This window comes from Humulus lupulus, chromosome 9, assembly GCF_963169125.1.
Source record: "Humulus lupulus chromosome 9, drHumLupu1.1, whole genome shotgun sequence".
Lineage (NCBI taxonomy): Eukaryota > Viridiplantae > Streptophyta > Magnoliopsida > Rosales > Cannabaceae > Humulus > Humulus lupulus.
This window is the reverse complement of record NC_084801.1, coordinates 184,926,101-185,056,054: the sequence shown is the minus strand read 5'-3', so window position 1 is coordinate 185,056,054 and position 129,954 is coordinate 184,926,101. Positions and strand designations below refer to the sequence as shown.

The window sequence follows — 129,954 nt, the reverse complement described above, 5'->3', positions numbered from 1 at the left end:
AATATGGTACAGGCGATATATCGCCTGTCTTGGGCGATATATCGGCATAAGGAGGAATTCCAAATTTTGGCTTTGCAGAAACGACATCAGAAACTTGCGTTTTTATCGAGAACATTCGCCAGGCGATATATCGCCTGTCTTGGGCGATATATCGGCACGAGGGCATTTTTGGAAATTTTCATGGAAATTCGTAGGTTTTTGGGATTTTTGTAAAAAGAATAAAAGGAAGATCGAAAAGGACAGAAAAGAGAAGCATTCTGACGGCAAAGGAAAAGAAACAGAGAAGAATCCACGTTTATTTCGTTTGTGTTTATTTTTATGTTTTTGAATTTTAGATTGTGTGATGAAGTTTAATATTATGAACTAAATTCTTATTTAGAGTATTTTAATGTAGTCACTGGATATTCTATTCGTCTTTAATGCAATTTCTATGAATCTTTAAATTTATGGTTATCTATTGTTCTTATGTTTAATGCTTGTAATTGATTGGCCATCTGTTGCATGATTATTGGTTTTAATTCAATATCTGAAAAGTGAGAATTGGAATAGCTTTAGACAATAGACATAGATTTCAATTTAGAACGAAAGTATCAAATTGGTTTGTGTAGCAATTAGGTTTTTGTTCTTAATGCGGTTTATATGTCGAATTTATCACAGACATGTAGAGAATTCACAGGTAAACTGAATATTTTATATCTTGAGAAAGAATAAAATTGTCAATAGTAAACTTGCTATAATCATAGATCAAAGAAACATATGAGTTGTATTATTGATTGAATAGAATTGAAGGTTGATGAAATTAGAATACTCTAATCTTTCGCTTATATTAAATTTCGTTAATTAAATTGTGCTTTCTTAGTTTATTGTTCATTGTTAATTGTCATTAAAATTTCATTAGTCAAATAGAAATAAAAGTTTGCTATTGGTAATTATTAGATCAATTCCCTGACGGAACGATAATATATTTCCACTACTATTACTTATTTATTCGATTGCGTATACTTGCGCAGTAGTAAAAATTCGCAACAAAAAGTCCTCACCTTCTGGCGACTAAACTTTTCTTTACTTTTGTCGGCATATGTGTTTAGACTTTTAGCGGCACATTTCGCGAAAAGCACTGAGAAAAGTACTTATGGTGGCGTATTTCATGAAATGCGCCGGTAAAAGTGTCTGAAAATTTTATAAACTCGATTTGTAATCATCACTGATCTTATCCTGAGGTAGTAGTTTCTGACAACATTGGCTAATTATGAGATATTTCATATTTAATTAACAATTTTATTATGCTTGAAATGTTCCAAGACATACAATTTTACTAATAAAGACCGTTCAAGTTGATTGTTGATGGTTAAAGTTTTGATATCGATGTGAATCATAGTCAATATCACCCCTGACATTAGTTTCTTGCAACCAAAGCACAAATTATGGGGTATTTCAGACCTAATCAACAATCTGATTGCCCGCATGATGTTCTAAGAATAACAATTTTACTAAACAATATTGTTCTTCTTGACTGTTAGTGATAAAAGTTCTACTATCAGTATGAATCATAGTCAATCTCACCCTGGGGTAGTAGTTTCTTGCAACCCTAGGCTAATTATGGAGTATTTCAGACATAATTAATGGTCTGGTTATGGCTGATGTGACTCAAGATTAACAAATACACTAATAAACAAATCACATTAATAGACTTTTAGTGGCGCATTTCGTGAAAAGCGCCGAGAAAAGTACTTACAGTGGCGCATTTCGCAAAATGCGTCGGGAAAAACACTTTCAGCGGCGCATTTCGTGAAATTCGCCAGCAAAAGTGCTTGAAAAATTTATAAACTCAATGTGCAATCATTGTTGTTCTTATCCTGAGGTTGTAGTTTTTGACAACCTTAGCTAGTTGTGGGATATTTCTGATCTAATCAACGGTTTGATTACGTCCGGGATGTTCCAAGATACACAATTTTACTAATAAAGTTCGTTCAAGTTGACTGTTGATAGTGAACGTTCTGCTATAGATGTGAATCATAGTCGATCTCACCTTCGGGCATTAGTTTCTTGCAACCAAGACACAAATTATGAGGTATTTCAAACCTAATTAACAGTTTAGTTGCCCACGGGATGTTCCTAGATAAACATTTTCACTAACAAGACTGTTCTTGTTGAATGTTAGTGGTTAAAGTTCTGCTATTGGTGTTAATCATATTCGATCTCAACCCGGGACAATAGTTTCTTGCAACCTTGGCAAATCATAGAGTGTTTTAGACCTAATCAACAATCTGATTTATCGCAGGAAGTTTCAAGATTAACAATTTCACTAACCAAGATTGTTCTTGTTGACTGTTAGTTGTCAAAGTTCTGCTATGAGTGTGAATCATAGTCGATCTCACCTCGGGGTAGTAGTGTTTTGCAACCTTGGTTAATTATGGAATATTTCAGACCTAATTAATGATCTAATTATGGCTGATGTGACTCAATATTAACAATTACACTAATCAAACAAATTACATTAATAGACTTTTAGTGGCGCATTTCACGAAATGTGCCGACAAAAGTTGAGCGGGAAAATTCCCGCCTTGCCCATTTCGAAACACATGTGGGAAAGAGTTTTGCCGACGCGTTTCACCTAACGCGACGACAAAAGTCCACGTTTTAATTACGGTAGTTGGGTTGACTTTCGCTAGCATGTTTCGTTACGCCGACAAAAGTCTCATTAAATGAAACGATGTTGTTTTGAATTAGGGCAGCAGATGCAACTTTTGCCGGCAAAAGTCTTAGCGATAAACACAGCCGCCCACCCCTTCTTCATCATTTCAAAAAATTTATTGTATTTTCTCCTTTTCTCTCTCTCCCTTTCTCTGTTTTCATGGCTCTCTCCCACCCCTCTTCGTGCCTCTTCCTCTCTGTCTCTTTGTCCCTCTCTGCCCTACGCAAGACCTCCACCAACACCATCCATGGTATTATCTTTTTTTTTTATTATTATTATTTTAATGGTTTAAATATATTTTTGTTTGCTAAGTTATTTTTTTTTAGGGATTGTCAAGAGCCATTGTGAAGGAGCCACTGAGCACCTTTGCCCTCTGTCGAGCCCCCACTGTAATTTTTTCTATACTTGTTATATTTTTTTTGTCAATTCTATATTGTGTAATTTTTTTGTTAATATGTATTTTTTCTGTATATATATATATGTTTAAAAAAAAATCATATTATTTGTGTAGAATGTTTTTGTGTTATTAAAAAAATAGATATTGTATATATTTTTCTTAAGTATATATGTTTATGAAATTGTATTTTTTAGATAAATATGTGTATGTATGTGTTTGTATATGTTTTTTTTAAGGTAAATATGTGTATAATTAATTTTGGTAGGAAATTATTATTTGTTATGTTTTTAATTTTTGCATGTTCAAGGAATATTCTGGATTTTTGTGTGTGTAATTTGTAGGTTTTAAATTTTTTTTTTGTAGTTAAAAATATAGCTGTTATGCTACCCAAATCTTTTTAGACTTAGAAAAATTAACATTAATTAGTCAAATACCTAATTATTATCCTTAATTATTTTCATAATGTATAATTTTTTAGAAAAAAAAAATCCTTTTTTTAACAAGATTTTATACATTTTTTATGTTAATTTTTTTTATTTAAATATTTAAAAATATATTTTTTATGTATTTTTTATGTATTTTTTAGAATATGTAATAAAAAAATTACAAAAAATATAAGCACAAGTTGAAAATAAAATTTAACATATATTAATTTTTAAGAAAATTGTGTGTATTTATTAAATTTTGGGGTGCAAATATAATGACACTTAATTAAATAAATAAGTGAAACTTTAATTATTATTTAAAAAGTAAAAATAATAATTAATTTAATTATTAAATAAATAATTTAAAAATAAAATTGTTATTACTTACTAATTAATAGGTTAATGTAACAAAAGTTTAAGTATAATTAAATATAATTATAATTTAACTAAATAAATTTGTAAAACTTTAATTATTATTAATAAATAATTAAATGATTTTTTTTAAAAAATATTGTAATAATTAATAATCAACTAAATTATTAAATACAAGTTTAATTGTAATATAATATTATTAATTTACTTATAAGGAAAAAAATAAAATTGCATATGACATAATAATTTATTCTTACATAACACATCCTAATTTTATATTTGAAAAATAAAAAATCATAATTAACTAGATTTTTTTTTGGTAATTATAAATATTTATTTTTGCAAATATTATTTTCACATAATGATAATTAGGAAGACAATGAAATTATGACTATCATTTCCCTAAATTTAAAATAATTATTAATGTTTTCTTAATTATTTTGGTTGAATATATGGATCGACAGAAGCTGGATAAGTGCTAGGAGTTGGTCACTAGTTATTATGAAGATGACAATGACGATGGTGGAGCTGACAAAGGCGGGGATGATGAGCACAACACTACCCATTTGTAGACATTTTTTCTTTATTTCTAGTTTATATTATTAGAACACAATGTATGTTTTAATTTACTACGTTACTTTAATATTTTTATGTTTAGTGGAGACAATTAATATTAATAGTTATAATTTAATTTTTAATTATTACAAATGAATTTATATTAAATAAATTAATATAATTACTAAATGAATAAAGAATTAATTCAATATAAATTAAAATTATTAAATAAAAATATTTAAATATTTCATATTTTATTTTAATTTTATAAAAATAAATATATATTACTTTTCCCGGCGCAAAATTTCGTCGGCAAAAGATTTTATTGGTAAAAATAAATACACTTTTGCTGGCACAAACATAAACTTTTGCCAGCGCAAATTGCACCGCCAAAAGTCTTATCCGTTGTCGGCGCAATTTTATGCTGCTAAAAAGTGTCACTTTTGTCTGCGTGATTTTGCACCGGCAAAGGCTAAGATTTTTGCTAGCGCAAAATTACACCGATAAAAGTATTTTTCACAATTTCGTGCAAATGTTTTTCTTCGGGGTGACTGTTATTTTGCCGACGCATTTTTGCGCCAACAAAAGTCTTATTACCGACAGAATTTCGCAGTCAGCATTTGCCAACGCATAGACGACTTTTGCGCAGCCAGCGCAAAAGTGATGTTTTTTGTAATGTCTCAACCCCACCTTTATCCACCAGGTTTTATTTTCATCCCTAATTGGAAGACTTGTACTAAAGTTTGTGATAATTGAGTATGTAGGGAGTCTTCCTTGCACAAATCAATTGTATTTTCTATTGGCCGTTTGCTAATTAAGTTTCCCATAAACTAGGTTTTGCTCAATCAACCTTTTTAATGAAAAAAATTGACCTCATAATTACTTAACAATATAAATAGAAAGGGAAATTGCAACTTTAATAAGTTAATACCTTTGTATCACTTATTATTATTATTATTATATATATATATATATGATAATTCTTCTATAGGGGCTTCACTTTAAGCCTTATCGGTGAGACTCTCAGTGTTTCTCAACCCGTGAACAGTTTTCGGCGTAATTTTTTTTTATGACTGTGTATATTGTAGCTATTTAGAACATCCTGCAAATTTTTAGAAAATTCTGAATAGTTTACAATACCAAAAATTAGGTTAAAACATGTTGATTTCCATGCGCATAAAAAAAAATTAGTCACGAGTGCAACAAATCAAAATATGATATTTTTTTAGATATTTTACAATGTTAATTATTTAAAAATAATAAATAATTAAACAAATTAAAATATAATATTTTTAGATATTTTTCAATAATAATTATTTAAAAATAATAAAATCATATGTTTTATAACTTAAATAAAATTTAATTAAACTTAAAATCCCTTATTAGAATAATATCATATTAAATATATAATATAATCTATTGTGAATTAGCAACAAATTGTATTTTTTTTTTAAAATAGCAAAAAACTTAAATTTAAAATCTACCTATGATATTTAATATTACATTAAACATTAAACATATAATATATAATATCTTGTTATCACTCCCAAATACAAAAACTAGAACAAACATAAAGTTAAACAAAAATAAATAAGTTATTGAATTAAAATAAGATATTTATTTCAAAATTAATATGACATTTATATAAATTTAATAAAAAATAATTAATAAATTCTATAAATAAAACTAAACAAACGTGCATATTACACGTTATTTGTATCTACTATATATAAATAGGTGAAACATAACACAAAACTATTTTTTCAAATATGATAATAGTTTATTGAATAATAAAGGCAAGTGTAATAATTTGATGAGAAGGAAACTTGCCATTTCTCCCATAAATAATTCAACTTCTTGTTAGGCCAAATATTCCCCCTCTATCTACATATCCCAAGTATACGAAACAATGAAGCAATCGATAACAAAAAAAATCACATATATCTTAGCACATGTCTATGGCAAGCTATCAATGGCATTATTATATTCCTCGTGCATAGATATCATTGTTTTGTTCATCTTGTTCCACAATTAAAAAGAATCTTCGTCAAAATTACTTATTTTTTAAAGTTATTTTGTATTTTAACTTAATTTTAATGATTTTTTTTTTTGTTTGTAAAATGACTTTCGACATTTGCGATAGATGGTCGAAATTTTTTAAAGTGATAGTCAAAAAATTCAGATAGCTAGTTAAAATTTTATACAGACATCATTTTACAAAAAAATTATCAAAACTAGATCAAAATATAAAATGACTAAAAAAAAAATCATTTTCACCTATTACTCAATAAAAAAAATTAATGACTATTTCAATTATGGCTATAATTCATCATCCTATTCTCTATAGCATGTGATTCTTACACAACTTTTTCCGTTACATTTTATCCACATGCATGAAGACTTATGAGAGAGATAATAATAATTGTAAAAAAAAAAAAAAGTCAGCCATATTTGATGCTGTTATTTAAAGTAGGTGGAGCACTTTTATTGAATGATGTAAAATAGTTTATTCTTTAGAATATATAGAGAAAATTGTAAACATGAGTTTTTAATAGATGAGTTAAACTTGAGTTTTTTTTTACTTTTACGAAAGAACTAAGAATTACTCACATTTAGAGACAACTATTTTGAGCTACAAATATTTTATTATTTTCTTTCTTTCTCTTTCCATTATAATTATATTTAATTTTTTTTTCTTTCTTTCTCTTTCTATTTTAATTATATTTAATTCTTTTTCCTTTTTTTTCTCTTCATTTCTATGATTTTAATAGATAAATAAAATAATATTTAAATAATGCACATAAAAAATTGAAAAGTTAGTGTATGGTATAATGTTACATGTATAATAAAAAAAATAGAGTTTTGGTAATATATTTTAAGGGTCACTTGGCAAAATGAACTATTTTATGAAGTTATTTTACTCTCTAGTATTGACAATTCTTTACAAAATGACATCTGACAATTTAGACAGGTAGTCGAAAATTTTAGACAGCTGATCAGTCGATCGAAATTTTAGACAACTAATCGAATTTTCAAACAGGGGTAATTCTGCAAAAATATTATCAAAAGTATGCCAGAGTGCAAAATCACTTAAAAAAAAAGCAATTCTCACTAATTTCTCATATTTTAAAAGATAAGGTAGATCATCATAAAGAATGACTCTTATAACATAAGACATAATCAGCAAGAAGTAATATTCATTATGCTCCACAAAAATTAATAATTAACATAAAAAACTTTATATGGCTCAAGATGACTTTAAGGTAAAGATAAGAAAAAATAACAACAACAATAATAATAATAATAATACTTTTGAGATTTCCAAGTTTGATCTCTTCTTCCTTCATCGAACCAAGTTATGTTTTATCAATTAATGTTCTGTTTCGCTTTCCTACTCTACCCACCACACATGGAATTTAGATAACCTATTGTCCAATACAAAGAAAAAGTGGGAACAACAATTAAAACATTGAAAATGACCCTTTTTTTTTTCTTCTTCTTCTTCTTCTTCTTCTTTGATTTTAATTATTTAACATTTTCCATGAATAGAAAAACTATGTTTTACCCCTTTTTCCACTTAGTAAATGTTATATAGCTAGATGCGTGTTAGGTGCATGTATATGTTTGTAATTTTTTGTTACATGTGTTACATTTTTGCTTAAATAAGGCCTACCTCAATTTTTTTAATTTTCTAAAAAGGACAAATTTGGGACTAATAATCAATTTAAATGAGAATTACTAGTCAAACAACACAATCATATCAACAAAAACCAAAGGTGGTAATTTTGTGTGTGATCGGTTTTTGCTCTCTTTTATAATTAATTCAAACCCTAGCTCAATTTGGTTTCGATTATGACTAATGACACACATACACACATAAATTAGACACAAACACTACACATTCGTATGTGTCAAATCATTTCGGTCAATCATATTTATTTAAAATAGCATCACTAAGTAGAAGTAATTTGTCATATATATAAGTGTGTAGTATTTATGTGTACACTTATCGTTACTATTACTAAACTATTATAAGATAAGATAGATATTGATTCCAAATCATGTAGTTAATTGATTTTTTTTACGTTGCTAGATATTTTCTTTTCGGTAGATATATAAATCTTAGACATGGGAAATGAGATCAAAATACTGAAACAGATTAAGTAATATTTATTACTTGTAATGAATAAATGCTAACATAAATGGAAAAAGAAAAGAAATAATGGAAAACCATCAATGCACAATACATCTTAAATAATAACAAAAGGCCAAAGTCATAAAGTTCACCATAGTGCACTTTTACTTGGTTAATTTATATATTAAGAAGTCAAATTAATCAAACTACTCAATTTATGATATACCCAATTCTCTCAAACAACTTGACTATGAAATTACACACCTCTTTTTCTCTCATCTTTCATGTCACAATTATGGACATTATGTATAAATTTCCACAGCTCACATCAAATAAATAGGAAGACTTGTCTTCCACAAGCCAAATTTATAGCCCCATTTAATTAAATTCAATGAAAATTAAAAATTAGTAAACCAAAATTTAATAAGATGAATCAAATGATGATGATCACCATATTATTATTATTATTATTATTCTAATTTTCTTCAAACATATTATTCTAAAGAGGTCTCATAGTAACCATGGGTGGTTCCGATGATGATAAGAAAGAGCATCACAGGCACGCACTTAATGTCAGCCACAAGGCCACACTCATCTCCGTCTCCTCCTTATTCGCCTTCACACTCCTCGTCATCATCTTCTTTCTATACATTAAGTACCGCCAGAACCGCCGCCGCGACAGGCGGCGCACGGACTTCATCTCAAGGCTTGTCTCTGCTCAAATCTCACCATCCGATTCAGTCATACACAACACCAATCACGTCCCTAAAAGCACCACCCGAGGCCTTGATCCTCAGGTCATAGACTCGCTGCCAGAGTTCGTCTACAAGTCCTCCTCCGCCGCCGCCGCAAACGGGCGGCGCGGGAGCCGCGGCGGCAGCATAGATGTGGTGGAGTGCTCCGTTTGCTTGAGCTCAATAACTGATGACTCGAAAGTAAGGCTGCTGCCGAATTGTAAGCACTTGTTTCATGTTGAGTGCGTTGATATGTGGCTTAGCTCCAACACAACTTGCCCGCTTTGTCGCGCTGCGGTTGAGCCCAAGGTCCCCACAGCCGAGCCGGAGGAGAGTAGCGCGGTGGAGAGGGTGGTGGTGCAACCCTCGGCTCCGCCGGTGGATGAGTTGAGTTTGCTCCACGGCGAGGAAGATCTGAATAAAGCGAGTGGATCGGGGTCATCAGGGCCGTTGAGGAGCTCGTTTAGAAGAATTCTTAGTAGGGAGAAATCGTCTCGATCAAGATCGTCTCTTGGTGGTTGTTCGGAGTTAGCTGCGGTTGTTGATCATCATGATTTGGAGAGGCAGTGATATTGGTATATATACATATATATATACAGTTTACATGTTATATATATATATATATAGTTTGATCATGTACTATTTAATTTTTGGTATGTTTGTATTGAGTTTTGGAGTTTCATATGTGATCAATTTAGATAAGACAAAGTACAGAAAAATTGTTTTTTAGATGTGAAGAATAAATGTTCTATATGTCGATGCTTTGGTGATTTTTTTTGGGAATATTTTCTCTAAATTATTTTGGGATATATGTATTTTTGAACCATGATTTGATTTGATTTGTTTGATTGTATAAATATATACATATATATAATATATGTCAGATGTTCGTGTGTGTTCTTTAGCAAATATTGGTTTAAAATCTTCAAGAAAAGTGCCACTGCGGTTGTTAATGAAAGGCAATGAATTCGAAGCCATTAATTCAATGGCTGTAGTAAACTGTCGTTTCACAAGATGGTTTCATGGGGGAACTATCCTGTGCTACTACCACAAAATAGCTTTTCCACATCGATTGCAAACTTCATGACTTGAAAAATTACAACGTGGTAATACTATAGGCATAGAAAGACTGGATGTTTCCAATAGATAATTGAGAATTGCTGAGGGCATCAATGTTGCCCAACACTACAAGGAGGTGACATGCTGTTATTGGTATAGTCTAATATCGGGTTCCATAAATTTGAATTTAATAAATATTATGAGGTATCGCTAACCAACCATAGGGTCCCATAGAATTGTTGATGGCACTAACAGTGTCCAACATCACAATGAGATGACATATCGCTATTGGTGTAATTCAATATTGGGTTCTACATATTTTAATTTAATAATTAATATTGAATATCACTAATAGGATGTGTAATGCCCTAAACTACAGGGACCGTTACGGTGCGCATTTTGAACAGTGCTAAACTCGCTAATCGAGTCATTTGGCCATAATCGTATAGCTAAGTATGACTAGCGGTTTAGGGTTAAAAACTTTGGCTAAGATATAACGTTTTCACTAGAACGTTTACTGTATACATTGGGATCCCAAAAATATAATTTAAAGGTTAATTATAAGAAAATATTTACAATCAGCCGATTTAAGCGGCAAAACAGGGTTTAACCCTAGTTCCTCTTTCAACCCTCGGCCGTGGCGGTTGAGCAGCCGCATATGTACACATCGTCACCTAAGTTCTCTAACTCAAGGATGGTCCAACTTTCTTTTGCCTTTACCTGCACCACATAACACTCGTGAGCCGAAGCCCAGCAAGAAAACTCAATATGCTCATGAACAGTAATAACATGTCATCAAATCATAAAGTGCATGCCTAGCAATAATAGCCTTAATCACGCATGAAAATAAGTTCAAATAATGATGGTTGTGGGCCCTACCCTCCTGTATGGATGACTATCAAGTCAATCCCAACAAGATGAGTGATTTACACTTGAGGTTCCGATAACCATGTTGTGACTTATAGCCCTAATCGAATGAGTGACTGAGGAGTAACTCACTAACATGGGATCTGCACCCTTAGATGAGTGACTAATAAGCAAGTCACTAATATGGGATCTGCACCTTTAGATGAGTGACTAATAAGCAAGTCACTAACATGGGATCTGCACCCTTAGATGAGTGACTAATAAGCAAGTCACTAGCATGGGATCTGCACCCTTAGCCATGTGATGATGCGGTTACCTGGGCCTTTTGGCCCTGACTCTGAGTAACTAGTCATAGACTAGACAAGCGCTTTTAGTTTTCATCGAACTTGAGGTCAGTTCGGCATTAATGCTCATGATGATTCATTCAATGCAGATGTCAATTAGATCTAATCTTTTCGACTCTGCGTTCATGACGCTTATGTCGCTCCTGACTCTTAGGTCAATAACACACGTACTACTGTTCAACTTGACTAGTAAGTCACAACTTCACAGTCAATTCTAACACTATTGTCGATTCTAACTAGTAAGTCAGTGCCACGCACAAGTAAGCAATACTATCAGACATATATCATATGTCAAATATCCACATGTAGGGCATTCAACATGCTTACATAACAATTGCTAGCATAATTAGGATCATGTGCAAACACAGAGACTCAAGCTCTGATCAATCTCATATTCAACATTCATCGCATGCCCTAACCACATGTTTCTCGTGCATCACATGCATCACATACTGGGTGCAGTTTTCTTACCTCTGGTTCGAGCGAGAAATAACAATTGAACGACCCTTGAGAACAATCGATCATTTAATCTCTTACCGGTCACCTAGTCATAACCAAATATAACCTCCATTAATGAAAATCAACCGTAAAATGGTCTTGACCTAAGTCTCACTCCCAGGACCCCAAATTATACCCAAACGGTGAGTAGATTCGATCTTGAGACTTAGGAATTGAAACCTCGAGCCAAAAACCCTAAAAAGTGCCCAAAATATGCATCAGGAAAAACAGGGTAGCGTTGTAGCGCTGCCCCCCTAGCGCCCCAACGCTACAACCAGGGGAAATTTTCCCTGGCTAGCGCCGTAGTGCTACCCTTTGGGTGCTATAGCGCTAGGACTAGCAGATCACCCTGGTTCTTCCCCCTCCTTCGAATCCTCCATTTCCAACTTGAAATTCAAGCCTCCAAACTCCATTTAAATCCCCAAATGAACCCAAATACCATATACACAAGTCCTAGACATCATAACCCAAGTAACCCTTGCCGAAAACTCTCATTGAAACTCAACTTCCCAACACAAAAACCAGCTGAAACTCAAATAGAAAACAGAGCAAGAACAAGAGTTTTAATGGCTAAAACTCACCTCACTCTCAGTAGCACACCCTCTTCAATAGTAGAGCACAACCCAAAACCCTCAAGGCTTGGTTCCCTAGCTTGGTTCCTCAAAAAGAGCTTCAAAAACCAAAGAGAAATGAAGAAGAAATGGTGTACGGGAGATAAGAGAAATGGTGCTATGTTTTGCTACAACTTAAGGGTTATATCTATCCTTAAGGTCAAAAGACCAAAATGCCCCTAGGTCATTTAAAATCCTCTTAAGGCCACCAAGGGCAAAACCATCCTTTCGCTCCTATCTCGTTAATCATAATTAACGCCCTCCAATTCCCTTAATACTCAATATTCTCAAATGCTAATAAATCATATCCCATTACCCTTTAATTCCCGGCAATGTTCTAATCACCAAATTACCCCGAGACTCACCCCGAGCCCCAAAACTAATCTCGTTATGACCAGACCGATAACTCGCATTCAAAGATCTGCTCATGCCGAATGGCTTGAACAAATCCACCTATAATGTGGTATTATTCATAATTCACCCACATGCATGAAAATACACAATTACGCCCTCAACGGGCCAAATTACCAAAATGCCCTTATAATTAGAAATGGACCCATATGCATGCACTTATCATCATGTTATAATATAATTCGCATAAACATGCATATAATCATTTAATAACACAATAAATTAATTATAACCCTCCCGACCTCCTAATCAAGGTCCTAAACCTTATTAGGGATTTTGGGGCATTACAGGATGTCATCTCATGTGTTAGAGACCTTAAGGTGTCAAATAGCAACACTCGGTTTCCATATTGGTTGGTTACCAAATACCAACGTGGACATGTGAATACCTTTTACCGAATGACAAATACCAAGTACATTTACCAAGATGTCTATCCACATCAGTAATCTGAATCTAAAGTACTTGCTTCTCATATATATGCTTAGTAAAACGTACTAGCAACCTGTTTAACGCCCAAAATGTGACAACCACTAAGCGGTGGTTGTAGTATAATCGGGCGGTCGATCCACAAGGAGGTAACCTAAAATCAAAAGGTTAGTAGAAAATAACACAAAAAGTTAGTAACAAGAAGTAAATAAAATTGTAAATGGAAAGAGGTTTGAGATTTTGGTATTATGTTTTTGATAAAGTGATGAAATGAGAAAAATGAAATAAATGTAAGATGTAATCAAGAGTTTGAGAAAAAGAAAGGTTTCAAGAATCATCCATATGCTTGTTTAATTACTTGGTTACTTGATTTACAAAAATACACAAGTAAATAGTTCACATCCCAACATTTACTTGGAAAATCTAACATTAAAGTCCATAGTTTTTCTAACAAAAGTTCATTTGAGTTATAAAGTTCTTTACTTTAAAAGCACAATGTTAATCTTATGAAAAATCTAAAAATGACAAAATACCCAAGGGCAATAATGCAATAGAAGATTAGACATAAAATTTTGTATCAATATTACTTTTACTAATTAGAAGCACATAGAAAGAGCATGATTAATCCTATATACTATTAGCATAAGTAAATAAAGATAACAAAATAAAAATAGAGATGAAAGAACATAAATAACTCAAATATATTACATTAAAAACATAGTAAATCAAAGTAGCAAAATAACATCACTTGCATATGGAATCGTCCCTAACCTTCCTAGGAAGATTAGGCCATTATGCTCATGATTCTCACAAAATTCTAAGAAGAAAATATGAGAAGAAAGTGAGTGGAAATTTTGCTATAGTTTCTCTACTCTAAAAATTACATACCAAATGTGAAGAAAGTGTCCCTATTTATAGATGAAGAGAAGGACTAAAAAGAAATCAAATAACAATTTGAGATTTACAAAATAAATCTGAAATATTAATAATAAAATATGATTTTGAAAAATCAAATCTTATTATTAATATTAACCTAGCTATTTTGGTGTATGGTCAAAATACCCTTTTTCTAAAGCACCAAAAAAGATGAGCTTTAAAGCTCAAAATGGTAATTTTGCAAGGCCCAATACCCACAAAATATGGGTTGAAGGTGGCTGGTAGCAGATGTGGGTTTTGACCCACTCCCAGCCAATGAGAGGCTGCCACGTAGGCGGCTGACTGAAGGGAGTTGGGCTGAAGGAAAAATGTGGGCCTGCTGGAGGGAAATATGCGAATATGCAGCTGAAAGTTGGGCCTTCATGCGTTGGGGAGCCAGATGGGCCTGGAGGCTTACAACATGGGTCACATGAGAAAGGATGAGGCTGGTTTGACCAGTCAATGCAGGAGGAGAAATGTGATGGGACACGTGGCGCACTGTGAGATCGCCACTTGGCAGCTGGAGGTGGAGCAAAATATATGCAGGCCTGGCCTCTTTTGGGCCTGATTTCTTCAAAAATGCCACAATTCCACTATATTTTCAATTCTAATTCTTCCCTTCTTGCTTTCTTTTTTTCTTTGTTTCCAAGTGCCAAAATACACTTTAAATCCTACAAAATAATAATAAATTAAATCATAATCAAATATTTTTATTTATAAAATAAATCATATTAATTCCATGAAAATATTAATTAAAACTTAATTTATTTTGACTATTAAAATCAATAAATGCGCATTTTTCACCACTAATCACAACCATTTATTAAACATTATGTAACTTAATATGTTCCAGACTATTTTATTCATTATATATGATCTTAATGCTCTCATATGCGTACAAGATCATATTCTCATAAATGAATATGAAATTTATGATATTTATATAAATTATTCAAACAATAATTATAATATTCAAATATAATAAAATTGTACTTTTATTTAAATCAATAAAAAATGTCTTTTTTCATGTTTTTAGGGCACCAACCCTAACACATCAGTGGGCTGAAGAAAACTAAAAGGACTTCCTTGATAGACATGATGAGAGACTAATTAGGGAAGTAACATGTCTAAGGTATTGTGAACATCAGAGCACTTAAGCGAAAATTCCCCACTATACAAGTATGAACATGGACTTGTAGCCAAATGTTATACCCTATTTTCGAAGCATCACAAACGGGCCACATGGGGTGTGACACGAGTAAGTGCTTGATAAACCAAATGAAAGTAGTGCTCAAAGAAAATAGAAATACAAAGGGAAATTTGAGTTTTTATGCTTAATGAGGTGTCCTAAATAAAAAAAAAAATACTAGACCTTCTAATCATTTAAAAAAAATGTCAAATATTTTGACAATACCCAAAATACCCCTCCCATAATTTTTCCCATCCACTTCCTCTTCTCTCCCTCAACTCATTCCTCTCAACTTTGAAAATGTCTATGTAAACATCTAAAACGTGTAGATCTCAAAAAATACCCAAAATAAAAAAAAATCACCACAAACGGATACCCGAGTGAAAAATTATGTCTCTACAAGAATTGCATCAAACCACCATCGAGCAAACATCGAGTAATATCAAAATTTTCATGAAAATCTTGATTTTGAAGGCCTCATCGAGCTGGTATTGAGCATCATCAAGCAATAATTGAGCAAAGTCAATTTTCTATAGATTTCAGAGTTTCAGATCTGAAAAATAACTCAAAAATCATGCCCAACTCAAGCACGATCTTGGTTCCAAGCCCCTAGAGATAACCTAGTCACAACAAATTAAGTATAGAACCCCATCAAAAATGAGCAAATAAAGGTTCTCGGACCAAGTCCTAGTCTCCGGGTCGTCGAATTCTACTAAACCAGGTAGTAGGATCGATCTCGAGCCCTTAGGTTTGAGTTCCCACGCTCAAAACCTCCTCGGGGCTCAAAACCCCCCAAGCGTCGCGACCCAAACAAAATAGCCACAGCCCGCCCTAAGCCAAAGAGCCCAAGGCTTTCCCCTATTTCCACCCACACCGCAGTGCGTCACAACAAGCGTCACGACTCAAATGGCCTAAAGGCACATGTTTCTCCTTGCGTCCAAGAGAGCCGCAGCGCCCCAAGAACAGGGCCGCGGCTCGACATGAAAACTCTGTTTTTTTCTATGTTTTCCTCAAGCCAAATCCCTCCAAAAACCCATACAAACATAGCTAAATCCCAAAAGTAAAGTTCACAATCAACTTAGTAACTCAAAACCATCAAAATCCAAGTTCCACATGAATCAAAAACTCATAAAAACCAGAAGATCCAATCAAAGCTTAAAAACTCAAAAACTCATAAACTTAAAGCTTAAATTACCTTTGATTAAGTCATTTTCCAGCTAAATCCTCAGGCTAACAAGCTTCTAGTCTTACCTAGAATCGTTATGACTCTACCCTCGCTTGAATCCGAGTTCTAAAACTCGAGTTTCCTTTGAAAACGCTAACGATTGTAAAGTGAGAGAACGGGAGAGAAAACGAGAGAGTTGAACGTGTTTATAGTTTATGTTAGGTTACTTAGAGCTCAAGTAACCTTAAGCAAATCCCAAGGCTCGGGTTACACAAAAACATCCACAAGGGTAAAATGGTCAAAACCCCCAGAACTCCCTCCTAATCTCACTAACTCCAAATATATCCTCGAATATTTATTCTCATTACCCAATATCCCAGTAATGTACTAAATACCCAAAATACCCCTTAACTCACCCCGAGTCGAGTATTGATCTCGTTGTGACTTTCCAGCTAACTTGCTCCCTAGGATCGTCTCGTGCCGAGTAACCCAAATATATCCACATAATAATATGGTCTCACACATATATCACATATATTCCAAATATACTCATAACAGGCCAAATTACGAAAATTGTCATTCTGATACGAAATTGGCCCACATGCATATTTAATACACCTAAGCATACATATTAAATCATATTATAATGTAACTCACGTACGTAGTCATGCAATGATACACATATATATCACATAAACACATAATTTTCCATAATTTGTCATCCTCCTAAGCCTTATTAGGTAATTTGAGAAGTTACAGTCACGACCAGACATGATTCAGGTTGCGGCCACTGTGTAAAAATGAGGCAAATCTTCAATAAATTTACTTTGGATTTATACTTATTAATTGTTGTGTTATTTAGTATATATTTGCGGCAAAAATACCTAATTTCTTCACTTTATAACACTTAAATACCCAAGTCTTTTTTTTGCGGCTAAAATACCTAACGTCATACTTTCTTAGCATCCGTAGGTACCTGGCCGTTAAGTACCAGGTAAGCACCTACGTGGTGGCTTCTGATTGGTCTAAGTAGATATTTTTTATTTTTTAATTAAAAAAATTCATTTATATATTTAAAAATTAAATAAAAATCTAATAAAAACTTAAAAATGATTTAAAATTCATATTTTAATTAAATTAAAATTAAATATTATTAATTAAAATCCCTAAAAATAAAAATCTATTAAAAAAAACAAGAATCTGATTAATAACTAATTAAAATTAAAACATTATCAAAATTAAAATAAATTTAAAACATTACCTCTGTCTTAAACTTAACATCTCTTATTTAGAAAGACATGTTTTTACTAACATTATTCATTTTCTGGTACTGTTTCGTTTACAAACTTAGATTTCTTCAAGTTTTTTTTTTTTTTTTTATCGAAGAATCATGAACTATATCAATATTTTCACATAATGACAGAATGAAAGCATCATACATATTATATATATTAGACATCATGTTTGAATCAGAATATCATTAACATTATTAACTGGAATCTTGAAAACCAAAAAGTGTTGAATAAAAAAAATCTTGTAAGTGGAAGTTTTAGGAGACTGTAGACATGTGACTCTGAAGATGATCTCGAGTACAATATCCAGAAGCAGGGTACTGCAACTAATGAAAAATTAAGAGTATCAAATTATAGTTAGTTTTAGTTGTGATATTTAATTACAATATAAACAAAACTAATAATTCATTAAAGTAAATTACCAAACCTGAGAAGAATATCCGAAATCATTATTAATTCCATTAAAATGATAAAAAAGAATGTTGTAAAACTTGTTAACCTTCATCATAATTGTCTTGGCCTTCATCAAACTGACTTTGGTTTCCAGAAAATTTTAATTGGCTTTCTGAATTGAACAACTCCATGGCTTCATAAGGAACCCAGTCGCGAAGTCATCCATGCCTCTGTCTCGACGAAGCCCTAGATCTTCACGAAGATGAAGCCCCAGATCTCCACGAAGCCCCAGATTTCGGAGAAGCCAAGTTCGCATCCATGCCTCTATCGTGAAGCTTTGCACTGAAGCCACCCTTGAAGATCTTCCCTCTTGAACCGAAGATGAAGCATCGGGAGATGCCCAACCTCCCTCAATCGTTGGAGCCCAACCACGACCACTAGTCAGTCTCAATCTCAATCCCATGTCGAAGAGGCGCACGAAAACCCATCAGTCCCAAGCATTCCATCGCCGCCTCCCCCATCTGAGTTGCGTGACAACCTTCCCAGTCCAGCCACAATGAGGAGAAGAAGAAGAAGAAGAAGAGTTTTTTTTTATTTTTTTATTTTTATTTTGATCTATTTTAAATTTAATTTGTTTTTATTAGTTTTAATGATTTGGTTATTTTAGTTTAATATATGTTTGGTTTTTTAATTTAATTAAAATTAGTATTTTTTTATAAAATTTTTTATTATATTTTAATTAATATTTAAATGAATTTCTTAATTAAAAATTAAATAATAAATAATGTGGACCAATCAGAAGCCACCACGTAGGCGCTTACCTGGTACTTAACGGCCCAGGTACCTACGGATGCCAAGAAAGTGTGACGTTAGGTATTTTAGCCGCAAAAAAAAAAGACTTGGGTATTTAAGTGTTATAAAGTGAAAAACTTAAGTATTTTCGCCGCAAAATCCCTTTTTAATAATGTTTTCTTTTAGGTTTGGTCATTTTTTTTAGGGGTGCACACAGGTCGGATTTCGGGTTTCGGGTTTTGCGGGTTTCGGGTTGAGAAAAATGGTACCGAAACCGATCCGAAATTTCTGGTTTTTTCGGGTTTCAGGATTTACTCGGGTTCGGGTTGGGCTAGGGCATTTGTGTTTTAGGCTGAAAAGTCAAATTTTTCAAAAATACCATTTTTACACTTTTTTCTTCAAAAATACCATTTTTTTTTCAAATATACCATTTTTTTTTTCAGATTTCGGATTTGATTTTGGGTTGGGCTGAGCCTATTGGGTTTTGGGCAGAAAAGCTAAATTTTGCAAAAATACCATTTTTTTACTCTTTTTTCTTTAAAAGTACCATTTTTCTGATTTCGGGTTTGAACCCGAACCCGAGGCTAAAAAATTTCAAACCCGACCCGAATTTTGTTGTGTTTGGGTCGGATTTAACCCGATTTCGACGGGTTTTCCCAAAAAACAGGTTTTTGGGTTGCGGGTCGGGCGGGTTTGTAGGTTTTTCGGGTCAAATGTTCACCCTTAATTTTTTTAGTTTTTTTTTTTCAAACAAAAGTTGTAATAGAAAAAAAAATGGTTGTTATTTTTGAAAAAAAATCTCAAATATAAATGGCTAAAACATAAAATCGATATCCACTAAAAATCCTCTTCATTAATTCTTTATCATATTTATATAAGTAGTAAGAGTAGCTAGCTAGCGTTCTAATCAAATTGATTTTTTGGTTCAAACTCAATGAGATGAAACAATAGTATGGACAATCTGTCACCTTGTAGAATCTAAAGTGACTATATATTCACTAGAATCGATTTTGAAATTTTCTTGAGTATATACATATGTATATATATACATATATATAATGCCTATAATAGATTCTGCATATTTTTGTCAAAAAAACCCCATTAATGAATCTTCAAATAAGGTATCTGAAATCGATATTTGGATAGCTGGCTCTGTCTCAGCTAAGATCATTGAAAAGAATGTAATTTGAGTCTTACTGTGCTCTCACGTGAATGTAATTTCACATATTTCCTTTTATATATATATATATATATATATATATGTATTATCATACACTTACCATGCATAACATATCTTTTTGTTGATTATATGTACTTAAAGAAAGATTCGGCTCTAAATGGCCGACTTTGAATTATTTTTCAAAATTTCCATCATATTTAGAAGGTTTATTTATATTAGTTGCTTTACAGATATATATATATATATATATAGATATATAGATATGGTGAGTCATTAATAAATGGTTGCTAGGTTGGATTTAATATATATACTTATATACAAATTTGGATTTGGACCATAATAACTATTCCTTTCATATAATGATTCAGCAGCTCATGCATGAGCCAACTAAACCAAACTCACACTAAGGATTTAATGCACCTATTAATTAATCACTCTATGACAACTGTCAATAAAAACCATATTATTATAAAAAGTGCAAATAAAAAAAATTGTGATTATAAATCATGTGTTTTTTTTCTTCATTATTTGTTTGGATACTGTGTTTTGTGAAACTGTTCATATAAATTTTTGAATTTGATTTTGGTAAAAAAAAATTGAACTAAAATCACAAATAATTCACTAAACTAATAATTCAGAACAAAAGCACAATCATTCTGCTGTTGTTATATTTGAAATTATTTTGATCAAACCATTATTTTGTTCTATTGTGCAATATTCAGGATCTGAATTGTCATTTAACAAACAGAAGGGCCTGATCGATAACTTAAATGGTATTTACCCAACTTGCAATGAAGAACAAAAAACAACCATTCTTCGTAATAATTGTTTTGTTATATTAAATTATTTTTTCTTTATCAAAATTGGATTTAAGAATGAGTTTATACATTTTTAGACCTTGTATTTTGTCTCATTACCTGTTTGGACCCTGTGATTTGTAAAATGATTCAAATAGACCCTTAAACTCAATTTTGATGAATGATAAATTGAATATAATAACACAGTTGTTAGGCAAAATAATTTTGTTTTTGTTTTAAATTATTAGTTTGGTGAATTATTTGTAATTTTAGCTCAAAAACTTTTACTAAAATCGAGTTTATGGTTCTATTATTTTAGCCATATTACGAAACATATGGTCTAAAAAGTCATTTATCAAAATACAGGGTCCAAACAGATAGTTAGACAAAACACAGTATCAAAAAAATATATATAAATAACCATTTTAAAAAAAAAAGGCAAAATATAATATTTAAACAAAAAGACAAAAGAAAGTGTCCCAAAAAAGGATAAGCAATAAAATATGGAGAAATTGATGAAAATATCATCTTTTTTTTAAGTGGTTTTGTACTTTAGCTTACTTTTGATAATTTTTTGCAAAATAGTCTATGTCTAAAATTCGACTAGTTGTCTAAATTTTTCGACCAGCTGTTTAAATTTTTCAACCGCCTGTCTAAATTTTCGATTGTTTAAATTACGAAAGATGATTCTATAAAAAATTATTAAAATAAATTAAGCTAAAGTATAAAATAACTTTAAAAAATAAGTGATTTCGATAATAGCCCTAAAATAAAATATTTTTATAATATACATGTATAAAAAAAACAGTTTGTATAATAATTAAACCATGGAGGGATTCGAAGACAGAGAAGAACACACTAGTCGTGCTCAGTTTGGCGTGAAATTCGAGAAAAACAAAAGAACATGAATTAATAACATGATATTGAAGAGGTTAAGAGCTAAAGATGTGAAATTTAGAGCTAAAGATGTGAAATTTATTTTCTTGGTGATTTTTAAGGTAAGAAAATCAATATCAATTTCCTTTGATCTTCTCTGAGCTTCTCCTACATTTACTCTCTCAAAATCTTTTCTCAGCTCAAACCAAGGTCCCCTGAGTGAACGTGAATTATTATATAATCATTATTCTTTTATATATAAATATATATATATTTATATATATATATAAGCCTGATTTTCTTTTCCATCTAAATCGTCCACCGAAATTTCAGTCGAACCCAAATATTGCGGTTTTTTTTTGAATGATTTTGATTACTTCTTTTAGCTTTGATGTGACCACGAAATCTCGGATTCTTGTTATCTTTCCAAGCTTTCTACTCTAAATTGGGTATATACATATACATTATATATATATATATATAACGTATACAATTGTAATGGCTGAGTGTACTAGTGTTTTAAACACCATTGCAGGGCTATTTTTGAGGTATTTCAAATGTGTAGTAACACTGAAATCACAGGCGGAGGAGGAGGAGGAGGAGTCGACGGTGAATTCTGCGGCGGCGGCGGCGGCGGCGGTGGTGGTTGGAGTCCGACCTCTATTACAAGAGAGTCACACAATAATAATTATAATAATAATAATAAACGACAAAGAGTGCCCAAGAGAGGTCCTGGAGTGGCTGAACTGGAGAAGATCTTGAGAGAACAAGAGAAGAGTACTAATATTATTAATAATGAAAATCATCATCATCACCAATTACTCATCCACCCTCGTTTTCTTGCCAAGGATCAATCTCAGCCGTCGATTCCAATCAACCAAACTCATCATCATCATCTTGATCAAGTGGCATTGCTGCCTTCTCCCAACACTTCTAAGTGTTTTGACAATAATGCCCTTTTAGAAAGGTGCATTATTAGTGATCATCACAATGGAAGTGGCCGTGGCGGTGGCGGTGGCGCCACCGTTGTTTTGCCGGAAAGTAGATATTTTCAGGTGCCTTGGACAGCTCCCAATGATCAGTATTCACACTCAGCTTACCTATCTTCTCATCATCATCATTATCTAAGGCAAAAGAAACAATCATCTTCACTAGTAAGTTTCACACTTTATATATATATATATATATATACATCTTGGTTATGTTATTATATGTATATGTAATCGATTAATGAGTTTCAGATGAATAATCAGCTCTCGGGCTCTGCTTCATCATCATCTTATGGTGGATTGGGTCATCAAATAGAGCCCCCTTCAAACCAAAAATTGTACCAAAACTATAGGCCACAAGAGAAGGTATGTACAAACATTTCATTACATTAATATATGTGTATATATATACTATAATGTTAAGCTGACCACTACTATATATAATAGGTCATCGGCATGAAGCGGCGACCACCACCGCTTCATATGGAGGAGAATGGTGTGGCGGTGGCTGCTGGTTCTGTTCAATCTCACAGGCACATACCAGAACAGGCAACCTTATTTAATCGTGGCATGGGATACAATCTCAACTTCACTATGCCTATGCCCAGGTTTTAATTCTTTGTTAGCTTAGTTTCCCTTAATGTTTTGTGTTCTTTTTTTCAAATAAACACCTTATAATTGGTTAGCGATACTCCATAATAAATCAGATATTAGATTGCATCAATATCGGTATGCCACCTTGTTAGAGAAAATATCCTACATACAAAATATGTGTGTGAGTATATTGAACAATTTATAAGAGTACGAGTCACTCCACTCATCACCACTTAGTTTTGAGATGTAACCTCATACTTCTTACCATACACCTTATTCTACTTTTAGATCACTTTCCACTTTCTAACACACCTTCTTGTGGTGTTGGACACCAGTGGTGCCCCTACAATTCTCTTTTTAAAAAATACCACACGAAGTGACTCTCCATGATTGATTTCGAGACACCAGTGGTGCCCTTACAATTCTCTTTTTCAAAAATACCACACAAAGTGACTCTCCATGATTAATTTCGATATTGAATTACACTAATAAGTGTCTCACTTTCATGTGATGTTGAGCACTAGTATCTATTAACATTAATTTCTTTTTTTTTTTTAATTATTTTAACCAAAACAGCCATGTAATTATTACCATATTTTTGCTCAGAGATATTACAAAATGGGATGTCCCAATTGAATTTAATCACTTGAACAACCGCATCACAGAAACCAGCAGTGCTACTACAGCAGCAGCTACTGTCTTGCCATCCTTTCATAATGCACAACAACAGTTGTCTAGGATTGATGAGTATATGCTTCCATTTCAGGTAAAGATAATATATAAATATATAGAGGGTATTTTTATGAAAGGCTCTAAAAAAATATGATTTAAAATATCTTGCAAATTTTCGTTAAATTCTTAATAATTTTTGGTGCCGATAACTAGATTTAAACAAGTTATTTTTAACTTGTTTTCGGTACGATAAATTATTCAGAATCTTCTGAAAATTTAGAGAAAGCTCTAAATGACTATAATAAATACGGTCATAAAAAAATCACACCGAAATAAACACAAAAGAAGTACACCGATATACTTTTTTATCCCCTTCCACATAAAAATCTTATATATGTATAGTTTCATGGCTATATATTTTTTAATAGTATATATATATATATATATATGACCATGTCAAATTTGACTTTGTACTGATATGAAGGGAGGCATAAACCAGATGACATTATCAGCTGAATCAGATGAAAACAAGCGTTTCTACAGCTTCTTACCAACCATAGATCAGATGGGCAGAAAGGAAAAGATGAATATCTTTAACAATACTGAAAAAAATAATGATAAAGCTGTTGAAGATGAGATTGATCTTAATCTGAAGCTCTCTACGTACTCTTAATTAGCTTATTAGACAAGTTCAAAGTTTTCAAAAGTGGTGAATTTTGCGAAATTCGCAGTGTTTTGTTCTTAGCTGTTTCTTTGTTCTTCGGATCTGTGCTCTTGCAATAAGCTGAATTAGTAGGTTAGTGATTGATATTCCTGTCATTTTTGTTAGTTGTTATAATCTTTGGATTGAATTTGAATCTCATTGTACTATATATTATGGGGTGGTTTGGTTTCAATTGTGTTTGTTGTATCCATAGAGATTGTTGGCTTTTATGAATGATTTTAGTCTCAAAAAGTTTTGGGAAAGGTGTGGTCACTTATGAACAAGAATTAATTTACTCATTTTGTTAATAATATGATTTCTATGGCTGATTTTATAAGCTTTGTTGAGTATGGTATATATTTTCTTTAATATATAAGAGAGTACAATGTATCTACTTTTTTGATAATATCGATGCATTGTTTTTTTATTTTCGACACTTGAATAGATATAATCTCAATTTTTTTATATGATGGCAAGCATTGTAGCTATCTAGAATAACCTACAAATTTTCTAGAAATTCTGAATAAATTATGGTACAGAAAACAGAGTTTAAACTGTCTTGAAAATTTGCAGAATACTCTAAATAACTACAATGTACACCATCATATAAAAAAAATTGGGATTATATCTATCCAGGTGCCGAAAATAGAAAAATAATGTATTAGCGTTGTGTCAAAAAAATGGATGTGTTGTAATCGCTTCCTATAATAATATACTATTTTTCGGTACTAAATTTTATTTGGTTTTACTTTATAGCAGAGCTTAACAAGGCAATGTAATGGCTGAGAGGATTTATCAAATAAGATTGTTTAGGCAAGCATTTGTGGATTCCTCCATTTTTAGTTGCATTTTACATTTTGTGTCAATTCAAATTGTTGCAAACTCTCTTATATCCTTTCATTTTTAATTTTATTTATTTTTGTTGGTTTACTACTTTTCTTTAGGTGGGTATCAACACAATTATGTTTATGATTTTATGAAGTAATAAAATTAGTTTAGAAATTTTGTTTAATCATAAGTTAAAATTTAGGGTAAATAACAGCCAAAATATTCAATATTTTTAAAATATTGTACTTTTACACCCAAACTTTTTTATTGGAAAAATACTCAAAAATTGCTAAAAACGTAGTTAATATCCAAAAAAAAAATCTAAAATGTTGTATTTAAATATATCCAAATAGTTAAAAAAAAAATTATTTAAAATTTTTTTTAGCTATTTAAGTGTCCTTACTAACTTCAGCCTCTCCAAACGGATCTAAGGCTTTTTGTGATTGATAATAAAAAAATTATCGATATGTGAGAATAACCATTCTGTCCTATTTTTGGTAATATTTTCTTATTGCCAAAGAAAAACAACAAAAATCAAATATTGTCTTATGGTCGTTTTATGATGTAATATTATAATAACTTATGAAGTCTTCGCCAAATTATGATGTTTTATAATGATATATTGTTAGATGTTTAAGTTTAAATGTGTTGACACGAAGGCAAATAAATGATATTAAATAAGAGTTGGACTTAAGAATATAAAACGACACTAAAAATTTTACAGTGGTTCGACCCAAGAGATTAGTAATAACCTACATCAACTTATACTTTTATTATTCTATTGAATTCTCAAAGTCACGATTAGATGAGTCTGTGTCAACTGAATTTCCTAAGCCTAAGAGAGTACAAAAATCGGTATATAAAAGTATGAACACGTCTAGCTTTTTGTCTAGAGTTTTAGTGTGTAATGACAACTTAGAGCTTAGAGAATTACCGCTTCCCCAATAATAATTCACTAAACCCTCTATTTATAGGTTTAGGCACTACAAAAAAAAGGTTCAATACCGAGAACATTATACCGACAACATGTCCTCGGTATAGACATTTCATATGCGCGGGAGATTTTCGCGGTTCTGAATAGGTTTAGTTGCTATACCGAGGACCTATACCGAGAACATGTTCTCGGTATAGGGTTTATAAATATCACACTCAGCCGCGAAGCCCCTTCTCCTTCCTCTCTGGTTTCTCTGGGTTTTCTCCGAAACCTCCGCCTCCCTCCGCCGATTATAGTCGTTTTCCTCCATAAAAGCTCGGTTTTAAGCCCCAAAATTGCCAAGGGTGAAGGAATTTCTGTGTATTTGTTGAAGGTATGGTTTATTTATTCATTTTATATATATATATATATTTATGAAATTGTATAATGATATTTTCTAATTTTTGTTTGAAGGTTGGGTATTCGGTTTTTGTTGGACTATAGGGATTGCTAGCAAGATATTGAAGGCATTGGTAAGTTTTTTTTAATTTTTCTGTATTTTTTTAATTTTTTTTTCAATTTTTGAATAATTTATGTTTTTTTATATAAATAATATAATATTAATTTTAATAAAAATCTGAAATAATTATATTAGATAGAATGTATTTATTTTTAGGTTTTCAAAATAAGTATTAGTAAAAATGATATTAGGAATTAGAAAATTGTTAAATGATTAATTAGTATTTTTTTTAAATAAATTCTATGTTGTGTTTGGTGAATTTTATGTGTATTAAACATATTAGTAAACATATTAAATATTTGAGTGTTAATTTGAAAATTTTGGTGGTAATGTTAGTATGTTGTTGTTGTCAATTTTAATTTTTTTGCTTATGTTAGTAGTAAAAATTCAGATTTTATGAATATTGATGATTAATTTGTTGTTGTTAATTTTTAGTAGAATTTTAATATTTTGGTTAGAAAATTGAATAATTAATAAAATTTAGACTAATAATTATAAATTATATAGTCATTTAAAATGAATTTGTAATGCTCTTTGCATGATCTGGGTCTGGATATTTTTTATGTGTTATTTGCAGGATTTTAAATTTTGGGATAGATGAAAATATAGTCGTTATGCTGCCGAATTTTTTATAGAATTGTAAAATTTAGAGATATTGTGAATATTAGTAGAAGTACTCAATAAAATTTCTAATTTAATAAATAGTGAATTGATAAGTAAAATCATTTATTTTAAAATTAAGATTAAAAAAATTAACATTAACATTATGCAACTAAATTTTAATAAAAATAAACATTAATTAAATAATTTAAGTAATAATTAAATCCTAAAGTAGTTAAATAAATTTTAAACAAATCTTAGAATTTTTTTTTAAATTAATCAAACTATTCAATAAAGCATAAGTAAAATATGTAATTTAATAAATACTAAATTAATATGTAAAAAAATAATATGTGTTAGTTCTGATTAAATAAAATTAACAAATATATTATTAGAAAACCATTATTAAAATTAAAATTAAAATTAAAAAAATTAAATTTAATATTTGTTAGTTTTAATCATTATTAAAATTAAAATTAAAAAAATATGTTTTTAATATTATTTGTTAGTTGTTTTTAATTTTTCTGTATTTTTTTTAATATTTTTTTTCAATTTTTGAATAATTTATGTTTTTTATATAAATAATATATTTTAAAATTAAGAATAAAAAAAATTAACATTAACATTATGCAACTAAATTTTAATAAAAATAAAAATTAATCCTAAAGTAGTTAAATAAATTTTAAACAAATTTTAGAAATTTTGTTTAAATTAATCAAACTATTCAATAAAGCATAAGTAAAATATGTAATTTAATAAATACTAAATTAATATGTCAAATTTAAATAAGTTTAATAATATTTACACTGAAATATATTATAGTTAGATATCATAAAACAACATAATTAACTTCAAAAAGCATAAGACATTAAAAAAACATATTTAATTATATTTGCTTTTTTCTTTGGTAATAAGAAATTATTACCAAAGATATAATAGTATTATTATCACATAGTGATAATATTATATTTTTTTAGTGTTCATCACAAGAAGCCTTAGACCCGTTTAGAGAGGGTGAGTCATTGAAGACTCTTACATTTGCCTCTCTCTGAATTAGGACACACACAAATTGATTGTAAGTTTGATGATTAGTGTTCCGTGCAGTGCTACATTCATACAATGTCGATCGACAAGAGTTGGATTAATTTGACAGATCGATTATCCGATGAGTATGAGGCTGGTGTGATGGATTTTCTCCAGAGAGCCCGGCAGTGCGTTGACTCAAGGGGATTGGTGAAATGTCCGTGTAGGAGGTGTGTCAACGTTGAATTTCAGACGATTGATGTATTAGAAAATCATCTTTTTGTAAATGGTTTTCTACGGAAATATACCAATTGGCATTGGCATGGAGAGGATGAAATAATACCAATGAGAGCTCGGATAGATCAAAATGATGAAGATGAGATGATGGATGTTCTCACTGATCTTATGCAAAATGACAATGACGAACAAGCGGAGAATGAGCGCGGTCAAGAGATACCTACAACTGACTACAGGAGTGGGCAACATTATAACGATTTGTTTGCTGAGATCGAGGCTCCATTATTCCCCGGGTGTCAAAATTACACTTCATTGAATTTCCTAGTGAAGTTAATGCATTTCAAAGTGTTGGGAAAAATTCCCAACAAAATATTTGATGGAATGCTGGAGTTGTTACATGATGCATTTCCAGCCCCAAATAAGCTTCCAAAATCGCACTATGCAGCGAAAAGGTTGTTGCGGAAACTTGGATTGGGCTACGAGTCAATCCATGTCTGCAAGCATGATTGCGCACTGTTTTGGAAAGAACATGCTGGAAAAAGCAAATGTCCTGTTTGTGGAGAGGATCGATGGGTGGACAAGAACACCAAGGGAAAGAAAGTGCCTCATAAAGTGATGCGTTATTTTCCTTTAACCCCTAGGTTAATGCGAAAATATGCATCGAGGCACATTGCTCAACATATGAGATGGCATCACGAGCAACGTATAAAAGAAGATGGTGTATTGCGTCATCCTGCTGATGGGAAAGCTTGGAAGGACTTTGACCGAAATAATCCAACATTTGCAATGGAACCCAGGAATGTGCGGCTTGGATTGGCTGCAGATGGATTCAATCCCTTTGGTAATATGAGTCTGTCTTATAGTATGTGGCCAGTAGTGTTGACGACATATAACTTGCCACCATGGTTGTGCATGAGAGAAACTAATTTCATGTTGAGTTTATTAATTCCGGGACCTCTTTCGCCAGGAAAAGATTTTGATGTTTTCTTAAGACCATTGATTGATGAGTTAAAAGAATTATGGGTGACTGGTGTACAGACTCGAGATGCAGTCGATGGCAGTTTCTTCACTCTTCGGGCAGCTTTGATGTGGACTATAAACGATTACCCAGCAAGGAGTAGCCTTTCTGGATGGACTGCTCAAGGTTATCATGCTTGCTCTACTTGCAATGTGGCAACACCATCTATTCGTTTACAAAAGAAGGTTGCTTTTTATGGTCATAGACATTTTTTACCAATCAGACATGTCATTAGAAGGGACAAGAAGACATATGGTGTCGTTGAAAAGAGATTACCACCACAGCCATTAACCATGCAAGAAATGTTCACACAAATGAGTTTTATACCTGATTCTCTTCCTGGTAAGCATGTCAGTTATGGCGGCCAAAAAAGAAAGCGTACAAAAGAGCAAGTTGGTTGGCGGAAAAAAAGTATATTTTTTGAGCTCCCATATTGGGCCAACATAATGTTGCGACACAATCTAGATGTTATGCATGTTGAGAAAAATGTGTGTGACAGTTTAGTAGGCACAATAGTTGGGCTGGAGAATAAGACCAAAGACACAGTTAGTGCCAGAGTAGACTTGGAGAAGATGAAGATGAGACCAGAGTTACAGCTGAGGAAGTTGAATGGTCGGATACAAAAGCCTGCGGCCAAATTCACTTTCACTGTTGAAGATCGCCAAAAGTTTTGTCGATTTCTTAAATCAGTGAAGTTTCCAGATGGTTTTGGATCTAACCTAAGGAAAAATGTGATTGACAATGACAATAAGATAACTGGTTTGAAATCGCATGATTGTCACATCATTATGCAACGCCTTTTGCCAGTTGGTGTGCATGCATTCCTAGAGAAATCAATGAGTACAACTATTATTGAGTTATGCACTTTCTTCAAGCTCATTTGTGCGAGAACTCTAAAAGTCTCAGATTTAGAAAAAGTCCAAACTTCAATTGTTGAGATTGTTTGCAAGTTAGAGAATATTTTCCCACCTGCTTTTTTCGATATCATGGTCCATCTACTAATACATTTACCGGAAGAAGCAATACTTGGAGGACCGGTTCACATGAGGTGGATGTATCCTTTTGAAAGGTATATGAAAAAATTGAAGAATTATGTCTGTAACAAAGCACGTCCAGAGGGCTCAATAGCAGAAGGATATGTGGTTGATGAGGCATTAACATTTTGCTCCATGTACTTGAAAGGTGTTGAGACAAAGTTCAATCGTCCAGACCGAAATGTAGATGTTGGTCCATCACTTAAAAAGATGTCGGTCTTTCGATCTCAGGGTCGTCCAATTGGTAAGAAATCATTGACAATTTTGGAAGATGAAGTGAAGAAAATAGCAGATTGGTATATTCTAAACAACTGCAATGAGATCTTGCCATATCTTCGGTAAGTAATTAAAGTAGTTCATCATTTCATTGCATGTTTATTATAACTCTTATTAGTAGCTCTTAAATTAGTTGTTTTTGTTTTTTGCAGAGAGCATAGGGAAATTTTACAGACTAGAGGTGTTGAAAACCTAGACCAATTACATAGAGAGGAATTTCCTAATTGGTTTTATAATAAGATTTATCATCTTCGACAAACAGGATCCTTGGAAGTAGATGAAGAATTAATCTCTTTAGCAAACGGTTCTTCAACTCGTGTTGCGTCGTACCCTGGGTGTGTTGTAAATGGAGTAAGATTTTTGTGTTATGACAGGGACAAGAATCGCAAAACTCAAAATAGTGGAGTCTCTGTAGCGGGTGTCGAAAATAGTACTTATTACGGCCAGTTGGAAGAAGTTTTAGTGATGTCTTATCTTTCTGGTTGTTCTGTTGTATTATTTAAGTGCAAATGGTTTGACACTAATCGGTCTTCAGGATTAAAGTTTGAGCAAAACATAACGAGTATCAAAACCAGTTCGGAGGCCTTCAAAGATGATAAATTTATCTTAGCAACTCAGGCTAACCAAGTTTTCTACATTGAAGACCTTAAAAATAAATCTCATTGGAAAGTCGTCCAAGAAGTGCATCACAGAAATGTGTGGGACATCCCACTAGTTGAAGAACAAGCGGAGGATGTAGAAGTAGATGTTATGCACGACACTAGTTCCTCTAATTTCCAATTATTCGTTGATCTTGGACCGTTGCCACAAATCAGCTTTGAACGTACGGGGGCTCCATTACAATTTGTTGAGATAGATAATGTTGCAATTGAGGAGGAGAGGGAGGAGGAAATGGAAGAAGAAGAGGAGGAGGAGGAAGAGGAAGTGGAGGAGGAGGAGGAGGAGGTTGAATATGAAGATGATGAAGAGGAAGATGAACACATAGAAACCGATGATGATAGTGAAGATTATTATAGTGATAATTAAGTGGTAATTTTATAATATGTTGAAGTAATTATTTTTAACAATAAATAATTTTATATTGTCATTTTTAACTGATAAATGTAATTTTAATATCGATTAATTTGACAGATATGGCTGATGTTATTGCTCAATCTCACGGGGGTGATGGTGGAGGATGCGATCCTCCACGTGGACCGGCAGATATCCCAGCTGATTGTGAACGAGGTAATATTTTACACATTGATATACTCCTTAAAATTTAACAATTAATCCATATTAATTTTAAAATATTGAATTTGCATACAATAGCGCCTCCAAGTAAACGTGGACGCCATAAGGGATTGAACACGCGGGAAAAGAGGGAACAGTTGGGGCGTCCTCTCCCTCTCGAGTGGGATGTGCGGGGGAGAACATATAAAGAGATCGGAGAGTACAGCTCAAATTTCTCAAGAGAGCTCGGATTACTTGTTCGACAGTACACAGATCCGGACTGTCCTCAATGGTCAAAAGTATCAAATGCCTCGAAAGAAAGAATACTTGCACATTTGGAAGTAAGTAGTTTATGTATTTTTATCTTAATTCTTATTTTATGTTATATATGATATTTACTAATAAATGTTTGTAAATTAGGATGATTTGTTTGATATTGGGCGTACTAGATATGGAGAAGGGCATATGCCTGGGATCTTGAGAGGCATTGATACTTCGTGTGCTAAAAAGTATTCTGACTGGAAGTACGATATTAAAGAGCACTTAACGATTAATGGGCCACAAAATCGTTATGGTGGTTGCACGGATACGCAGTGGCAAAAAGCAATTGATTTTTTCCGTCGCCCAGAAATTACGGTATTAATTTCTTGCTAAACTTAACTATCTTAATTAAATATATTACTAACGATAACTTTTTGCAGAAACGTTCTGTGGTCAACAAGGAAAATAGAAAGAAATTGAAAGAGCTTAGCTATGGAGGTTCTCAGTCAATCCCAGCCTTACGCTATAAAAAGGTTAGTTAATTAATTATTTTTTAGTTTATTTTTCTTATTTACGTTTAATTATTAATTTTATAAAAATATATGTACGTGACAGCGCAATTTAGAGACTGGGCAACTTGAGTCCATCCCGGATAGCTGGATGGATACTCACCATAAATCAGGCACAGGGTGGGTGACAGAGACAGCAAAAAATACTTGGGTACGTTAAGTTTTTTTAAACATTTTTCAAATTTTTAATTGTTTCAAAATTTTAATTACATTATACATTGTATCACAGGAGGAATTGCGTGCATACCGCGACACACAGCAGACACAGGCAACTGATACTGAGAGTTCCACACCAGTTTCGAGTGCGCCTGAAGATGAAGACATATCTTTGGTACAAAATGTCTTCGGAAAACGACGGGGCCACCAGAAAGGATATGGACGTATCCTTAACATAAGGGACCGAACTCCATTTGATTTTCGTCCTTCACAAACTAGAGATGAAGAGTTGTCTGAGATGAGAGAGCGTCTTCGACAGTTAGAGGAGCATGTCCGGACTCATTGTATCACCCCGGGATCTCAATCTGCCCCACCACCACCACCCGATGATCCTGATGTTGGAGCACCGACTCAGTAGGACTTATGTATGAATTTTATTACAATTGACTATTACATTATCATGTTTAAGACAAGTCTTTATTTTAATTCAACGAATACACTCTTATGTTTTTTTTTATATCTTTAATATAAGTGTTTTAATTTTATTCTATTTTCTTATATTTAATTCAAAATAAATAAATAAATAAGGGAATAACAAATATAAAAAAAAATTGGGGACAAGTCTATACCGAGGACATTGTCCTCGGTATATACCACCAAGATGTCGGTATGTACCAGTACGATGAGAAATTGAGGTTTGTTGTACCGAGGACATTTGTCACTTTCTACCGAGGACATTATCCTCGGTAAAACGTATACCGAGAACATTTTGAATGTCGTCGGTAGACGTTTTGTTTTACCGACGCGGCTGTACCGACAACTTTATACCGACGACATTGTCTCGGTATAAGATATACCGAGGACATTTCGGCTTATACCGAGGACATTTGTTCTCAGTATAGGCCCTGATTTTTGTAGTGAGGAATCAAAACATTGATGGGTCGTGGGTCTTACAAGACTTGTGTGACAAGTAATTATAAAATAATGCCTAAATAATACATTTTACATTTGAAATTGAAAATATCTAGTAAATATCTCTGTGCTAATTGATTCTAAGTGTTTCTTCCGCAGCATTCGACCATTCCTAGTCGAGTGGGCAACGACCAGCTTGGTCGACAGTGTGTAGTAGACTGTTAAGTGGAGCTTTGACAAAGTCTTAACCATTTGTATGATGAACCTTCACGCGATTATCTGTCAACAAGTCGAGAGTCGACTAGACTCTTCGTAATAAGTTACGTTGTCGTTCAGCTGCCACGTGTCCAAAATCCTTGCCATGTCATCACGTCAGTTTTTTGGTAAAACAAAATGTTATTACTTATGTTATTTTATAAAATTTTAATTTATTTCGAAATTTAATTATTCAATTAATTATTAATAATTATTTTTTTAATTAGACTTAAGTTCTTAAAGCCTAAACTTAGTAGTTTTTTTAAATTATTACATTTATAAATAATGTTCTTTTTTAAAAGTTGAACTTATATTATTTTATAATTAGACTTAAGTTCTTAAAGCACCATTAAAAATGGACATTTTTTTTTGTAGTGATAGCGAGTTGAACTACAAGTAAATCAATAAATCTCTCGTTAATAATCAGGGTGATTAGGAATTTTCTCCCCTAAACTATAACCCTCGTAGAGTTTTTCGTCTTTTGAAACAACATCAACAACTATTGAATAGAACTAGAAATATTACAATTTCAATCAGTTCAACAGATATCATTTCATCTATTTATACTGATTTTTTTTGTACACCAACAATTTTAATTGTCTACAATATAATACAATGATGAATAAATTGGAACATGTTTTGATTGCAATAAGAATATGAAATGAAAATGTTCCAAATCAATAGAAGTAAGCACTTAAGACCATCCAAGAATAGAAGTAAGAAAATAAATAGAAAGTAGTGATAAGGGGTAGAGAGCAAAAGCTAAAATACTTGTCCAAAGTGGGAAAATGGAGCAGAAGGTTGTATACAAACCCATGATTGCACAAATGATTAGAACAACCAAAACTTGAGTTGAGACATCCCAAGACAAATTTCGACAATAAATAAGTCCCAAGACTATGATCAAACCCATCATGTTGTTTAAGAATACTCCATTATAAATCTGCACATATAAATAATTAACATTAATTATTATATACAATAATAATGTCCCAAATCTAATCAATCTTATAACAATGTCAAATTAGTTTTAATAAATTGGAACCCGTAGTGAATTTTATATAACATGGTATCAAATCTTAACTAGCATTTGATTCAAAATATATAATGGAAATTTAATTAGTTCATAAAAAGCTCTGGCTTCTTAAAAATTGTAATTAAGTTGGTTATTAAAATAATGGTAAATACATATTTGGTACACTGTATTTTATCGAAATACAGAGACCTAAAATCTTATATTTTTAATGATGTTTATTTGGTACTTGTAATTTGAAATCATACATACTTAGTACCTGACTCAAATTTGGTCAATAAAATTTTATGATACGACCAAATTGCCCTGAATTATGAGTTTAGAATTTTAATTGAATTACTTAATTACATATAATTGATGAAAGTTGGTCTTATCAACAAAATCTTATTGATCAAATTTGAGTTCAATGTACTAACTACGTAATATTTCAAATTACAGAGTATCAGATTAGTATTATTGAAAAATATAGGATACCAATTTTATATTTCGATAAAATATAAAGTACCAAAAGGAGTATATACCCTTAAAACAATTTTATTTTTTTTCAAGAAACTAAGAAAAAAGAGCATCAAACACACAAATTCAAAAAGTCTCATTATTTTTCTAAAGAGATCAAAAACATTTAAGATACAAACCTCAGATAATGTCAAAGAAATTGCATTCTCTGTCTTATGTTTGGCTGAGCTAATCGCACTGATGGCCTGGCTGAAGGTCAAGGCCAAGGGTATCATAACATATGAGCCTAAGAATGAGGGAATATTTGCAGCAGTAGAGAATTCTTGAACAGTGCTCATGAGAGGTTCTGCAAGAAGAAAAGTAATGCTTATCCCAAAAAGTATAAAAAGAGCAGCCTTAATGTATTTCAACCAAACTTTTTCAGTGGCGTTGGTGGCCTTGGTGGTGGTGGTTGTGGTGGCGGTCTTATTTGGAGCTACCAACAAGCTTTGCTCTTCTTCGATTGTAGATTTCTACAATGTACAATTCAATAATCGTTAAGTTGGGTGGTACTTATAAGCATGTAACTAGAAAACATGTTAATTTTATATAAATATTGTTTTCTGTACACGGATAAGCTACAATCAGGACCGGCCCTGGAATAAAGTAGGTTAGGCCCATGCTTATAGGGCACTTAACCCAAGGCTCATTCAGGGTCGGCTCTAGCTATTTTTTTTACTAGGGTCCAATACCATTCAGAGCCGGCCCTAGCTACAATTCAATTATTTTATATGACGGTATATAGTGTAGTTACAAGGGACCTCCCACAAATTTTAAGAAATTTCAGATAATTTATGATATCGAAATCATGATTCAAATAGCATGCTTCACGCACATATAAACATCTAAAAAACACGCGTGCAACAAGTTGTTTGAATCTTAATTTGGACATTATAAATTACTCGAAATTACCTGAAAATTTATAGTTTGTCCAATATAACTACATTATGCACCATCATGTAAAAAAATAGAGTTACAACTCATTCATGTACCGAAAATACTAAAAGTACTTACAGGTCGTGATTAAAAACAATCACTACCATACCTCGGAAATAATGTTGAGGAACTTTTGTTTGGCCTGAGAAACGAACTTGAAAGCATCCTTATTAGATGAAATAAGCCAGTTTGAGAGTCCATTGATAAACTCTGCCTCATTTATTTGAGAATCACCAGAAATATCAAACTCTTTCAAAACCTTTGTCACAAAATCCTGCTCGTCCAAGCCCGAGTGTTCGATTTGTATTCCTAAGATTAATGTTTTCAGCTCAGCAGTTGATATGTATGAGTTTCCATTCTCATCAATCCTATGAAATATCCTGCAAAAAAATAATAATAATAATAATAAGGACATGAACACATAACTATAGTTACACATTGATCATGACAACAAATAATATTTATTTTCATAAAATATTTTATAGTTTATATATTTTTTTATATTGTGTTTTTTTTCATTAATTGTTTGAATTTTGTATTTTAACAAATTATTTTTTTTAATTCTATTCTTTGTAAAATAGATCAAATAAACCCCTAAACTCGATTTTGGTCAAAGTTTTTTGAACTAAAAAAATCACAAATCATTCATCAAAGTAATAATTTAGAACAAAAGTACAATTATTCTGTCTGACAATTATACTATCATATATTTAATTTTTTTTTTATCAAAATTGAGTTTAAAAATCTAAAAAGTAATCTGAACAATATAATCTTAATTTTTATTATGGTTGGAAATGCAAGTACGAACTAGGGCCGGCTCAACCATAAGGCTAACTAGACTTTAGCCCAAGGCCTCAATTTTTTTTTCAATTTTTCATGAGAAAAAAGGCCCAAAAGAAAATCTCTATTGAAAAAAAGGCCTCGAAAAGTGTCATTTAATATGGAATGTGAGAGCAGAAAATAATTTTCTTATACAAATAAGGCCCAAAAAAGAATTTTTTCTAAAATAAGGTCTCAAATTTTTTTTTTTTTATGATTATCACATAAGGAATTGTATATTCACATATTAATTTTGGAAGCCCCAAAACTATTTATATATATATATATATGATATAGCTACACATACAATTTTTGATGAAGATTATTTCTTAAATTTGGAATTTTGAGACCAAAATAATACTTACTCCTTTATAACAGGTATATTAGGCCTACCCCTTGGGGTGAGAAGACTCTGCACTAAGTTCTTTCTTATGTATTTCCTTAACACAAATTCAAGTCTTCTGGTTTGCATCCATGGCTCAAACATCTATAGAAAAAAAAAAAAAAAAAAAAAAAAAAAAGCTGAGGATGTGTCAAAAATACATTCATATAATGTGTCATCAACTTGATCTAATTAATCACCATATACAAACTTTAATTTTGATTGTAGAAATATGAGATATAATTCATCTATATATGTGTGTTTAAATTTTAAAAATGATCAATAAAGCATTTTGCCTTAGGTGTGTGATACATTTTTTTTTCTTTTTTCTTTTAGAGAAACATGAAAACTTATAAAAATTTAATTTGTACAAATTTCTTTAGCTTACTAAACCAAATGATAATCATATATAAAATGATATGAAACATGAGACAAAGTCTTGTTATTTGGATGGTGGGATTGGGTAGAATTAAAAAATATATTAGAGAAAAAATATAAATTAATAAATATTTATCATTTGCGAATAACAAATTAGAAGAAAAACAAGTTAGATACAAAGTGACAATTCTTTTTTTTTTTTTCTATCATAGAATTACATGGAAATGGCAATTCGATATGATAAAATTATCTTAAGTTTTTCAATGGGATTAAATCATCCCATACTAGGGGACTATGTAGATTGGATTAATTTTTCAATATCTCCTCTAATTTCATAACAAAATTACATGATAAAAATTATTCAATCCAATCTTACCCTTGAACATGACCTTTAGTATTAACAAAAACAAAACAATATATAGGTACATAATTTCCTAAAAATTTGAATATATGCTCTAAATAACTACGTACAATGTACACGATTATAAAAAAAATGCACCAAAAGTCATCCAGGTACCGAAATCATGAGCAAGTGTATCGATACACCTAAAAATAGGATGTGCATTGTAGAATTTACATGCATGTGTGGAAGGATAATATATTAAATTACCTGATAGATGCAGTAAAGAACGAGGAATATCACCGAAACAATGAGAGAAACCAAAACAATGAGTCGTATCCAGAACGATGAATTGTGAACTTTTGACAACTGAAGAATGATAAACGGGACGAGTGAAACCAAAATGAGTCTTGCAGTCACGTTCGTTTCAATATCAGTCGTTACACCATAACCTGCATCATTATCTTCATGCATTAATAAAGAAATCAAGAAAATAACTCACAAAATGTGTAGCATGGCTATAGATTAGAATTAGAATGAGTGAGACTTAAAAACCAGTCAAAGTGAAGGGTTTTGAATGATGGTCTTCAAGTGGTGAATTGTTTGGAGATAGTGAAAGGTCGTAGTTGCCAAAAGCAATAACAGAACCCCAAATCAATGTGAGGGAAATGATTGTTGTTCCTGCTAGTAGTCCCATGCTCATTTCTAGCTCCTCTCCCATCGAATCTGGACTTGCACTAATACCACTCACTACCCAAAACAAAAAATAAAAAACGACTATCATTAATTATATGCCAAAAAAAAATGTGCATGATACATGTTGACAGATATTACATAGGGTAATTGGCTCTTGTGTCGTGCAAAAATATTTGATTAGACTCATCTGTTTTGTTAAATCACAACTCAAACTCTACGTTTTGTAAAATAAACCAAAACCTGGACCCAATTTTGGTCAATTTTTTTTTTTAAATATGACTAATGACCTTGGGTTTTATAAATTAGTTAATTTAATAATATTAATAAAATGCTATTGAATTGAAAATTAAATAAAGAATAAAACTAATTTAAAATATCAAATTAATAAAAATCTATGTTCAGATTAAAAAATAAAACACATGCGCTTAAGAAAACCCTAATCCTAAACTACTCTCCCACTTTTTCTTCTTCTTTTTCCTTAAACAAACCCTAACCCTAAACTCCCACACTAGTCTGCTTCTTCTTCTTCCTTTACCGATGCTTCCTCCTCCTCAAATCTAGGCTTTCTCTTTTCATGAATTCGGGCTCCCTTCTTCTCGAATATGCACTTCGAACGAAGGTAGGGTTGGGTCATTGTGACTCTGAGCTTCAAACGAAAGTGGAGGTGGCCACCGTCGAACGAAGGTGAGGTGGTCATCGTGAAACTAGGCTTTGAACAAGCTAGGTCGCCATGAGCCTGGGATGGGCACGAGGCTAGCTAGCTGGAGGTGCAATTAAGCTTCTCCGACATGCGTGATTTAGTGCAAAAAGAGCTCTTTGTCTAAAGTGGGCTCTCCTAAGCTCTCGTCTTCGTTGAGCTCTTGTGTTTGTAGAGCTTCCAAGCTCTCATCTTTGCCGAGCTCTTTATCTATGATGAGCTCGTTAGTCTCAACTCTTTAACTACGATGAGTTCATCCTAGGCTCTACTCTTGATTATAATCTCTTCCGAGTTTTCACATATATCAACCTTTCATCAAGCTCTTACTTGCGTTGAGCTCTACATGATTTTCCTTATTAAAACGGTGCGTTTTGTTTAATACAACATGTTGAATCTTACAAGGAAAATTATTTCTTTACAATTATATCCTTAGATGTTATTGGCATCGAAGTTTAATTGCCTTGATTTTTTATATTATGCTCTTGCTAACAAATAAATATATATTATTTAGTGACAACTTTATATTCCCAAAACAAATTTCTTAATATTTAATTATATTTAGTCACAATTAAAAATTAAAAATTAAAAACAATATTTATCTATAGATATAGCTAGCCACTAGTATAATCTTAAGCACAACTTTTGCATATAAATTGGCTTTTGTAACTAAAATTATGTTAACTATATTTTTTGTGACTAAAACTTTTAATAATGATGATGTTTATTAGTTACAAAATTTTATGTTTTTTTTAATTAAATTTATTTGGTAGTGTGACTAATCTTTCTAGTGTTGGACATGTAAGAAAATTATATTTATAGTTTTTTTATAATATATTTTTATATATAAGATATATATATTTATATATAATATATATTATAATACTAATTATAAAACAGCAACAAATTAAGTGATAGCTGTTAAAGTGATATCTTTCTTTTTCACTCAAATTTTAAAAAATTAAATTTTCTTTTATTCCAATTTAATTTTAATTGTTTTTACGTATATTATTAGTGGTGTGTCCAACTATCATTATAATGACAGATAATATATGTACCTAATCTTGTCACAACTCACAACTTATGATAATAAGAATATAAGAGTACTCCCTAATAATTTCAACAATATGACCAAATTAATCAATTAAGAAAAACAAAATTATGCATCCAATTAAATATATTTTCAAATTATGCTAGAACTAAAGCTTTAAATATATATTTAAGGAATATATAATTCATTAAATAAATAAATAAAACATTGCTTACCGAAAATTAATCAATGTATTCAAAATAGTATGCATATAATATAATCTTTCTAAGAAGTATCACTCAAGTACTTAAATTTTATTTTATATCACTTAAGTCCCCAAATTTACAAAATATATCATAAAGATTCTTTTTTATTAGAAAATATTGTTCAGAATGCACAGTAAAAAAAATTTACGACCCAATTAATTCTATAAAAATACTAACTAGGTCATAAAACTTTTTTCGCTATGCATTTTGAAAAATATTTTCTAACCGAAAAAACCTATAAGATACACATTTAGTAAGTTTAGAAATCTAAGTGATACTTTTCATATTGGTAGGTTAAGGACCTCTGTTGATATAAATCCTATTATTACAAACTAAGATGATTATGATTTATATATGTGAGATTAATTAATTAATTAATTAATAGGATAAAAATGAAAGATCAGAGAGCTTACTGAGAATCAAGCCAACTTGTGGGACAGTACCAAGCAAGTGGAATATACTTGCTCCAAAAAAACCAGTTCCAAAGGTCTCAAAGAAAAGGTTTGAACCAGCCTTGATATATTGCTCTCCAATCGACAACAAAACCTCATACACGACTATCATGAAAACCATCTCCCACAAGCTGCTCGTGCAAGGCAAGAACCCATAGGTTGGCTCACAATCACAGCTCGAGTCCAACACCGTCGTTTTGAGATTTACCACCGTCGTTTTGCTGATTTGGTCAGCAAAACGACTACCTTTCACCGAAGGGATGAGAAAGAGAATAAGAATGATTGGGAGAATGAGAATGAGAAACAAGCTTGTTTTTCTTGCCATTTTTGGGCATGGAGTTAAGTTAGATGAAATGAGAACTAGTCTAGCTATTAGTGATCATAAATCAACATTTTTTATTTTTTATTTATTTATTCAGAGTTGGTCTTTCAATATTATATGTTTTTATGTTAGGCTGCGATACAAACAAATTTATAAATAAATAAATAAGGATTAGTTGAGAAGTTGAATTAGGCTTCAAATATTTATATGCGTATTTGACGCCAAAAGCAACCATATAAATATTATATATATATATATATAGTGGCATTTTCTATTTTTGGCAGTTGAGAAATTATAACCTAATTTTTTTTATATGATGTTGTACATTATAGTTGTAACAGGTATCTTGCCAATTTTCAAAAAATTCCGATGATACAATACCGAAATCAAAGTTCAAATAGTCTGTTTTCCACGCATATAAAAAAAATTAAGTACGCGTGCAACTGACTATTTGAACTCCGATTTCAGTGCCATAAATTATTCGGAGTTTTTCAAAAAATGGTAGAATGTTACGCCATCATGCAAAAATATATATATATATATATGAGTTATAATTTATCCAAGTGCTGAAAATAAAAAATGCTCCTACGTTAGAGGCATGATGCCACTATTCTAAGAAAATTCCTATATATATAAATATATAGGAGAATTCTCCTATAGGGGCTTCACTTTAAGTCCTACTAGTGGGGCTCTTAGTGTTTTCGACCTGTGAACAGTTTTCAGTGTGATTTTTTTTATAACCGTACATATTGTAGTTATTTAGAACATCTGCAAATTTTCAAAAAATTATGAATAGCTTACAATACCGAAAACTAAATTCAAACATGTTACAAGCATGACTCATATTTTTTAGCTATAAAGTAAAATGAATATTAAATTGTTATCAGGTATTATAGTATTAATAAAGTCACATGAAGCCACATGGTACATGCTATAAATGGGATCCAAATTACAGAGCTAACAGTCTAACCTGATGAACTTTTGTAAGGACTGTTCACAAGTTTGAATTTCTTTTTTAGATGTATAATCTCCTTTCTTGACTAAATATCATATTAATTGTGCTCACAACTTGCCTTTATTATATAAATATATATATGATCCTTTCAAAGTATATAAATATATATATATATACATATATATATATATATATATTAAAGCTCAATGTGTTTACACCCAAAACAAAAACAACCCCATCATATGATGCAAGTTAAACATGAAATCAAACAAATTTGGGTTTTGTCAAACATGTCGACTCAGCTAAACATGAAAAAATAATAGGTTAAAGATTGACTTGATAAATACACACTTGCAATCAAAAAGATTAAATTAATAGTGATGTCAATTAATAGGTTAAAAAAATCACTTAATTAGTTAATGATTTGCATTTTAAATCAGTAAACAAATTAACAGGTGTGTGTTTTTTTTACCCATTTTAAAATTTTGATGTCTAATTTTTCAGAATATTTATAATTTATGTAAGTCGCAATGAAAATAAAAGAATTATGACCCCAATTAAAATTATTAACAATGTTAAATTAATTAGAGTAAATCAATGGATAAATGATAAATTTGTACGAAAGTTGTGCTAAGTTCAACACGAGCGGAAAACAATCTTCTATTAACTCGTTTGCATGTCACTCGCTTATTTTTTTTTGAAAAATGAGCAAGAGGTCGAAGTGACCTCCTCTCAATAATATTGAAAACCCTCACTTATGGCGGAGGAATACCGTAGTAACATAGGGAAAAAAGAAAACAAAAGTTATGACCACAAATGCACCCACTCCCTACGAAGATCCAAAAAGAACACACCCTCAAATTCTTTCGTTCTATACACCCAAGTGGCAACCTAGAACCTGATTTTATCCCAAAGATTGTCCACTGAAGAAAATGACTCGTCAAAAGTCCTTGAATTTCTCTCCAACCAAATAGCCCAAAATGTAGCGAGCACGGTACACTGCCATAAACTCGTCACCCTCTTTCCTCCCTCCAAATGAGAGAGAAACAATTGCGCACAGGAGGAAGGCATACACCAATCGACCCCGAATTCTTGTAAAACTTTATTCCAAACAATACTGGCGTACGAGCACCGAAGAAACAAATGGCCCACTGACTCGCTATTGTTATTACAGTTAGCACACCGATTTGGCGACAATAAATGGAAAGGTCTCCTCCTCTGCAAATTCTCATGGACACTTAACCTATTAGAGTTAGCACATCGATTTGGCGACATGTCACTCGTTTATTCAAAGATTTATATATTTTTTGACCTATGTTTTGTCTCATTACTGATTTGGACTAGTGTATCGATAAATTATTTTTTGGAGTCTGTGTTTTGTAAAATGATTCAAATGAAAACAATCGATTTAATGCGAGATTTATTTTCCCAATATAGAAAATAAATAACAACAGAAGCAATATGACAAGTTATAATTCAACATATTCTTTATAAATTATCATTGTATACAAATTACTACAACTAAAGAGAATTTTTTTTGCTTTTCTTATTCTTTTTTCTTTTAAAGTTTAAATAGGGTATTAAGTAAAGGTCACATGGTATAACATAATACACTAACCGAAAGTGAAAAAGTCAGTCACATCAAGCCAATTTTCCCACACCAAACCAAATCTGATCTGTGTTGAACACAGTAGACCAGAGTTTTATATTTAGTTTAGCTAAACTAACCCAATAAAGCCACTTGCTCAAAGAACATAACAAGTTGGAAAGATACAAACAAATTTGGTTTGTTAGAGTATTATATGTCAATCTATATCAACATAAGCATACTCCATTCTATCATAAAAAAAAAATGGTTTTTTTTCCTAAGCAAATCTATCTACTCACTAACAAATAGTCTTAAAATTATAGTACTCATCACTTCAAAACTGTTGAAATTATAGTACTTGAGAAGAACCCACATTAGAAACTAGTTAGTAAGGAAAATGTACTCTTAATTTGCAGCATCAGCAGCAGCAGTCTCTGGATTCAAATCCCCGCGAATGTCGATTAGTGAGGCATTGAAGACGGCCGCTGGTGCTGGTAAAAATGTGGGGCAGCTTCTCTTAGCCAAGAGGGATCTATGGAGATTACATTTCGCATGTATTGTTTGTCGGTCGAGACGAGTGAATGATATATTACCCATTTGGGATTAACTCTGCAGGACAGTAAAATTACTAAAATCAAATCTAGATTGAAAAATACTAAAAATTGCAACTAAAGCCGCAGAGAAAGCTGTAAGGTTGTCTACAAGACAGAGAAGAATTCCACAAAATAACATATAGAAAATAACTGTTTTGAAATTATTAATTTCTGTCTGTAATAACCTGAACAGCACAGATGAGGGGTGAATGTAAACTTCTTGAGAACCTCTGATTGTCTTATATTTTCCGTTGTGACTGTATGCCTTTAGTAAAGTTAGAAGAAGATTTGTCAGATGCCAGTCAACAGAGAATTTTGATTAAGACAGTAAAACATTGCTAAATCATGGTAGAAGATGATATCTATCAGATGGTAAATACTTCTGATTATACAGGTGATAACAAATTTACTTACCTCTAAGTTACACGCATTGGCAAAAAACCCGGCAGTAATCGCCTTTCTTAAGACCTGAAAGAAGAGTAAACAAACAGTAATGATTTCATTTGCTACAACATATACAAAGAAAGGCTAAAGGGTGTCTAGTTTGTGGGGGAGGCAAAAGGGTGTCTCGTTTGTGGCAGACCACCTTGTTAGCCACTTTTTGGGCCTCATGGCTAGATAGGAATAGTAGAATTTCCGAAGGTGTCTTTAACTCAGCTGAGACTATTTGGGATAAGATAAAGTTTTGGGTTGCTACCTGAGCGTATAGAACTAAGAGTTTTGCGGGGTTTCCTTTTTTCGATCTTATTAGAGATTGGGGCAATTTGTGGCTTTAATTTTTGTGGGTGGGTGTCTGTTGTGGGGTTTTGGTGTTTTATTTTTGTGATTATTTTGTATCCTCGGTATTCCTCCGCCATAAGTGAGGGCTCTCAATATTCTTGAGAGGGGGTCAGTCTCTGACTAAGGCCTCGTCTCTTTTTCAAAAAAAAAAAATTGTTCATAAAATAAAGTTAAAAACAATGTAGACAGTGGTGGCAAAACTTACCAGCATATCTCCTTCACAGGATTTTAAGACCAGACCTATTCTCTGTGCTGTTCTTCTGAGTTGTTCTCTGACTTCAAGTACTTTTTTCTGCACACCAATCAGAGATGAACAATATTAAAAATGTGGAATGAAAGCAATCTCAACAGTTGTTAGGTATCTTAAAAAAGAAGTGTACCATCGCATGATAGTTAACAAAGTTCTTATAGCACCACTGTGAAGATTTACCAGACTGCAAAAACCCTTTGTACACATTCAAGAAGGTCACATGGTCACCCTGTATCCATCAAACAAAGTTAACTTAGACTGCTACATACTATATAGTTATAGAGGTACACAATTACAGAGATAGATACAACATATGAAAAAATAAAGTGATTCTTTAATTGCTATTCTGAGGGTTGTAGAATAACATGGAAAGGAATTCATCCACCTTGAAAATACAATAACCTCATCATACCAAAAAAAAAAAGGATAATTGGTGGCATAAATACCCAATATTTGCATTTTGTTGTAGTTACATACCCAATTTTTTTTTTTTCTTTTTGCGGCAAAATATACCCAGTGTTACCAAAAAAATGATTTCGTTACAACTTCCTCTATTTTCTCTGTTAATTGATCAGGGAGACACATATCAATAAGAAACTGGCACGTGCCCACTGACTCAGCAATTAACAGAGAAAAACGTATGAGGCAGTAATGAAATCACTGTTTTCGTAACATTCTGTATTTTTGCAAAAAAAAATACAGAATGGGTATATAACTGCTACAAAGTGAAAACATTGGGTATTTATGCCAAAAATTACCCTAAAAACGATGCTAAATAAGATTCCAGTACCTCAGCAGTAGCAAATCTCAACTTCACCTCATCCATCTCCTTTTGTACTCCTCTACTAGAAACCCAGATAGACTGCACAATGGAAACCGTACTTGTGAACCATATTCTAGCAAGGGTAATATTAGACTTACAAATTACACCAAAAAAGTTCAATACAATGATGTGTTATTATTTAAACCACACAATATAAAATGAGGTGGTTCTACTTGACTATGAGGGTGGTTAAAATTAACAACATTTATGAGCATCCCTAGCATTACTCTTTTAAAGAACATTACAATGTTCATATTTGTTATCAAATGTCCTACTACTGCATATTTATCAACAACTTTATCTTCTACCTTTTTCCCCTTCTTTGAAAGGAATTTTGATAGGTTGATCAATACACAGAAACAAACAAAGAACCAACAAAATGTAACTTACTTGAATGGAAAGTACGGCAGCAATAGTTAATATCTCCTCTGAACACCCAAGTTGACTTGAAGATAAAATCATTTTTGCAATCATTGGATCCTATGTCATAACAAAATAAACACGATAGAAATTAGAGAGCATAATGCAAAACCCTTGACAAAGAATACTAATTCTTAGAAAACAGAGAAAAAATGGCAAAAACTATAGAGCTACACATGCAACATACTAAAGGAATCTCTGCTACTTGAAATCCATCTGGCGAAGTAAGTTTGGCGTCATCATCCAGGACTCCAAGTGAATAAAGTACTTCAAGGGCACGAACCATAGCTTCAGGTGATGGAGATGCTGGCCAATCAAAGCCCAAGATGTTATCTATTCCCAAGGATTTTAACTGCAAATTAATGGCATAACAATAAGAGTTGTGCACTACCATAGAGTATAACTTTCCAACAGTGACAAGACAGATATTCAAGCATAAAATTATCATGAAAATGATCAATGATATTCGTCTTTTATAAAAAAAAAAATAATAATAACAATTATCATGAAAATGTTTGAAACAGTCCTAGGAAATTGTTCAATAAATATAAAATTCATGGTATATTTAACTAAATAAAATCTTTGAAAATCTGGTTTCCAAATTAAGATTTCTTGTAAGCAACAATTAACATGTAGATCAAGTTTGGAAAGTAGGATTGGAGTGAATAGGATTAGATAATTTATATGTGATTTTGTTATAAAATTGGAGAGTATATCGAAAAAAGTAATCAAAGAACCTACTTAATCTCATTGAAAAAATTTGGATAATTTTATTCTATCTAATCTCCTTCTTCATGTATTTCATGGTAAGGGGAAAAAAACAACTTTGCATCCAACTTGTTTTATCCCATTTTATTTTTAGCAAATGATCAACTTATTCATTCTTCTATATTTTTTCTCTAATATTTTTTAATTTTATCCTCTCCAAATGTGACCGTAAAGAAGTTATCACAGTACGAGAGATGAAAATTCTCTCTCATTCCCTCTCAATTCAAGACACACTTCCAGTTAGAATGGAAGATTTGTAAGGAACCATACCAAAGAGAATGAGAAAGTGTTCCTTAATGCATTTTTCTGTGTGTGGGTTTACAAAGAAGTGCTGTTAATTGTTAACATCGCAAGGAAGAACCTGATAATTACACTTTCAATATATAATTAAAAAATTTAATTGGTCAATGTTAAAGAATTATCATTCAAAATATTTAAAACAATTAACAATATTTTAGCAGTCAAGCTTTTTCTTTTATATAAATTATAATACGATTTCTGGGACCATAAAATGAATAACCAGAAAAACAATCTCCTCATAAGTACTAACACAAAATAATGGCGTACCTGAATAACGCAGGAAACAAGATTAGATCTTTGAATCTCTGGTATCCCCTCGGTAGGCATCTCCTTGAAAAAATACTCTTCCGTATATAGCCTTGTTGTAGCCACAAACAAACACATATAGGTCAAGTAAGATTTTTTAGAATAGGATTTAAAAGTAACAGGAGTTATTGTTAAGCACATGTCTCTTGATAAATTTAATAAAATACATCGAAAACCACTGCAAACTCGTCTAAAATTCAGATACCTAAAGACATTATAGTAAAGGGGTGGACTGAATACTTCTGATCAAACTAACACAGAATGCACAGCATTTTAGTCATGTTCGATGTGCCACTACCAATATTACAATGCCATAAGAAAATCATTTAGTAGGTTACATACCTGTAACATTTTCCTGGACGAACTCTTCCAGCCCTACCAGCCCTTTGCCTAGCAGAAGCCTTGGATATTGGTGCCACTACCAGATTTTCAATATCTGATATCTGAAGCAAAAAGAATGAACAAAAAAATATGGAATGCATGTTTAAAAAAATATTGGATGTTCATTTCTTACAAAGCAGAAAACAGCCCTTATCTTCAGGGGAAAAAACCCCTAGTTTAAATAAATTATTGAGAAAGAAAAGATGAAAGAGAGAATCTTCGTTATTCTGAACCAAATAATCTAGAGATTATTATCCAAGGATTTTAGTCCATACTAAAAAAAATGGTCCATAATGATAGAAAATAAAATTTATTTAAAAAAATAAACAAAGAAAGTGTTGGTTTGATTTCTGAAAAACACAACCAACTAACTTAACCAACTTGTCGGACAGTTGGAAGTTAGTTTGTTCTGTTATGACACTGTTAAGACATGTCTCCACATCATTATCCTAAGTTTAAAAAAACTGTCATATAAATAGCTTGGTTTCAAGCTCATTAGGGACACGAGACTATCAGGTAGAGAGAGAGAGCAAGAGAGAAAGTTCTTGAGAGAGAAGTACCAAGAAAGAATGGGGTTTGGGGTTTTGTATTGAGCTACACTTGTGTATGAAAGTGTACCTCAGGTGAGAGTGAGATTTGAGTTTGGAAACTCTTTTGTGAGCTGTGTGTGTCCTCACCATTCAACTGTGATTGTGTACTGTTCTTCTTCAAGACCAATAAAGAAATTGAGATAGAGTTCCCAGCTGGATTAGGAACAAAGATCAAACTGATCTTTGTTCTGAACCAGGATAAATCCTAGTGTTTGCATCACTTTCATTTTCTTTTCTGTTTTAGTTTTACTTCAAGTTCAACATTGTGATTCCATATTCAATTGTTTTTTACAATACTGTTTTCAGAATTTCTTTGAGTTCAAACTATTGTTCTTACTGTTTTATCTTGAGTTTTGGATAGAATTTCCAACAAAAAGAAAGAAAGGAACAGGCAGAATTCATAGTGTGGAATCTTGATTACTCAAATACTAACACAATGAAACGTCCATAACGATAGAAAGCATACTTTCACGCAAAACTGCATGCATAATAAGAGATTTACAGGGCAGGAATATCAAAATCCAACTACCTGATAACTAATATACTTCACATCTGTTACACTTTTAAACATTAAAAAAAAAGTAGGGATGGACATACAGGATTGTAGAACCGCTGCTTTGAGAACCCACTATCAATAACATAAACAATTCCCTGCACAGAAATGGTGAAATAATAAGTAGTTTCATTCCAACGAATAATCCTTTACGTCCAGCGAACATTCCTTAGAAATATCTTACCTCCAAGGTTATAGATGTCTCTGCAATATTAGTTGATATCACTACTTTTCTCTTCCCTCTAGGAGTGGGAGCAAATACAAGCTCCTAAAAGCAGAAAAGCAGAGTCCATAATTATATAACCTTTAGAAAAGAAAACTCATTATATCAGAATGTCCAATGAGATATAAACATAATGTATAACTAACCAGCTCAGCTCGTGGAAGACCAGAGTATAGAGGTAAAATGAGCAATCCTAAAAACGAATATAGAATATAAAAATCTAAAACATTTAAAGCAACCTTGAAACTGATGCTTCAAAAGAACACTTATCCCACTATCCACTATAATCCACTAACAGCAGCATTACTACTTACCTGAAGAGCTTTTGCTACGGTTTTGAATTTCTTCATTAAGAAAATGCACAGCGCCATCAATATCATCTTGACCAGTAAGAAACACCAGAATATCTCCCATTGGTTCCTAAACAACAGAAACAGTGAGGTTTGTGAATAATTCACACCACCGGAAGAAACATTGTCTAGTAAAATGATTGTGATCACCCTGTAAAAGTAGACCCACCGTAGTGTCTCAAAAACCTGAATTTAAGGTACCTGATCATTAATCAACAATATTGTTGAAACAGCAGCCTGAATGTAATTGGAAACAGGCTCCTCGACATATTGGATTTGTACAGTAAAGCCTCTACCCTGAAAGCAAGGCAGATATGGTGACATCTCAGTCTCTGTATGACAATCTGATATCATATCGCTTTATAACTTCCTCCATAAAACAAGGGTGTTTAAATTGCGCGTGTGAGACAAAAAAGAGAGAGGTCATGTTCTGGTAAACGATACCTCCACTGATAGGATTGTAGGCTCCAACTTTGGTCCAGCATTCTCACCTTTCATTTCTTGACGCCTTTTTCTTTAGAAGAAAACAAAATAATTAATATCTAACAACCTATGTTTGTACATCTACACTAAGTATGGCCCAAAAAAGATTTAAGACATATTTCTATGTACACAAATGATAGCATTTGATTCTGGAACTCAATACATCCCTCATTAACAGGTTACATAGTTTTTGTGGATGTTACCCAAATTAAATGAGTATGAGTGATAAAAAAATAAATCATACAGTACACTGAACAGAAGTGCAAAGATGCCAAATATATTTTTTTTTTTCAAAAAAAAAAAAAGAAGAAGAAGATGGATAACAAAGGACTAGGATTTCAGCTACATTGTATTCATGTATCACGAAAATGCAATAGCTCAAAAATCCTATACATGATGGGGGGGGAATAAAAGTGTGCTAATTGGTAATATTCCAACATTAAACAAAAGACAGAAATAACATTAAACTGTTATCAAATAATTCTTACAAACCTGGTCTGAAAGAATGAAGACATAGACTTTGCTTCAATTGTGGCAGAGGAGATAACCAGACGCAACTCAGGTCGTCGACGTTGGATCTAGAATTTTAGGATTTAGCAAATGTCATAAGAGAAAGAACCTTGTTATATTGTGTGTGCGCGTGTGCTTTTATAAGAAGAATAGAGGTACTGATTAAAGAAAAACTATCCAAATCATTTGAGTTGCATCCTAAAATGCCAGTATAAAATACTGCAAACTAGAGTACCATATAATACAAAACTAACATATACACTACACAGCCAAGGCCTATGATAGCCACAACTGCCAATCACACAGTAACATTGAAAAAGAATCATATTGTGTCTATTTGTGTTACTTAAGCTATCAATTATACAGCCAAATATATATATGACAATAGAATATACAGGTAAATATAAATTACCTTTTTCAAGAGACCCAACAGAATATCCGTCGAAATAGACCTTTCATGAGCCTCATCCACCATTATCACACTGAGGCATTTACATTATAATGTAAGTAAATAATTTTTAGAGAAAAAATAAAAAACGATGCTTGTTTGCATTAAAGAGGCACGTCAACAAAATAAAGGCATACTTGCTAAACTTTCATATAAGAAAACTGAAGGAAAAAAGAAATTATAAGAAATATAACTTGCATTAATGAGTGAAAATAATACCAGCAAAAGTCTGGAACAGCTAGGCATATTCCTATTAATTAGTTTATTGTTTACGTCTTGAGTAAGTCAACCGAATTGGTGGCCTAACGTTATGTAGCCTACTAATATTATTAATAAAACAATTTGTTATTTGCCTATTCTACAAAAAAGTTTAGTTATTCATTATTGGTCAGATTGTTTATGAAATTATAAAATCATTAAAAAAAAAATCTCTCTAGTTGTTCTTTGTCTTACTATTGTTCTTCATCTTTTCTACTTCTTAATTATATTCTACACTCTCTAGAAATTATTTTCTTTCTCTTATCTTCTCTATTTTATCTCTTTCTTATACATCAAGAAAGCTCCAACATCTCACAGCACAGACAACCTTTATTTCTAGCTGTTAAATTTCAATTCCCAGACCACCTTTATCCTTTGGCCTACAAACCAACTCCCACAACACAAAAATGGCTGCCACCCACTAAATCACCCCTTTCCCAAAGAAATTAAATCCAGAATGAACAAGGAACAAAAGATATAAAACATACATAGTATGCTTTAGAAAAAGAAAATGGCAGCAAAATTTCACTTCATTTCACATACCTATACTTTGTGAGGAGAGGATCATCCATCATTTCCCTAAGTAACACCCCATCTGTGAGAAACTTTATCATAGTTACACCCTGTGCTGCCAAAATAGGAAAGCCCCATTAGTTATGATAATGAATTTTACTCATTTACTGATTCGTAAGCCGTTCAACTATCTAATGAATTTAGTTTTCATTACGAGTGTAAGAATGCCAACACAAGCATCAAAAACTTAAGATTTTCGTTCCCTTTAAGAAAACAGATAATGCAATAACAGAATAGCCAAGAGCTTAAAATTATAACTAAGTGTCTTACATTTTTCGTAAAATCTTCAAATCTTATTGTGTATCCAACTTCCTCTCCAAGCTTCACCCCCATTTCTTCTGCTACTCTCGAAGAAACAGCCTGCAAAGGATAGACTCTTAATATTTGCAACAACAAAAAAAGAATCATTTGAGACAAACAATCTTAACTTTTATTAAAAACAGTCAACAGCTGAAAAATAATATATAACAATGACATCTATAAAAGAAGCAACGACAATGAATGCAGCTTAGCTCCTTCTCAAACAAAACAAGCAAAAATAGGACACCACATTGTATGTCATATCAACCATAGCCAATGCCCAACATAATAATTGACATAGTCAGAACAATTGATATATATTATCAACTGAAAAATTCCAATTACCATACAAAGTTCCAGCAGTCACTCATATAAGTATATATATATAGATACAGTGTATATCTGTATGTACAAGTGAACACAAAACAAAGCCAAAGTACTGTGACAGTTAGTTCAAATTCCAACACTATTCAACAGTAATAATTACCTGAACAGCCAACCGTCTTGGCTGTGTGCATGCTATTACACGCCCACCATCAGCCCAACCTGCTTCTTTAAGGAACTGTAATTTCACAATACAAGAAGAAACATTCGAACATGAATATAAAATGTAAAAAAAAGACAAGAGAAGAGAGTGCAAACTGCAAACCTGAGGTATCTGGGTGGTTTTGCCGCTACCCGTTTCGCCAACGATAATGGTGGTGGCATGTGTCTCCACGAGATAAAGAATGGCCGTACGATACTTGTACACCGGAAGCCTCTGCTTCTGCCTCTCGATATTCGAATACCCAAATCTATGAACACCAATTAAATTGATCAAAAATAGACCAAAAACAAAAAGTGAAAGAAGTAGAAGAAGAAGAAGAAGAAGAAGAAAGAGAAAGAGAACAATACCCAGAAGAGGAAGAAGGGGAAGCTCCAAAGAAAAGAACTCCACCCTCCTCGTCGTCTAGAAGTCGAGGCCTCTCAGTCCCTGGTTTCCAGAACTGCGACATTGAGGTTCAGCTTATGGTTTCTCTTACTCAAGATCTTTAGAACTGGAATGGAAGAGTTTCAATTTTAATTTACTTTTTTTTTTGCTACGAGTTACTATTGGCTTGGCACTAGTCATTTTTCTTACCACACTCATTTTCCTTCATTAATTATTACCCAAAATATATTAATGAGTAAATATGATTTTGTTGTTTTGTTAAATTATAATTTTGACCATTTTCAAAATACCCTCAAATTTTATTAAACTAGAAAATATAACTGCAATTCGCGCAGTCTTTTGTAATTATTAAAAAATATACCTATTTTAAAATACTTTTAGGAGAATACTACGATATGGATTCGTTTTCACCCTACTCATACAACATGTTCCTTATATGGACACGTGAGGGTATATTGAATACAATTTTTTTTTTCATGATGGTGTCCATTGTATATCAAATCTCTTGCAAGTTTTTGAAATTTTTTGAATAATTAAAGTACCGAAAACAAGGTTCAAAAAAATTGTTATACGTGTGCATTTATTTTTTATTATTATTATCATTATTATACGCTTTGCGTGAATTTTTTTTTATAAAAAGTCTAAATTATGTATATGGAAATTTATGTTTTGTGTAAGATTTATTTTAGGCGATTACCCGTTTAAACCTTTTATTTTTAAAAATTAACTTTTAGAACTCGTGTTTTGTTAAAATGTTAAATATAGGATTTGATAGATCGATTATTTGAACATTGTATTTTGGCCAATTACCCATTTTGACCCTTTATTTTTATAAATTAACATTTGGACCATATATTTATTCAAAATGTTAAAAATTCTTTATAAAAATTAAATTATATATAATTTATGTTTTTTTTGTAAGGGTTCACTTCATTTTGAACATTGTATTTTAGCCGATTACTCGTTGAGGTCTTTTTTTAAAAAAATTAATTTGTGGACCTCAAGTTTTGTGAAGATGTTAAAAATAGGAATAGATAGATTGGTTATCTGAACACTATACTTTGGCCGATTACTTATTTTGACTCTTTATTTTTAAAAATTAGCCTTTGGACTATGTATTTATTCAAAGTGTTAAAAACTCTTTAAAAAAAGTAAATTATATAAATATATATAATTTATGTTTTACTTAAGGGTTCACACCATTTTGAACTTTGTATTTTAGCCGATTACCCATTTGGACCCTTTATTTTTTAAAATTAACTCGTGGACCTTGTGTTTTATCAAAATGTTGATTACTCGTTTGAATAATCTTTTATATACTGCTTCAAAGATGTTATTTTATTAATATATATATTATGTAGTATATATTTGTAGTTTTTTTTATTATTTTATTTTTTGTTAGTTCATTAAGTATTTAATTCAAAAAATATCTTATTTAAATATGTAAAAAAATAATGTTTAATGTAGTTTTTGTTTTATTTTATTTTATTTTTTGTTAGTTTATTAGGTATTTAATTAAAAAAAATATCTTATTTAAATATCTAAAAAACTAAAGTTTAAATAATTATTAATAAAAAAAATAAAAAATTAGATTAAAGGAGAAAATAGAAAAAATAGTTTGGAGTAATTTTAGAATGACACATCATCTCCTTATTAATAAAAATGAATAAAAAAATTAGATTAAAGGAGAAAATAGAAAAAATAGTTTGGAGTAATTTTAGAGTGCCACATCATCTCCTTGAAGCTCTCATTTATATATAGATATAGATGTTGAATTTTAAATTTCCCTCAATAAATTTTAAATATTAAAAATTAAAATTAAATTTTAAATGTAATAATTAATTTTAAAATTCAAAGAAAAACAAACTAAAATCAAATCTCTCTTCTCTTTCCTCTAGCTTCCTCTCTCTTCTCTTCTCGACAACCATCTTCGTCTCAACCACCATCTCCCCTGCCCACCATCTCCGTCCACCATCTACCCCGCCAAGACCATCGCCCCTGTGCTAAACCCATATCATTATCTGCACTAGGCGATGATGGAATAGGGTTGAAATTCGATCTACACCAGGCAGAGTTCTTCCAAGTGCGACGAGATAGGCTGAGGTTCGATCTGCTGATGGACTCAAAATGGGTATGTTTTAAATATTTATAACTCGCAAGCGCACGAATCATATATAAAGTATAGTATTCGTGTAAGCACGAGGTCGAACCCAAAGGAGTTGTCTAAAATAAAAAAGAAAATTATTTTAAACCAAAATTAATAAACTATAATCTAGCTCCAAAGATTGATGAGATTTTGGTATCAAGAAAATAAATTAAAAGATAATAATAAAGATATTAAAGACAATATATATAACTAAATTAATAATTGTAAACAAGATGGTAGAAGAAAGATTATTAAAATAATAGAATCCACAAAACATAAGTTCAATAATATTTATAAGTACATAGGTTTAGTAATAGTAGAAATTAATCAAACCATCACTTATTCAAATTAAATATTCTATTTAAGCACAAGTTATTATTGAAATATATAATTTATCTTCACTTTTTAAGATATAATTTCAAAGTATTTAGTGTAAATCAATCTAAAGAAACAACAAATAAATCAATTAATATTATTTATAAGGCAAAACATAATATTTTTGTTTATAGCATTTTATGTGCACAATTTAATGGCAGTTGGGGGATGAAGAGGGCAGGTGGGCCGAAGGCTGGGCTTGGGCTGGTTGGGAGTCTGTGGGCCTGGGGGAGCTCGAGGCTGTTGGGAGGCATGCGGGCCCAGGGGCTGGGAGAGGGCAGGCGGGCCGAGAGGTGGCAAGGAAGCACGGGCCTTGGTGGCTGCTCCTGTTGGGCCGAATAAGGCATGGGCCTGGTGCCATTTTTTGCTTATTTCCTCTTCAAAAATGTCATAATTCTCCTTTCATCACAACTTTATTTTCTTCTTTATTTTTCTGCTTCAAGCGCCTCAAATGCAATAATTTTCTTACAGAATAAATTAAATCATAATCAAATAATTTCAATTATATAATGAGTCGTAATAATTCTTTGAAAATATTAATTAAAATTTAATTTACTTAAACATTTAAGCTCAAAAATGTATATTTTTACTTCTAACTTAACAATATTAATTTCAAATAATTAAACTATAACAAATTATGATAAAATATCTATAAAAATCTAAAAAATTACAATAAGACTAATAAATTCAAAATTACTTAAAAACTTAATAAGTTACTTAAAAACTCAAAGACTAAGCAACAATTAGCATAAAAAATGTGGTAAAATAACTCTATTTTGTAGAGTTATCATCTGCACTGGGCACCTACACCATGCGGCAACTTCGACCCAGATGTGGGCTGTTGGACCCAAAACGGGTATGTTTTAAATATTTTATACTCGCAAGCGCACGAATCGTATTTATAGAATAGTGTTCGTGTAAGCACGAGGTCGAACCCAAATGAGTTGTCTAAAATTGAAAAGGAAACTATTTTAAACCAAAATTAATAAATTCTAACCTAGTTCCAAAAATTGATGGGATTTTTGTAACAATAAAAATAAAATAAAGGATAATAATAAAGAAATTAAAGACAATATATATAACATAAATTAATAATAGAAATGAAGATGATAAAATAAGATTATTAAGGATTAGAATCCACAAAACATAAGTTCAATAATATTTATAAGTACATTGATTCCCAAGTTTTAATGATAGTTAAAATAAATCAAACTATCATTTTCTAAATAGATTTATAATTTTAAGCACAAATTATTTCTAAAAAGATAGGATTTTTCTTCACTTTTCAAAATTATAATTTCAAAGCATTTAGTGTAAATCAATCTAATGAAATAACAAATAAATCAATGAACATTATTTATAAGGCAAAGCATAATATTTTTGTTCTAAGCATGGATGTGTACAATTTAATGACACATCTTACACAAAGAATATTATGGTTTTGCACTAATAAAGAACAAAGTGTAAATATGTGCTAACAATCCAAAATACATGATATTTAAGATGAAAGAAGATATTTGAAGAAGAAAATTCCATAAACTTTGTTGCACAAAATGGGAAATCAATATACAAAATAAACACTATCTAGTTACATATTGTTTCATCATCACCTTAATAATCTTAAAAAGATTAGAAACACATAACTAGAATAGCAAATATAAACTAAAAATTACAAACAGTGGGTATTAAATAACAATTTTAAAATTGTTGGTAAAAGTAGAATGAGTGTTGCTATTTTGCACCTTAAGTTGACTAAAACCACATGAGGTTAACACTCCATAGTTGTTTAGTGATATCCGATAATACTTATTAAATTCAAATATGTGAGACTCAATATTGAATTGTACCAATAGTGGTATGCCACATTCTTATGGTGTTGGACACGAGTGGTACCTCTTAGCAATTATCAAATAGAAGGGACTAACTAAAATTGAGTATCACATGTAATTTGTAATTTTAAGAGATATTTCAGAAGAAGTTTACATAAATATGAGAAAAATAAACATGGTTTCTATATTTATGGGAAAAACAATAATTATACAAAATATAGTAAGTTTTGAAAAAAAAATTAATATGGTAATTCCATAGAATATAAAAAATAGATTACCATAATCATAAATACACAAAATTTTCTCTCACTCTCTTCTTTATCCCCCTCACGACATCTCTCTCTTTTCTCATTTCTTCCTCTCTCCTCCCCATTGGTTCTCTCATTTCAGCCATCCGCCGACGATGCTACCTCCCCCTTCGCTCCTAATGATGCGACGCACCTCCGCCCCGCCCTGGACGGTGACGTACCTCCGCCCTTCTGGTTCTTCTTCTTCTTATTCTTCTTCTTCTTCTTCTCTAGTTTTATTTTTATTCTCTTTGTTATTTTTCTTCTTTTTTTTTATTTCTGATTTTGCCATTTCAAATATGATTTTGCACTTCATATTTAATTTTTTTCCTATTAAACGTAACCGGATACAGTCACGATCTGTTCTGATTTCTGGATTTTTTTTTCTAGATCTGCTTAAGTAACCGGGTACAATGGCGTCTGATTCTTTTTATTCATATCTAATTTTTAATAGATCTAGCTGTAACTAGTTACAATAACGATTAATTTAGATTTGTTTGTTTAGATCTGATTTTGTTTTCACACTTGACTAAGTAACCAGGTATCATGACGATTTTTTTTTTTTTAGATATGAATCTGTAACCAGTATGATTATGACTAGTTTAGCTTTTTTGTTTGTGATCCTATTTGTTTCCAATTCTGGCAAAGTAATCGGTTACTATCGCAAATGTTTTTTTTTTCATATCTATTTTGTTTTTCAGATCTAGTTGTAACCAGTTACATTCACAATCAATTTAGTTTATTTTTTTCATATTAATTTTTTTTACAGATCTCACTAAGTAACCAGTTACAATTTAGTTGATATATTGATAATGGTACATTACTAAAAAAATCAAAATTATTTTTATAGTTGTAACTAGTTACTACAACACTACTTAAAAAATAAAACTAATTTTTGTTGTTATAATCAGTTACCACATATCACTAGAAAAAAATTGACAGTGGCACAAGATTACTATCACAAAAAAATATTCAAAATTGTTTTGATAGTGGTAGTCAATTATTGCGGATAAAATGTTGATTGAAGAAGATAAAAAATAGAATAAATAAGAATAAAAACCATGGTGATGAAAGTCTCATATTTTTTTCTTCAAAGAATCATGTAAAAAATATATTTTATGAAATATAAATGATAAAAAAATAATACAAATAAATTAAAATTATAAAAATAATCTCAAAACATATCAAAACTAACTACTAAAAATATATAAAAGATTAAATATATCCCATAAAAATGTCATAAAAAGCTTAAGAAATTTTTTTTTGATATTTTTCGAAGTTTAAGAATAAATCTCGTATATGGTGGTGTAATTTCCGCGTATATGGTCATTGTGGACTTTTCTACATCAGTCAAGATACTATATTGTGATAGTTTATCTAGATACGTAGCATTGCCAACTTTTTAAAAGGCTTGACTTGTCTTTGGAATTGGAAAATGCCAAATGTGGTGGCCCGGTTATCTTTATTATATTTTGTCTCATGTCAAATTCTCAAGTCTTGATCGATAAGATAACACTATTATTATTGAAGAAACTTGTCTGTTATAGTAAATTACAATACATATATGTCTTCTGTCCACCTCACCATTTGCAGACCGAATCAAATATATCATATTCAGCTCTAAGATTTTGACCAAGGACACGCAAAAGAGCCAAATAAGTAACTCTTTAAGAGTCCCTTAATAAAAAAAATCTCTTAAGAAAAGTCCTCAAACTCCATATTCAATAATATTATTTTGAAAGCACTAACTAAACAAGATTCTGCTCTTACAATATTCAGTTTTCAATAATAAATTTCCAACACTCACTGTCATGTTTCACGTACTGGTTTCCTTTCTTCTTGTTACAACTTATTATGTAGCTCAAGCTCAAGCTTCAGCTTCAGCTTCCCATGGAGAAGAGATTGCTAAAGTTGGAGTCATGATTGATGTTCATTCTCGTATTGGGAAAGAGCAAAAAGCTGCCATGGAAGTTGCAGCTCAAAGCTTTAATAACAATTCAAAGAACAAGAATCTCTCCCTTTATTTTGAAGAATCAACAAGAGAACCCCTCAGAACAGCTTCTTATGGTAAGTCAACTCTTGTTACTCTTCTCTAAACAGTTATTTGTGTTCATGTTAAACGATTGGCTTAATACTTATGGGGTTGTTGAATTTCGTTTCAGCTGAGAAATTGATTGAAGAAAAGAATGTAGATGTGATTATTGGGATGGAGAGCTGGGAAGAAGCTGTTATAGTAGGAAAAGTAGGAAAGCAAAGTCAAGTTCCAGTTATTTCATTAGTAGCACCAAGCATAATACCCCCATTAATGCAGCTTCGATGGCCTTTTTTGATATCAATGGCTAATGATGCTTCTGCTGAGATTAAGTGCATTGCAGATCTTGTTTGTGCCTGTCACTGGAGAAGGGTTGTTGTGGTTTATGAAGATGATGAACATGGAAGTTCTTTGGGAACCTTAGCTCTTCTACATGAGGCTCTCAGAAATGTTGGATCTGAGATTGAATACCGTTTAGTTCTTCCACCATATTCATCTCTTTCTGATCCAAAAAGGGCTGTCTCAGATGAGCTGTCGAAGCTTTCTAGTGTACAATCTCGGGCTTTCATCGTTCTTCGATCTTCTTTGCCTATGTTGACTCATTTATCTAGAGAAGCTAAGGAAGCAGGACTTTTAGAGACAGACTCTGCTTGGATTATGACTGAGAGTGTTACTAATTTGCTGGACTATGCTGACCACTCTGTCATTTCCTCTATGAAAGGAGCTTTAGGAATCAAGACTTACTATTCAAATGATACTAGTTCTTACAAAGATTTTCATGTCCAATTCCAGAGGACTTTCCTGGAAGAAAACCCAGGTGAAGCCACCTCAAACCCGGGAGTTTATGCTTTGCGAGCATATGACAGCATTCTAGCCATTACACAAGCCTTGGAGAGAATAGCAGCAAGCAATGCCAATGAAGAAAAGTTAATAGAGAACATATTATCTGCCAATTTTGAAGGCTTAAGTGGTAATGTAAGTTTCAAAGATGGCAAGTTGTTGCCTAATCAAACATTGAGGATTGTAAATGTTGTTGATAGTGGAGGCAAGGAACAAGCCTTGGAAAATGGAGTGTATAAAGAACAAGATATTTGGACAGAAAAACATGGGTTCTCTAAATGCCTTGTCCAAGACTTAAATTGTTCGGTTGTCTGGCCTGGAAATTTAGTTGATAGGAAACCAAAGGGCTGGGCAATGCCTACTATTCACAAAAAACTGAAGATTGCAGTTCCTGCTGTTACCCAATTTAACAAGTTTGTGACTGTTGATCCATCTATGAAGCACTTAAATGAGGGCTATGATGGTTTTTGTATACAAATTTTCAGAAAGGCGCTGCAATATTTGAATTATGAACCGCCGCCATATCAATTTATAGCCTTCACAGGTTCATATGATGAACTAATTGATGCTGTCTATAACAAGGTACAGTTCACATCTTGCAAGTCCTGTCATGATCATTGTTCTCTCCTTTATGACTGAATTCTAGAATTGTCTATATGTTTATTATAGTTTTGAGCTACTTTATCAAAGGTTGGAATTTTAAGTAAGTGAATTCCATCAGCCTAAAACTTCTTATTTCTTACATGAGCTTTTTTTTAAAGAAAAAAATACTCTTTTAGGCTAAAGTTTGGCATGGAGTGTTATGTGCTGCTTTTCTTTTCTCTTATTACATCAATCTTTTCTGATAGAAACTATATGCTTGTTTGGCATGTGTGATCAAAATTGATAAAAGACTTATGATGCCATTGTGGGCGACATGACCATTCTAGTCGAGCGAGCAAGAAAAGTTGAATTCACTCAGCCATTTGCTGAATCAGGTCTTCAACTGATAGTTCCAATCAATTCCAAAGAGACAGCATGGATGTTCACCAAGCCTTTCACCAGGAACATGTGGGTGATGACCCTCATCATCTTGGTTTACACTATGCTTGTAATTTGGTTCTTGGAGCATCCAACAAATCCAGAGTTTAGTGGCACTGTGAAAAACCAGATTGGCACTGCCTTTTGGTTCACATGTTCATCTCTCTTCTTTGCTCAAAGTAAGTACATTAATCACTATTTTTCATGTCAAAGTTAACTCAAACACACTTAAGGTAAAGCTCTTATGATGTATCTTGTTTAAAGCTCATAAGAACAAGTACAATTCTAACTTTTTTCAGAGGAAAGAGTTCATAGCAACATCACTAGAGTAGCTGTCTTCATGTGGTTATTTGTGGTATTCATCTTAACCGCAAGCTACACTGCTAGCCTTTCATCTACACTTACAGTGAAACAACTCAAACAAGATATAGATATTGACTTGCTAAGGAAAACCAACAAGACAGTTGGTTGTTATGGTAATTCATTTGTAAGGAAATACCTGGAAGATGTGCTCCACTTCAAGCCAGAATTTATCTACGATGTTAAAGAGGAAGATGATTACTTAAAGAGGTTCAAAGAACATAATATAACAGCTGGTTTTCTTGAAGTCCCATATGAGAAAGTTTTTATCAACAATCACTGCAATCAATACACCTCCAGTTCATGCGCCAACAGATTTGGAGGATTAGGCTTTGTGAGTAATAACTACATCAAAAATTGTGTACTTTTTCATTTTTTTTTCACTATTATGTCTTCAAGAAACATAATATTACTGTTGGGAAATTATATGCAGGTATTTCAGAAGGGGTCTCCAATAACCAGGGATATCTCAGAAGCCATTCTAAAGCTATTACAACAAGGAAACATAACAGACCTGGAGAAGAAATACTTGACTCCTTCGGGTAAATGTTCATCAACAAGCATAGAAGCAGAAAGGTTAAGCCTCAAGAGCTTCTGGGGTATCTACCTTATATCTGGTTCCACTTCCACCATCTGTTTTTTCATCTCCTTGATCCGCCTACTGAGGAACTATCGAGAATATCAAGAAAATAGCGACGATCAGAGTATAGAAACCAAAGCTATTCTTAATTTGGCAAGATACTTTTATGATAGCCGAGCCAATAACAGCCAAGAGAGAGTTTCTACTGCTAATACTATTGTCTCTAGTGATGACATTCCTAATTTGAATGAAGGGAGTTCTTCTGGCTCAGAGTTGATCATACCTGATTCTGATACTCCACAACATCTTGAAATCACAACTGTTTAACTATGTTTTTGGAAGATGTTTGACACATATATAGCCTTTGTACCATATTTAGCTTGCACCATTATATGAGTACTAATTTCCAATTGGTTAAATGTTGTAAAGACTATACAATCTGAAGAAGTTGTACACCAGTTAGACAGTTAAAGTTCATTAGGAGTGTTATTGTTAGTTAGTTAGTTAGTTGTCCTAACTGTATTAACTACTCTCAACTGCATTCTGTTTTGTTTTTTAGTGAACTGTATCTTTAATCAGCTCTAACTTCTTTTGTATCAGTTGCTCTATAAATAACAAGCCTAGGAGTATGATCTCATTATTAAAAGGTCATACTTTTGATAAAATCTTTCTGCTTTATTCTCCTTCTGTTTTCAGTTTTCTTTCTGAGATTATGTGAGGCTAGAATATTGCTTCTCTCCCCCTATGAATTGATATGAAAATTAATGCAGACTTTTATTATATGATTACTCTAATGAGTGAATAATGTGAAAGTATGCATGAAGAGTAGTCTGCCATATCGCAGCAATATTTGAATTCAAAATCTTTAAAGATATTTGTGCTAGCTAAAGCTAGACTTTTTTTTTCCCTGTTTCAAGTAAGTAACTTTTAATCATTCAAAGAGCTCTCATCTTGATTTTTCTAAAGGCTGACTTCGTTACAAGTTAAAACCTTGTTTGTTATCTTACTTGATTTGATCAAGGAAAGAGGCTAGTAATTCCTCATTTGTTCTTATTATCTATCGTCCACTACTTCCTTTGTAGACCAAGTCAAAGGTACAAATGTTCAACTACAACAAATCAAGCCGCAATCTTTTCTATGATTACTTAATGCAATTCATATTGTTAATCAATCTAAAGAAAAAATATCATAGAAAAAAATGTTAGAAAAATAGATTGTAGAGTTGCACGCTATTTTGAAGTAACATTTTGAGGCATGATTTTTGTTGAGACTTACTCGTTATTAGTTTAGATGTCTTTGGAAATTTGTGTTCTCCTCCACGAGTACATAAAATTCAAGTATTTATATGGTCAAAATGGTTATGGAGTGAATGAGAAATTGTCACCTAAAATAGGCAAAATGATAAGGGAAAATAATAGGATTTGTGTTAGTCCCACATGGAAATTTGAGTACCATTTCAAATGGGGTATATATAGAATTTCATATCCTTGGCCTGGTAAGTTGATAAGCAAAGAGACTCTTTCTTGCGCACGCTAAAGGCTATAAATAGGGGATTCACCTTTCACACACCTTCAAAAATCATTCTCTCTCTTGGTTGAAATTGTCTTGGTTTTTGGTTAAGGTTTCGTATAAATAGAGGGTTTCACATCATTGTTTCAAATTCTCTCTCTTGGTCGAAATTGACTTGGTTTTTGGTTAAGGATGCGTATAAATAGAGGGTTTCACATCATTGTTTCAAATTCTCTCTCTTGGTCGAAATTGACTTGGTTTTTGGTTAAGGATGCGTAATTATTTTAAGGAGATAGTCTAACACACTAGACTCAGTTTGGTTTCACATCAAAAGCATTGTTTCACACACCGTCAAAAATCATTCTCTCTGATTTTCGAAATTCACTCTCTTGGTTGAAATTGTCTTGGTTTTTGGTTAAGGATGCGTAATTGTTTTAAGAAGATAGTGTAACACACTAGACTCGGTTTGGTTTGGTATCAAAAGCAGTATTATAATACATATGCTTTATTTTATTTTAATATAATTGTACTCTCTTCATCTCCACTTCTCACAATATATGCTTATGGTTATTGTCTATTTATTTTATTTATAAGCAATATCATATGCTTATTTTCTAACATAAAAGTGATGAAGGGAATAGGATTTTTTGTTGGGGTTTATATCGACAGAGGTCCCCAATCTTTCTGAAAAATATCACTTAGGTCCCAAAACTTTATTTGTATCACTTAGGTTCCCAAACTTAATAAATGTGTATCACATATGTCATCTCTGTTGGAAAATAATTTACAGAATGCACAACAGAAATCAATTTATAACCTAGTTAATCACAAAAAAACTAACTGGTTCATAAATCACTCTCCACTAGGTCATAAATCGTTTTCCGATATGCATTCTGAAAGTTATTTTCTAATAGAAATGACCTATATGATACACATTTAGTAAGTTTGGACACCTAAGTAATTCAAAATAAAGTTTGGGGACCCAAGTGATACTTTTCAAAAAGATTAGGGACCTATGCTGATATAAACCATTTTTTGTTGATAACTCATATTCAAAAAAGTATACAACCCTAAACACAAATAGTCTATATATAAACTAAAATAAAGAAAACTAAAAAAGACTATTCTACCAGTTACTCGAGTTTTTTCAAAATCTCTCAAGTGAAGCACTTTCGGGGGCACATGACCATCTTTAGACATATGCCACACTCGGAATGAATGATTTGAGCCTCAATGGGTGGCCTATCACGTGGTTGTCCAAGTCCCCAAGTAGATGACAGATGCTACTCGCAATCCAATCAGAATGGAGCCCTACTAGCTCCTCAGGTCCCAACAACTTGCATTCGAGATATTCACCTAAGTAATTTGACCCCGATTTCCTCAAGGAGAATAGTACTCTGGTCTTAGTACAACTTACTAAGGCCAACTGCAACGGAACGGTATATCACCAAATTTTTGGTGATTTTACACCAATTGTCCTCCAACCAAACGGTATATTACACAGCATATATGCTGTTATCTACAGTAGCCCCTCAAATTTGAGGTGGCACTGTAGACCACGGCAAAAATTTAATCAGTATATTTTTTTACTTTTTAAATATAATACTAATAAAACTTGTTAAATGTATATATATATTATAATTATATGTTTTTAAAAAATAATATAATAATAAAGAATATATATTTTGGTGTAAGTTTTGGTGTTGTAGTTGGAATAGAAAAAAAATATGATGCTAAAATTCTTTAGTTTTGGTGTTAGTGTAATACCATATATATAGTATTATGGGTTGGAGATGCCCTAAGAAAGTCACAATGAGAAAGATAAAGACAAAAAGGGACGTGGGGACCACAATCTAACCCTAAAGCACACATGCCCACCTACCCCTAACAACATGGTGGTTGCATGGGAAGAGTAGTTTGCTTCGTACGATCGACAATTCGAAATGTCAAAAGACAGAGTCACACTTGGGAAGTGGAGGTGCATCGCCTGACACTTTCTGCCATTTCCCAAGATGCGGTGGTACTCAGTATAAATGTAACCCTCCATCCAACACCAAATAAGACTACTTGGGAGCTCAAGTAGGGCAATTTACTTGATGAACACAAGAGACCAAGCACATTTCATGCACTTAGTGCCTTTTTCCTATTTTCCTCTATGTAATCTTTGTATTTAACATGTACTTAGAAAAAGCAATGTAATTAACTCTCATTAAAAAGTACTAAGCATCCACAACTGCTTATAAATAGGGCTTGGATCTCATTGTAAAAGATACAATGCAACTTGAGCAAAAATTAACCTCAAAGAGAACTTGAGCTTTCCAAGTTCTTACTCATTACAGTGACTCATGAACTAGGCCTCATTAATAGTTGAACCACGTAAAAACTATTGTCCAACTAGTTCTTAGCTTTCTAATTCATCTCTAATCTCTCGTTGATGAAAAAAAGCGTCAACACTACCCTTAATATAAATATCTAAAACTAATAATTGTAAATATCTTAATGTTCCCCTTAAACTCACGGTGCAGTAGCTACAAGCATCAAGAGTTTGCCAACTAGAAAATGAAAATGAGAAATAGAATGTGACTTGGTAAGAAATCTACAGTCTACAAAGAAGAAAAAACAAAAGGCAAAGTAATAGTGTTGTCCTTGAGATGATGACAGGTGAGGTGACAATCAATCTCAATGCGATTTGTTCATTCATGAAAACTCGAGTTGTGAGTAATCTAAATAGCATTCATGTTGTCGCAATCTTTAATCAGCTCTAACTTCTTTTGTATCAGTTGCTCTATAATCAAAAGCCTAGGAGTATGATATCATTATTGAAAGATCATACTTTTGCTCAAATCTCTCTGCTTTATTTTCCTTCTGTTTTCAGTGTTCTTTCTAAGATTAGCAAATATATATGTCACCATTCTTTGAAATTTTCATTTAAGAGAATATTGGAGAATATTCATTCTTACACTTAGTATGATTTTGAATGTCCATAAGGCAAGGGGTCCTAGGGACCACATATTCAAGATCTAGAAGCAACTGCTATGAAAAGTCAGTGCAGACTTTTATTATATGATTAATTCAATGAATGAATAATGAGAAAGTGCAGACCATCTACAGGGTTTCATTGTTAAGTTGCAGTAATATACAAATCTCTAAAGCAACTAGTTATAAGTAAACCCTTTTTGTTTTGTTTTTTATTTGATTTAATTGAGTAATGAAAGAGACTGGAAATTCCACATCTATTCCCATTACTTATCGTTCACTACTTCCTTTGTAGACCAAGTCAAAGATACCAATGTTCAACTGCAACAAACAAAGTCATATACATATATTTATATAAACAACATTTTTTCCCATCAACCATAAATTTGTGATAAGATTCTGCCTGTGGAATATCATGAAAGCTCCAATGCCTTTTTCCTTTGCTTCCCTTACCAAAGTTCCAACTATTCCTTCCATCTTTCACGTACTACTTTTCTTTCTTCTTATTACAGCTCATTATGGAACTCAAGCTGAACATGAAGAAAAGATCACCAACGTTGGAATTATTATTGATCTTCATTCTCGAATTGGGAAAGAGCAGCAAGCTGCCATGGATATTGCAGCTCAAAACTTCAACCACAGTTCAAACAACCACAAGCTGTCACTTCATTTTCAGGACTCAACAAAGGAACCCCTCAGAGCAGCTTCTTCTGGTAAGTTGTCCAAGACACTTTTCTAAGGATTTATTAGCTTTAAAATTTGGTTTGGTATTGACTCATGGCTAAATGGACTGTCCAATTTCGTTTCAGCTAAGAACATGATTGAAGAAAACAAATTAGAAGTGATCATAGGAATGGAGAGCTGGGAAGAAGCTGTTATGGTAGGAAAAGTAGGAAACCAAAGCCAAGTTCCTGTTATTTCATTAGTAGCACCAAGCATAACACCCCCATTAATGCAGCTTCGATGGCCTTTTTTGATATCAATGGCTAATAATGCTTCTGGTGAGATTAAGTACATTGCAGATCTTGTTTGTGCCTATCACTGGAGAAAGGTTGTTGTGATTTATGAAGATGATGAATATGGCAGTGATTTGGGATCCTTAACTCTTCTAAATGAGGCTCTTCAAAACGTTAGTTCTGAAATCGAATACCGCTTAGTTCTACCACCTTATTCAACTCTCTCTGAACCAAAAGGGGTTATCTTAGATGAGCTATTGAAGCTTTTGAGTGTGCAATCTCGGACTTTTATCATTCTTAGATCTTCTTTGCCTATGGTAACTCATTTATTTAGAGAAGCTAAGAAGATAGGACTTTTAGAGAGAGACTCGGCTTGGATTATGACTGAGAGTGTTACTAATTTGCTGGACTATGCCAACAACTCTGTCATTTCCTCCATGAAAGGAGCTTTAGGAATCAAGACTAACTACTCAAAAGACACTAGTTCTTACAAAAAATTTCTTGCCCAATTCCAGAGGAGTTTCCATGGAGAAAACCCAAATGAAAGTAGTAATTTGAACCCGGGAATTTATGCTCTACGAGCATATGACAGCATTCAAGCTATTACACAAGCCTTAAAGAGAGTAGCTAGCAATACTAGTCCAAAATTGTCAAAGGAAAGCATATTATCTACCTCTTTTGAAGGTTTAAGTGGCACTGTAAGTTTTAAAGAAAACATGCTATTGCCTGATCAAAAATTAAGGATTGTAAATGTGGTTGATATTGAAGACCAAGAAACATCTCAGAAAAAAGGAATATACAAAGAACTTGACTGTTGGAGGTCAAATAATGGATTCTCAAACTGCCTTTCCACAGAAAAAAAGGAGAACAGAATAGCTGATCCTTGTCAAGGTTCAGTAGTTTGGCCTGGTAACTTAGTGAAAAGATATCCAAAAGGCTGGTCAATGCCTACTATTACAAAACCATTGAGGATTGGAGTTCCTGGTGATACCCAATTTAAAAAGTTTGTGACTGTTGATCAATCCAAGATGTACTTAAATGAGGCCTATGATGGTTTCTGTATACGAATTTTCAGAATGGCGCTGCAGCACTTGAATTATGATCTGCCATATCAATTTGAAGCCTTCACAGGTTCATATGACCAACTTATTGATGCTGTCTATAACAAGGTATGGTTCAAATCTTCTCTTTTATAGCCTCCACTTTGAAAACACTTTTAAGGCTAACCTTTGGCATAGTATGTGTGGTGTAATATTTTTGCAAGAAAACTGACATGTTAATTTACAAAGGATTAGCAGAAGTTGTCAAATTGTATGTTTCTTTTCTTCTGTTACATTCACCTGTTCTTATAGAAACTGTATGCTTGTGCATGTGGGATCAAAATTAATAAAAGACCTATGATGCTGTGGTGGGTGACATGACCATTCTATACGAACGATCAAAGAAGGTGGAGTTCACTCAACCATTTGCAGAATCAGGTCTTTCAATGATAATTCCAATAAATTCAAAACAATCAACATGGATGTTCATGAAGCCTTTCACTTGGGAAATGTGGGTGATTACTGTTGCCATCTTGGTTTACACCATGGTTATAGTATGGTTCTTGGAGCATCCAACAAATCCGGAATTTACTGGCTCGGTGAAAGATCAGATAGGCACTGCCTTTTGGTTCACTTTCTCTTCTCTCTTCTTTGCTCAAAGTAAGTTTTTTCACTGTAACTCAGCTCAAATCTCACTCTCTTTTAATACTCCTAAATAGAAATTCTGCTCAAATTGTCTCAGGGGAAAGAGTTCATAGCAACATCACTAGAGTTGCTGTCATGATGTGGTTTTTTGTGGTTTTCATCCTAACTGCAAGCTACACCGCAAGTCTTTCTTCAATTCTGACTGTGAGACAACTTGAACAAGATATAGATATTGAGTGGCTAAGAAAAACCAACCAGACAGTTGGTTGTGATGGTGCTTCATTCGTAAGAAATTACCTGGAAAATGTGCTTGAACTCAGTCCAAATCAAACCAAAACTGTTCCGGAGGAAGATGATTACTTGGATTGGTTTAAAGAAAAAAAAATATCTGCTGCCTTCCTTGAACTTCCGTACGAGAAAGTTTTTATCAACAAGTACTGCAATAAATATACCACCTCCTTGAGCACTTACAGATTTGGAGGTCTCGGCTTTGTAAGTACTAACATAACATAGCATAACATAACATAACATAACATTATTAGAAGTAATACATATGTGAGTACAGAAAGTAGTTGTGTTTGACTTTTTTCAAATTATTAACATGAACTGGGACAAATTGCAGGTATTTCAAAAGGGGTCTCCACTAACCAAAGATTTATCAGAAGCCATTCTAAAGCTATCAGAAAATGGAAACATAACAACACTACAGAAACAATGCCTTACTCCTTCTGATGCGTGTCCATCAACATCTTTAGAAACCGAAAGGCTGAGTCTCAATAGCTTCTGGGGTATCTACCTTACATCTGGTGTCACTTCAACCATTTGTTTACTCATCTCCTTAGTTCGCCTCCAGAGGAATTACCGGCGCCATCAACAATCAAACGGTGACAGTCAAAGTATAAAAGCAAAAGCTCTTGGATTGGCAAAATACTTTTATAATGGCGAACACGTATACAGTCCAGGAACAGCTTCTGCTACTACTACTAATGTTTCTAATCATGACATGCCTGATCTGACTGTAGACAGTTCTTCAAGCTGGGAGTTTGCGAGCACATCTGATGCTTCAGCTCATCATGACACTTCTTCCCCTGCAACAATTGAAATCACAACTTTGTAAATTTCATTGTTTAGATTTTTAGATGTGTGTAGAAGTCTCATTAAAGATGTAGGAGCATAGTTTTAAATGTATATATACAATAGGCTATATTTATTACCTCAGCTTTTGCTGAATATTGAGCTGAATATTGGATATCATTCATTCATTACTTAATGAATATTGGATGTTGATTCTTTAATCCTAATGACCAATAATGTCTCTTAATATTTATTTGTTTTGAATTATTGTAGCTGATATGGAATTTTATGGTAATTGTTGTAATTGTGAACAAGTAATATATCTATAAATATGAGTATCTTCCCACAGAGATTGATTATTAATTAACAAAAATTAATTTCTACTTTTATTTGGCTAATGAAAACTTGAATTTCAAGAAACAAAAGAACGAAAGAAAAATTAATTAAAATAACAATTTAAATGAATCAAGAAAACAAATAACACAAATTAATTTAATGGATGTAGTTTAGGGTATTTAATTTCATCATTATTCACTCTATTATGTCGTTAATTCAAATTTTTTACTATAAATTCTTTATTTATTACTACATCAATTTTTATTTTTTCTAAGACATAAATTTCAACCTATGTATGAATTTTTTACATTTATGTGATAAATTTTAACATATAGTCCATTAAGAACAAAAACCCTAAAACATATATTCTCATTCAATATGCAATTTATGTCTATTCAACTATAGCATAAGTACTTCTCACTTCTCAAATTTCGAATTAAAATCATAGATCACGCAATAAATGGTCAATCAATTACAAGCATTAGATATAAATTGAATAAATCACAACTGCTAATGAGTACATCTTAAATTGTGATCAACCTACAGAAATGGGATGGTAATTGCCATTATATGTCTTAAAAAAAACGTTTTGGTGATGTGAAAATCTAATTTGAAAAGTGGCAATTTTCTATTGACTTAGGACTATGTAATGGATTTGATCATGTATGATGAGTAATGACCAAGTAATTAGACATATGTAATTAGTCTATTCTGGCAACAAATCTCAAAACATAGAACAGTTGATCATTTTAAAAAAGAGATTACTTAGGTTGAATTTTCTAAATGCAGACTTTTGTTTGTCTCATAGACCAATTAAAGATAAAAGTCAGCTTAAAATATTTCAACTCCTGTTTTCTCACGCGTTGAAAGAAAATTCTTTTGACATATCATAAAATCTATCAACTTGGTCTTATAACTATTATAATGAAAATTCTTTTGACATATCATAAAATCTATCATCTTGGTCTTATAACTATTATAATCTATTCACGAACTATAAAGTTTTGGCAAAGATTCTGTGATTAAAAGTTCATAGTTAAGAATGGTTTTTGGCTTCATTTTTCCAACACTTGGTGACATGTTTCAGTTAGTACTATTTTCCTGTCTTCTTGTTAATTACTCCTATGGAGAAACACAAGTTTCCAACACCAAAAAGATTATGAAAGTTGGAGCAATCATTGATACTAATTCTCGTATTGGAAAACAACAAAGAGCAGCCATGGAAATTGCAGCTCAGAACTTCAACAACAGCTCGACGAATCGAAAGCTTTCGCTTTATTTCAAGGACTCCAGAAGAGAAAGTTCAGCTTCTTCTGGTAACTTATCACCTACCCTTCTTTTCTCATTTCAGTTTTTATCGATACACACCTTGTTATGTGAGAAAAAAAAAGTTGTTTGAATTGTCATATTTGATTGTTTCAGCTAAACAAATGATTGAAGAAGATAAAGTAGAAGTGATTGTTGGCATGGAGACATGGCATGAAGCAGCTTTAGTAGGAAAAGTAGGAAATGAAACTCAAGTTCCAGTGATTTCATTAGCAGGACCAACCATAAAACCTCCATTAATGCAGCTTCGATGGCCTTTTTTGATAACAATGGCAGATGATGCTTCTACTGAGATTAACTGTATAGTTGATCTTGTAAAGGCCTACAACTGGCAGAAGGTTATAGTAATTTATGAAGAGGATGAATATGGTGGTGGTGAGTATGGAGCTGTTGCTCTTCTGAATGAGGCTCTTCGAAACATTGGTTCGGAGATCGAATACCGTTTGTTTCTTCCTCCCTATTCATCTCTTTCTGATCCAAAAATGTTTGTCCAAGAAAAGCTTAAGAAGCTTTCGTTTTCACAATCACGAGCTTTCATTGTTCTTCGTTCTTCTTTGCCTATGGTGACTCATTTGTTTGGAGAGGCCAAGAAAGAGAAGCTTTTAGAGACAGACTCAGCTTGGATTATCACAGAGAGTGTTACAAGTTTGCTGGACTCTGTTGATAGCACTGTTATTTCCTCCATGAAAGGAATTATAGGTATCAAAACTTACTACTCCAAAAGTACTATTTCTTATAAAGCTTTTCACTCGAAATTCCAGCAAACTTTCTCAGAGAATAATCCACAAGAAGGTAATTTGAACCCGGGATATAAAGCTTTACAAGCATATGATAGTATTCAAGTCATTACTCAAGCCATGGAGAAAATGGCCAGCAACTTCAGTGGAAAATTGTTAATGGAAAACATGTCTTCAGCTAACTTCGATGGTTTAAGTGGCCAAATAAGTTTCACAGAAGGGAAGTTTCAGCATAATCCAATATTTAGAATAGTAAATGTGGTTGATAATGGTGGCAAAGAACTAGACTTTTGGCAGCCAAATTTCGGTTTCTCAAAATGCCTTGTCATAGAAGAAGATAAGTTAGAGAATAGGCTAGCTGAAGTTTGTAAAAGTTCTCAAGGCTTATCTGGTTCGGTGGTTTGGCCTGGAAACTTGGTGCATAGAACTCCACATGGCTGGGCAATGCCTACATGTGATAAGCCATTGCAAATTGTGGTTCCTATTCATACCCAATTCAAGAAGTTTGTAACAGTTAATGAGTCCAATAAGAACTCAAAGGACGGGTATGATGGTTTCAGCATACAAATATTAAAAAATGTGACTTCCCATTTGAAATCAAACTATAACCTGAGCCTCGAATACAAATTTGTAGCATTAGATGTTAGTGCACATGATGAGCTGATTGAAGCTGTCTATAACAAGGTAAAACTTCTTTGTATTATATGAACTCTGTGTTTTTCTTTGGTCTGATATGAAATGCATACTGATCCCTTATGTGGGCATGAATTTATGGCAGAAATACGATGCAATCGCAGCTGATGTAACCATTCTCGCGAAGCGAATGAAGTCTGTCGATTTCACTCAACCATATGCAGAATCAGGACTTTCAATGGTAGTTCCAAAGCCTAAAGAGTCAGCTTCGATGTTCATCAAGCCATTCACATGGGATATGTGGATGGCATCCGGCGCCATCTTTGTTTACACCATGTTCATTGTTTGGTTCTTGGAGCACCCAACAAATCCAGAATTTAGAGGCACACTAAAAAACCAACTTGGGACCTCAATATCATTCACAGTCTCCTCTCTCTTTTTTGCTCAAAGTAAGTCTACACACAAAACAAAGAATGACTAGACATAAACTTGTTTTGCATTTTTCTTCTTCTGTCAAATCTTATAAGTAAATATGCTCCTTGATGTTGCAGAGGAAAAAGTTTACAGCAACATAACTAGAGTGGTTGTCACAATGTGGCTTCTTGCTGTGTTTATCCTAACTGCTAGCTACACTGCCAGCCTATCTTCAATCCTCACCATAAGACAACTTAAACCAGATATAGATATTGAGTGGCTACAAAAAAACAACAAGACAGTTGGTTGTGGTGATGTGTTTGTATGTGAATACGTGAAGAATGTGCTTGGTTTCAAACAAGAGAAGATTGAATCCAAAATTAGCGACGAAGATGATTACTTAAAGCACTTTAAAGAGAATAGCATAGCTGCTGCATTTCTTGAAGTTCCATATGAGAAAGTTTTCCTTAACAAGTATTGCAAAGGATACACAACCACACCAAGCAACTACAGATTCGGAGGATTGGCCTTTGTGAGTTAATGTAAAACTATGCAGTTCTTCATTAGTTTTTCACTTTCACTGAGTTTAACTAACAAGGCAATGTCCCTTGTGTGCAGGCATTTCAGAAAGGCTCTCCTATAGCTAGAATTGTTTCGAAAGCCATTCTAGAGCTAATCGAAAATGGAAGTATAGGACAGTTGGAAAGAAAGACACTTACTCCTTTAGAAGAATGTTCTTCAACTAGCTCAACAAACAAAGAAACTGATCAAAGTTTGAGCACCAAGAGCTTCTGGGGTATCTATCTTATGTCTGGTGCAACTTCCACAATCTGTTTTCTACTAGCTCTAATTCGCCGGCTTAAGAATTCTCAACCTCATCACAATCCTAACAAGCTGGTGATGACACATAAAGTTTAGTCTATGTTTGTTACAGTACATGGTTGCATTGTCGAAAATGTTGGAACATTATAATCATATCATTACTTAGTAAGACTTAAAATAAATGAATGAGAATCAACACTTTTACTAAGTATAAATAAAGACATATAAGTACATATCTCAACAAGCACCAGTGGTCTAGTGGTAGAATAGTACCCTGCCACGGTACAGACCCGGGTTCGATTCCCGGCTGGTGCATTTGGGTTCGATTCATGTGAACTGTGATGAATATTGCGCCTCCGTGATGGTTGGGTCCATCGCCACTCTCTGATCTCCAAGATGAGATGTGCGCTTCTGAGTTCTTTTCATTTTTTTTTGGGTACTTCGAATGTTATGATTTGTTGCAAATTTGGATGTTTAAACTATGTTTAGTGATGCACACGAGTGAGCGGGGAATTGACGAGGAGTGTTCTTCCGTCCCATTTGTATTTTTAATTTCCGTTCCCACTCCATCTATGTTTATTCTTCGTCGAGGGCGGGATGGGGAATCCCCTATTGGTGGGAGTTGAATACCCACGAAAACTCATTTATTTAAAAAATAAATTAAAATAAAATTCATAAATTATATGTAAATTAAAATATTGTATAATATTTATTATTTAAAATATTGAGCATTATACTAAATAAAATTTAAAATATTTAAAAAGTTACTATTATACTAAAATAATGCATAAAGAAAGATATAAAATATTACAAAAATATATATAAAAATTTAAACGGGTCTGTCGGGGTGAGGATAGCCCTCATTTAATTTCCGTTCCCACTCCATCTATGCTTATTCTTCTCGAGGGCGGGATGGGGAATCCCCTATTGGGAGTTGAATACCCACGAAAACTCATTTATTTAAAAAATAAATTAAAATAAAATTCATAAATTATATATAAATTAAAAAATTGTACAATATTTATTATTTAAAATATTGAACATTATACTAACTAAAATTTAAAATATTTAAAAAATTACTATTATACTAAAATAATGCATAAAGAAAGATATAAAATATTACAAAAATATATATAAAAATTTAAACGGGCCCGGGTGAGGATAGCCCTCATTTAATATTCGATGATTGAAAATTATACACGTCGCCACCCCTTTCCTCATTTAGATGGGGATTCTCCGCCCCATTAAAGGCGGATCCCCACGGGCCCGTCCCTATAGGGAAAATATGCATCCCTAGTTATGTTTTGTTTTGGAAATTTAATTTTATTCTTTTTAGAGAAAAACAATTATATAAACATGGGGAAATACTATTGTGGCCCCTATGTTTTTTTTTTCCGAAAACATGATCGGCTCTTGTGTTTTGTTAAATGATAATTCAGACCTTATGTTTTACAAAATAAATCAAAATAGTATTCTAGATCCAATTTTTGTTAAATTATTTTTAATTATATTTGGTCGTTGGACATGAGATGAGTTCACAGTAGTGGAGAAGGTGGTCGGGGAATAATGAAATATTATATTTGAAAATAATTTGACCAAAATCAGGTTTAAGGTACTATTTTGATCCATTTTGTAAAATGCATAGCCTACATTATCATCTAACAAAACACAGAGACAAATCACGTATTCAAAAAAAAAACACAAGGGTCAAATGAGTATTTTTCCTATAAACAAAGGGAATTTTTAATTTGTATGCTTGATCATTTTTATAATTACAAAAAAATGCTATGCATATTAAAAATTACAAAATAATGCTATTTTTTGGCACTTTACCCAAAATGCCCTTTCCACTTCTTCCTCACTTCTCATTTCTCTCTTCTCTCTTCTCTCTCTCTCTCTCTCTCTCTCTTATTTCACTCTCTCTCACCTCACAACACCACCACCACACTAAATATTATATTTCTAACAGATTTGGACATGATTTTTGGGTTTTTTTTGCGATTTTTTTCAGATCTGAAACTCTGAAATCTGCAAAAAATCGACCTTGCTCGATGGTGGTTCGATGGTGCTCGATGCCAGCTCGATGAGACCTTCAAAATCATGATTTTTCATGAAAAAATGACTTTGCTCGATGGTGGTTCGATGGTAGTTCGATAGTGGCTCGATGGTGCTCGATGCCAGCTCGATGAGACCTTCAAAATCATGATTTTTCATGAAAAAATGACTTAGCTCGATGGTGGTTCGATGGTGCTCGATGCAATTCTTGTAAGAGACATAATTTTTCACTCGGGTGTCCGTTTGGGGTGATTTTTTTTTATTTTGGGTATTTTTTCAAGATCTACACGTTTGACATGTTAATATGCACATTTGTGAAGTGTAACACTTGTAAAAAATACAAAAGTGCAAAATACCTCATGTTTAAGACATCTTTTGGTATATTTTTAAGTTTTAAACTTCCTAAATGTGCATATTAACATGTCAAACATGTAGATCTTGAAAAAATACCCAAAATAAAAAAAAAATAACCCCAAACGGACACCCGAGTGAAAAATTATGTCTCTTACAAGAATTGCATCGAGCATCATCGAGCCAGTATCGAGCTACCATCGAGCTAAGTCATTTTTCATGAAAAATCATGATTTTGAAGATCTCATCGAGCTGGCATCGAGCCACCATTCGCTGGGGCCTTCAAGATCAAGATTTTCATGAAAAAATGACTTAGCTCGATGGTGGTTCGATGGTAGCTCGATAATGGCTCGATGGTGCTTGATGCAATTCTTGTGAGAGATATAATTTTTCACTCGGGTGTCCGTTTGGGGTGATTTTTTTTTTTATTTTGGGTATTTTTTTAATATCTACACGTTTGACATGTTAATATGCACATTTGGGAAGTTTAAAACTTAAAAATATACCAAAAGATGTCTTAAACATGAGGTATTTTGCACTTTTGTATTTTTTACAAGTGTTACACTTCACAAATGTGCATATTAATATGTCAAACGTGTAGATCTTGAAAAAATACCCAAAATAAAAAAAAAATACCCCAAACGGACACCCGAGTGAAAAATTATATCTCTTACAAGAATTGCATCGAACACCATCGAACCACTATCGAGCTACCATCGAGCTAAGTCATTTTTTCATGAAAAATCATGATTTTGAAGGTCTCATCGAGCTGGCATCGAGCACCATCGAGCCACTATCGAACTACCATCTAACCACCATCGAGCAAAGTATCACGATTTTGAAGGTCTCATCGAGCACCATCGAACCACCATCGAGCAAGGTCGATTTTTTGCAGATTTCAAAGTTTCAGATCTGAAAAAAATCGCAAAAAAACCCAAAAATCATAACCAAATCTGTTCGAAATATAATATTTAGTGTGGTGGTGGTGTTGTGAGGTGAGAGAGAGTGAAATAAGAGAGAGAGAGGGAAGAGAGAAGAGAGAAGAGAGAAATGAGAAGTGAGGAAGAAGTGGAAAGGGCATTTTGGGTAAAGTGCAAAAAAATAGTATTATTTTGTAAATTTTAATATGCCTAACATTTTTTTGTAATTATAACTTTTATCAAGCATATAAATTGAAATTTCCCTAAACAAACCACACAGTGTCAAGGACATCAATTTGAATAGCTAAAATGCACAAAAGAAAACATCCTCCTTTCAACAAGCGAAAACTTTTCGAGATAAAACATACTTAACTAAGAGATAAACTGCACAATTTGTAGTTCTAGGACTAAAATGAAAACCAAAATATCAACATTCAAAATGTCCAACTATATCTGACAATGGCATCCAAATTAGGGCTGACAATTCGTGTAAACATGTCAGATTCGTGTCGACACGATTATGACACAACAACACGATTAGGTAAACACGAACACGACACGATTATTAAATGTGTCAAAAATACGAACACAAACACGACACGATTATTAAACGGGTCAACACGACACGAACACGATAACACAATTATGACACGATTAATCATAGCTTTATGAAAAAAAATCATAAAACCTATGCAAATTATTCGCGTTATCCTGTCTGACACGATTATGACACAACACGATTATTAAACGGGTCAACACGATTATGACACGACACGATTAAGGTAAACACGAACACGACACGATTATTAAACGTGTCAAAAACTCAAACACGAACACGACACGATTATTAAACGTGTTGTGTTCGTGTTTACCTTAATCGTGTCGTGTCGTGACCCAAATTGTCACCCTTAATCCAAATCACTATAACAATATATTTTTTTTAAAAGTTTACCTTAATCGTGTCGTGTTTACCTTAGCAAGTTTTACATTGTCCCAAATCGAAAAAAGTTTAGTTGCCAAAGGGCAAAAAGGTTTGCAAACATAGATACAATAAATAATTAGGAAAAGTATTTGGTAGGACATCAATTTTGCCCCACCATAGAGGTGTTGTCGGTTTTGGTACTTGGGAGAAATTTTGATTTAATTTTTTTTATATGACGATATACATTATATTTATAGCAAACATATTGTTAATTCTTGAAAAATTTCTAATAATTTACAATGTCGAAATCAAAACTCAAATAGTCAGTTGCACGTTTATCTAATTTTTTTTATACAAGTACAAAAGAGATGTCCCAACCATAAAATTATTCTAAATAAATATTACCTAGTTGCCAAAAATATTATTAAATTGACTCATCATATTGTATTCGGTATACATTTCAAATTCCAATAGATACACACTTCACTAAGCAACTTCCTTATTTATTGTTTATATCATTAATGCATGAATCTTGATAAAAAAAAACAAATAATAATGCAAATAGTATTTAAATCACCAAACACTAAATTAGTAAATATTATTTCTCTATAAAATTACATTAAATAGTCGTGGATAAATAAATAACTTCTAGGAGGAAGTAATATTTTTTCCTAGTTCAAGTAAAAAATAAAATACTTTTTTTATTGGTCTTCATAATATTGATTTTTCAAAAAGAAAAGAAATGTCACTTGAAGAAGAATGTTAATATAATTATAAAGGAAGGTATCAGCAAGCACCAGTGGTCTAGTGGTAGAATAGTACCCTGCCACGGTACAGACCCGGGTTCGATTCCCGGCTGGTGCATTTGAGCTCAAAGAGGTGATCTATGATGACTCCTGCGCCCTGTGATGGTTGGGTCCATCGCCACTCTCTGATCATCTGATGAGATTTGCGCTACTGAGATCTCCTCTTTCTTTTTTTTTTTTTTTGGAAATTTACTCGTTTAGTACCCTATGTTTTTGTAAAGTATCATTTTGGTACTCTCTGTTTTCAATAATGCTTATATGGTACCCTGTATTTTAAAATTATACATATTTGATGCGCTAGACTCAGATTTGATGATAAAATTTTGCTTTTTGGGAATTTACTTATTTAGTACCTTATATTTTTGTAAAGTATAATTTTGATACCCTCTGTTTTCAATAATGCTCGTATGGTACCTGTATTTTAAAATTATACATATTTGATACCCTAGACTCAGATTTGATGATAAACTTTTGCTTTTTGGGAATTTACTTATTTAGTACCCTATGTTTTTGCAAAGTATCATTTTGGTACCATCTGTTTTCAATAATGCTTATATGGTACTCTATATTTTAAAATTATACATATTTGATACCCTAGACTCAGATTTGATGATAAAATTTTGTCAATATGATCAAACTGTCATCAGTTATACGTAATTAAGTAATTAAACTTAAATTTGGAATTTACATAATTGATAGCAGTTTGATTAAATTGGTAAAATTTTATTAATTAAATTTGAGTTTAGGGTACCAAATATGTACGATTTTAAAATACAGGGTACCATATGAGTATTATTGAAAACAGAGGGTACCAAAATGATACTTTGCAAAAATACAGGGTACCAAATGGTTACCTACCCTTTCTTTTTTCTAAAAGACGTTACATTCAATAGAATGTCCCCCGAACTATGATGCTCGTAGAGTTTCTATTGTATTTGAATTATTTTTTTAAATAGTTTGTTGATGTCGCACAATTTGAGAGTTTACATAATTGATAGCAGTTTGATAGCAAATATGTACGATTAAATTGGAATTTACATAATTGATAGCAGTGGAATTTACATAATTGATAGCAGTTTGATTAAATTGGTAAAATTTTATTAATTAAATTTGAGTTTAGGGTACCAAATATATACGATTTTAAAATACAGGGTACCATATGAGCATTATTAAAAACAGAGGGTACCAAAATGATACTTTGCAAAAATACAGGGTACCAAATGGTTACCTACCCTTTCTTTTTTCTAAAAGACGTTACATTCAATAGAATGTCCCCCGAACTATGATGCTCGTAGAGTTTCTATTGTATTTGAATTATTTTTTTAAATAGTTTGTTGATGTCGCACAATTTGAGAGTTTAGGTGGAAATTACATGCGGATATAGTAGTATAATCTAATGATAAATTCTTAAAATATGTATTTGCATTCTTTTGGCACTAATAAATTCGATTTCGGGTAGCTTCAATTAGTTAAATAGACTCTCGTACTGTGATCACATCAACAAATTGTTCAAAAAATAAACAGAATGCAACAAAAGTAGTATATTTTCAATGAGTTCTATAGTTTATGTGGTGCTAAAGTCGCCCGAACTATGATGCTTATAGAGTTTCTATTGTATTTGGATTATTTTTTTAAATAGGTTGCTGATATAGTACTTGGCGCTTATGTCGCACAATTTGAGAGTCTAGGTAGAAACTACATTAATTAAATAGACTCTTGTACTGCGATTATGTATATGACATGTGATCACATCAGCAAACCGTTCAAAAAATAAACATAATACAACAAAAGTAGTAAATTTTCAATGAGTTCTATAGTTTATGTGGTGCTAAAGTCGCACAATTTGAGAGTTTAGGTGGAAAATACATGCGGATATAGTAATCTAATCTAATGATAAATTCTTTAAATGAGAAATTATAGTAAATGACCCAAAATAATGCCATGAAGAAGTTAATGTCCTCATTTTTAAAATTGTAGAGAAATGACCATTTTATATTGTTGATTACCTAAGTTATCATTTTTCACCAAGCCCCAAGTGAATATTAGGATTTACCTAAGGCTAAATAGGTTAAAGAGGGTAAGGGTAAATGTAGAATTTCACTATACTAATTTGTTGTATTGAGCCGTTTGTTGATTTTTTTTTTTTAAAACTGAGACATTTATCTAAATAAAGATTGTTTTGGGGCTATTTTGCTCGTTGCCCCTTCTTCAATAAATTCAATTTCGGGTAACTTCAGTTACTTAAATAGACTTCCGTACTGTAATTATGTATATAATGTGTGATCACATCAACAAACCGTTCAAAAAATAATAAACAGAATGCAACAAAAGTAGTATATCTTCAATAAATTCTATAATTTATGTGGTGCTAAAGTCGCACAATTTGAGAGTTTAAATGGAAAATACATGCGGATGTAGTAATCTAATCTAACGATAAATTTTTAAATACATTCAATTTCGGGTAACTTCAGTTAATTAAATAGACTTTCGTAATGCATTATGTATACAACATGTGATCACATCAACAAACCGTTCAAAAAATAATCAGAATGCAACAAAAGTAGTACATTTTCAATGAGTTCGGTAGTTTATGAGAAATTTTTTTTAAAAAAATTATTTGTCCTTTAAAATCGTTAATGCACACAACTTCGATTTTGTTTCTCACTGCACCACCACCATCGTAATATCAAGGTATCAAGAAATTAAACATGAAATCTACAACAGTAACTTTTACAATATTTTATTAAGTGGGAACACATTTAAAGTCATCTTACAGCAAACAAAAAACAAAATATAGATGTATATGTATCTCTATAGCGAACTCCTATAATATTATTTATGATTATATAAAATAAGACAAGTGAAAGGATGCTGATACAATGGGTAACAATTAGAAGCTCCGGCAACATAACCACCTAGACCGAAGCCTGTCTCAGGAGAAAAGGTACCTGGTGCAGACAAGTCAACAAAAAGTCTCACTCACTGAGTCACAGTATATACAAATGGGCATGAAGGACACCCGGTATCTGCACCCTCCCAAAACCCTAGTTTTCATACATCATCAGCGCCGCTTTGGTTGCCGGGTTTCAAAATGTTGAACTTGCAGAGAGGGCATATTGCGTTGATGTGTAACCACTTGTCTACGCAAGCACAGTGGAAATGGTGCCGGCAGGGAAGTTCACGCAGTTCGGTTCCATCATCGTACGCGGTCAGACAAATGCAACATTCCTAAATTTCACCAAAAAGAATTAATATATCAGTTACTTTTTTTTTCATTCATTCATGTAAGTGTTTTGTTTTATTACTTGTTTGGACCATGTATTTTGACAAATTACTTTTTAGACCCTACGTTTTGTAAAATGGTTAAAATAGAACTCTGAACTCAATTTGAAAAGAAAAAATTGAATATAACAACACAGTTTTTAAGCAGAATGATTTTATTTTTGTTTTGAATTATTAGTTTAGTAAATTATTTCTGATTTTAGTAGAGAAATCATTGACCAAAATCAGGTTTAGGGTTCTATTTTAACCATTTTACAAAATATAGAGTCCAAAAAGTAATTTGTTAAAACACATGATCGAAACAGGTAATGAGAGAAAATACATGGTCCAAAAAAGTATAAATCCTTCATGTAATGTTTCTGTGTTTTATAAGAAATCTGGAATGAACAAATCAAACACAGTCCTATAACTTGAATGTGTGGTTTGAAAATTACAGGTCTGGATCAGAAGTTATAGTGGCATGGTGCTTAAAATGTCAATGTTTCGGCCTTACATGACCTAAACACCTTGTTATAACAATCCAGCATCGGTACCATAATAAAAAAAGGCAGATAAAAATCTTGTCTTCAACCACACAAGCAAATATTCCAAACATTCTAGTTATTGTTTCATGAAAACTTACAGCATCCTCTTGAGAAAGAACACGCTCAGTTGGTGGATCATTTTCACATTCAATCATTATTCCTCCAAAAGATTCTTGGATCTCTCCGTTAACTTTCTCGACATCAGATACCTTGCGAAACTTAAATTTTGGTAATCGATCAAGGTCTTCTTTTGTTGCTCCTTCCTAAAAGATGATGTGAAGTTAGACATGGAAATTCAAAATAGTCAACATGTTCAAGGTGTCCTATTACAACTAGTAAAGTCTGTACATGGTATCATTTGAAGTTGTAGTCTTTTACTAAAAACCCGCGTTAGAATTTAAGAAATTTTATTGATCCTAGCTAATAGATGTTGGTATTGAACTCTATATATTGTTGTCTTTCTACTCCTTTCATAATAACAAAATTATCGTTTCATTCATAACAAGTACATGCAACATACTATAATCAACTGCTTGAGGACTAAAGAGAATAGCAATATGCCCCCACATTGATCCCCACTCCTAAGAATTAGTTTAACCAAAATCTAAGATGATAGATTAATTAATGAAACTTCGTTAAAAAGAAAAATTGACTGTCTTGGATGACCCCATAAATGCATTTCTAGATGAATCTAAAAGTTTGCCGGCAATGAAAAGAACCGAGTAGACAGCACAGCATGAAGAGCACTAAATTGGAAAGCCTAATAAACTGCAGTCGAACATTACCGAATAAAGTAGTAATGAACAATGAACATATCCAAAATCAAAGCAATTGAAAATCTTGTTAATTACCTGATCTGTGACAACATATAGGATTGCAATTATGCATGGGAGACAACAGCAAACAGCTATACCAATAAGGCAAGCGACCGCAACGCAGATCACAACAAACACCACGTCGAAGGCAAGAAAAATTACAGAGAGCCTGCGAAAACAGCCCATTTATGAACAAAAGGAGAGAATGAAAAACCAAAACAAATAGATGTCTGCTTACATAGTAGAAAATAAAAAACTGGATCAAACTTACCAGTATAGCTGTGGTGAGTCAGTAATCAAAGTATCACCACCAGCAGTCACCCAGTAGAACCCAACGATCCACCAGATAAATGAGAACATTGTATTTGCAGACTCCAAATGCTTTGCAAGACTGCCATTACAATACAATACAAACTTTATACAATGAACAAATTGTATATATACTTCACAATATCTAACACACATACAAATAACCCAGCTCCAAACCACCATAATACATTCAATTATTCGTATAAATATGAACCAAATCAATTGTGAACTGAATTTTATATCAAAAACAATGGCTCTTTTAATCTCAGAATTCCTTTTCCTAGAAAATTAATTCAACATCTTTATAGTCTTCAAACTAACAAAACAACATACATAATGCATGCATACACATACAAAACCATGCAATTCAGCTCCAAATCACCATAATTCATTCAATTATTCGTATGAATACGAACCAAATCAAACAAAAACGATTCTTTCAAACCCAGAAATCATTTTCACTGGAAAATAAACTCAAATGATATCTTTCCCATCTTCAAATTAGCACAACCCCAAATTACCTGCTTCCATTTCCAGCTTCAACAAGACCCTCCTCAACAGCATATTCCTCCACATCACTTCCAGACCCAGAAGTCAAATCCCCACCGCTCTCCCAACCCTGACCCCCTTCCAATTCCTCCCCACGCCCCTCCCGCTGCCGCCTCCGGTACTCCGCCGCAACGCAACCCATGTGGAACACGCACTGCAGCACGTACCCAATAATCCAAAGCCTAAGCGGCACCGAAGGGTTCTCGTCAACGCTAAGCCAGAGAACCGCGATCCCAATCCCCACGAACGCAGCGTTCCACAGCATGTCCAGAGCGATCACCGGCTTCGAGTAGGCCCAATCGCTCTGCCGCTCCTCCAGCTGCTGCGCAGCCGCCTCGCGCACCCGCACGGACGGCTCGCGCAGCATCATCCCGCGTCCGCTGGCGCGCCGGAGGAACCGAGCCGCGCCACGGAGAGGCGGCGGAGGTCGGCGCAGGTAGCGGCGGCTCCTCGACGAGCTGTTAGAGAGGAGTGGTGACGTGGCGTCGGTGGCGTAATTCGGTGGCGGTGTCAAGTTTTCCATTCTTTTTTTTTTAAATTTTTATTTTAATTTTTGAAATATAAATACTTTGTTTTTGGGGAATCGAAGAGAGTGGAGAGAAGAGAAGCTTCGTCGTCGTGCTGTTATGCTTTCATAATTTTAATTAATTAATGGTCTTTTTCAAAATTGTTTATTTTTTTATAGTCATTTTGTATTATAATCTAGATTTAATAATTTTTTTGTAAAATAGTCTTTTATAATTTAAATAGTTAGTAAAAAATTTAGATAAATGGTCAAAAAATTCAAACAGGTGATCGAAAAATTCAAATAGTCGGTCAAAAATTTAGACAGGTGTCGAAAAATTCAAACAGTAGGTCGAAAATTTTAGACAATTAATCGTAAAATTTAGACAACAGATCAAATTTTATACAGTCATTTTGTAAAAAATTAACTAAAATAAACAAAATATAAAATCACTTAAAAAAAATATGTCATTTTTCCTCATTTATCTTAATTAATTGGGTTTTTAAAAACACTTCCTTATTTTTATTTTTTATTCATTAATTAATTAATTAAAGATATTTGGTGAAAATCAACCTAACCAAACTCATGATTACTTTTTTTTTTTTTCTTTTTTAACTTTTTTCTGTTATATTGGTTTGTCTTCTTTTGCTTTTTTTTTTGTCTTAATTATTATTTGTGTCCTTTTGTAATAAAGAGCTATTTGTATATTCTCCAATTTTTCAATGATTTCGATATTGATTGAAGATCACAAAAGTAAGATATTGTCAATTAAAAAAATATATATATTTATTGTATCAATGAAAATATATTTTTTGAAATGGTGGGAGTTGATTATTAAGTTTAATAGAAAAAGTTAAAAATAACTTGAAATTGCCCTTGTTATGGGGTTCTTTCAAATGTTTACAAAAATATAGGATATTGAAAATTCTCTAATTTTTAGGGATAGTATATTTTAGTTTTAAATATAGTCAATATTTTCCCAATAATTTTCATAATTTTTTTATTTCTCTAACAATAAAATACCATAGTTTTCTAAAAAAAATTAATTATTTTTTAAGAAATTTATTTATTTTAGACTTTGTGTTTTATGAAAGTACAATTTTGATATTATTTATTATAAATAATACTAATTAAGTACCTCAATTTGCAAAATGAGAATTAATAGCAATTCTGCACTCTTTGAGTCAGTGCCAAACTCCCACAATACTCAGTATTTCATTCAAGATAAGGAAACCCAGAAAAATACATTGTTCCAAATATATACTTACAACCAAAAGTCAGAAATTACAAATTGGAAGCATAACCGAATATGGTTGCAAAACTTCTCTCAGCTCAACGTCCGAAGTGTCCAACGAAATCCTCCAGCCATCGAGGTCTCACGCGCTTACGTGGCTTACGCGCTTCACCCTTCTCTTCTGCATTGCCGATTATCTCTTCTTTCTCTTGTTCTGGTTGAATGTCTTCACGCGTGATATGATCTTCTGCTTCCTGGGCTTCTTGGGTTGCAAGGTCTAACCATCCTCTCACACCTTCGTGGGCCAAGCCAGTATCCAGCTCTATTGGGCTGGTGACTTGGGCCTGTGTAACACTACTCCCCCCGTCAAAACGAACCTTGTCCGCAAGGTTGTGTAATTTGTACACCTCCATGAACAAATCGAAGTCTTCCCACGTAGCATCCTCGAGAGAACTCAAAGACCATTGAACTAAAACCTGTCGCTGGCTTTTGTTGTGGAGTTGCTGAACACGCGTTGCTAGAATTGCCAAAGGAAGCATCACTGGTTTATTATCGATACTCAGTTCAGGCAGAGGAAAACTCTTGATCGGAGAGGGTCCATAATAAGGCTTCAGCAGAGATACATGGAAAGTGGGGTGAATGCGGTTGCCTTGTGGAAGTTGGAGTGTATACGCGACGGGTCCGGCGTGACCAATAATTTCAAATGGGCCGAAATAGCGGCGAGATAGCTTCGAATTCAAACGGTGAGCAACAGTGGTCTGACGGAATGGTTGAAGCTTGACCAATACCCAGTCCCCCACCTTGAAGTGACGGTCCCTGCGATGTTTATTCGCTTGCTGTAACATCCTGTGTCGAGCATGAGTCAAGTTTTCCTTGAGGCGGAGGAGAATGGCATCTCTCGAAAGTAAATCAGCCTCAACAGCTTGAATCGATGTGGCTCCTCGCGTATAAGCTGGTATCGTGGGCGGTGGTCGACCATACACGGCTTGGAACGGAGTCATCTGAATGGCTGAATGAACATTGGTGTTGTAATGGTACTCTGCCCACTGCAAAAATTTACTCCATTGCTTCGGGTTCTCAGCGGTGAAAGCTCGAAGGTACTGCTCAAGGTACCTATTGGTCACTTCGGTTTGACCGTCGGTTTGGGGATGATAGGCGGAGCTCATTTTCAATGTGGTACCCATAAGCTCAAATAACTTCTTCCAAAATGCACTAGTAAAGAGAGGGTCCCTGTCTGAAACAATTGTTCGTGGAACGCCATGAAGACGAATGACCATATTAGAGAACAATTCAGCCACTTTGCTCGCTGTATAAGGGTTTGGAAGTGCACCAAAGTGTGCGTATTTGGTAAATCTGTCAATCACCACCAAGATATTTGTTGCCCCATTGGACTTAGGTAAACCCACAATGAAGTCCATTTCCAAATCTTCCCAAACCCGTTCCGGCATTTCAAGAGGTTGTAGCAGCCCATAAGGTGAAGTGGGTGAGTATTTGACCGTTTGGCATGTGAGACAGCCCTGAACATAAGCCTTAACGTCCTTGCGCATCCCTTGCCAGAAAAAATTTGCACTAAGACGAAGGAAAGTCCGTTCTACTCCTGCGTGACCGCCCACTAGAGATTCATGAAATTCCTTGAGCAACTGTTTTTTCAAACTAGAATGTTTGCTGATAAGAAGCCGCTGTTTGAACAAGAGCAGGCCATCCTTGATAGAGTACAAAGTACTGTCGAGATTACCTTGCTACCAGGCCGTATGGAGGGCTCTCAAATCGGGGCAAGTGGTATTTTCCTGGCGTAATTCATCCAGAAAATCAAAACAACCGCGACTCAAAGCTAACTGAAGTGTTGAGGCCGGTATTTCATCCCTTCTGGATAAGGCATCTGCTGCAGAATTTTGACAGCCTGCTTTGTACTCAATAGAGAATTGGAACCCCAAAAGTTTCCGAAGAAATTGTTGTTGCTCGGGTGTTTGGATCACTTGTGTCAGTAACTCCCTTAGGCTCTTGTGATCCGTTCGAATAATAAAATGGCGACCCAACAAGTATTGACGCCATTTATGGACTGCCTCCACAATCGCCCTCATTTCCCTTGTATATGCCAAAGTGCCCAGAAATTTTGGTCCCAATTTCTTACTGAAGAAAGCTAATGGGTGCCCATCTTGCATCAAGACCCCACCAATACCCACGTTGGATGCATCTGTCTCTACTATAAAATCCTTAGAAAAATCTGGTAGACATACCGAAGACCGCTTTTCGTACTAGGTATGGGCATTATGAGTTTTTAGTTATGTCATTTGGATTGACTAACGCCCCTGCTGCTTTCATGGATATGATGAACAGAGTGTTCAAGGATTATTTAGACCAGTTTGTGATCGTCTTTATCGATGATATTCTGGTGTATTCTCAGACTGAGTTAGAGCATGAGCAGCATCTGAGGTTGGTTCTGCAGAGGTTGAGGGAGCACAGATTGTTTGCGAAGTTCAAGAAGTGTGAATTCTGGTTGTCTCAGGTGTCCTTTCTTGGGCACATTGTTAGTAAGGAGGGGATTACAGTAGATCCAGCAAAGATTGAAGCGGTCAGAGATTGGCCAAGGCCAAAGAATGCTTCTGAGGTTAGGAGTTTCCTTGGATTGGCAGGGTATTACAGACGTTTTGTAAAAGGGTTCTCAAAGATTACTACTTCGTTGACTGAGTTGACACGCAAAGTTCAGAAGTTTGTGTGGTCAGACAAATGTGAGAACAGCTTCCAGGAGTTGAAACAGAGGTTGATTACAGCTCCAGTTCTGAGTCTTCCTACAGACCAAGAGAAGTTTGTGATATACTGCGATGCTTCTCATCAGGGTTTGGGTTGTGTTTTGATGCAATCAGAGAGAGTTATAGCTTATGCTTCTCGTCAGCTGAAGGAGTATGAGAGGAGGTATCCTACCCATGATTTAGAGTTGGCGGCGGTGGTTTTCGCTTTAAAGATATGGAGGCACTATCTCTATGGAGAGAAGTGTGAGATTTATACAGACCACAAGAGCCTAAAGTATTTCTTTACTCAGAAAGACTTGAACATGAGGCAGAGGCGTTGGCTAGAGTTAGTGAAAGATTACGATTGTGAGATTTTGTATCACCCAGGGAAAGCCAACGTGGTAGCAGATGCTTTAAGCCGGAAGGGTCCGGGACAGATTCATGGTATCAGGCTGATAGCCAGAGAGTTAGCTGACGATATGACCAGAGCTGGTATAGAGTTGCTAGTGGGCCAGTTGGCCAATGTTACGCTACAGTCTACGCTGCTAGAGAGGATTAAAGAGGGTCAGTTGAGTGATCCACAGCTGATCAGGATTAGAGAGGATGTCTTGGCTGGAGTATCCAGGGACTATACAGTGTCTGATTTGGGGTTGTTGAGATACAAGGGACGGATATGTGTTCCATTAGACACTGCATTGAGGCGGGAGATTCTGGATGAATCTCATACTGCACCTTACTCTTTGCATCCAGGCACCACGAAGATGTATCAGGATGTGAGATCGTTGTATTGGTGGCCAGGGATGAAGAGAGATGTAGTAGAGTACGTGGCTAAGTGCTTGACTTGTCAACTGGTCAAGGCTGAGCATCAGAGGCCGGCAGGGTTATTGCAGCCTCTGGATATCCCAGAGTGGAAGTGGGAAGACATCACAATGGACTTTGTGGTGGGCTTGCCCAGGACTGTTGGTTAGCATGATTCCATTTGGGTGATAGTGGATCGCTATACCAAGTCAGCTCACTTTCTACCAGTGAAGACTACTTATACTGTTGACCAGTATGCAGATCTCTATGTGAGAGAGATCGTGCGCCTCCATGGAGCTCCTAGGTCGATCGTGTCTGATCGGGACCCTACATTCACTTCCAAGTTCTGGAAGAGTTTACAGACGGCCATGGGTACACAACTGAAGTTCAGTACAGCTTATCATCCTCAGACAGATGGGCAATCTGAGAGGACGATCCAGATATTGGAGGACATGCTACGGGCATGTGTGCTGGACTTTGGTGGATCATGGAGTAAGTATCTGCCTTTGATAGAGTTCTCCTATAATAACAGTTATCAGTCTACCATTGGTGTTGCACCTTATGAGATGATGTATGGTAGGAAGTGTAGATCTCCCATTCATTGGGATGAGACAGGTGAAAGGAGATACTTAGGTCCTGAGGCAGTTCAGAGGACCAGTGAAGCTATTGATAAGATTAGAGCTCGGATGCTTACTTCTCAGAGTAGACAGAAGAGCTATGCAGATCCCAAACGCAGGAACGTGGAGTTCCAGGTAGGAGACTATGTCTTCCTTAGAGTCTCGCCATGGAAAGGGGTGAGAAGGTTTGGGAAGAAAGGCAAGCTGAGTCCCAGGTTTGTAGGTCCATTTGAGATCTTGGAGAGGATTGGTCAAGTGGCTTACAGGCTAGCTTTGCCTCCGGCGTTGTCGGCCGTGCATAATGTGTTTCATGTATCCGCTCTTCGGAGGTATGTATCTGATGAGAGACATGTTTTGAGTTATGAGGATCTGGAGCTTGAGCCAGATCTCTCCTTTGAGGAGCAGCCTGTTCAGATACTTGATCAGAAAGATAAAGTCCTCAGGAACAAGACAATACCTTTGGTTAAGGTATTGTGGAGGAACAGCAGGGTCGAGGAGGCGACCTGGGAGCTGGAGTCTGATATGCGGAGTCAGTATCCCGAGCTGTTCAGGTAAATTTCGAGGACGAAATTTCTGTAAGGAGGGGATAGTTGTAATGCCCCGGATTCCCTAATGTGGTTTAACGGCTGGATTAGTAGGCCGGGAGGGCCATAATTGCTTAATTATGCTGTTAAACGTGTTTATGTACGTTTATGAGAATTATATTATAATATAATGTTAATTGTATGCATGTCGGTGATATATGTTGAGACCACATTATGATGTGGGTTTGTTCGAGCTGTTCGACATGAGACGATCGTAGATTATTGATTAGCGGTTTAGTCACAACGGGATTAAGTGTCGGGACTTGGGTTGAGTCTCGGGGTGATTTTGATGATTAGAGCGTTACCGGGAAATAAAGGGTAACGGGATGTGAATTATTGGTGTTTATGATTTTTGAGAATAACGGGAATTGGAGAGCGTTAATTATGATTAACGAGTTAGGAGGAAAGTACCAAAAATGCCCTTGGGAGTCTTTAGAAACCATTAATTGACCTAGGGGTAAAATGGTCATTTCACCCCTAGGATAGATATAACCTTATTTAGCTGAAAAAGGTGATGGAAAAACAGAGTATCTTTGAGAGTTCTCCCGTACCTTCTTTTTCTCTCTGTTCTTTGTGGTTTCTGAACCAATTTTGAGGATTCAAGCTTAGGAAGCAAGCCTTGGGGAGTTTGGGAGTGTGTTCCATCATTGAAGAGCTTCATAAGCCAAGCTTTGGGTAAGTTTCTAACCATAGTTTCTCTAGTTTGCTCTGTTTTAGTTTTGTTTTGCAGCTGAGTTTTCTAGGGTGAATTCATGGGTTTTGTTGGGATTTTTGGCTAGGGTTCCCATGCTTGTAATGTTTGGGATGTGTTGGGATGGTTTTTGGGTTTACTTGGCATCAAGAATAGGCTTTGGAAGCTTGGGAATCGAGTTAGAATCGAAGGAGATGAAGAAGGTCGGTTCAGGGGTGTTCTGGGCTGGAGGTAGCGCTACAGCGCCCACCCTAGGGCGCTATAGCGCTCCTCAGGAGGGTTTCTGGCACTTGGGCGGTTCTGAGTATAGCGCTGTAGCGCTAGGGGTTGAGCGCTGTAGCGCTACCCTGTTCCTTCCAAACCCCGTTTTGAGTGTTTTTAAGAGTTTTTGACTTGGGGTTTCAATCCTTAAGGCCCGGGATCGATTCTACTCACCGTGTGGGCATGTTTCGAGGTCCCGAGGATGGTGCTTAGGTTAAGACCCTATTATTGTGGATTCTCATTAATGGAGGTTATAATTGGTTGTGATTAGGTAACCGCTAAGGAACTAAAAGACCGATCGTTCTCAGGGGTCGTCTTTATCATACTTCTCGCTCGAACTTGAGGTAAGAAAACAGTGTATGGACACAGTTGCACCCTGTACAGGTATATGACATGCATGGTTTGATATTGAGGCATGTTGTTTGTTATATGTGAACGTGGATTGCATATCAAATGCTAATGATTGCTAATCACATGTTTAAGACACTGACTAGTCAGGGACCGACTCTAAAGTCGATGATCACGCATTGAGTGGCTCTATGGCATTAATGCGGGACCGACCTAAGGTCGAAGAAACTTACAAGCGCTTGCCTGGTCTACGACCAGATGACTATAGCCAAGGTATATGACCCCGGTGACCGTTTGTCACGTGGCTAAGGGACGTTGTCCATAGTTTCGACTCTAGAGTCGTGAGGAAGGTTATGTTGGTGACCAATCACCATGCACCTGTCCCGAACAAACTTATGAATGAAACACTTATCGATTAAGCCCTGGTGACCCTATCGTCACATGGCTAGAGGGAGCGATGCTCATTACTGTGACTTTTGACTGTTGTCACCTATTTGTTGGACTGATAGTCCTGGATGATTATTATGATCGTTGTTGATATTATACCGTATCTTATTGTGTTTTCTTGCTGGGCCTTGGCTCATGGGTGCTACGTGGTGCAGGTAAAGGAAAGGAAAAGCTTGGCTAGCCTTGAGTGGAGAGCTTGGGCGATGTGATGTACATACAGGGCCGCTTGACCGCCACGGTCAAGAAGTTCTCAGAGGGACTAAGGGTTTACCCTATTTTTGCCGCTTAGGCCGGCGGAGTTTGTATATTTGGAACTGTAGCAACTCTTTTGTATTACGAACTACTTGTAAACATTTTAAAAGGCTCATGAGCAGTTTGTTTACTTAATGAAATGTATCCTTTCCTTTTTACTGGTTTTCCACCTTAACCTGATAATAACACTTAGATCACGTTTTTAACCAAAGGACTCGGGTAGCGGGTCAAATTTCCGGTTCACCGTTCTCCGTAATTGTTCTGGGGTAGCCAGGGCGTTACAATGCGACTCACTGTCCACCATGGTACCCATCTCCTCATCATCATAACCACACAGAATAAGCATTCGATTTTTGCACTTATGACCAAAATGAAATTTCTCATCGCAAGTAAAACAGAGACCCTTATCACGTCTCTCCTTCAACTCAGTTGGTGATAGCTTTTTAATCGGCAAGGGAGAACCTGTGGGGGCCGATATAGAAGTACCTGAAGCGAACGGTCCCGGTTTGAGCAACTGTACCGAGGAGTTCATTCCCTGGTGCAGGGTAGTTGTACGGTTGGACCACGGAGCTTTAGTAACCTCCCCTCGAGGTCGAGAAACCCAATCATCATGACGATCTTCAAATAACTGCGCCTTCGCCATTGCATCAGCCAAATCCTTAGGGGGAAGCATGAGAAGCTCACGGCGAATCTCCACCTTCAGACCCCAAATGAAGAAATTCAGGAACATCGATTCCGGAACTCCAGTGATACGAGGCATGAGAGCCTCAAATTCAGCTCTGTAATCGGACACTCTTCCTTTCTGCGTGAGTTTGGAGATGCGGCCTAAGGGGTCATCGTATATGGACGTCCCAAAACGTTGCTGCAGAGCACGCAAAAACGATTCCCAGTCAGTGAACGACCCACTCTTCTCCATCCATTGGAACCAGGTGCAAGAGACTCCTTCCAGATGGAACGGCACAATGGTCAGACGAATGTGATTTTCCACTCGATGCAGATCAAAGAACTTATTGATCTTATATACCCAATCCTCCACATTAGTCCCATCGAACTTGGGTACCTTGACCCTCAGTGTTTTCAAAATGGAATTGACGTCAGAAGCTTCTGGTTCAGAGTGTGAACGTCGACTTGGGGTGCGACCCGATTCCCTTATCGCACTGGTTTCGCCCGTCAAGCCTGGCGACGGTGGTGGTGGTCCTTGGGAAAGTCGTTCCTCAGTCTTCGCCATATGTTGGTCCAACAAGGTGGTAAACTTCTCCAATTGTGACTCCGAATGCTGTTTGAAAGTAGCTTCCAGGGCCTGTAACATGGCAGCAATATCTTCATTTTTCATGGTGAAAAAAAAAAAAACAATGAAAGCACCAAATAATAGCAATTCTGCACTCTTTGAGTCAGTGCCAAACTCCCACAATACTCAGTATTTCATTCAAGATAAGGAAACCCAGAAAAATACATTGTTCCAAATATATACTTACAACCAAAAGTCAGAAATTACAAATTGGAAGCATAACCGAATATGGTTGCAAAACTTCTCTCAGCTCAACGTCCGAAGTGTCCAACAAAATCCTCCAGCCATCGAGGTCTCACGCGCTTACGTGGCTTACGCGCTTCACCCTTCTCTTCTGCATTGCCGATTATCTCTTCTTTCTCTTGTTCTGGTTGAATGTCTTCACGCGTGATATGATCTTCTGCTTCCTGGGCTTCTTGGGTTGCAAGGTCTAACCATCCTCTCACACCTTCATGGGCCAAGCCAGTATCCAGCTCTATTGGGCTTGTGACTTGGGCCTGTGTAACAAGAATAAAATGACACTATGAGCTCAAATTTAGTCTCAAATGACAAAGAACTTACTGAATAGATATATTTTCAAGAATAACAAGGTAACATTTTATACCAATTTTCAAATTATAGGGTAGCCAATTACTATTATCGAGAACATAGGGTATCATTTTATACCGATTTTCAAATTACAAGGTATTTGATAACCATTATAAAAAATATAGAGTACCAAAACTATACTCTCTTAAAACACAAGGTATCGAATGTGTATCTACTCTATTTTTAAAGTTATTTATATGGAATATTGACGGTAATAATACATAGATCTTTTAAAATGCAATACTTTAATACTCTTTTGTTAATGGCAATAATACATTTGGTCACCAAAATAGTGCGGTCGTCGGTACCTATGTGATGCGGTCATTGGGGTTATAGGTTTTTGTTCTTGTTTCTCTTAAATGAATTCTTGCACGAAGAGAAAAACAACAAGAAATATAACTTATTTTCCCACAAACGACGCTAAATCTATGATTCAAAAAGTTGTTGAGTAACTTATTTCACATCTAGGTTATGAGTTACATATGGAATGAAACTGCTTGGATCGAATCGATGAAATAACTACAAATATTGAATCACAAAGTCTGTCTTATGATGCTGAAAGAAACCTTATAGGGGCATTGCAAGAAGGCACTCTGATGCTCAAGTCAGTAATAAAAGGTACAAGTGTGTGTGTAGACAATCCAAAGTCTCATTTTTTTGTCACACGAAGTGCTATTTATAGATTTTTATGAGGCCGCAGATGTTAGGAAGACTTATCCTAATTGATCGACGTTAACAGCCCAAAAATGACAACTAACCGTTTCAAATAAGTAAGATATGGTGAGATTCGACCCTCCCAACTCTTGTGGGTTTGGAAAGATTAGCCCAATCAAAATTCGAGCGAGATCAAAACTTCCATCTTTTAGAGCCTCTTCTTAGACCAACTCCAATGGGACTGCAAAATACTAATTTGGTATTGATCATACACCATATATCACTCTAAGGACTCTAAATGGTACTGTAAAATGGTGGAGATGAACAGTGTCACGACATTATTGATGTGGCACTGTTCACCACGGCAAATTTTTTGTTTTGGTTTTTGTGTTTTATATTAATATTTTATATATATAAATATATGTATATTATTTAATTTATAAGATAAAATAATATAATAATATAATGTGTACTTTGTGAATGATATAATAACATTGAATATATTTTTTGGTGTAATTTTTAGTGTTATGGTTGGATTAGAAAAAAAAATATAGTGTTAAAATTATCTCATTTTGAAGTTGGTTCAACACCATTTTAGTATTCATAGTTGGAGTTGCTCTTATGATCAGTCAATTATTGATAAAACATAATAAAAATAACAATTAAAAATAAAAATAAAAATAAAAATACATACTAGCACATATAACTAAATCCAAAAGATTTCTTGCCATTAATCCAATATCCATCAATAATGTAAGTATCCCGGTCTCATTATTACTTGGGATTAATTCTATGATGAAAAACTCAAAAGTGGAATATACATATATGACTAATAATAACATAAAATATATAAACATGAGGCCTTCATCATTCATGATCTTAAAATAATTTTTTTTAGATAAATTAAAAAATAGATCACTTTCTCTCCACATTCTTTGTGTAAATTATTATATATATATATATATATATATAAAAAAATCATAATAGTTAGTGGTCATGGAATGCGCATCAAATATTTAGTCAATTATAATCCAAAACAAATCCAATTAATCAAAGATGGATGAAGCATATATGAAATAATAATAACAAATCAGAATAAATAAATGATTTGAAAAGAAAAATAAAATAGGAAAAAAAAAACAAATTAAATCACCAATAATACCTCGACATAGAGCCAAATTTCTTGGATTGTATTTAATACACATTAAATCTATGGAATCCATTTTTTGTTTTCTTTATTTTGACTTAGAAAAAAAAAAAACTTAAATGCGAGTGCATTGCTTTAATTTTGCCATGGAGAATTGAACCAGAAAATAAATTTCAAAAATTATGGAGAATGACTTTTTATTTTTTAAGAGATGTTGTATACTGATTTAGTTTTGATTATTATTATTTTTTTTTGTAAAATAATATCAGTCTAAAAATTTGATTAGCTTGTTTAAATTGTTAGATATTATTTTACAAAGAATTGTCAAAATTAGACTAAAGTGCAAAATAACTTATAAAAAATAAACTATTTTGTTAAGAGCAGGTCCGGCCCTAGGCACAGGCATGCCTGTGGGCCTCCACATAATGAGACCCAATTTTTTTGAAAAATATCTTTTTTTTTTTTAATATAAAGTACTAAATATGTAAAATTTTGAAAATACAGAATATCAAATAAGCATTATTGTAAACACAAAGTATCAAAATGACACTTTACAAAATACGGCTCAAATGTTTACCTACCCTAAAAATAAAGTCAGATTCTTTTTATACAATAAATTCAAAACAAAATTATGCATTTTTTTTTCTTTCTTCATTCAGATGCTAATAGATGAAATTATGAGAAACATCTATTTGTTCCATATTTAAAATTGAGAAAAATTACACCTTCATACAAATTGCAAAGCTTTCACCTTGAACTATTACATTTCTAACACTAACAAATGGCCTTCTCTTCAAATATTGACAGGACCAGAAGATAACATAACATGGACTGTATCTGTAACTGTCTTTAACAACTCCAAACGACATGTCGTAACAGTGTTATACAAAACGACATTGTTCAACACAACAGTACACAAAACGACATAGTTTATTTTTTTCCAAGAGAGAGGGAGAGAGATGCACCTCTCCTCTCCTCTCCTCTCCGAACTGGTATGAGGCGTAAGAAAGGGCATACTCACTCTAGCTATGGTGAATAAGCTTAGCTCGGTCATGGTCACCAGCAACGCCCATGGCCACATGCAAAGGATAGAAATGTTCAGGGCTAGGGTGAGCCATCTTGGCACGAGGAGCCTTCTCCTCGTAGTTGATCACATTCTTATACCTTCCCTAAAAATAAATTTTGCCATGGAGAATTGAACAAGAAAATAAATTTGAGAAATTATTGAGAATGACTTTTTATTTTTGAAGAGATATTGCATTCTGATTTAGTTTTGATGATTTTTTTTGTAAAATGACATCTGTTTAAAAATTTAATTGACTGTTTAAAATTTTCAATTAATTGTTTAAATTGTCGGAGATTATTTTACAAAAAATTGTCAAAATTAGACTAAAGTGAATGACTTATAAAAAATAAGCTACTTTGCTAAGAGCAGGTCTACCCTGGGCACAGGCTATCCAGGCCTCTGCCTAGGGCCCCCACATAATGAGACCCAATTTTTTTGAAAAAATATCATTTTTTTTACATGTATAAATGCCTTCAAAAAATTTTAAAATATCATTTTATATATAAATTTTTTTAAAATAACAAATTTTGTATAGAACCCCATACAGCTCAGGCCCGACCCTGGCTAAGAGACTCGTATCATAATGTGATGTGTAAAGATTTTGATAAATCCATCTTATGTTGTTGTGATAGAAACTTTTTTCATGCACAATATCACCTGCTAGGAAGAACCATCCATGAATAACAAAAAACAAAGAATTCAAATGAAAGTAAGGATTTAATGTCAACAAACCCCAACTTTATAGCCTTCTGTTCTTCATAGACTTCCATTCTGATTGAGGAACTCCATTGATCTTAAAAAAAACACACACACAAATGGCAAATGTAATGGGAAGAAACTAAGAAAGGAAAAGGCATTTTACATTGTTTTAAAGGATGGTTTGTTTGTCATCTCCTTCCATATAGGACCAGCCCTAGGCATAGGCGAGTCAGGTCTATGCATAGGGTCACCAAATAAAAATGCTCCTTTTTTTAAAAATATATGTTTTTTATATAAAAAGCCTTCACAATTTTGCAAAAATATAATTTTATATATAAATATTGTAAAGATACTAAAAATTTTCTTGGCTCTCAATACTCACGGGCCGACCCTGCATATCTATCTCTCAATCATTCATAAATATGTCTTGAGCACTCTCATTGGGTGCTCTACTCTATCCTTTAAAATACCTCATCAAAACACACACTTTTCTATTTTACCTCTAAATTTTACATTATACAATACATCAGCTTCTCTATATATTTATCTACATCATTTAAATATTATATCTTTAAACATATTTTATTACTTAAAGTAAAATAAAATAATTGAAAAATAAAAAAGAAATAATAAATATATACTAAATAGAGAGAGAAAGCTTATAAAGAAAAATAATAATATTAAAATATTATATAAAGGATATGTAAATGTTATGTAAATGTAGAGATGGATTAATTGGAGTTTGTGCATAGCTATTATAAATATATGTATAAAGGAGCTGATAGAAGATGTTTTTATGAGTTTTAGCTAAATATTATAAAGAAAGTGCATTATAAAATATATCACAAAAATATACATTTTTATAATTTACCTCAAAACTTTTACATTATACCATACATCTGCTTCTTTACATTATTTATATATTATATTTTAAAAAATATTTTATTCATTTTAAGAAATAAAATAATTAAACATAATAGTATCACACTCGTATATATATACAAAATTTTATAAAAAAATAATAAAATATTTATAGCTTGATGAATAGTATTTCACTACATCTAAAGAAATACTATTCATTTAGGTAAAAAATATAACTTTACATCATCCAATGGAAGGCTACTTAACTATTTTTTCTCTATATTATAAAGAATAACACATTTTAGCTCATCCAATGTAAGTGCTCTTAGAATGGCACACAAACTTGAAGAAAAAAAATATAATTTTTTATAAATATGATCTTGTTGTCTGGGTTATTTCTATTTCTTTTAATAGAATGAAATCAATTTTCATTTCATTATTTTGTTTGTGTACATTTTAAAATATTGGAACATCATTCAAATTTAATGGTTTTTTCACTATTTTGACATAATAACTATTCCATTTAAAAATGAAAGGAAAAATCGTTCCAATATAAAATTAAACTATTAATTTTTTCACCTTAATTTAATTTAAATTTTAAAATCATACATATTTGAAATCTCAGATTCTATGATAAATAAAATTTATCCATAAGACTAAACTGTCATCAGATATATGTAATTAAGTAATTAAATTTGTAATTTTTTATTAATTAAATTTGAATTTAAGATTCCAGATATGTACAAATTTAAAATATAAGATACCAAATATGTACAATTTCAAAATATAAAATATTAAATAAGCATTATTATAAATACATGGTATCAAAATGATACTTTACAAAATACGTCTCAAATGTTTAACTACCCTAAAAATAAAGTTGATTCTTTTTATACAATAAACTAAAAACAAAATTATGCATTTTTTTTTCTTTCTTCATTCAGATGCTAATAGATGAAATTATGAGAAACATCTATTTTTTCCATATTTAAAATTGAGAAAAATTACACCTTCATACAAATTGCAAAGCTTTCACCTTGAACTATTACATTTCTAATACTAACAAATGGCCTGTAACTGTCTTTAACAACTCCAAACGACATGTCGTAACAGTGTTATACAAAACGACATTGTTCAGCACAACAGTACACAAAACGACATAGTTTATTTTTTTTCCAAGAGAGAGGGAGAGAGATGCACCTCTCCTCTCCTCTCCTCTCCGAACTGGTACGAGGCGTAAGAAAGGGCATACTCACTCCAGCTATGGTGAATGAGCTTAGCTCGGTCATGGTCACCAGCAGCGCCCATGGCCACATGCAAAGGATAGAAATGTTCAGGGCTAGGGTGAGCCATCTTGGCACGAGGAGCCTTCTCCTCGTAGTTGATCACATTCTCATACCTTCCTTCGAGCAAGGCTTCTTTGAGCCATGTATCGAACTCCAACGCCCAAGGAGCCACAGACTCATTCTTCTGCTGCTGAGGCCTGAGGGCTCTCAAGTTGTGAGTGGCGCTTCCGGAGCCAACGATGAGCACACCCTCGTCCTTGAGAGGCGCCAGAGCCTTGCCCATGTTGTAGTGATAAGCAGCGTCCTTGTGGGTTTGGACTGAGAGCTGACACACTGGGATTTGGGCGTCTGGATACATCAGCATGAGGGGAATCCATGCACCGTGGTCCAGTCCTCGTTTGGTGTCTTCTTCGACTTGGTTTGTTGACCCAGATGCCAAAAGAAGCTCTTTTACTCTCTTGGCCAGTTTTGGTGCTCCTGGAGCTGGATACTTGAGCTGAGAAAAGTCAACAAAATCAGAGGTGGGATTGGGAAATAGAGTCAACCCAGGTTGGTTCTCTCCCTAATAAACCATAAAATTGACTACTTTGTGTTTTGTTACATTAGAGGACCCTTTGCACCAGAGATTGACATGTTAAGGTGACTGCATTCTAGGGAGCTGGATATTTGAGCTGAGAAAAGTCAACAAAATCAGAGGTGGGATTGGGAAATAGAGTCAACCCAGGTTGGTTCTCTCCCTAATAAACCATAAAATTGACTACTTTGTGTTTTGTTACATTAGAGGACCCTTTGCACCAGAGATTGACATGTTAAGGTGACTGCATTCTAGGGAGCTGGATATTTGAGCTGAGAAAAGTCAACAAAATCAGAGGTGGGATTGGGAAATAGAGTCAACCCAGGTTGGTTCTCTCCCTAATAAACCATAAAATTGACTACTTTGTCTTCTGTTACATTAGAGGACCCTTTGCACCAGAGAGAGACGTGTTAAGGTGACTGCATACTAGGGAGTTGGATACTTGAGTCGGTGATGAGATGACCACATAATAATAATAATAATAATAATAATAATAAAAAGTCAACAAAATCAGATACAGAAATTGAAAATAGAGAAAACCCAAGTAGTTTCTCTCCCCAATAAACCATAAAAACCACATCTTTCCTTCTTAAGAAGAAGAAGAATGAATCAACCAATTGCTCACATACCGAACCTTCGTTTAACAATGAGAATGAGAGATTGCATATACATATATGAGATTGAGACCACTACATAACCCTCTTTCTCTATCAATCACTTTCTTCTAAAAAAAAGTTCCAACTTATTCAGTTCTGGTACATGAATTTACTAAAACAAATAGAGAGACATACACTAGGGAACTTGATATATACTTGAGCTGGTGATGAGATGAGAACAGAAATCAGATCATAGATTCAAAAATTGGAGTCAACCCAGGTTGGTTCTCTCCCCAATAAACTATAAAAACAAGAGCTTTGCTAACCTGGTACATGGGTTGAGGAAAGCCATAAAAGTCATAGATGGTGTCGTTGGGACGGTGGTGGAGGAGGTTGAGGGTGGGAACAGAGGTTTCCCAGTGGGCAGAAATGACGAGAATGGAGGTGGGTGTGGTGGGGAGCACCTTCTCCTTCCATGACTGGAGAAAGTGCCTGGCCGGAAGGGAGTCGTCGATGGAGAGAGTCGGTGATCCGTGGGAGATGAAGAAGGTTTGTTTCATCATCATTGTGTCTGTCTGATATTGGTAAGTATGATATGATTTTGTATTCGGTAAATAAACCAAATAATTAATAATAATTGGGTTGGTATGGGTTGGTTTTAATGCGGGAAAAATAATATATATAGAAAGTAAGAATGACAATGATAAAAGTTGGGTTTGGTAGGTGTAAGTTATAAATTTAATTTTTTTTTTTTAAAGAGAATTTACCCATTTGTTACCTTATCTTTTTACAAAGTATTATTTTGATACTCTCTATTTTCAATAATACTTATATAATACCCTCTATTTTAAAATTATACATATTTGATAGATAAATTTTTTTCAATATGATCAAACTGTCATCAGTTATATGTAATTAAGTAATTAAATTTAAATTTAGAATTTACATAATTGACAGCAGCTTGATTAAATTGGTAAAATTTTATTAATTAAATTTGAATTTAGGGTACCAAATATGTACGATTTTAAAATACAGGGTACCATACGAGTATTATTGAAAACAAAGGGTACTAAAATGATACTTTGCAAAAACACAGAGTACCAAATGGTTACCTACCCTTTTTTTAATATTATAATATAGGGAATTTACTCATTTAGTATCTTATGTTTTTGCAAAGTATTATTTTGGTACCATTTGTATTCAATAATGCTCATATGGTACTTTGTATTTTAAAATTATACATATTTGATACCCTAGACTTAGATTTGATAGATAAAATTTTGTCAATATGATCAAATTGTCATCAGTTATATGTAATTAATTAATTAAATTTAAATTTGGAACTTACATAATTAGCAGCAGTTTGATTAAATTGGTAAAATTTTATTAATTAAACTTGAGTTTAAAGTACCAAATATGTACGATTTTAAAATACAGGGTACCATATGAGCATTATTGAAAACAAAGGGTACCAAAATGATATTTTGCAAAAACACAGGGTACCAAATGGTTACCTACCTTATAATATATATTGTAGTTATTTAGATTATTTCATAAATTTTGAATAATTTACGATGTTGAAAATAAAGTTTAAAGAGTCGAATTTTCTAGCCTGTTTTTTAGTGTAAGTGTGTAACAAGCTATTTGATCCCTATTTTTGATATCGTAAATTATTCAAAATTTCTTGAAAATTTGTGAGATATTCTAAATGACTACAATATATACTGTGATATTAAAAAATTAGAATTTATAACTGTCCACATATTGAAGCAAACTTTTGTCAATACCGGTATTGACAAAACATTGTCAACACCGTAATCTTACTCATAAAGTGTAAGAAGAATTTTTGTCAACAACGTAATCTTACCCTATATATATATATATATATATGGAAATTCTCTATTGAGAGTAGGTGTAATTATAGCAAAATATTTCATTAATTTTTTGAAAATTTCGAATAATTTGAAATACCTAAAATATATTTAAAACGTTGAATTACAAGCGTGTGTTTTTTTGTTTATACGTGTGTAACTAATCATTAGAATATTTTGAAAATGAGTAGATGCTAATATAACTACTATATCCATCATGGTATAAAAAATAAAAAAATGAGTTGGTATAAATTTTTCATTTATATATATATTTATATAACAGTGGACAAGGAATTTGATCTTAGGAAAGTTGTAGTAGTACTATATCTATGACCATAAAATATTATTTTTCTTATTCATCCATAGTAAAGATTTTAGTATAATTTGTGTTCCAAGTTGAACATATGTATATAAAGAAAAATACTGTCCAATAAAAATTATTATGGAAAATATCTTATTCATTGAACAAATCATGAGATTACTGATAAGATAAGAAGAAAATCATGCACTACTTGAAAACTTATTAGGTGATCTAGCAATTACTTTGTTGAGATTCTTACATAAAGTGATTAAATCTGGCAGTGTAATTACCAACATGACCTTTATTAGTCCAGTTCCACTTCCACTTCCACTTCATCAAAATAAAATGCAAATTTATTAGATAGAGTTTATTTCAAAATCTATATCACATTTTCACAATTTGACTAGAGAAATTTTCAGCATGACCAATTAATGGGACCTTGGCAGGTTGTGTAGTGAGGCCAAATCCAAAAGAGAAGAGTGGATCATAATAGGAATCTCCATAGTTCATGGGGAGTTGCTCTACAGTCTTGAACCAAGTTCTAGGAAGCTTTCCAGTGAAACCATAATCTCCAAACAAAACATCAGCAACTCCTTGGCCTTCAGTTCCAGGAAGCCATGCAGCTACAAGAGCATCTATTACTGAAATATAAGGTTGAATCACAACAGGGCGACCTGTGATGAGTACAGCCACACATGTCACAGCTCCACAAACATTTGAAATGGTAGTTGGACCAGGTTCAGGTATTGTCAAGTTCAAGTTGTCCCCAGGTGTCTCTGCATATGGATGTTCTCCTACTACAACTATAGCATAAGAGAATTCACTCAGTTTGACAAATTCAGCACTAGGGTTTTCCTTGTACACAACTTTAGTTTCGGGATGAACAGTATCTTTTATAGCTGTGAGAATCGTTGTACCTTGATAGAGGACAAAAAACAATGATGTTGTTAGGTTCGAGTTGGTAGTGTTGGATTAAAATCCTCAATATGGGCTCGTATGTATTAGTGTGTTTTGTTATTTTAAGGTTGACCTACGTAAAGTGATTGTTCTGGTAATTGGGTCATTGGGTATTAAGATGTCATGAGTTTCTATATATTGGTAGTGGTCCCCCCAAGAAACAAGAGATGACAGTATTCTCTTCTTCCCATCAAGATAGAAAATAAGAGAGAACTTTGTCTTGTTCAAGTTGTCCCCAGGTGTCTCTACATATGGATGTTCTCCTACTACAACTATAGCATAAGAGAATTCACTCAACTTGACATATTCTGCACTAGGGTTTTCCTTGTACACAACTTCAATTTCAGGATCAACAGTGTCTTTTATAGCTGTGAGAATCGTTGTACCTTGATAGAGGACAAAAAACAATGATGTTGTTAGGTTCGAGTTGGTAGTGTTGGATTAAAATCCTCAATATGGGCTCGTATGTATTAGTGTGTATTGTTATTTTAAGCTGACCTACGTAAAGTGATCGTTCTGGTAATTAGGTCATTGGGTATTAAAGTGTAATGAGTTTAATGTGTAGGTATCTCAAGTAGTAAACTAGTAAACGAAGAGAGAAAATAAGAGAGAATTTTGTCTTGTATTTTTTGAAGATTATTAACCGAAGGCTATCTCTAATAATGGATTAAGGTACACTTCCGTTATTTCTACTCTTTTTCTCTTTGAATCATCGAGGTTTTCTTTCGATTTAAGATTTCATGGTTAAGCACTTGTAGTAACATATTTTCTTATGGAATTGAATATTAAAATTGCATGTTATACGAGTGTTCAAGAATTCTAACCGTTGGTAGAAAATAAAGAAACTTAGAGATTGGTACCAATTGTGAGATTGTTTCCACTTAGTCCAAGCCACTCTATGGTCCAACCACCACACTGATATCCCAAATTGTGAGCATGAGTACCTGCAACTAGAATTTTCTTTGCCTTCTTGGGTAGGGGAATCAATGGCTTGTTAGTAGATTCTCCATTTTTAAGTAACACTAGTGATTTTCTCACTGCTTCCCTAGCCAATTCTCTGTGCTCCTATAAAAGAAAAACTCAGTATCATAACATAAAACTTTTATGAATATGATAATGTGTTTTGAAAATATTTCAATTTCAGGATCAAACCTGACTACCAAGCTCATTGACTAGGTTGCGATCAGCAAATGGATTCTCAAATAGACCCATTGTGAACTTAACCCTCAAGATCCTTTCTACAGCATCATCAATTCTGCTCATGGGAATAATCTTATTTTTAACTTGGAAGGTTAGACCATCAATGAATTCTATGTATGTTCTTGGTAGCATTACCTGTATAAAATGTAGATAAATATATTAGGTGAGCTTATTACAAAAGTGATTTGAAAGATATGAGGAAGCAAAAATCAATAGAATGAGAGTGACTAACCATGTCAATGCCAGCAGTAATGCTTGCTTCAATGGAGTATGAATAGTTAGCATGAGGAGGATTGGTAATCCTATCAATACCTTCCCAATCTGAGATGACAAAACCCTGGAACAATTCTAAGAGAGATTAAGCGTCTGTTTGGTATTGTTTTCTGTTTTTTGTTTTCAAAATTGTGCTTTCAGAAATGAGAACAGAAAATAATTTTTGTTGTTTTCGAAAAAATATGTACGTTTGGTTAATGTTTTCTAAAAATAATTTTTTTAGTTTTTTTTTTTTTTTAAAATCTTAAATAAAAAATTAATAAATATATTTACGAAGAGAAAAATCTTTTAAAAGTTTGTAATAAATAATGATATGAAGTAATGTGAAAGAAAAAGTTATGAAAAATAAGGAGAGAAGTTTCGAGGAAGAAAAATTGAAAAAAGATAAATTTATGCAATAAAAAAATAAAGTGATAAGAGAGAAAATGAAGAGATAGAAAAAATGAGGAGAAAGAAAATGAGGATATGGGATGTGATGAGAAAGAAATAATGAAAGATATAAATTAACTAATAACAATTTTTTTTTGTTCTCAAAATTTTCGGTTATTTGTAACTTTGTTTTTAAAACTTGTTTTCTGAAAACAATGCCAAACATCCAAACTTACTTTCAAAAAACAGCTTTTATGTTTTAAAAACAAAAAACAATTTTTTTTAGTTAAGGAGTCAAACACAATCTAAAATTTTTTGTTTCGATGATTAAGTTAAAACAACATAGAAATACGAACTTTACTTGGAATTTGAGAGTGTTCTTGAGGTAACCAGTGATAAGATCGCGGTTAGCGTGCATCTTAATGCTGTTCCAACTCGAGTAAGATACCATGACTGTTGCCACACCTTTGGAGATTGAATCATAGTAAGCAGGCATGTGAATGTCAAGCAATTCATCTTTGCTAATCACAGTGTCATATTCATTTATGCCTTTGGTTGTTCCTCCATCACCAACAAAGTGTTTTGCACAAGCTGCTACCTTTTTTTTACTAGCAACAACAAAGTAGAGAGTTAAGACTAAGAGCACTCTCAATCGTTGCTCTACTTTTTATTACAAAATACATTACCAAAACATATTTTTTTATAATTTAACTCAAACTTTTATATTATACCATACGTCAATTTCTCTATTTTTTCTTAATATCATTTAAATATTATATATTTTTAAAATATTTTATTCATTGTAAGAAATAAAATAATTAAATATAATAGTATCACACCTATATATATATATACAAAAGTTTATAAAAAAATAATAAAATATTTATAGCTTGATGAATAGTGTTTCACTACATATAGAGAAATAATATTTATTTAGGTAAAAAACATATAAGTTCACGTCACCCATTGGAAGACTATTTAACCATTTTTTCTCTGTATTATAAAGAATAAGACATTTTACCTTATCTATTGAAAGTGCTCGTATTTAGAAATGAAATATTTGCATAATAAATTCTTACTTTGCTGCTACAAAGGGAACCCCCTTAGGAGAGTTAGGAGGTATATCTCCTTGCAATCCAGGTATAATTTCAGTCATTGCTTGAACAATCATGGGATCTTCACTATAGCTTTCATAACAACGACCCCATCTAGGATCCCTACAAACCTGTATAGGCATAATAAGATCACTACTTAAAGGGCATATAATCTTGGATACCACACTAGTAGGGATAATTGCAGCTAAACTCTTCGTGTAGTTTGTTTATTGCATTGCAATTAACTACCTATGTAAAAAAATTGACGGTAAAAGTATATAAGTAGTAGTATTTGTTGCAGATAACTACCTGTGTAAAAAAAATTGACAGCAAAGGTAAAAATAATTAATTGGTACTCAAGGAGTTACGGAGTAACAAAATCTACTATTTAGGTATTTTTGATGCAAGTTTTTTTACACAAGTAGCTCGCTGCAATGAAATCTACTATTTAGGTGTTTTTTCCGTCAATTTTTTTTACATAAGTAGTTAACTGCAATAAATGAAACTACACAATGAGTTTTGCATGACCTATCCATATTAGCGAGTGTGTTCAATGTTTTGATAAAATTTATATTTGATTTGATTGTGTGTCTAATTTAGACTCTAGAATTGAACTTGGTTACCCTACCGCTATACAAGGAGCAAAAACATATGGAATGCCTGTTGCCCTAGCTTCAAGTGCAGTTGCAGCACCAATCTTCTTCACAAGTGCAGGGTCCCTAATTGATTGGATTGATGATGACACCAAGAATTGTTATTGACTATCATTACTATCATGACAAAACCAATTTGAGAATAGAGCAATCGGTGAAAATGAACGTTTTTTTTTAATTCATTTTGCACGCTGGCCTAATTTTGATAATTTTTTGCAAAATGACTTTTGTCTAAAATTTCGACCGGTTGTCTGGAGTGTCGGAAAGAAACCATTTCACAAAAAATTATCAAAATTAAACCGAAATGCAGAACGACCTTCATTTTTCCAAGAGACCCTTTAAGAATATTGTAAAAAATACTTGCCTAGTAGCACCTAAGCCAACATTGTGTGGAAAAATGGTTGCATTGTAGACATTGTTGTTGCCATGAACAGCATCAATCCCATAAATCATTGGAATCCCAAGCCTTGTTGATAAAGACCCCTTTTGGAATTCATTCACCATATCAATCCATTCTTCTGGGGTTGCTTTTGGAGTTGGAACACTTCCTCCCCCACTTAGCAAACTACCTGAAATTCCAAACAAGTTCATCATCAACTCATTGAAACTTTGCTTTCAATCTAAGAAAAGAAGAAATTGTTTACATTTATTTACCAATGAAATACTTGTTCACCACCTCAGGTGTGGCAACAAGGCGTTCAATCTGCACCATTTGGCCTATCTTTTCCTCCAAAGTCATTTGATCCACTAAGTCTTTTACTCTTACATTTGTGGGTTGTTTTGGGTCTTTGTATTTGTGGTACTTTGCTTCTGTAGTCTTAGCCATCCACCAAATCAAATTCACCACAAATATTCCTTTCAAGAAGTTGATTGTTTTCTTCTCCATGTTCTTGAGTCATAATTAATCATGTTTCATGTGCAAACAACCATGTAATTAGCACCATTCTATGCTCAATCAATGAAACTATTTAATACTTAAAAATTGGCCACTTGTAATTAAGAATGATTATTGGTGTTGTCTAGGAGGAATCTCTCAAAGAGCTTTCTCTCTTTTTAATTTGGTTAGTGGATGGACTTTAGCAATGGTGAAATAATAGAATATATTATATTATATATACTAGTAGAGTTGCAAATAAAAGTGTCCACCTAGGTATACTTTTAGGGTTTATACTATTTTTTAATCTATGCTCGGACAAATTATTTTTTTGACTTTGTATTTTGTAAAATAGTTCAAATAAAACCCTAAATCCGATTTTGGTCAAAGTATTTTAAACTAAAATCACAAATAATTCACTAATCTAAAAATTCAGAACAATAGCACAATCACTCTGCCTAATATTTGTATTGTTATATTCATTTTTTTTCATCAAAATCGGTCTTAGAGTTCTATTTGAACCATTTTACAAAACAAAGTGTCCAAAAAGTAATTTGTCTAAACAAGCAATCATACAAAATACGAAGTCCAAATATGTATACACCCATACTTTTATTGAGATTTACAAAACCACCCTTAACATTATTTCTATAAAAATAAAAACCAAAGAATAGTAATTATATACAAATAAACCATTTTCTGATTTCCTTCCACATTCTTTTCATACCCAAACAAACAACATAATTTTCTTAAGACTACTTTCAACTTTTTAGTAACAAAGAATGTATTTAATAATATTCATTCATAATCTCTGTTTTACCAAACACAGTTTAACGTTAATAAGAACATTTATACATATTTTTTTAAATAACTCCAATATTGCTTGAGATTGAGATGGTGTGAATAAAGTTAATAAAACATATACTTTAATCTATTTTATTGCAATAAAATAACTAATAAATAGATAACTGTAAAACTTTTATGGCCAGTAATTTAGCTATAACATAAAATCAAAATATATTTTGGAGAATTACTTCTGAATATTAATATATATTTTCAAGAACAAGTAATAACACAGAATCTAGCACAAGATGGAGAAGAATGCAAAAACCTTTGAAAATAAAATGAAGAACTCAAAATCAAGCCCAGCTAACCTTAATTTGTGCTGCAATATCTGATATGGCTTTTGTATGAAGACTTTTTATTCATCTATTCTAGGCCCTCAGAAAATAAATATGGCAAAGTTATAAAGCTTTAAGGGCACATAATAGCAGAAGAAGAAGAGTGAAATTTGGAGTCTTTGATGATAAAATATTATATATTGTTGTTCCCTATAACTAGGTATATGCAACAAAAGTATAAATAGTTAAATATATACTAATAATATATATAATAATGACTAGTGGTACATCATTTTCACTAATTATTATACAAGTAGTAGGTGATCTCTTCATTATAATAATAATAATAATAAAGTTAAATAGTCTTTGACACACTTTTCATCAAAATGATTAGTTAATATTATAATTTTGAGTATATTTTCCTACAAGTATGTTAGGAGAGAGGTGTTTTTGGAATGGTGCTAATTTTCAAATAATGTTGATTCAAATGAGTTTGTGTGGCAAAGTGATGTTTGGCCAAAAGCAAAAGCCTAATTAAAACAAAAGAGCTTTAACAAAACCAAAGTTAAAGAAAAAAGGTGGGAGGAAATACTAAATACAACGTTGCAAGTCACAAAGATATCGATCGACACTGTAAATTATTCAGAATTTTCTCTAAAACTAGTAGGATGTGTGTGTGATGTAACTACAATGTACACCGTAGGAGTGTTCATTGGTCGGTTTGGTTGGGTTATAACATATTTTAATCAACACAATGTAAAAATCGGGTTACAAAAATCCAACTTTAACTCGTCCAATTAAGAAAGAAAAAAAGTTTAACCCGTACAATGTTTTAGGCGATTTGGGCGAGTTTTTTTTTAAAAAAAAATTCAAATAATTAGATTCAACAAACTAAAAGTATAGTATACATCTTCCAAACGTAGACATATTATTCCAAAATGAAACTTTAAAACATTATTCTAAATTCATTGTTGAAAATTTTAAAACAATATTTAATCTTACATAATATATGTAAGTATAAATGAAAAAAAAAACACTAATCAGTGGCAGTTTGAAGTTTTATCGAGTTATTCAGATTGCATTTTTTGTTGGTTTAGACAGTTTATTTAGGTTGGCCATTTTGCAATACACAGCCCTAGAACCATTATATAAAAAAATTAAAATAATAACTATCCAAGTGTCGAGCCGAAAACACAACGAGACCCGTATAAATAAAATTAAGATTATACATATGTGAACTAGTTGTGCACTATACATCATTTGAGTTCATATAATAAAACTTGCAATAAACTAAAGCTTATTTAATGTTTTCTCACAATTAAAATGCATAAAACAAAAAAGAGTTTTCATTTATTTTTAAAAAGAAATGGAAATTTGTTTTTGAAACCTAAATGAGAGAGCTATTACTAAACTTCCTTATTAGTTTGAAACTTCATCAGTTGGGGCAATGCAAGACAATGCGACTGGTTTTAATAAGTTGGAATTTTACAAGTGAATTATACACTAAAACAAAACTCGTAAATAAACTCTCTCGAGTCATACACTAATATTTTGGTCACGCACTCAACAATAGTCACTGATTATTTGAACTACAAAACAGTCCTTTGAATCAAATTTCACTAAAACAGACACAATCGGTTCACTAACTGCACTTTTCTCCTGAATGGTCTAATTTTGTTTTTTGTTGTTTTGGTCTACTCTCCTGCCACTCTATAATCTCCAGAGCAATACAATAATTGGGGTTAGTCGAAATCGAGTCCGAACTCATCAACTTCCTATGAGAAACAAAACATATCATATCCCTAAGAGAAGAAGAATTCCATACATCAAGTGCCCAATGAGCATTCTTCTGGTACATATCCTGGAATTTTGTAGCTTTTTTCCTAACTGCATCACTCACCGAGACAGACTACCGGAAACCCCTTCCTCTTCCACGACCACCCCATCCCCTGCCTCGGCCTCTACCACCACCTCTGCCACCTTGAGATAAACCTTCAAATGCTCTATTAACAAGCTGGTTTGGCAAACCACCACCTCCGCGGCCCTTTTTCGAAGCAGCATTGCCTGACCCGTTAGCAGCATTAGCAGGACGTTTACCTCTGCGAAAACAGATAACACAAAAAGTAAGTACAGATTTATTTCAAGTTAACACCGTTTCGCTAGTGTGGTGAAAAACATTGTTTCTAAAAACTAAGTGCACAAGTACTGAAACTTCTTTCCTAAAGATAATGATAGAAACAAATGTTGCTCAAAAGTCAACTCTAGAATAACTTTCTACACCTCTGCTAATAACTAAGCTACAGATTTAATGATTAAGAACAAGGGCAAGAACTGATATTATAAAGAGTAATTAGATACAGAAAGAAGAAGGATTAAAGAGCCAGAAAATAATCCATTCTGAAAAAAGAAAGGGGGAAAAAATCAGGAAAATGTCTCCTACCCAACCGTAGTAGAGGAAGACACTGCAGGTTTGGTTGCCTCTTTCCAAGACAAATTTATGCTCTTATCTCCAATAAATGTGGGTGTTTTTCCATGTAATGACTGAATCATAAGAATTAAAAAAAAAAAAAAAAAACAAAAGTTAGTTTCGACAGTTTATGCATAAAAGAGCATGAATCTAAATATCAAGAGTCCAGCGTTTACAACCTTTGTCATTGCCAAAATGTTATTGCAGGTTCGCAATCCAGTTGTTGTGTTCTGCTTTTGAGTTTTCTGTACATAAAAGGAAAACTGCTTCAAATTTCTGTAAGAAGAAAGCAACAAAGAGACGATGTAGTCTTCCGAGAATACTCACAATGTTACCCTTTGCCTCATCGGATTTGGCTGCCGCCATTGCTTTATTGTGTTCAGCCATTCCCTGAGTCAACTTCTTCATGGTAGCTCTAGTCAGCTCCTCCACACTAGTCAACCTAAACCATAAGTAAACAGTGAATATCACTTCATAAAATAAAAGTAAAAGTATTTGATAAAAGGGAAGAAAATAGAGAGAAAACCTCAAGGATAGCAATGGAAACAGTGTAACGTGGCAGTAACATTACCTTCCCTGATGTCTAACATGAATAAAAAATTCAATTTTTTTCTTTGCCTGAATAATCTTCTACATTGCTTTCTTTTTAAATAATTCTTCTCCAAATTTTATACATAAATACAGATACAAGGATTCCAAAGAAATACAATATAAAGATCCAAGAATCATAATGGTCAGTAGAGAGGATTATCAAGGCAGTTTGAGATACCTGAAAGAGTGATATAATGACGTGATTTCACATATTTAGACCATGTATAAAAACTTACTACAGATACGTATTGACTGATCATGATATTTTTTTATTGCAAATTTAATAACCCCCTTTACAATTGCTAGATAGTTAAATTACAGCACTTTATAATCGTTACCATAGTTGAATTCTAACTTCTTTGATAACCCCTTATTTATTTTTCAATAATAGTGGGAACCGGACTCCTTATCTAACCCTAAAATATTTGAGGAACAAGAAACTATAACAATTTTTATGGAAGTAGCCAGGAGGGACTTGAACCTCTGACCTTGTGGAAGCAAACTAAGGTCTGATCATTTGAGCTATCATTCTTGGGTATAATAGTAGGAACTGTGAATGACCACATTCCAACACAAAATAGACTCCGATCTTACTGAAATAGATATTCCACCCAGAACAACAATAATACACTTTGAAAATCAAATTGCATTTACCTGACAAAAAGCAATAAAGTCCCAGATTTCTTTCAAAAACAACCCAAGGTTACTTACTTTCAAGTAAAACTCTAGAATCAGCAGAAGGAATCATTTTCTCTTAATAGAATACAAACAGAAAAGAAGAAAGAAATAAGAAATACCGACAAATATTCCTTGTTTTTGCAATTAAATAATAAACCAAACTGTTAAGCTAGAATCACCAACTGCCTTAAATATTTTTTTGAGTATGGTAGAAAATCAGAGGTAATTCTCATTTATGGGCTGGCATAACCAAGTATCTAAAATTAATTGCCTATTTATTGAACTAGCTATCACCTTCAATTTACAAACATATATATTTTAAACAAAAGAGTATGCAGATAGATACAATTACCTTTCAGTTAAATCTTTGTACTGCTCTGAGAAGTCCTCTCCAAGCCTATCCGATGGTTGGCCTGTAACTATTTTGTAACCACATAAACTGTTTGTGGCATTGGGAACCTAATCAAATAACATTAGTTAAAAACTTTGCACATAAGTAATTCACATAAGTACATTGACAAGCAAATCAAATGTAAAGTACGAACCTTTTGAGCAAGATGATGAAATGTATATAACAAGCACTCAACATAAGTGAAGTTCATCTCTTCTCCAGTCTTCCTTCGAGGCATGTACTTCTGAAAGCAAAAGAAAAATGAAAAACAAAAAAGAATTTAAATGAAGATCACTCAACAAACTAAAGATCGATTTTGACCTTTTGCATTCAGAGTATAACAGGCAAAGGAGCTGTCTCAGAGTTACAGAAATGCCAACTGGATTTGCATTATACATTGAAACAAAATATAATACCTTTAGTAGTTGAACAATAGAAGGAAGGATCTGACGTGAATCTTGAGGAGTTGTGTAAGGTGAAATTTCTGCAAGTGCTTTGAGCAAATCCAACTTGCGTTCCTCAGGTAGCTGACATGAGATATAGAGTTAATATATATTGACTTACTTTACAAGTACAAAGTAAACTGAGCCACTTGATACTCTTTAAAGGGACTCTTAGTAGAGCTTTGGGATTTAATCAGCTCTTTTAAAGTAGAACCTTCCTCTGAAATTTCAGAGAAATCTTCCACTTAAAAGGGAAGGAGCTACACAAGTAGCTTTCTAACTGATGAAAGTAGTTACCAAAAGTTTACAAGCATAAAATAAGATTCCAACCGAACGACTCAATTTTGTGACAAGTTTAAAATGGAATTAAAGTAGCAAGTGCCACCATAAATATACACTAAAAAGTACTCAATAACATGAAAAATATTATTACCTTGTCGAAGACGGGTATTATGTGCTTACTGAGATAGTTGAGGAACTTACTACTTGATGCACCTCTCTATGTCAAGTATAAAATAAATGGGGGTGAATTTTAGAAAGGAAAAGAAATACAGAAAATGGTGTAAGATTATTACAACAAACACAGTCCATACCACGACAAATGGAAGAGCCATGTAAAGGCAAGATATCAATCTGTCTATATGGTCAGCATCTGAAACCTGCATTTCAAATTCTCACAAAGTTGTAAAAGAGAAGATAACCACAACAACACAAAATTAATGGTGCTATGAACTTCCAGGATGATGAGCAGTGAGAACTATAGATTTTCAAACATAGAAAATACACACAATCCTGTACTCATTTAGCCAGAAAAAGATGATGTGAACTTTCAAGAGAGTTCCCTCACACAAGAGATTATAACACAATTGTAAAGATAATATATATTTTAAAGCCACTTTCTTATTGTCGAATTCCAACAAGGTTCCACCAGTTATATACTTTAAATACCACACAATTTAAGCCTCAGATATTTTTTAGCACATTATCCTATACAACCTAATCACCTTTTACCAACAGTACCCTTCCCATTAGTCCAGTGTGGATATTTTTTTCCTAGGCAAAAAGTTGAACCAATATCATTAAAAATTTTAAATCCAATATCTATACCAACTGACTCCACAAAAGCAACCAGCATGTAGGTTGTTGGTCACAGATTAAATTTAGATCCATGACTGCTAAATATTCGATGGTTCTAGGTTTGAATACAGTGCTTCATACAATGGAACAACAAAAATTACAGTACAGTGTTGTTGATGATGACACTATTGAGTGTAAGATGGGAACAAATTTTGGGTGTCCCAAGCATACTGTTTTTTAGATGAAACGGCATGATCCAATACATATTAAAACTACTACTGCTAATAGTTATGATCAGCTGGGAGAACGATCCAATCCAAATTTGACCTGCTATAGTTTCACCCACAACTAAAAACTAAACTAAACCATACCAGACAACCAGGCCCAATATACAGTAGAGTAATTACAATTGAAAGAGTCCTACTAAATTCATGTCCTATAAACTATCGATCCTACCCCAAGAATCTTCAATATGCAACAATATTTTTCATAGGTGAAAAACTAATGATTCTAACCACGAAACATGCACCAGTGAGACAATCAAAATAAATCATAAATTTTCAGATACATATATTATAGATGGTACATGGTATGTTTACTTGTGTCATTAAATCGACCAAATCCTTATCTCAAACCAGTGAAAAATGAACTCACATTGAACTGTGCATCTAAATCGGCTTGACCTTCAATAATTCCAATTAGTTCTTTCATGCGTTCTGGAGGAGCTTTCTCTCCAAATATGCTCAAACTTTTTAAGAAGTCCATGAACATTCTAAATTCTGCTCCAGTTACATCTTCTAAACTCTGCAATTTAACTCAGATCAGTCCTGCAACTTTAACACCAATATTTAAAAGTATTCAAGATTTCATAACCTTGATGAATATAAAAGGAAAATACAGTGAAAACATGCCTTTTTTATTAAGTCTGTAATATGCCTCTCCATTTCTTCCTGTGGCTTCAACAGTTCTCCTTTAATAGGAAATACCTGCAAATTCAATTACTTAGTTAGTCTCCATCCTCCAATTAATTAAGTGGATATCATGACACTAAGGGCGATTAAAAATCATAGGATGTGGTAAGATACCTTATCTCTTATATAGCTTAACACCTTCTCCCGAATAAATTCATCTGTGCTTGGCTCGTCAACACTACCAATATGCTTAAATAAGGCTGTCAATGAAGCTGCAAAAACAAGAAGATCGTGAAAACACAATAAAAGAAGGCACTCTTAATAATATGCATTTAATCCAATGGAAAGGTTTATAGAAAAGTTCTAATTAGTGCTACAGGGAAGACATTATTTAATGCAAACAATCAGTGGTGTACTAACCCTAGAAAGAACTATCAACAAATAGGAATCATTGTTGATTGAGGCTTATGTAACAACATTCAACCATAAAATAAAAAAATGTCACTCATTTTCTGAAGCTGTGAACACCACTTAAAAGAGAAACTAAGATTTAAAAAAATTAGACAACGTCGGGCATGAGAAAATCTAAATAATTTATGGAATGTTTATGTAAGCATTGCTTTTCCTCTCAAAAGATAAAGATGACAAGGTCGTTGCAAAATACAAGAACATAACTTAAACACAACACAAAATTACCTTTCACATCCTGCCTCAAAAGAGCCATGAGAGCTTTATGAACAGCATCACGCTCCACAAATTCTTCTACAGCATTCAAGACAGACAAAATCAGAATCATACAAAACAAGCACAATATCCTCGAAGAAACACAATTCAAAACACTAAAATTTACCAGCTGCGAGAAGTTGCACAAGAATGTCCACTATCTTGGCAATATGTTCTGGCGTATCCTTGCAGAAAAGGGGTAGTCCCCGAATCGCTTGTACCCGAACCTAATAATAACAAAATACCACCTTTGATATAACAAGCAGTGCCCATATGCAACAGCGGTGAATACATCGTTCCAACAAATTCAATGCTCTGATTCTAAAAATATTTGCTAGATTATCACACAATTTGTCCCAGGTAACAGGGCACCAGACAACTCTAAACTGCCACAAAATTTAAAAGGGGGGAACTTTTTAGTTTTTTCCCGACCCTAATTAGAGAATGATATACTGACCCCAAGCTCCTCTTCCTCGATCAAATCAAGGTGAGTATCGATGGCGGGACCGGACAGGTCAGGAAAGAACTTGAAAAACCTAGGAATGAGCTGGGCAGCCAATTGCTTAGCCTTGATACTCGTCTTGGCCGCATCAATAATCCCCTGGTAGTCCTTGACATTCTACAAAAACCCCAAATAAGAACAAACACGCTCTCAGGGCTCATTGAAACCAGATTATACACAAAACAATGGAACCATAAAATATATATATATATATATATATGTTCGGACCTGGGACTTGTCCTTGCATTCGTTGAGACGCTCGCCGAATTCGTAGAGCTTCTCGATGTGGGAAGCGTCGTCGGAGGGATCGGACATTGGAGGAGTTGGTATTGTTGTCTTCTTCTAGCGCTGAGCGAAAATTGAATAGAACAAAAATGAGTAATTGTATCGGATAGAGTCAGTCATACTTAGACAAATACTACACATATTGAAAACTCTGGGGAAGAACAGCACAAGGGTTTTGCTTTACTTACAGTCTATGAGTGAGAGAGAGAGAGAGAGAGAGAGAGAGAGAGAGAGAGCTTTTAGAGAGAGAAAGTCACACTGTGTTATGTGTTGTTCTGTGAGGGTTTTGAGAAAACAGGGAGAACGAGGCAAGAGGGAGAGCGAGACCAATGTATAAACGTATTATCTCTTCAACTCTTTCTACCTTTGGATTAAAACGACGACGTATTGGCTTTGAACCAAAAGCAAAACGCAACATTCACTCTTGTTTTTGTTGTATTTAAGTTTAAGTTTAATAATATTTGTGGTTGTATATGATTTTATGCTCGTACACTTGTTAGAGAAGTAATTAATTTATTTGAAATATAATGAACCCTCGGCATAATGAGACCACACATTTTTTTAAAATACCATTTTTTTCACATACACAAAGGCGCCAAAAAAAATTGAAAAATATCATTTTAAATATAAATTTTTTAAAAATAGCATATTTTGTATAGGGCCCATACCACTCAGAGTCGGCCCTAATAATGAAGTTCTGCATAACTCACTCATAGCTCCTTGGAGTATAGTATCTGCCCTAGCAAGCCAAGTTTCCATTGGGCATGGATGTCTACAAGTAAGGCCACGTTCCGAGGACCACCCTAGAGGTTCTCCTGTCCTCTTGATCTGATAGTTCTCCAGGTCTAGGAGCTTTGCCATGGGGCCTAAAGGGAGTGTTAGGTATCAATCACTGTAGCATTGGGTCACCACAAGATTATCTGACAAATTTTTTAGTGCCTCGAGTAGTGGCGTCGAATTCATACACTCGACAATTGGTATTTCCCACAATGTCATGTGACACAGGAAAATGTACGACCATATCCTAACGGTGTCAGAGGGATGTCTCCTGTAAAATTGGTGGGCTGCAACCTACGAATCGGGACCCCTGCAATGCGTACGGGCTCACAATCTTTATTAGAATATTCAAAGGGGTTAAATAGCAATTAACTCCTCAAATAATTGGGGAAATGTTTATAATTAATGATAGTAATGACATTTAGCCCCTATAAATAGTTCTAGGATACCATTGTAGAATGGTTCACAACTTTGGTACTCATAGCAATGTATAAATATATGTACGCTTTCTGAGAAAATTCTCATTGAAGCTTGTCATCTCAAGCTAAAAGAACTATAATACTAAAGTCTGACAGACTAGGGTTGTTTTATAACTTGAACCATGTAAAACTTTAAAGTTTATTTACATTGTTTTCTTTATGTTATGTTGTTAAGTTGATAACGAAAAATACACTTAACACTTAAAGAAGCTTTGAATTTATGTTTAAATTTAGAATTATTTACTTTATTTCATTTGTTAGAAAGTTGAATATTTATTAGAGCTTTTTAAAAAATATATATTATATGGGATACTAATTCATGATAATTAAAAATATGGAATATATATATATATGTGACAAAATTCACTTGTGCTAGCTCTATATGGAAGCATAATGTGTGATTAGAATACAAGTCACCTACATGCAATCTAAAATGTGTAATAAGAAAGGTGCAATCTCAAGAGCCTATAATTATCGGAGGATGACATCAAAATATATGTGCAAATAATATAAAATACAATCATAAGAGCATCTCCAATGAAGAAGTGTTAAAAAAGTGGCACATCGTTATATTTAGCATATTTTAGTAAAAATATCACTGTAATGATGTTCTAAAAAGTGTACCAAATTTGGCACAAGATATAGCATAGATCAAATTTTGCACAACAATAAATATCATTTTTTTATTTACCGTATTTCCACTAATTCATTAACGACTAATCATATTTATTTATTTTTATTCATCTTTTTTACAATTTAAAATGAAAAAAATATTATTTTTTGTATATGACCAATAAATATTAAATGAATTGTTAACTTTTTTAAGTTAATTTGTTTCTTGTGCATTGGAGCATAATTACAAATATTGAGTCAAATATGACATTGACTTATTTTTTGTGCCAAATTTGGTACAAAATTTATCTTTACATTGGATATAGTCTAAATGATGTAACTACCTAACTATTTTATTATTTATATTGGTCATGTTTGACTAAGCTTTTTCATGCTCTATTTTAACTTCTAGAATTGAAAAAGTCATTTTGAAGGTATCTGGTTAAAAAATAAAATGTCATTAGAAGTTTAGCCAAACGGGGACAAAAAGACTTTTGATAAGTTATTTTCTAAATTAGAATAATTTTCATGATTCCAAATTTATTCATAAAAGATTATTTTTATTGATATTCAAACACTTTGAAAAAAAATTCAATAAAAAAGACTTTTATATGATACTTATCTAAACAGAAAGATAAGTCCACGTTTTACTTATTTTATGTTTTTAGCTATAAACAAAAGTAAAAACTTTGTCAAACTGAGAATTTGTAACTATCTATACTTATTGAAATAAAAAAAATATAGAAATCACAGATGGAATTAATATAATTGTAATGATTCTATATGACTACAGAAAACGAGTCAAGTAAAGGGACAACTTTTAATTGTGGATGTAAGCTCAACATGAGCTAAATCACTGTAATTTTTTGTGTTATTTCTTCATTGGATTGTTATGCATACTAATTATTTGAGCACTATAATCTGATTTTTTTTTCTAAAAATAAGTTTAATATTATTTTTATAATTTAGTCCTTTTGTGTCATTTTTGACATTTATACCCTTTAAATTTTACAATTGACTACTTTTGTATATATTTTAATATTTTTTCACCCTATAAATATTTTTAAATTTTTGCCCCACATGAGCATAATTTATGGATCCACCGCTGAGCTGAACCACTATAATCAACTATTTAATTTCTTCAACTTTTTATGAGAAAAATTACAAAATTTTAAAAAATATGGGAATCTAAAAAACAAAAAACAAAATTACTAGTTACTCGGTGTATTTGAAGCCAGTTACTGTATTAATAAATTTTTCGAAATTAGTGGCTAATTAAATTAACTAATTAATAATATTTTTTAAAATAAGTTGCTAATTACTATGTTTATGAAAACTCAGTTATTAATTTTCAATCCAGTTCTAAACTTGTGAAAATAAGATCGAATATTTTTAAATTTGATCTCACGAGAATTAGCCTGATCGGAAAACAAAGTGTCACCTCGATGTTAGTACCATGCCCAAATGGTAGAAAACCTCAACTGGCTGTAATCAGTGTGACCAAGCAAAACATTTCAAATGCCAGCTGAAAACATTAAATCCTGAGAGAAGACATAGCTAATCTAAGCAGAAAAGCCAATCAACAATCGAAATTCTAAATGTACCCATTGATTTGAACGAAACAACCTCTATCGGGCAGGAAAGGAAAGAAGGCGATCGAACCAAAGACGCCTCCTCTGCAAAAAAAGCAATGTTGGTATTGTACTCCTGTGCTAATAATAAACCTGCCATTAAGTTACAAATCGGGCATTTCCAGCGCCCGAAGAACATCCTTGAACTCAAATTCACGGGTTTCTTTGTTGAATCTTTCAACTAGTTTGAATCTCACGTCATTCAAGTAAAAAGATTGTGTTGTCTCCAGAAGCCATTCGGCTTCAGGATCGCTGAGCTTGCTGGTGAATACCACGTCCCCTCGAATAAGCACCAGGTCCTTGGTTTCTGCAAACTCTTTGTAGTAAGTCATGGTGAAGTAGGGAGCTGCTTGGGTTCCCCTTGCCTTGTAATCTTCGAGACCGGTGAAAAGTATGTGTGGCATCTGTACTGCAAAAGAGGTTTTAACACTAAAGTGAATATCATACAATTCTTCATTGAGGTCATGATGGCAGAATAGTTCACAATAAAATAGCCAAGAAGTGTGTTTCATACACTTATTTGAAGATTAATAACTGTAACCAAGAAAAAAAAATGCAGTGCACTGCAACCCAAGGCATTTCAAGGCCTCCTCACACTGGTCTTCACTTGATGACTAATGTCTTGAACATATACATCTGGGATTTCAAGATAGGGTTGCATATGGAAACAACTACTTAATCACAAGTAATAAGTAGGGACATATATTGGTTAATAGTATCTCTAACTTTGTGATCAATTTTATCAATTAAGGTCCAAGTATAGGTATTGATTATATTTACCAACAGAAAAATACTTCCTGACCTACGACTGATTTACTCGGGCCCTTTCTCACTGACTTCTTCCTTCATTCGGAGAAGTCATCAGGAATGGAACCAGTGGAAAGTCGTATGCGTGATGAAAGCAGTGATTCATGGGAGGGAGCAGCTTCAATAGCTTTGGTTAACCCCAAAAAAATATCACAACTATATTAGCCTTAGATCTTATAAAGCCAGTCAGTGAACACCAACCTTGAACAAACATGGTCGTATAGCCAGATCCTCTCCATACTGGGATGACGAAATACCGGCTGCAAGATCGTATAAAGTCTTGTAACTATGGTACCAGGATATAAGTCATATATAAACAGCACAACATCGTGAATAAGAATTACCAGTCTGCTGCTCTTTGCTCCAGCAAGTGATACAGTTTTGCTTTCATTGATGCACCAATATGCCCACGTCCCAAGTGATACTGAATCAAAATTAAACATTTATTAACTGGATGAGCAAAGGAAGTCAATTAATGGGCAACAAGTCAACAAATATACAGAAGCATGATTAATCTCAAATCTACATGCTTAATGGTTTACGACAGACCTATTTACCTTACTGTCGATATTCAAAAGAACGAGCAGCGTAGCACAGCGGAAAAGAACTATTCTAATGGCATCAAATAAATCGATTCTCATGAAAATGTGTTAGCTTCCAGCAAAATACATTTAGATTCGGCTGGTAAAGTGGGAAAGAATGAGATCTTTATTCTTGCCAAGAACAGGCAAGTAGTGTCAAAGTTCATGAAGTAAAACAAATACTTAGAGGCCATAAAGAGCAGAGAAAGACTAACTCAACTCGTGAACTGTGAAAACTCATAAGACCCCAAACCACAAGAATATTTATCAGCTATTTTCTCCCACATTTGAGGAGATGAATGAGAAAAATCTAGCTGAAACTCAAGTAGAAGTTACTGCCATCTTTTTCTTTACAGAAACAAGAACTTAGAAAATGAGTGTCGTTATGTCAATGAAACGAGATCAAAGAATAACCAATGAGAAACTGATCAGACTATTGTCTAAACGAGCACATGTTGAGGATAAAAAATACTCCATAATTTGCTAAACTAGTGATATGAATTAATATAAACAACCGAACAAAAAGAGAAAACTAAAGGCTTGTTTGTTTGGATGATGCTTTTGTAATGTATACAACTTCGTCTAATAATCATGAGTCGTGTAGAAAATATGGTACGTGAAGAAAAACACACATCCCATTAGAAATCCAAAGCAAAAATTAATCAGGAAAACTAAAAAAATAAGTGAAATTGAAATGCAAAGAGGATTGAGGCATTACATCATCCCAAATTGAAGCGATTTCCTCGGCTGACCGATTCTTCGCCCTCTCAGTATCCATAATCGAATCCAAAGGCTTACGCTCCAAGGGCGAGAACCCAGAAGCGAATTTCGAAGTTCTGAAGAATCCAAGCGAACCCCATTTGGCAAAATCGCCCGGAATCGATTTCTCTTGCGGGTTTTGAAGGTTGGGTCGAACAGACGAAGCAGTGAAGAAATGCGAACATTTCACAATAGCCGAAGCAGATGAAGCATGGTTGAGGAGACTTGACGCTGATAACGCTACTATTCTCGATACTCTCAACATTCTAATGCCCAAAATTATATGAGAAGAATCAAAACGATATTTCCACAGTTGGGGCCCCAATGGGTGAGCCAAGAACAATCAAACTCACACACACGGTGTCACCTATGGAAAATGGTTATAGGTGAAATGTAAATAGTACTGTGATAGATTCATTACTTTACTACGGCATTCTATTGGGAGGGAAGCTCGTTGAAGACTTTCATCAAACAGTTGGGGTGCTACTGCGGATGTGGAGTGGAGGTAATTGATTGAAGCTCAAACGCAGGACTCAACTCGGCGGATGAAGAAACGCATGTCGTACGCTCGTAAATACAAAACCTTGGACCGATCCGCTGATCTGCGTACCAACGCGGGCCTCAAATTACATTCACACGTAGACCATCTCCTACTCCTATGAATCAATTTCATCAAAAAAAAAACATAATAATAATATATATAGGATATTTTTCATAAATACATATTTTTTTATGTTTTTTTTTTCTTTTTTACATTTTAACTATCTATAATTTTTTTTCCAATTTTCCTACCTCAAATTTTTTAAAATATCATTATAAAATTTCAAAATTACAAAAATACAGTCTTAATCAGACATCAACCCTACAATAATATAATATTAAAAAAACAATTTAAAATTAACTTAAACAGCAATCTCACAACGATAGAGATTTAAAAAATCGATTACAAATTAATTAGACGTAAACTTATTACATAAACCCAAAATAAATATCAAATATGCATATATATATACACGATAAATCTATGGTGCATACCTTGTGTTTCTTGGCTCGTGAATAATTTTCGGCACTATTTTTTTTATGACCGTGTATATTGTAGTTATTTAGAGCATTCTGTAAATTTTCAAGAAATTCTGAATAATTTACAGTACCGAAAACTAGGTTCAAACAAGTTGTTTTCCACTCGCATAAAAAAAAATTAGTCACGTGTGCAACAACTTGTTTGAACCTAATTTTCGGCACTATAAATTATTCAAAATTTCCTGAAAATTTGCAATGTGCTCTAAATAACTACAATAAACACATTCATAAAAGAAAATCACGTTGAAAACTATTTAGAAGTAGGAAACACAAAAAGTATACACTGGTCAGGGCCGGCCCTGAAAAAAAGTGGGCCTAAGACGGTTTTAATAAATTTGAAAAAAATAAGCCCTTTTGTATATGTAATTTTTTTATGTAATTTTAAATAAAATTAAACAAATATTTAGTAATATAAATACATTCCAAACCAATAATTTATTACATGATATTTTTGGGCCCTGGGTAGGGGTGGGCCCTAGGCACCGGCCTAGCCCGCCTATGCCCAGGGCCGGCCCTGACACCGGTACATAGTTAGAAGTATCTTATACAATGATTTTTATTTATATATGTTTTTCGCCATATATAACACACACTCTTTAAGTAAAATCTTCTTGCCTAGACAATTTCCTTGTGAACGGAAATAATGCAACGAAGCTGAAGGTGAGAAGCTCTCCACCAGTGAACTCTAAGACAATGTTGTTTCTTAAGCACTACCGGAGCTTCGTAGAGTCCGTCCATTGACACACGTAGATAGGAATTTTATATATATATATATATACACACACATGTAGTATGTAAAATATTTATAAAAAAATCATATTTTATTTATTAAATAACGAGTCATATCATCAAAAAATACCGAAAATAACAAATATTATACTTGAAGAGGGAAAATTTTAATTCTAACAATTAAGAACGAGAATAGATGCCCAAATCTAGTTGTGCGGATTTTTTCGTTTTTTTTATTTGATTTTCAAAATAAACTATTTGGTTGTTTACTATACTAATAAGATTTTGACTCGTTATCTTATCATAAAATGTTTTATTTATCTTATTTTTAAAATCAAATAATATATTTTTTTTAAAATATGATGTGGACCAATAGTAGAGTAATATGTGGCATCCTAATTAGGCCAAAGTGTATTTAACAAAGCTTATAAAAACGGATGCAAGAGAAATATAACGTTGGGTATTTCTACCATAAAATAAAGTTTGAGTATATAAGTGTATTAACACAAAACATAATGTATTTATGACGCAAATACTTCTATTTTTATATATACTTAGGGAAATACCAGTTTGGCCCCTTTATTTTGCCCATATACTCAATCGGTCCTTATGTTTTGTTAAATGACAAAACAGATCATGTGTTTTGCAAAATGAAACAAAATGATGTCATGAACCTAATTTGGGTCAAACAATTTTTCAATATGATTAAAATACCCTCATATTTTTTAATTAATATCAATTATTTAAAAAATACAAGTCATGTGTCATATTTACATTATTCTAACTTATAAATTGTTTTAAAAATTAATATATTTAAGACTAAAATTATTTTTAAACTATAAAAAAATATTTAAAATAAATAAAAACTAATCCAAATAAAAAATTACTTTTTATCTC

The 129,954-nt window shown here is 33.1% G+C and overlaps 13 protein-coding genes and 4 non-coding genes across 20 annotated transcripts; 10 read left to right on the top strand and 7 right to left on the bottom strand.

The window, feature by feature from the left end:
- The first annotated feature begins 8,905 nt into the window (after positions 1-8,905).
- Positions 8,906-10,208, top strand: LOC133801627 (RING-H2 finger protein ATL40-like). The gene has a single exon (XM_062239874.1). The coding sequence runs from the start codon at positions 9,101-9,103 to the stop codon at positions 9,881-9,883; it is 783 nt and encodes a 260-aa protein (XP_062095858.1). The 5' UTR covers positions 8,906-9,100; the 3' UTR covers positions 9,884-10,208.
- A 16,773-nt stretch (positions 10,209-26,981) lies between these two features.
- LOC133801624 (uncharacterized) lies at positions 26,982-34,278 on the top strand. Of its 2 annotated transcripts, XM_062239872.1 has the most exons (8): positions 26,982-27,221; positions 27,302-27,360; positions 29,052-30,351; positions 32,847-33,088; positions 33,168-33,383; positions 33,449-33,541; positions 33,624-33,728; positions 33,807-34,278. In XM_062239872.1, exons 3-8 carry the CDS (start codon positions 29,067-29,069, stop codon positions 34,149-34,151), a joined length of 2,286 nt encoding a protein of 761 aa, XP_062095856.1. In that variant the 5' UTR covers positions 26,982-27,221; positions 27,302-27,360; positions 29,052-29,066; the 3' UTR covers positions 34,152-34,278. The 2 variants fall into 2 exon arrangements, with proteins under 2 accessions (XP_062095856.1, XP_062095854.1); XM_062239870.1 differs by lacking the exons at positions 33,168-33,383; positions 33,449-33,541; positions 33,624-33,728; positions 33,807-34,278 and having other exon boundaries at positions 29,052-31,376; positions 32,847-33,027.
- Positions 31,383-32,561, top strand: LOC133801625 (uncharacterized). Its single transcript, XM_062239873.1, has 2 exons — positions 31,383-31,597; positions 31,688-32,561. Exons 1-2 carry the CDS (start codon positions 31,395-31,397, stop codon positions 32,559-32,561), a joined length of 1,077 nt encoding a protein of 358 aa, XP_062095857.1. The 5' UTR covers positions 31,383-31,394.
- Positions 34,279-35,594: 1,316 nt separating the features above from the next.
- LOC133800429 (sodium/calcium exchanger NCL2-like) lies at positions 35,595-42,746 on the bottom strand. The gene is made up of 7 exons (XM_062238387.1): positions 42,383-42,746; positions 39,839-40,033; positions 39,554-39,735; positions 38,549-38,670; positions 37,474-37,744; positions 36,569-36,901; positions 35,595-35,843 (listed from the first exon to the last, which is right to left on the bottom strand). Exons 1-7 carry the CDS (start codon positions 42,744-42,746, stop codon positions 35,595-35,597), a joined length of 1,716 nt encoding a protein of 571 aa, XP_062094371.1.
- Positions 42,747-45,322: 2,576 nt separating this feature from the next.
- LOC133801623 (probable pre-mRNA-splicing factor ATP-dependent RNA helicase DEAH9) lies at positions 45,323-55,275 on the bottom strand. Its single transcript, XM_062239869.1, has 23 exons — positions 55,090-55,275; positions 54,845-54,989; positions 54,683-54,757; positions 54,166-54,255; positions 53,866-53,945; positions 53,029-53,098; positions 52,599-52,684; positions 52,068-52,137; positions 51,825-51,920; positions 51,588-51,693; positions 51,420-51,466; positions 51,235-51,318; positions 51,095-51,148; positions 49,869-49,969; positions 49,488-49,578; positions 48,340-48,504; positions 48,123-48,212; positions 47,700-47,771; positions 47,040-47,138; positions 46,865-46,951; positions 46,294-46,347; positions 46,065-46,144; positions 45,323-45,895 (listed from the first exon to the last, which is right to left on the bottom strand). Exons 1-23 carry the CDS (start codon positions 55,188-55,190, stop codon positions 45,748-45,750), a joined length of 2,091 nt encoding a protein of 696 aa, XP_062095853.1. The 5' UTR covers positions 55,191-55,275; the 3' UTR covers positions 45,323-45,747.
- A 6,217-nt stretch (positions 55,276-61,492) lies between these two features.
- Positions 61,493-65,260, top strand: LOC133801622 (glutamate receptor 2.7-like). Its single transcript, XM_062239868.1, has 5 exons — positions 61,493-61,830; positions 61,926-63,217; positions 63,528-63,834; positions 63,955-64,349; positions 64,449-65,260. The coding sequence occupies exons 1-5, from the start codon at positions 61,575-61,577 to the stop codon at positions 64,920-64,922; spliced, it is 2,724 nt and encodes a 907-aa protein (XP_062095852.1). The 5' UTR covers positions 61,493-61,574; the 3' UTR covers positions 64,923-65,260.
- A 4,206-nt stretch (positions 65,261-69,466) lies between these two features.
- On the top strand, positions 69,467-73,022 carry LOC133801620 (glutamate receptor 2.7-like). The gene is made up of 5 exons (XM_062239867.1): positions 69,467-69,793; positions 69,890-71,205; positions 71,430-71,736; positions 71,819-72,213; positions 72,344-73,022. The coding sequence occupies exons 1-5, from the start codon at positions 69,496-69,498 to the stop codon at positions 72,836-72,838; spliced, it is 2,811 nt and encodes a 936-aa protein (XP_062095851.1). The 5' UTR covers positions 69,467-69,495; the 3' UTR covers positions 72,839-73,022.
- A 1,094-nt stretch (positions 73,023-74,116) lies between these two features.
- On the top strand, positions 74,117-77,482 carry LOC133801619 (glutamate receptor 2.9-like). The gene is made up of 5 exons (XM_062239866.1): positions 74,117-74,447; positions 74,554-75,878; positions 75,973-76,276; positions 76,379-76,773; positions 76,860-77,482. Exons 1-5 carry the CDS (start codon positions 74,174-74,176, stop codon positions 77,157-77,159), a joined length of 2,598 nt encoding a protein of 865 aa, XP_062095850.1. The 5' UTR covers positions 74,117-74,173; the 3' UTR covers positions 77,160-77,482.
- On the top strand, positions 77,308-77,378 carry TRNAG-GCC (transfer RNA glycine (anticodon GCC)). Its single transcript has one exon. It is a non-coding gene; the product is annotated as a tRNA-Gly (tRNA).
- Positions 77,397-77,482, top strand: LOC133803070 (small nucleolar RNA snoR114). Its single transcript, XR_009877800.1, has one exon. It is a non-coding gene; the product is annotated as a small nucleolar RNA snoR114 (small nucleolar RNA).
- A 4,622-nt stretch (positions 77,483-82,104) lies between these two features.
- On the top strand, positions 82,105-82,175 carry TRNAG-GCC (transfer RNA glycine (anticodon GCC)). The gene has a single exon. It is a non-coding gene; the product is annotated as a tRNA-Gly (tRNA).
- A 17-nt stretch (positions 82,176-82,192) lies between these two features.
- Positions 82,193-82,276, top strand: LOC133803072 (small nucleolar RNA snoR114). The gene has a single exon (XR_009877803.1). It is a non-coding gene; the product is annotated as a small nucleolar RNA snoR114 (small nucleolar RNA).
- Positions 82,277-84,833: 2,557 nt separating this feature from the next.
- On the bottom strand, positions 84,834-88,168 carry LOC133801618 (E3 ubiquitin-protein ligase At4g11680-like). Its single transcript, XM_062239865.1, has 5 exons — positions 87,569-88,168; positions 87,010-87,129; positions 86,775-86,907; positions 86,022-86,186; positions 84,834-85,345 (listed from the first exon to the last, which is right to left on the bottom strand). Exons 1-5 carry the CDS (start codon positions 88,117-88,119, stop codon positions 85,169-85,171), a joined length of 1,146 nt encoding a protein of 381 aa, XP_062095849.1. The 5' UTR covers positions 88,120-88,168; the 3' UTR covers positions 84,834-85,168.
- Positions 88,169-103,210: 15,042 nt separating this feature from the next.
- Positions 103,211-105,457, bottom strand: LOC133801617 (extradiol ring-cleavage dioxygenase-like). The gene is made up of 2 exons (XM_062239864.1): positions 105,148-105,457; positions 103,211-104,147 (listed from the first exon to the last, which is right to left on the bottom strand). Exons 1-2 carry the CDS (start codon positions 105,385-105,387, stop codon positions 103,530-103,532), a joined length of 858 nt encoding a protein of 285 aa, XP_062095848.1. The 5' UTR covers positions 105,388-105,457; the 3' UTR covers positions 103,211-103,529.
- Positions 105,458-107,276: 1,819 nt separating this feature from the next.
- Positions 107,277-113,697, bottom strand: LOC133801615 (uncharacterized). 2 transcript variants are annotated; one of them, XM_062239860.1, is made up of 10 exons: positions 113,568-113,697; positions 112,194-112,428; positions 111,904-112,108; positions 111,515-111,605; positions 110,872-111,017; positions 110,154-110,400; positions 109,383-109,487; positions 109,103-109,285; positions 108,811-109,015; positions 107,277-107,910 (listed from the first exon to the last, which is right to left on the bottom strand). In XM_062239860.1, the coding sequence occupies exons 2-10, from the start codon at positions 112,423-112,425 to the stop codon at positions 107,378-107,380; spliced, it is 1,947 nt and encodes a 648-aa protein (XP_062095844.1). In that variant the 5' UTR covers positions 112,426-112,428; positions 113,568-113,697; the 3' UTR covers positions 107,277-107,377. The 2 variants fall into 2 exon arrangements, with proteins under 2 accessions (XP_062095844.1, XP_062095845.1); XM_062239861.1 differs by lacking the exon at positions 107,277-107,910 and adding an exon at positions 107,923-108,336.
- Positions 113,698-115,052: 1,355 nt separating this feature from the next.
- On the bottom strand, positions 115,053-121,936 carry LOC133801616 (apoptosis inhibitor 5-like protein API5). Of its 2 annotated transcripts, XM_062239863.1 has the most exons (17): positions 121,791-121,936; positions 121,546-121,665; positions 121,273-121,434; positions 120,943-121,042; positions 120,789-120,854; positions 120,267-120,364; positions 120,093-120,167; positions 119,836-119,985; positions 118,698-118,763; positions 118,538-118,603; positions 118,078-118,188; positions 117,816-117,905; positions 117,623-117,729; positions 116,329-116,443; positions 116,181-116,246; positions 115,975-116,075; positions 115,053-115,633 (listed from the first exon to the last, which is right to left on the bottom strand). In XM_062239863.1, the coding sequence occupies exons 2-17, from the start codon at positions 121,630-121,632 to the stop codon at positions 115,444-115,446; spliced, it is 1,650 nt and encodes a 549-aa protein (XP_062095847.1). In that variant the 5' UTR covers positions 121,633-121,665; positions 121,791-121,936; the 3' UTR covers positions 115,053-115,443. The 2 variants fall into 2 exon arrangements, with proteins under 2 accessions (XP_062095847.1, XP_062095846.1); XM_062239862.1 differs by having other exon boundaries at positions 121,546-121,912.
- A 3,042-nt stretch (positions 121,937-124,978) lies between these two features.
- LOC133801614 (uncharacterized) lies at positions 124,979-127,910 on the bottom strand. The gene is made up of 5 exons (XM_062239858.1): positions 127,670-127,910; positions 127,208-127,514; positions 126,253-126,332; positions 126,110-126,168; positions 124,979-125,510 (listed from the first exon to the last, which is right to left on the bottom strand). The coding sequence occupies exons 2-5, from the start codon at positions 127,511-127,513 to the stop codon at positions 125,206-125,208; spliced, it is 750 nt and encodes a 249-aa protein (XP_062095842.1). The 5' UTR covers position 127,514; positions 127,670-127,910; the 3' UTR covers positions 124,979-125,205.
- Positions 127,911-129,954: the final 2,044 nt, after the last annotated feature.

Excerpts from the sequence above, each read along its gene's own strand:
- LOC133801627 (XM_062239874.1), top strand. The coding sequence starts at position 9,101 with ATGGGTGGTTCCGATGATGATAAGAAAGAGCATCACAGGCACGCACTT.
- LOC133801624 (XM_062239870.1), top strand. The coding sequence starts at position 29,067 with ATGTCGATCGACAAGAGTTGGATTAATTTGACAGATCGATTATCCGAT. Across the intron at positions 31,377-32,846 it reads AAGGATATGTGGTTGATGAG|CGCCTCCAAGTAAACGTGGA; the intron begins GCATTAACATTT and ends TGCATACAATAG.
- LOC133801625 (XM_062239873.1), top strand. The coding sequence starts at position 31,395 with ATGTACTTGAAAGGTGTTGAGACAAAGTTCAATCGTCCAGACCGAAAT. Across the intron at positions 31,598-31,687 it reads GAGATCTTGCCATATCTTCG|AGAGCATAGGGAAATTTTAC; the intron begins GTAAGTAATTAA and ends TGTTTTTTGCAG.
- LOC133800429 (XM_062238387.1), bottom strand. The coding sequence starts at position 42,746 with ATGGCAAGAAAAACAAGCTTGTTTCTCATTCTCATTCTCCCAATCATT. Across the intron at positions 38,671-39,553 it reads TTCTTTACTGCATCTATCAG|ATGTTTGAGCCATGGATGCA; the intron begins GTAATTTAATAT and ends TTTTTTCTATAG. Across the intron at positions 35,844-36,568 it reads TTTCTTTGACATTATCTGAG|ATTTATAATGGAGTATTCTT; the intron begins GTTTGTATCTTA and ends TTATATGTGCAG.
- LOC133801623 (XM_062239869.1), bottom strand. The coding sequence starts at position 55,190 with ATGTCGCAGTTCTGGAAACCAGGGACTGAGAGGCCTCGACTTCTAGAC. Across the intron at positions 49,970-51,094 it reads AGCAGCGGTTCTACAATCCT|ATATCAGATATTGAAAATCT; the intron begins GTATGTCCATCC and ends TTTTTGCTTCAG. Across the intron at positions 46,145-46,293 it reads CCAATGCGTGTAACTTAGAG|GCATACAGTCACAACGGAAA; the intron begins GTAAGTAAATTT and ends ACTTTACTAAAG.
- LOC133801622 (XM_062239868.1), top strand. The coding sequence starts at position 61,575 with ATGTTTCACGTACTGGTTTCCTTTCTTCTTGTTACAACTTATTATGTA. Across the intron at positions 61,831-61,925 it reads CCTCAGAACAGCTTCTTATG|CTGAGAAATTGATTGAAGAA; the intron begins GTAAGTCAACTC and ends ATTTCGTTTCAG. Across the intron at positions 63,835-63,954 it reads ATCTCTCTTCTTTGCTCAAA|AGGAAAGAGTTCATAGCAAC; the intron begins GTAAGTACATTA and ends AACTTTTTTCAG.
- LOC133801620 (XM_062239867.1), top strand. The coding sequence starts at position 69,496 with ATGAAAGCTCCAATGCCTTTTTCCTTTGCTTCCCTTACCAAAGTTCCA. Across the intron at positions 69,794-69,889 it reads CCTCAGAGCAGCTTCTTCTG|CTAAGAACATGATTGAAGAA; the intron begins GTAAGTTGTCCA and ends ATTTCGTTTCAG. Across the intron at positions 71,737-71,818 it reads TTCTCTCTTCTTTGCTCAAA|GGGAAAGAGTTCATAGCAAC; the intron begins GTAAGTTTTTTC and ends AAATTGTCTCAG.
- LOC133801619 (XM_062239866.1), top strand. The coding sequence starts at position 74,174 with ATGGTTTTTGGCTTCATTTTTCCAACACTTGGTGACATGTTTCAGTTA. Across the intron at positions 76,277-76,378 it reads CTCTCTCTTTTTTGCTCAAA|AGGAAAAAGTTTACAGCAAC; the intron begins GTAAGTCTACAC and ends TTGATGTTGCAG. Across the intron at positions 76,774-76,859 it reads GATTCGGAGGATTGGCCTTT|GCATTTCAGAAAGGCTCTCC; the intron begins GTGAGTTAATGT and ends CCTTGTGTGCAG.
- LOC133801618 (XM_062239865.1), bottom strand. The coding sequence starts at position 88,119 with ATGGAAAACTTGACACCGCCACCGAATTACGCCACCGACGCCACGTCA. Across the intron at positions 86,908-87,009 it reads GACTCACCACAGCTATACTG|GCTCTCTGTAATTTTTCTTG; the intron begins GTAAGTTTGATC and ends CTGTTTTCGCAG. Across the intron at positions 86,187-86,774 it reads TATATGTTGTCACAGATCAG|GAAGGAGCAACAAAAGAAGA; the intron begins GTAATTAACAAG and ends ATCATCTTTTAG.
- LOC133801617 (XM_062239864.1), bottom strand. The coding sequence starts at position 105,387 with ATGATGATGAAACAAACCTTCTTCATCTCCCACGGATCACCGACTCTC. Across the intron at positions 104,148-105,147 it reads TTCCTCAACCCATGTACCAG|CTCAAGTATCCAGCTCCAGG; the intron begins GTTAGCAAAGCT and ends GACTTTTCTCAG.
- LOC133801615 (XM_062239860.1), bottom strand. The coding sequence starts at position 112,425 with ATGGAGAAGAAAACAATCAACTTCTTGAAAGGAATATTTGTGGTGAAT. Across the intron at positions 112,109-112,193 it reads GGTGAACAAGTATTTCATTG|GTAGTTTGCTAAGTGGGGGA; the intron begins GTAAATAAATGT and ends TTGGAATTTCAG. Across the intron at positions 109,488-110,153 it reads AGAACACTCTCAAATTCCAA|GGTTTTGTCATCTCAGATTG; the intron begins GTAAAGTTCGTA and ends GAATTGTTCCAG.
- LOC133801616 (XM_062239863.1), bottom strand. The coding sequence starts at position 121,632 with ATGTCCGATCCCTCCGACGACGCTTCCCACATCGAGAAGCTCTACGAA. Across the intron at positions 121,435-121,545 it reads AATGCAAGGACAAGTCCCAG|AATGTCAAGGACTACCAGGG; the intron begins GTCCGAACATAT and ends GGGTTTTTGTAG. Across the intron at positions 119,986-120,092 it reads TTACAGACTTAATAAAAAAG|AGTTTAGAAGATGTAACTGG; the intron begins GCATGTTTTCAC and ends GTTAAATTGCAG.
- LOC133801614 (XM_062239858.1), bottom strand. The coding sequence starts at position 127,513 with ATGTTGAGAGTATCGAGAATAGTAGCGTTATCAGCGTCAAGTCTCCTC. Across the intron at positions 126,333-127,207 it reads TCGCTTCAATTTGGGATGAT|TATCACTTGGGACGTGGGCA; the intron begins GTAATGCCTCAA and ends ATTTTGATTCAG. Across the intron at positions 126,169-126,252 it reads GAGCAAAGAGCAGCAGACTG|CCGGTATTTCGTCATCCCAG; the intron begins GTAATTCTTATT and ends ACGATCTTGCAG.